General features: G+C 44.7%; 1 protein-coding gene and 2 pseudogenes across 3 annotated transcripts; 1 reads left to right on the top strand and 2 right to left on the bottom strand.

The window, feature by feature from the left end:
* The first annotated feature begins 11,236 nt into the window (after positions 1–11,236).
* LOC141091197 (sorting and assembly machinery component 50 homolog pseudogene) lies at positions 11,237–12,183 on the top strand (annotated as a pseudogene).
* Positions 12,184–49,528: 37,345 nt separating this feature from the next.
* Positions 49,529–50,297, bottom strand: LOC141091127 (alpha-1,4-N-acetylglucosaminyltransferase-like; annotated as a pseudogene).
* Positions 50,298–64,684: 14,387 nt separating this feature from the next.
* LOC141091126 (alpha-1,4-N-acetylglucosaminyltransferase-like) lies at positions 64,685–137,570 on the bottom strand. 3 transcript variants are annotated; one of them, XM_073576515.1, is made up of 4 exons: positions 137,539–137,570; positions 137,279–137,378; positions 72,876–73,382; positions 64,685–65,475 (listed from the first exon to the last, which is right to left on the bottom strand). In XM_073576515.1, exons 1-4 carry the CDS (start codon positions 137,553–137,555, stop codon positions 64,894–64,896), a joined length of 1,206 nt encoding a protein of 401 aa, XP_073432616.1. In that variant the 5' UTR covers positions 137,556–137,570; the 3' UTR covers positions 64,685–64,893. The 3 variants fall into 3 exon arrangements, with proteins under 3 accessions (XP_073432616.1, XP_073432619.1, XP_073432617.1); XM_073576518.1 differs by lacking the exons at positions 137,279–137,378; positions 137,539–137,570 and adding an exon at positions 136,958–137,109; XM_073576516.1 differs by lacking the exons at positions 137,279–137,378; positions 137,539–137,570 and adding an exon at positions 135,771–135,880.
* Between the last annotated feature and the right edge of the window lie 6,609 nt (positions 137,571–144,179).

The raw sequence follows: 144,179 nt of genomic DNA, 5'->3' as shown, positions 1-144,179 counted from the left end.
AGCTAGTGTGTGTTTGTCTCTGCGAAGACGGCACTTCTGAACACCAACTGGAGTTGTTGGAGCCCAGGATGAAGCATGGAGCAGGCTGAGGCCTGATTGTTTTGGCATGTGGAGGCAGCAGGAGACATTGCCATCTACACAGTAGGGGAACAGATGGCATTACTGAACCCCACTAACACAGGAGCTAGTATGTTTTGCTCTGTGAAGACGGCACTTCTGAACACCAACTGGTGTTGTTGGAGCCCAGGATGAGGCTTGGAGCAGGCTCAGGCCTGATGTGGTTGGCATGTGGAGGCAGCACTAGACTTTGCCGTCTACACAGCAGGGGAACAGCTGGCATTACTGAACCCCACTAATACAGGAGCTAGTGTGTTTTGCTCTGTGAAGACGGCACTTCTGAACACCAACTGGCATTGTTGGAGCCCAGGATGAGGCATGGAGCAGGCTCAGGCCTGATGTGGTTGGCATGTGGAGGCAGCACTAGACTTTGCTGTCTACATAGCAGGGGAACAGCTGGCATTACTGAACCCCACTATCACAGGAGCTAGTGTGTTTGGCTCTGTTAAGACGGCACTTCTGATCACGAACTAGCATTGTTGGATCCCAGGTTGAGGCATGGAGCAGTCTGAGGCCTGATTGTTTTGGCATGTGGAGGCAACAGGAGACATTGCCGTCTACACAGCAGGGGAACAGCTGGAATTATTGAACCCCACTAACACAGGAGCTAGTGTGTTTTGCTCTGTGAAGACGGCACTTCTGAACACCAACTGGCGTTGTTGGAGCCCAAGTTGAGGCATGGAGCAGGCTGAGGTATGATGTTGTTGGCATGTGGATGGAGCAGGAGACTTTGCCATCTACACAGCAGGGGAACAGCTGGCATTACTGTACCCCACTAACACAGGAGCTAGTGTGTGTTTGTCTCTGCGAAGATGGCACTTCTGAACACTAACTGGTGTTGCTGGAGCCCAGGATGAAGCATGGAGCAGGCTGAGGCCTGATTGTTTTGGCATGTGGAGGCAGCAGGAGACATTGACATCTACACAGCGGGGGAACAGCTGGCATTACTGAACCCCACTAACACAGGAGCTAGTGTGTTTTGCTCTGTGAAGATGGCACTTCTGAACACCAACTGGCGTTGTTGGAGCCCAGGATGAGGCTTGGAGCAGGCTCAGGCCTGATGTGGTTGGCATGTGGAGGCAGCACTAGACTTTGCCGTCTACACAGCAGGGGAACAGATGGCATTACGGAACCCCACTAACACAGGAGCTAGTGTGTTTTGCTCTGTGAAGATGGCACTTCTGAACACCAACTAGCGTTGTTGGAGCCCAGGTTGAGGCTTGGAGCAGGCTGAGGTCTGATGTTGTTGGCATGTGGATGGAGCAGGAGACTTTGCCGTCTACACAGCAGGGGAACAGCTGGAATTACTGAACCCCACTAACACAGGAGCTAGTGTGTTTTGCTCTGTGAAGACGGCACTTTTGAACACCAACTAGCGTTTTTGGAGCCCAGGATGAGGCATGGAGCAGGCTGAGGTCTGATGTTGTTGGCATGTAGATGGAGCAGGAGACTTTTCCGTCTACACAGCAGGCGAACAGCTCGCATTACTATACCACACTAACACAGGAGCTAGTGTGTGTTTGTCTCTGCGAAGACAGCACTTCTGAACACCAACTGGCGTTGTTGGAGCCCCGGATGAAGCGTGGAGCAGGCTGAGGCCTGATTGTTTTGGCATGTGGAAGCAGCAGGAGACATTGCCGTCTACACAGCAGGGGAACAGCTGGCATTACTGAACCCCACTAACACAGGAGCTAGTGTGTTTTGCTCTGTGAAGACGGCACTTCTGAACACCAACTGGCATTGTTGGAGCCCAGGATGAGGCATGGAGCAGGCTCAGGCCTGATGTGGTTGGCATGTGGAGGCAGCACTAGACTTTGCCGTCTACACAGCAGGGGAACAGCTGGCATTACTGAACCCCACTAACACAGGAGCTAGTGTGTTTGGCTCTGTTAAGACGGCACTTCTGAACACCAACTAGCGCTGTTGGAGCCCAGGTTGAGGAATGGAGCAGGCTGAGGTCTGATGTTGTTGGCATGTGGATGGAGCAGGAGACTTTGCCGTCTACACAGCAGGGGAACAGCTGGCATTACTGAACCCCACTATCACAGGAGCTAGTGTGTTTTGCTCTGTGAAGACGGCACTTCTGAACACCAGCTAGCGTTGTTGGAGCCCAGGATGAAGCATGGAGCAGGATGAGGCCAACTTGCAGCATGTTTTATAGCGGTTGTAGACTACTACTGATTGTAAGCAGGCTCCACTGTCTCTAGTATTTCCCCTGGCCTCCAACCCCGCCAGTGACAGCTCTGAATTGGCGTCAGCACAATCCACACTTGTTCCTGTGTTACTTGGGCTCAGTCCCATCAGTTGATCCCCTGATGTGTGTCCAGCAAGGTCTCCTGCTCTGTCCTCATTCACACTACTAGTAATGGGAATGTGGACAGACCAGGAGACCTTGCGGGACACACATTAGGGGATCAACTGACGTGACTGATCCCCAGTAACTCAGGATCAAGTATGGATTGTGCAGACGCCACTTTAGAGCAGCAACTGGCGGGGTTGGAGGCCAGGGGAAATACTAGAGACAGTGGAGCCAGAGGCCTAAGTGGAGCACGGTTAAAAATCAGTAGTAGTTTGAATGTGGATGGAGCAGGAGACTTTGCAGTCCACACAGCAGGGAAGCAGCTGGCATTACTGAACCCCAATAACACAGGAGCTAGTGTTTTTCTCTGTGCAGACGACACATCTGAGCGACAACTAGCTTTGTTGAAGCCCAGGGATTATAGTTCAAGTGGTAGAAACATGAACACAACAGGAGACCTGGATACAGTTGCCAACCAATTATTTAGTCGGGAAGAGGACTGGCAAATTCTGAGGAGATCCAGGCCTTGTTCATTTTCAGAAAAGTAAGCCGGTCAAAGTTATCGGAAGAAAGTCGCGTGCGACGGTCTGTTAGTACACCACCTGCGGCACCAAAGACGTGTTCCGATAATACACTGGCAGCAGGGCAAGCCAGCACCTCCAATGCATACTGGCTAAGCTCTGGCCATGTATCCAGCATAGAGACCCAAAACTTGAAGGGGGAAGAGCCATCTGGGAGTACAGTCACAGGGCAAGACATGTAGTCTGTCACCATCTGACGGAAACGTTGCCTCCTGCTGACTGGAGCCGTCTGTGATGGTGTAGACAATTGTGGCGGACACAAAAAACTTTGCCACATTTGGGCCATACTGGTCTTGCCTTGTGCTGAGGCGCTGCCTCTGCTCCCTCTTTGTGCCGAGTTTCCTCCACTGGCTCGACGCACAGAGGTGCTTTGTAAAGCACTAGCACCACTGCTGTCGGGTGGAATGGAAAACATGATGGACTGCACCAGTGTGTCTTGGTACTCCCGCAGTTTACGCTCCCGGTTCAACGTTGGTATAAGGGGTTTGCAAGTTGTCCCGGTAGCGAGGATCTAGGAGGGTGTACACCCAATAATCAGCCGTATAGAGACTGTGGGCGATGCGGCGGTCGTTTCTCAGGCACTGCAGCATGAAGTCAACCATGTGCTGCACACTCCCAACTGCCAAAGTACCGCTGTCCCCTGCTTGAGGCGTGATCTCTGCCTGCTCTGCATCACCCCACCCTCGCTGTACATACTGACTAGAGCTTTGTGTACCTCCCTCCTCTGGAGAGATGTCTTCCTCCTCCATCGACTCCTCCTCATCCTCCTCACAAAGTGTCCCCTGCCTAGGCCTTTGTGATGAAGCACGTAGCGCAGACTGTCCAGAAGCAGATGGCATTTGGGACTCCTCATCCTCCACCTCTTCCAAAACCTCATCCCTTAGTGCTTGCAGTGTTTTTTGAAGCAGGCAGATAAGGGGGACAGTCATGCTGACTAGTGCATCATCTGCACTCGCCATCCGGGTGGAATCATCGAAGGCACGCAAAACGAAGCAGATGTCCTTCATAGAGGCCCACTCAGTGGTGCTGAAGTGTGACCGGCGCAAAGTGCAACTTGTTTGCGCCTGATGCAGCTGGTACTCCATGACTGCTGCCTGCTGCTCACACAACCGCTCCAACATATGTAACGTAGAATTCCACCTGGTGGGTAGGTCACATATGATGCGATGTTCCGGAAGGCGTAATTGGCGCTGCAGAGCAGCAAGGCGCGACCTTGCCATGCTGGAACACCGCAAGTGAGCGCACTCTATGCGGACCTTGTGCAGCAGTGCATCAAGATCCGGATAGTCCCTCAGAAAGCTCTGCACGACCAAGTTCAGCACATGTGCAGACATGGGATGTGAGTGAGGTTGCCAAGGCCAAGAGCTGCCACCAGATTTCGGCCATTGTCACACACTACCAAGCCCGGCTGGAGATTCGCTGACAGAAACCACACGTCGCTCTCCTGCTTGATGGCATTCCAGAGCTCCTGAACTGTGTGGCTTCGATTCCCCAAAGAAATTAATTTCAGTATGGCCTGTTGATGTTTGGCCACGGCTGTGCTCATATCGGTCGTAACAGACTCCTGCTGCACTGTTTCAGAGGAACTTGAGTAGGAGGAGTCAATGTGTACAGACGGGATTCCTGCAATCCGTGGAGTTGGCAGAACACGTAGATCGCCACTCTCCAGATCTGTACCCGGCTCCACAATATTGACCCAATGGGCAGTGAGGGAAAGGTATCGTCCCTGTCCATGGTTACTGGACCACGCATCGGTGGTCAGGTGGACCTTGCTACTGACGGCGTTTAGTAGCGCATGTTTTATGTTTGCCTCCACATGTTTCTGCAGGGCAGGGATGGCTCGCCTGCTGAAATAAAAGCGGCTGGGCATGGTGAATTGTGGGACAGCCAATGCCATGAAGTCCCGGAAGGTGTCAGTCTCCACCAGCCTGAATGACAGCATTTCAAGTGCCAGTAGTTTGGCAATGCCAGCATTCAGAGCCTGTGCTCGGGGATGGTTTGCCGAGTATGGCCGCCTTTTCTCCCATGACTGTGCTACCGATGGCTGTCGAGTGGCCTGGGAGTGTGAGGATGACTTGGAACGTGGTGCTGTGGGTGAAATGTCACAAGGTCTCCGGACAACAGTGCCAGAGGTTCTTCCTTGGCGATCCTGTGAGGAAGCCGAACCAGCTGTGTGTGAGCTGGAGGAAGAGGCCCCAACATGAGCTGAAGAGGTGGTTGGTGGTGCTGTACGTTGACCTACGTCTTCAGTGTGTCGTTGTAACTCCAACACGTGCTTGGTCCGCACATATTTCCACATATTAGTGGTATTGAGGTTGCTGACATTTTTCCCTCTTTTGACTCTCTGATGGCACAGCTTGCATTTGACAAAGCAAATGTCATCTGCAACTGTGTCAAAAAAGTTCCACGCACTGCAAGTCTTGGGAGTGCCCGTTTTGCCTTTTGAAAGTGGAATGCTCCTAACGGGTGCCGAAGTGGAGGCTACAGGCAACTAAGTCTGCCCCCTCCCTCTCCCTCTGGTTTTGGCCGTTTGGGGAATCTCTTCCTCAGAGCTGCTCCCACCACCTTCCTGTTCCTCATGCCATGATGGGTCAAGGACCTCATCATCTACACTCCCCTCTTCAAATACCTGCTTATCCTGGCTTGTCTCGCCAGCACCGTACGCAACAGAAAGTGGCAACTGTGTCTTGTCATCATCTGATGCTTACTGAGGTGTGCTGACCATAGGCACTGGCCCACCCACCTCTTCAGATTCAGAGGGACAAAGAAGTTGCGCATCACTGCATACTCCCTCTTCTTCACATTCTGGAATGCTGCTTAGCTGGCCCCCTCTTTCCAAACCAACAGATTCCGAGAACAGAAGTAGAGACTGTGATGGCTCCTGTCCAGTGCTCTCTGACTGCCTGGGCACTTTGGCAGGTGGTGAAGAGACAGATGGTTGCTCTTCGGTGCTCTGGCCCTGAGAGGACGTGGAAGTAATTGAAGTCGATGCGTTAGCTGCCATCCATCCCACAACGGCTTCAATTTGTTCCTCCCGCAGCAGTGGGGTACGGTGAGGTCCTACAAAGCTGCGCATAAAGGACTGTTGCCTGCTAAAACTGGGGGATGCTGACTTACTGGTGCCAACAGCAGGCACAGAATCCCCACGTCCTCTCCCTGCATAATCCCCACGTCCTCTCCCTGCAGAATCCCCACGTCCTCTCCCTGCTGAAACTCCACGCCCACGCCCACGTGCCTTGCTCCCTGCCTTCTTCATTTTGCTAGACTGAGATCGATAGGCAGAAAAGTACAAAAGGGGGCCTTAGTGTGCTTATTCCTGAACAGCTGGTAACAGGTATAAGAAACACTAATTTTATGAAGTGTGTATGTCGACTACACTTTAATGGGAGCTAATGTGGCCTACACAACTTTCAAATGTAGTGTTTGGTGAACTTTGTTGTTTTTTTTTTTGGGAAAAAAAACTAAAATGATGTGACCAAAGATTTGAAAGTGAGAGTATCACCAACTTTCTGGAGCTACTACAATGCAGGCAGGTAACCTACAATGCAAAAGATGAGGCTCCAAAAAAATTGGGTAATACTAATCTGGCTGCAGCTGAAGGGCACAAGCCAGAAAAAAGGCTCCTCTATCTTCTCCTATATAGTGTTTGCAACCAACCAATGTAGATGGATACGGATGGATGCACACTAATAGGAGAAAAAATGAGCTGCAATAAAAGAAAAATGTGTGAGGCAGTGACACGCTGAGCGGCCTACAACCAGACGTAGCTGCAGGACACACTACTCAGCGTGAGCTGCACTCACACACAGTCAGAGACCTCTCAGACAGCCGTGAACAGTGCAGATAAGTGGGCACTAGCACTGAAAGGCTGCTGAAAGGCTCCGCTGTCTACTACTAGTGTTTGCAACCAACGTATATGGATACGGATGGAAGCACAATAGATAGAATTTTTGAAAAATAAGCAGCTCAAAAAGAAAAATATGTATGAGGCAGCAGTGAGGCACGCTGGGCGGCCTACAACCAGACGTGGCTGCAGGACCCACTCCACAGCGTGAGCTGCACTCACACAGCCCTTCCAGACAGCTGTGAACACTGCTGCTAGGGAAAAGAAAGCTACAGTGGTGGTTTATGTAGCCTGGGTAAAGCACAATATTATTTTGAGAATCGCTATTTCTAACTGTCCCTCATAATCTTCAACAGCAGCCTGTCCCTAATTGGATTCACAGCAGAGTGACCAGAAATGGCGGCGGCAGTGGCTTTTATAGTGCATCATGACATCATTTCAGCAGCCAATCACAGCCATGCCAATAGTTAACATGCCTACATGCCTAACAGTATGTGCCCACACTTCTGAGGATTGTCATTGGCTGAATCAAAGCGAGCGGGCTCCTAGCATTATGGGAACTTCCGATTCCGGTATCCGATATGAAAAAAGTATCGGAAGTCAGTATCGGAATTCCGATACAGCTAATATCGGCCGATACCCGATACTTGCGGTATCGGAAAGCTCAACACTAATCATGAATAATCAGCTGCCAACAAAGTGCTAAGTGTGTGTGTGAAGGAGGCAGTGCTGAATTGGTGTATAGCATAGCTGAGTATGTGTGGCTGCATGACAGAGCTGAGTGAGTGCGTGTGTGGGACTGTTTGTAACAGAATTCAGTGAATGTACAGCGGAGCTGTGTGTGTCAGAATTTAATGCGGGTATAGTAGAGCCGAGTGAGAGTGTGTGGCAGAACAGATTGAGCAAGTTTGTGGCAGAGCTAAGTGTGTGTGGCAGAGCTGAGTATGTGTGAGTATGTTGCAGATCTGAGTGTGTGTCAGAGCTGAGTGTATACATGTTCTGTATGACCGCATTGCTGTGAGAAAGGAGTAGTTCCATTTGTCATGATACTATAAAAGCTTTTATTTTCAGGTTCATACATCTAGCACACCTGCTAGCAATATAAAGCAATAAAATATAATCCTTCTGTTAGCTGTGTGGTTTAATATGGTCTTTATGATTTATACCACCAGCCACAGGGTTCTAGTAGTGCTTCATTTTCTCCCTTACAGCATTTAGGAATTAGGCATTTATTGCATTATATCTTTCTCTGTTTTTGTAACTATTTACTTTAAAGTTTTTTCGTTTTCTGTTCTTTCTTATGCATGTCAGTAATGACCATATGTTTTTACGCTTATTCCTTTATTGTATTTCTTATTATTACCTGCATTTTTTTTACAAGCTACACTTTACCCCTGCCCAGTTGAACATTTCTTTTTATAGTGCCATCTCTCTTTTGCATTTAACCCCTCCCGCTTTTAATATTGATCTTCCTATGCAGTTCAGTTTTGATAAAGAGTTTGGTGTGAACCTGAAACAAGTTAATAAAAGCTACTTAAAAAGTTATCAAATAAACAGACAACCAGAAAGTCTATCTCCTATCTCATCATTCCACATGCAGAAGAAGACTGCAGCAGTTGAATAATATATGGACATTTATTAGAGTTAGGATATACACTTCCCAATCAAGCGAGTGTAGTGTCGGTAGTGGGCCGAGCTGGGGGATGATAGGGGGTGGTCCCACTTCTTTCCGCGCAGAGATGATAACAGAGACATGATGGAGGCAGATTCTGGGTGCAACAGGTCCAAGTTTATTCACGCTGGCCGTCCGACTGACGGCACACCTCGCGGCCCTCCGTTTCCAGAGCCGCTTCTCACACCGTACACTAGGGACGTGTCTGCACACACCGTCCCCTCCTTTACTGTCGACGCTCCTGACAGGCCCGTCACTGTGGCCGCCTTAGGCCCGTAAACCAACAGCGATTCTACTGCTCAGTCGTCGTGTTACATACGGTGTCCTTCACCCAGAGCCTCGTCTCTGCTGCGGTCCTTTCCTGTCAGGACCACCCCCCTGACGTTTCCTCTCCTCAATCCCCTTGGTCGGATTCTCCTCAGGGCACACAGACTGGCGTAGTCCTCCTGTCACCTGAGCTCCCCCTGGGGACTGGAACTTTCTGGAACCCTCCCTCAGTATTTATAACTCTCCCGGTTCCTTGAAACTGTCACTCTAACTGTCACCACGCCCCCCATGACCAACGGTTTCTAAAGCCCTAAGCTGCTGTAAAGTCCTTTGCTCACACTCCTCCCTGCCATCTACTGTCCTCCCAAGGTACTGCACGTCCACTACACTTTCCTAGCTGTTTTCCCACTGTCATTACTAACACCTGTCTACACTGTGCATCCCTTTCCTTCTTCTTCAGACTAGTCCGTCCGTCCGTCAGGTCACCTTCCCTACACTCCTCCTTCCTTTGTCCATTGTCGTCCTCGACAATCGTCATCCCTGCCTTCGTCGTTCTGAATCTACACCTACATTCTGTTGTCAGACCAGCTGTTGAGCCAAACCCATTATCTGCGGGGGCCGAACCATACTGGGAGCACTATGCTCTGAGCAGCCTACTGCTACTCACCAGCGCGCACGCCACATGACAACGTCTTTCAAACTGGGCAAGGTACACCCGTATTCTCTCTACGGCGTGTATCTTTCCCCTACTCTCCCCTTCTGTTACCTTTCACTATCCGGTACGCCATGATCGAGGCCACACACCTACCAGATCATTGCCGGCGCCCGCCTTTCCTTCTTCAGGGGTGTCCGTGGTGTTGGGGACCTGACCTAGGACGGCTGTCATTTTCACATCTTCCAACTCATTTTCCCTTCTTTCAATTACATGTCATGGTCGGCGTCCCGGTCTCCCAGACCTCAACTCTTAGATCCCTACCGGATCTCACACTTTCCTTTGGTCCCGCAGACCTTCCCTTACCCGAACCTGTTGCATTTTACTTTGGCATATCATACATTACACAACTTTATAATAGCACAAGTACCCATTTTTTATAATTTTTTTTTTTTCATTTTCTTTTGCTTTAAAACTCAACGTTCAACAATAAACATCGCCAGCACTCCTTTTCCCTCCCCCTTCCTTGGACATGGACACTCCCTCTTGTCTTCGTATCCCCGTTCTGTCAAGTTTCCAAATCAGTAAGTAACATCCTGTAAGAGGAACATTCTAAAAAAAACAGCTTAATCACATAAAACATTTTTTCTTTAAAACTAGACTCTGACAGTCCAGGCCATCTCCTGATGGCCGGTAGCAAGGGGCCCACAGCCGTGGAACTCCTGGGGTGAAGGGAGTGTCCAATACAGTCCTCTTTACGGGGGTTCGCGTTCCTCAGGTACCGCCAATACTGCCACCGCATAATACCCGCGGGGGCAGTATTCTTTATAATAAGAGACAAAGTACCCTATTTCCAGGGCACGGCCGTGGCGTATGGTGGCTACGTTCACGTATACCTTCTGACCAGTCTGATCACGTATGAAGCCATACCCCCGGGCCACATTTTTGTACACCAGCCGCCCCCGGGATCTTTCCACCGCCATGCCAGCCTCCCCTTTTGAATGAAGCAGGCTCCATACTTCCTGCTCTCGAACCTTCTTTTGTTTTACCACCTCCGCAACCCAAACGGAGGGTACCGCGCCAGTCCCAGAGTCCGGTGGGTGGGACCTTGCCGAGAAAGGGCGCGGGGCAGAGGCGGTCGATGATATCTGTGGCCCAGCAGCCGCTGGGGCCGGGTAGCGGATGGGAGCAGCCGTGATTCCGGAGGGCTGGTCCACAGGGCCCGTTAAACAGACCCTAGCCGGTTCCAATACTATTACCACGGCCGCAGGGTAGGCCGCATCCACAACTTCCAGCAAAGCCGGAGTAACGGCCGGTTCGGGTGATGAGGCTGACACCGGCCGAGGGAGCGCAACCGCGCCTTCTGTAAATGAGCTCCGCCCTGGTGACTCCGGGCGGGAAGGCTCGGGAACGGGAGCTAGGGCCTTGCTCAATTCCACGTATAGCATAGGGCCCTCCGCAGCCGGGCCTTCCGGTACACTGGAGGCTGCGTGTTGTGGCAAAATGATAGGGGCCGCTTGTGAAGCCGCCGGCAGGGCCGGGGGAACTCTCACCTTCCCCGGCACCGCGGCCTCTGTCACACCACCGCACGGCTCATCCCGCAGCCTCCGCTCTCCAACTCGCTGCTCAGCGGGCCTAGCTTCCAGACTCAGGGGCTCCGCGGGGAGACTCTCCGCCGGTATCAATGGCGGCCGCTCCTTCTGGCTCCGCACGGGCTCCGCACAGACTCCTCTTCTTGCCCATGGACCCGAAGATGACGTCTTCTGTCTCAGCTCGTTCTCCTGCCGCCACTGCCATTCTAAGTGTCATGGCGGCCTCCAGGAGTGGTTGGTAGTCCGGGGCGGTCATCGAGGCAGCTGTTACCGGAGACGAACAGAGACCGGAGAGATGGGGACGGTGCACGCTCGGAGTTTGGATCCTCTTCCTATGAATGGGCCGGATTTTGGGCCCGGAAGTGATGACGGCGATCTGGTGGAAGTGGAGCCGCAGAAGAAGCAGGAAATCTTAGTAAATAAAGATGTTGTGGTTCAGCGCGTTCACTTCGAAGGTCTGGGAAGGACAAAGGACGACCTGGTCATGGCCGAGATCGCTGATGTCTTCAAGGCGAAGAATCTCATTGAGGTGGTGAGGAAATCCCACGAGGCCCAAGAGAAGCTCCTCCGTATGGGAATATTCCGAGAAGTGGAAGTCTTAGTGGATACCTGCCCAGACGACGACGCTCTTCCCAACGGCCTGGACGTCACCTTCGAAATCACCGAGCTACGAAGGTTAACCGGGAGTTATAACACGATGGTCGGCAACAATGAAGGCAGCATGGTTCTTGGACTCAAATTGCCAAACTTGTTTGGTCGGGCCGAAAAGATGACTTTCCAGTTCTCGTACGGAACCAAGGAGACGTCGTACGGTCTGTCCTTCTTCAAACCGCAAGTCGGGAACTTTGAAAGGAACTTCTGCTTCAATCTGTACAAAGTGACCGGACAGTTCCCCTGGAGCTCGCTGCGAGAGACCGACCGCGGCCTGTCCACTGAAGTCAATTTTCCAATATGGAAGACCAGCCACACCTTGAAGTGGGAGGGAGTCTGGCGAGAACTCGGCTGTTTAGCAAGAACCGCATCGTTCGCCATCCGGGAGGAAAGTGGTCACTCCCTGAAGTCTTCTCTCTCGCATTCAATGATGATTGATTCCCGCAATTCTACAATCCTGCCGACTACGCCAAATGTAGTGTCGGTAGTGGGCCGAGCTGGGGGATGATAGGGGGTGGTCCCACTTCTTACCGTGCAGAGATGATAACAGAGACACGATGGAGGCAGATTCTGGGTGCAACAGGTCCAAGTTTATTCACGCTGGCCGTCCGACTGACGGCACACCTCTCGGCCCTCCGTTTCCAGAGCCGCTTCTCACACCGTACACTAGGGACGTGTCTGCACACACCGTCCCCTCCTTTACTGTCGACGCTCCTGACAGGCCCGTCACTGTGGCCGCCTTAGGCCCGTAAACCAACAGCGCTTCTACTGCTCAGTCGTCGTGTTACATACGGTGTCCTTCACCCAGAGCCTCGTCTCTGCTGCGGTCCTTTCCTGTCAGGACCACCCCCCTGACGTTTCCTCTCCTCAATCCCCTTGGTCGGATTCTCCTCAGGGCACACAGACTGGCGTAGTCCTCCTGTCACCTGAGCTCCCCCTGGGGACTGGAACTTTCTGGAACCCTCCCTTAGTATTTATAACTCTCCCGGTTCCTTGAAACTGTCACTCTAACTGTCACCACGCCCCCCATGACCAACGGTTTCTAAAGCCCTAAGCTGCTGTAAAGTCCTTTGCTCACGCTCCTCCCTGCCATCTACTGTCCTCCCAAGGTACTGCACGTCCACTACACTTTCCTAGCTGTTTTCCCACTGTCATTACTAACACCTGTCTACACTGTGCATCCCTTTCCTTCTTCTTCAGACTAGTCCGTCCATCCGTCAGGTCACCTTCCCTACACGAGCAACCCCTTCAACTCCCAATTTCACTTTTACCCTACGTGCACTGAGTCTATAGCAGAGCAGTATGTCTAAGAGCTGAGTTAGTGTATAGGAGAACTGAGTGTGTGTAGCAGAGCTAAGTGAATTTGTGTGACAAAAGTATGTGATGCAGAGTTTAGTGAATGTGAAGTAGAGCTGAATGAGTACATAGCAGAGTGGTGTGTGCTATGACCTTAATGGCACATGCACAGATCCATCCCTGGCTTCATCAGAGCTGGAGATCCTGCCTAGTGTGAGGAAGCACTGGATTTCAGTGCTCGCAGTGGTGAAATGAAAATGCGATAAGGATCAGATGAGAGATGATGAGGAGCAGAAGGGACTTTCAGGTGAGAGGCAATGATGAGTGAGTATGCTCTGTAGTGCTCGGTGCTCACCCGAGCACCGAGCATTTCCGGGTTTGCTCGGCAGGAGCTGGGATACCCGCCCTGCATGATTGGCGGTCTTTAGAGTGCCAATCAACATGCAGGGATTGTCTGCCACTCACTGTAATGCCAGCCGTTATACGGTGAATATAGATATCAGTGCTAGGCAGGCAATGTATGTGGCATACTTCATTGCATACAGCAAGAGGATCCATTCCATTACTGTCTGCTGCTGCTGCCTATTACAGATATTTACCATATATACATAGCCCCAGTCATCAATGGCCAGGAAAAAATTTTTTTGCATCTTAATCCAGATTATTTTCTTCAAAAGCAATCCAGAGGACACGGTGTATTTTCTCCATTTGCTTCTTGGCACTGCAGAATACAGCCAGATCCTTTCCATAGTACAGTGTGAAAATCCAGCTATTTTAATCAGGGGTTTGGCCGTCACAGCGATCACATCTGAGTGCACAGAAAATTCAGCCATTTCTGTGCTACTTTAAAATTTTGTTGGAGTGTGTGATACAATTTTTTGACACCAGTTTGCTGAAAAAAAAAAATAGTTACCTACAGGCCAGCTATTTTACCCTGGGTTTTGTCCACCACGCAGGTTGCATATTAGTGCGCTCAAAATTGTGCCATTTCAGGCCTCCATTGCATTTTTTTGCTGTGTCTTAGCCTAGTTATTGACACCAGTTTGCTGCAAAAAAATACTGGCCAGATATTTGAAAGTTGGGTATCTCCATCATGGGCCTCACATATTAGTGCACTCAAAATTGTGCCATTTCAGGTCTCCATTGCATTTTTTTGCTGTGTCGTAGGCTAGTTATTGACAGCTGTTTGCTAAAAAAAAAAAAGGACAGATATTTGAAAGTTGGGTATCTCCATCACAGGCCTCACATATCAGTGCCCTCAACATTGTGCTATTTCAGGCCTCCATTGCATTTTTTTGCTGTGTCTTTGCCTAGTTATTGACACAGGTTTGCTGCAAAAAAAAAACATTGTTACTTTCAGGCAAGATATTTTAAACTGTGGTTTTCTTGCACACAAATACATATACTGTAAATTTGCTCCAATTCAGCCATCTGTACTGAACGTGGAAAATATTGTACCCCATTTAAAATGGGTAAGGCACATGGCAAGGGTCGGGGAAGTGAACGGGGTGATGATGATGGTGCATGCAGAGGCCAAGACGGAAGCTGTAGGCAAGCTGAAATTGTGCCATAACAAACACCCACATCTTCTCGCCCGAACTTCCTGTCCCAATTACTAGGGGACCGCAGCAGCACACCACTACTGAACCGAAAGCAGTGTCAAAAGGTTGTTGGTTGGATAGTGGATAATGCTTCTAGTCACTTTGCCATCACCACCACCACCCTGTATTCTAAACAGTCAAGTCTGAGTAGCCGTGAGTCCGGACCACATATTCTTCACCCTGATCCACCACGTCGAGCACCCAGAGATAAATTATCCCACACTTGGACACTCCGAAGAGCTGTTCACTTTTCTATTTAAACATTCTGGCCTATCGTCCGGTCCACTTGAAGCAAGGCAAGAGAAAATCGGATGTAGAGATGTCCAAATATTTGAGCTGCCATGATTACACAAAGGTGACAGTGGGAAAGTGCCACAAGAGTTGGATGAGACACAATTAGCAGAAAGTCAGGAGGAGGACCAGGGTGCGGAAGTGAAGGATGAGGTGGTAGTTGATATAGTAAATGACCCAAGCTGGCAGGAGGACATGCAATGTGAGGACAGCAGCACACAGGGGGAGGGAGGCTTAGCACCCCAACTGGCTGGAAGAAGCAGTGTGGTGGCCACAGACAGAAGGATGTCAACCGATCCCCGTAATACCAACACGACGGAAGTTGCAGGTCCAACTGTTAGGTCTTCCCTAGTCTGGTTGTTTTTTAAAGACTCTCCTGATAACCCCACAAGGCTATTTGCACCACCTGCCAAACCAGCATCCGCATGGGTAGCAAAACTACGAGCCTGACCACCACCAGCATGATCAGGCACATGGCAGCAAAGCACCCGAGTTTATGGGCCGAACCCCAGGGTCCACGAACAGTGCCTGCGGGTGACACCACTACTTCTTCCGCTATTGTGCATGAAAGCCAATCCTCTGTTCATGGTGCATGCGAAGATGCCTCCTGCCCTGCACCTGTCATTGCACAGCACACATTCAAATAGCACCATCATCAAGTACGTCCACGTCCTTGTCCCAGTGCAACGTTCAGTTGTCCATAACCCAGCCCTTGAAACGCAAGTGCAAATAAACAGCCGATTCCCCACAGGCCACACTACTAAATTCAAACATTGTTCATCTGCTTGCACTCAAAATGTTGCCTTTTAAGCTTGTGGAGAAGGAAACTTTCCACAACCTGATGGAGGCGGCTGTCCCTCGCTACTCGGTCCATGCCACCACTATTTCATTACACAAACATGTGTCCCACAACATTAGCCATGCCCTCAACAATGCAGTTACTGGGAAAATACACCTAACCACGAACACATGGACAAGAGCTTGTGGGCAAAGATGGTACATCTCGCTGTGGGCACACTGGATTAACATAGTGGAAGCCGGGGCCTAGTCGGATCTTGGGATGGAACACGTCCTCCCGACACCGAGGATTGCGGGCCCTACGTCAATCAGGGTTGCCCCCACAGTTTACAGCTTCTGCATTTCCTCCTCCTCCTATTCAACCTCCATCTCCAAAATGACCACATTAGTCACAAGCTGAAAGCACTGCAGCACTGCTTCAGCCAAGCGGCAACATGCTGTACTGAAGCTAATATCCATAGGTGACAAACCGCACAATGCTGAAGAGTTGTGGACAGCTCTGAAAGAGCAGGCAGATCTGTGGCTGACACATGCTGAATCTACAGCCAGGCATGGTCATGTGTGACAATGGATGGAACCTGGTTTGAAGCGAGGCGAGACCACACATGTACCATGCCTGGTCCATGTGCTTAACCTCGCGGTTCAATGGTTTCTCAAAAGCTACCCGGAACTGCTGGATATGCTTTTGAAATTATGCCACCAGAGTGCCCATTTAGAAAGTCAGCTACAGCTTCAGCCGCCATTGCCGTGCTTCAGGAGCGATTGCAGCTTCCAGCTCACCGACTGTTGTGTGATGTCCCCACATGTTGGAAATCTACAATGCATATGTTGGAAAGGATTTGTGAGCAGAAGAAGGCAGTTGTTGACTACCAGCACCAACAAGGCCATTGGTATTCAGTTCAGACTCCACACATAAGACCTCAGTGGTGGACATGGATGTCAGACATATGTACCATCCTCCAAAACTTTGTGGACTCTACCAAGATGGTGAGCGGCAATGATGCCATAATTAGCATCACCATCCCACTTCGCTGTGTTCTGAAACGCTCTCTGCTCACAATCAAAGAGGATGCATTGCATGAGATGGAGCAAGGAACCATACAGGGTGATTACACACAGCCCAGCCTCATCTCATCCCAACATGGATGGGGTTACAATGAGGAAGAGGAGTAAGAGGAGGAAGAACAGGAGCTAGTTTCATGCACTATAGACAGTATTACAAGCACAAATATCATACTGTTCAGCGGGGATGGTCTGAGGACAGGGAGGAGGAGGATTAAGAGTAGAGCATGGTCAGTCATCCTCTTGGTGAGAACATGGAAGTCTTGCCTGTTAGCAGTCTGGCACGCATGGCTGAGTTTATGTTACGCTGCCTTGACCGTAACCCTCGCGTTCTCAAAATTTTGGATGACAGTCATTACTGGTTGGTGACACTTCTAGACCCACGCTACAAGGAGAACTTTCATTCTCTTATTCCAGAGGCAGACAGGTGTACAAAAATGGTACAGTACCAGAGGGCTGCTTTTGTGGAATTCTTAAAAGAATTCCAATCTGAAAAGGCTGGTGACACAGGTCACAGTTCAATGGAAAACCAAGGAGTACAGGCGTGAGAGACACAACTCCCATCCAGCAGAGGCAGAGGTACACTGGTAAAGTTCTGGAGACTACAGTTGAGCGAAATGGGTCGGTCAAATTTATAAGCCGCCGACTTTCGCTAAAGTCAGGCTTCGCCGATCGCAACCCGACCATAGCGTGAGGTCAGCTATGAGGTCGCAGACCCGCGCACCAAAGTCGTGTTTCCCATAAAGTTTCCAGCGCCTTTTCTCAGCCAATCATCAAGGATGCACACTGTGGGCAACGCGATGACATCGACAGTGGCCACCACCATCTTAGAGAAGGGCATTCGTGTGATTGGCTTGCTTTCTGTGGCGTCACAGTGGCTATAAAAGCCCTGACAGCCGACCACCATTTTACTTCTGCAAATCTTAGCATAGGGAGAGGTGCTGCTGCTGATTCTCAATAGGGGGAGCGTTAGGCAACAAAGAAAAAAAAATGTGCTTCTTCTGATAGCGATTTCAACTGTACAATTAGTGTGCAGTCACAGGGGAGGATTTTTGTGTGTGCAGCAGCGCTGGTGGTTATTAGGCTGCCTTATAAGGCTACCTGATAGCTGCATTGCTGTGTGCACACTGCTGTGCAGACTGCTTTTTTAAAAGCAAAAAAACTTTTATTCTGATTATCTGCACAGTTACAGAGCATTCATTTTTTCACACACCGTATTGAGGTGTACGCTCCTCACACACTACCGTTTACCGGCTGGTATCACGGACATATACATGCTATCTGTGTGTGACTCCGTAAAAAAAAGACGGAGATGAAAAATTTTCCATACATACACCGTATAGAGCTGTCCGCTTGTCAAACAGTATCGTATACAGTGGGGAAAAAAAGTATTTAGTCAGTCAGCAATAGTGCAAGTTCCACCACTTAAAAAGATGAGAAGCGTCTGTAATTTACATCATAGGTAGACGTCAACTATGGGAGACAAACTGAGAAAAAAAAATCCAGAAAATCACATTGTCTGTTTTTTTTTTCATTTTATTTGCATATTATGGTGGAAAATAAGTATTTGGTCAGAAACAAAATTTCATCTCAATACTTTGTGATATATCCTTTGTTGGCAATGACAGAGGTCAAACGTTTTCTGTAAGTCTTCACAAGGTTGCCACACACTGTGGTTGGTATGTTGGCCCATTCCTCCATGCAGATCTCCTCTAGAGCAGTGATGTTTTTGGCTTTTCGCTTGGCAACACGGACTTTCAACTCCCTCCAAAGGTTTTCTATAGGGTTGAGATCTGGAGACTGGCTAGGCCACTCCAGGACCTTGAAATGCTTCTTACGAAGCCACTCCTTCGTTGCCCTGGCGGTGTGCTTTGGATCATTGTCATGTTAAAAGACCCAGCCACGTTTCATCTTCAATGCCCTTGCTGATGGAAGGAGGTTTGCACTCAAAATCTCACGATACATGGCCCCATTCATTCTTTCATGTACCCGGATCAGTCGTCCTGTCCCCTTTGCAGAGAAACAGCCCCAAAGCATGATGTTTCCACCACCATGCTTTACAGTAGGTATGGTGTTTGATGGATGCAACTCAGTATTCTTTTTCCTCCAAACACGACAAGTTGTGTTTCTACCAAACAGTTCCAGTTTGGTTTCATCAGACCATAGGACATTCTCCCAAAACTCCTCTGGATCATCCAAATGCTCTCTAGCAAACTTCAGACGGGCCCGGACATGTACAGGCTTAAGCAGTGGGACACGTCTGGCACTGCAGGATCTGAGTCCATGGTGGCGTAGTGTGTTACTTATGGTAGGCCTTGTTACATTGGTCCCAGCTCTCTGCAGTTCATTCACTAGGTCCCCCCGCGTGGTTCTGGGATTTTTGCTCACCGTTCTTGTGATCATTCTGACCCCACGGGGTGGGATTTTGCGTGGAGCACCAGATCGAGGGAGATTATCAGTGGTCTTGTATGTCTTCCATTTTCTAATTATTGCTCCCACAGTTGATTTCTTCACTCCAAGCTGGTTGGCTATTGCAGATTCAGTCTTCCCAGCCTGGTGCAGGGCTACAATTTTGTTTCTGGTGTCCTTTGACAGCTCTTTGGTCTTCACCATGGTGGAGTTTGGAGTCAGACTGTTTGAGGGTGTGCACAGGTGTCTTTTTATACTGATAACAAGTTTAAACAGGTGCCATTACTACAGGTAATGAGTGGAGGAAAGAGGAGACTCTTAAAGAAGAAGTTACAGGTCTGTGAGAGCCAGAAATCTTGATTGCTTGTTTCTGACCAAATACTTATTTTCCACCATAATATGCAAATAAAATGAAAAAAAAACAGACAATGTGATTTTCTGGATTTTTTTTTCTCAGTTTGTCTCCCATAGTTGAGGTCTACCTATGATGTAAATTACAGACGCCTCTCATCTTTTTAAGTGGTGGAACTTGCACTATTGCTGACTGACTAAATACTTTTTTTCCCCACTGTATCTGCTGTTTGATAATGGTCAAATCTATAGAGACAGCGTGTGTGTGTGACTCTGTGAAAAAATAGACAGATTTAAAAATTTCCATACATACACCGTATAGAGCTGTACGCTCCTCACGGACAAATACATGCTATCTGTGTGTGACTCCATAAAAAGATAGATGGAGATTTTCATTTTTCCATACATACACCGTATAGAGCTGTCCGCTTCTGATACAGTACCGTATATCTGCTGTTAAGATTATGGTAAAATCCATACTGAGAGAGCGTCTGTGTGTGACTACAGAAAAAAAATAGACGTACTGTAGATTTTCATTTTTCCATACATACACCGTATACATGCTATCTATGATTGACTCCGTAAAAAAACAGATGGAGATTTAAAATTTTCCATACATACACCGTATACAGCCTTCCACTTCTCAAACAGTATCGTATATCTGTTGTTTGGATTACGGTCCAATCTATACAGAGACAGCGCGTGTGTGTGAGTCCGTAAATACATAGACGGACATTTCCATTTTTCCATACACCATATAGAGCTGTCTGCTTCTCTAACAGTATCGTATATCTGCTGTTGAGTCCATCAAAAAATAGATGGAGATTTTCATTTTTCCATACATACACCGTATAGAGCTGTCCGCTTCTGATACAGTACCGTATATCTGCTGGTATCCAACCAGCAGATATACGGTACTGTATCAGAAGCGGACAGCTCTATATGGTGCATGTAAGGAAAAATGAAAATTTCCTTAGTCACAGACGCTCTCCCAGTATGTTTTTGACCATAATCCATATGGTCAAATACATACTGGGAGAGCGTCTGTGACTAAGGAAATATATTCGGAGATTTAAATTTTTAACTACACCTTATACAGCTTTACGCTCCTCATACAGTACCATATATCTGCTGGTATTTTTGTTACATTTTCAGAAACATGAGGAAGTATGGTGGAAGAGGCAGCGAATGTGGGTGGGGGGGCAGCTGGTACTGATTGTGATGGTGGTGCATCTGCTGGTTATGCCAAATGCACAATAGCAGCTAAGGCAGGAGGTGTTGAGCCTGCGTCATCGTCTGGCACAAGAAGGCCTGTAAGGTTCCCTTTTCTGGGAGTAGGAAAGCCGCTTTTAAAGCCGGAGCATCAGGAACAGGTTTTGGCTTACATTGCCTAAACAGCCACCAGCTCTATTGCCTCCTCTTCTGAACTTTCAAAACCTGCAAGCACTGAGTCGTCAGTGCAGGATTCTGGTGAGGAAAAACACCTTTCCTTGTGTCCTTCACCCCCACCAAAACTGAAGGATGCGGCAGCCCACACTTCAGATTACTCCATGGAGCTCTTTTCACATACTATGCCTGGGTTATCCAGTCAAATCCTGAATTCCCCAGTCCAAGGTGAATCTGACATGGAGTGCACTGATGCGCAGCGACTGCTAGATGATTCTGCTGGTATATTTATTCACAGCACTACATTGCCCTCGCAGTCTACTGAGCCAGAATCTGACCCTGATGAAACTCAGGTGCCCCTTCCCGCATAATATACCACCTTACACGATGACACAGAGGAAGATGCAGATCAAATTGAAGAGGAGGTGATGGATGACCCAGTTGCTGACCCTGATTGGCATGCATTGGGGGAAGAGGGTGCCGCTTGCAATAGATCAGATGAGAAGAAGGATTCGCAGCAGACATCGACATCGCAGCAGCGGTTATCTGGCAGGCCCGTAGCTGTCCAAAAACGTGGAACAAAAACCAAAAGAGGTGCAGGACAGCTTGGCCACACGGTCAAATTAGCACAGCGTGCAAGCCCTGAAAATTTATACCATAGTAGGAAGAGTGCAGTGTGGCACTTCTTTGTCAAAAATCCTACTGAAGAGGCAAAGGTTATCTGTAAGAAGTGTGGAAGGACCTTTAGCCGAGGGAAAAAATCTCAGAAATTTGAATATCAGTTGCATGCTTAGACATTTAACCATCATGCACTTGCAAGCGTGGACGGACTACAAAACCTCAGGTACCACACGTGCACCTGCTCCGACTGAAGGTAGCCAGCAATGCTCCATCGCTTCCCCCACTGTAAGACCACCGCCACCGGTATGCACACCACCAGCAATAAATGTTGAGGTGTCGTCGCAAGGCCAAAGCAGTCAGGGAATCACAATGGTTTTGCAACGAAATACTGAATCTAGGCCATCACCACCAACACCATCACCATCATCAACCCCCCTCTCAGTCCGTCTGGTCCACCGCTAGTTCCCCCATATGCAGCTCTCAAGTCCAGCTCGCCCTAGCAGACACTGAGTAGGACAAGAAAGTACTCATCCTCTCATCCGCGTACACTGGCTTTGAACGCCTACATTGCCAAACTGATTTCATTAGAGATGATGCCCTTCCGTTTGGTTGAAAGCGAAGCTTTCCGAGAGCTCATGGCCTACGCTGTCCCACTCTATGGCCTACCCAGTCGGCACTTCTTTTCTCGAAAGCCATCCCTGCATGTGAAAGACCGCATTGTCCATGCACTCCAATGATCAGTGAGTGGAAAGGTGCACCTCACAACAGATGCATGGTCAAGTAGGCATGGCCAGGGCCGTTACGTGTCCATCACTGCGCACTGGGTTAATGTGGTGGATGCTGGCTCCACAGGGGACAGCGGCGGTGGAAAAGTGCTGCCTTGCCCAAGGTATAGGAAACAGTTGGCTGTAGGGCGTTCGAACCTACTCCTCCTCCTCCAGAAGTAAAAGCTCGTCAACAGAGCACAGTCCCATGAGCACTCCATCCGCAGCAGCCAGTGTTGCACTCGAGGTGTCCCACTATCGCACAGCTAGTGGTAAGCGGCAGCAGGCTGTCTTAAAGATGATGTCTTTGGGCGACAACAGACACACCGCAGAGGTACTGGCCGACTACATGCAGCGACAAACTGAGTCATGGCTGGGCAGTCTACATCTTGAGCCAGGCAACATAGTCAGTGATAACGGACGGAATATTGTGGCAGACATAGCCCTTGCAAAACTCACGGACATAACTTGCCTGGCTCACACTTTGACCCTGGTGGTGCAGTGCTTCCTAAATAACTATCCGGAGTTAACAGCACTGCTCCAAAAGGTGCGAAGACTGCTCACACATCCGTCGCTCGCCTGTACACTCCAGTCGTATGCAGATGCTGCAGCGATTGCTCCACCTCCCCAAGCTGTAATGCATTTGTGGGAGGATACACGGGCAGGCAGTTTGAGGGCAGACATGGAGTTGTTGGATGTGCAGTAGTCAAAGCTGAAAGACCTCTGTAAAGTCCTTCAGTGTTTTGAGGAATGCACACTGCTGGTAAGCGCAGACGACGCCATCATAAGCATGAGCATCCCACTTATGGGTCTGCTCATGCAAAGTTTGATGCACATTAAGGATCAGGCATCTGTAGCGGAGGAGGAACAGGAGGAGGAGTGAAGCCTTGATGAATATCAGCCATTCTCTAGTCAGGGAACTGTCCTGGATGAGGTGGAGGAAGAAGAGGAAGAGGAGGAGGATGAGGGGGATGATTGTTTTGGGGAGGAGGATGCTTCTCAGGGGGCAAGAGAAAATGTTGGCGTGGCAAGGTCAGGTACAGGGTTTGTGCGTGACAGGAGGGATGTGGATTTGCCAGAAAGTGCTCCTCCACCCACCACTGCCAGTGCATCATTGACACCTGGAACATTGGCCCACATGTGTGATTATGCCTTGCGGATCCTAAAAAGGGAACCCCCGCATTGCCAAAATGATGAAGGATGATGACTACTGGTTGGCCAGCATCCTCGATCCATGCTATAAAGGCAAATTACACAACATCATGCCACAGAAGAACCTAGAGATAATATTGGCTAACAAGCAAGCTACTCTGGTAAACCGTTTGTTTGAGGCATTCCCAGCACACAGCAGCGGTGCTGGTTCTCCCACGAGCTGAAGTGGGCAAAATGGAAGAGGTGTTCATGGTGCACACAGCTGAAGTGGCGTTGGAGGCAGGGGTTTCATGACCATGTTGTGGACTGATTTCACAAGTACTGCTCACACGACTGGTAATACTGCATCGATTGCAAGTGACAGGAGACAGCAGTTGTCAACTATGGTTACAAACTACTTTTCCTCCCATTTTCCTCCCTTTGACTATTGGGCCTGTAAACTGGACAACTGGCCTGAATTGGTACAATATGCCTTACAGAAGCTCGCTTGCCCTGCTGCTAGTGTGCTATCTGAAAGAATCTTCAGTGCTGCTGGATCAATCCTCACAGAATAAGGGACCCGTCTGCTGACCCAAAATGTTGATGATCTAACCTTCATTAAATTGAACCATGCATGAGTTTCAAAGGATTTTGTCCCACCTTCCCCTGACACATAGGTTGCCAGAAATTTGGCCCTCTTTTGTGCTCCTCTGCCTCGGACTTGTCAAATTCCTCCATTTGCAGCTGCTGAATGTACAGTAGGGTGACCAGATCTCATATGGGGGGGGAAAAATGTCAGAATCTTGATCGTCTGGACCCCACAAAACGATTCCCCTTTCCAGATATTGAGAGAGCCAAAATTTGAGCTCGATCAAACGACGTTAACCCGTGCCGCTCGTCGCTCAAAGTTTGAAAAAATCCAAATTGAGGTATTTTAAGATTTAGGTATTTTGCATAGTCTGTTAGACTATAAAGAATGTGACAACAACATTGCAGAAATAGCCCTGACCAAATTTTCGAACCATTTGTGGTATTTGAATGCAGAGTTGGTGGGATTATCGTTTTTTGATCCCACCATTACAGACAATGAAAAGTTGTTAATGGCTAATAAATTGCTCAGTAGCACAGATGAACCATCAGAGCACGCTAACCTACATGAGTTGATAATTTTACATAGTTATCTAATCTATTCTAGAGCTTTTGTTAACCCCTTCACTACCAAGGGTGGTTTGCACGTTAACTACCGGGCCAATTTTTACAATTCTGACCACTGTACATTTATGAGGTCATAACTCTGGAAAGCTTCCATGGATCCCGGTGATTCTGACAATGTTTTCTCGTGACATATTGTACTTCATGTTAGTGGTAAAATTGCATTCAAATAACTTGCGTTTATTTGTGAAAAAAACGGAAATTTGGCGAAAATTTTGAAAATTTTGCAATTTTCCAACTTTGAATTTTTATGCCCTTAAATCACAGCGATACTGCACACAAAAAACTTAATACATAACATTTCCCACATGCTTACTTTACATCAGCACAATTTTGGAACCAAAATTTTTTTTTGTTAGGAAGTTATAAGGGTTAAAAATTGACCAGCGATTTCTCATTTTTGCAACACCATTTTATTTTTAGGGACTACTTCACATTTGAAGCCACTTTGAGGGGTCTATATGATAGAAAATACCCAAAAGTGACACCATTCTAAAAACTGCACCCCTTAAGATGCTTAAAACCACATTCAAGAAGTTTATTAACCCTTTAGGTGCGTCACAGGAATTTTTTGAATATTAAAAAAAAAATGAACATTTAACTTTTTTTCACAAAAAAAATACTTCAGGTTCAATTTTCTTTATTTTACCAAGGGTAACAGGAGAAATTGGACTGCAAAAGTTATTGTGCAATTTGTCCTGAGTACGCTGATACCTGATATGTGGGGGGGAACCACTGTTTCGGCGCATGGCAGACCTCAGTAGGGAAGGAGCGCCGTTTGACTTTTTCAATGCAAAATTGGCTGAATTCAGATCGGACGCCATGTCGCGTTTGGAGAGTCCCTGATGTACCTAAACAGTGGAAACCCCCCAAGTGACCCCATTTTGGAAACTAGACCCCCCAAGGAACTTATCTAGATATGTGGTGAGAACTTTGAACCCACAAGGGCTTCACAGAAGTTTATAACGTACAGCGGTACAATTAAAAAATCATATTTTTTCCACAAAAATGATCTTTTCACCCTCAATTCTTACTTTTCCAAAAGTAACAGGACCCGAAAAGATATTGTGCAATTTATCCTGAGTACGCTGATACCCCACATGTGGGGGTAAACCACTATTTGGGCGCATGGCAGAGCTCGGAAGGGAAGCAGCGCCATTTGACGTTTTTGGCTGGAATTGAGATCGGACACCATGTCGCGTTAGGAGAGACCCTGATGTACCAAAACAGTAGAAACCCCCCACAAATGACACCATTTTGGAAACTAGACCCCCCAAGGAACTTATCTAGATGTGTGGTGAGCACTTTGAACCCCCCCAGTGCTTCACTGAAGTTTATAACGTCCGGGCGTGAAAATAAAAAAATCGTATTTTTTCCACAAACATCATCTTTTAGTCCCCATTTTTTTATTTTCCCAAGGGTAACAGGAGAAATTGGACCCCAAAAGTTGTTGTCCAATTTGTTCTGAGTACGCTGACACCCCATATGTGGGAGATAACTACTGTATGAGGACACGTCGGGGCTCGGAAGGGAAGTAGTGACGTTTTGGAATGCAGACTTTGATGGAATGGTCTGTGGGTGTCATGTTGCCTTTGGAGAGCCCCTAATGTACCTAAACAGTGGAAACCCCCCACAAATGATCCCATTTTGGAAACTAGACCCCCTGAGGAACTTATCTAGATGTGTGGTGAGCACTTTGAACCCCCAAGGGCTTCACAGAAGTTTATAATGCCCAGGCATGAAAATAAAAAAATCGTATTTTTTCCACAAACATGATCAATTAGTCCCCAATTTTTTTATTTTCCCAAGGGTAACAGGAGAAATTGGACCCCAAAAGTTGTTGTCCAATTTGTCCTGAGTACGCTGATGCCTCATATGTGGGAGAAAACTACTGTATGGGCACACGTCGGGGCTCGGAAGGGAAATAGTGACGTTTTGGAATGCAGACTTTGATGGATTGGTCTGCGGGTGTCATGTGCATTTGGAGAGCCCCTGATGTACCTAAACTATTGAAACTCCCCACAAGTGACCCCATTTTGGAAACTAGACCCCCCACGGAGCTTATCTAGATGTGTGGAGAGCACTTTGAGCCCCCAAGTGCTTCACAGAAGTTTATAACGCCTGGGCGTGAAAATAAAAAAAACATTTTTTTCCGCAAAATTATATTTTTGCCCCCAATTTTTTATTTTCCTAAGGGTAACAGGAGAAATTGGACCCCAAAAGTTGTTTTGTAATTTGTCCTGAGTAGGCTGATACCCTACATGTGGGGGTAAAACACTGTTTGGGCGCATGGCAGAGCTTGGAAGGGAAGGAGCACCATTTGACTTTTTCAACGCAGAATTGGCTGGAATTGAGATCAGACGCCATGTTGCCTTTGGAGAGCACCTGATGTGCCCAAACAGTGGAAACCCCCCAATTATAACTCCAACCCTAACCTCAACACACCCCTAACCCTAATCTGAGCCCTAGCCCTAACCCTAGCCCTAACCCTAACCCTAACCCTAACCCTAGCCCTAACCCTAGCCCTAACCCTACCCTAACCCTAACCCTAGCGGGAAAATGGAAATAAATACATTTTCTTTTAGTTTTATTATTTTTCCCTAACTAAGGGGGTGATAAAGGGGGGTTTGATTTACGATTTATGGCGGTTTTTATGTTTGGTGGCTGTCGCACGCTAAAAGACGCTTTTTATTGTAAAAATAGTTTTTGCATCACCACATATTGAGAGCTATAATTTTTCCGTATTTTGACCCACCGAGTCATGTGAGGTCTTATTTTTTGCGGGACGAGTTGACGTTTTTATTGGTACCATTTTCGGGCACGTGACATTTTTTGATCGCTTTTTATTTCGATTTTTGGGACGCAGAATGAACAAAAACCAGCGTTTCATGAATTTCTTTTGGGGGGGTGCGTTTACACAGTTCCGCGTGCGGTAAAATTGATAAAGTGGTTTTATTCTTCGGGTCAGTACGGTTACAGCGATACCTCATTTAGGTCTTTTTTTATGTTTTGTCGGTTTTTTGCAATGAAAACAATTTTATATAAAAAATAATTATTTTTGTTTCGCTTTATTCTGCGAGCTATAACTTTTTTATTTTTTTGCGGATGATGCTGTCTGGTGGCTCGTTTTTTGTGGGACAAGATGACGTTTTCAGCGGTACCATGGATATTTATATGCGTCTTTTTGATCGCGCGTTATTGCACTTTTTGTTCGGTGGTATGATAATAAATCATTATTTTTTGCTTTGTTTTTTATTTTTATTTTTTAAGGGGTTCGCTAAAGGGGTTAACTAATGGGACAGTTTTATAGGGCAGGTCATTACGGACGCGGCGCTACCAAATATGTGTACTTTTATTGTTTTGGGGTTTTTTATTTTGAAAAAATGGATTTATTGGGGAATATTTTTTTTTTTTTTTACTAATTTATTTAGCGATTTTTTTTTAATTATTTTTAACACTTTTTTTTTTTTTTTTTTTTACTTTATTACCTTGTCCCAGGTGGGACATCACTGTCCTGTGACAGATCGCTGATCTGTCACATCACAGATCACTGTGACAGATCAGCGGTCTGTCACAGGCACTGCTGCAGACTTCCTCATGCCTGCGCTTTGCAGGCACTGAGGAAGCCAGCTTCCTCAGGCCCCCGAAGGCCCCCGTCGCCATCTTGGATTCGGGGGCCTGGAGGAAAGGAGCCCCCCTCAACAGCGCTGCACATCGCTGATCGCGATGACGTAATATTCCGTCCATGGTAATTAGGTCCATGGTCACATGGACGGAATATTACGTCAATTGTAGGTAAGGGGTTAAAGTAGTTTTTGAAACGTCAGAATATAATGCTCGGCATTTGCTTACAACTTGCAGGACATATTGCTTTTGTTCTTCATCTTTTGTCAGAAGGTCGTTAAAGTCGGTTACTTCCTACCTCTTTTAATTTTTCTTTCCTAACTTTTGGATTTACAACCCTAGCGTGCTCTGATGGTTCATCTGTGCTACTGAGCAATTTATTAGCCATTAACAACTTTTCATTGTCTGTAATGGTGGGATCAAAAAACGATAATCCCACCAACTCTGCATTCAAATACCACAAATGGTTCGAAAATTTGGTCAGGGCTATTTCTGCAATGTTGGTGTCACATTCTTTATAGTCTAAAAGACTATGCAAAATACCTAAATCTTAAAATACCTCAATTTGGATTTTTTCAAACTTTGAGCGACGAGCGGCACGGGTTAACGTCGTTTGATCGAGCTCAAATTTTGGCTATCTCAATATCTGGAAAGGGGAATCGTTTTGTGGGGTCCAGACGGACAAAATTCCGACATCAATTTTTTGCGGTCACCCTAATGTACAGCCTACACACCAACATATGCCATTTTTTAAACCTCCCTAACTGGGCTGCCCCCCCAAGGGCTGGGGTCACCACCTGGCGCATCCGGGCAAATGCCGTTGCTCTGAACAGGTGGGTGGGCCCACTCTTGGCTGACGGCCCTGGCACAGGCCCCTCATACTACAATACAGTGTCTCTGATGGTGGGGGGCCCACTCGCCATCAGACACACCGGCGTACTGTGATGGGCCCTGTGCCAGTACCATCGCCCACGAGTGTCCCCCCTGCTTGCTCATGGCCACAGCACTTGCAAGTTGCAATACTTACCTCTCCCTGCTCCACCTCTGTGTAGTCTGGGCAGTTAAATCCTTCACAGGGACGGCCACTATAAATTTGGTGAACTGATCGATGATGGTTAAGATGTAGCTATGGCCTGTCCTGCTGGCCTCTACCTTCAGATGATCAATGGCTACCATTTGTAATGGACGTCAACTCACAATCGGATGCAGTGGTGCTTTGTGATCAGCTTTCACAGTTTTCCTAGTCACAGACGTGTGACATTTCTGCCACCATTTTTCAATGTCTTTTCTCATGCCAATCCAATAGAATCTCATACGGCCTGTGGCTTCTGTCTTTTTCACTCCAAAGTGACCAGACACATCATGATAGGCATTGAGGACCATGTCTACATCTCTCCCTGTGATCACAATTTTATGGAGACGAGTAAGGGTGAGGGGATCCATGCTACTGCGATACAGCAATCCTTTCTTCACAAATAACCGTTTTCGCTGTCTCCACAGACAAAGTAATTGAGGGTCAGCATCGCCTCTGCAAAATCAACCGGAAGGTTTTCCCGTCATGAGTAATTCCCAAATTTCTGCAAACACTCGACTGTCTGTCTGTACTTGTATCCATCTAGTTTCCAGTAGCGGAGAGTCTGGACTGGCTTACTGAGACTGCAATATATACAAAGATTTAAAAGTACCCCAACAATGTATACTGGTGTGTTATGATTGAGTCACCATAGGAGGCAAAAACAGAAATGCTAGCTAAGTCCTGAAAACCAGAGAAGTTGGCAACTATCAGATTGCAGACCCCTGAACCTATCAACACAACTAGCAGTAGCCGTGGGGGGTTCCTACGATGACCTAGACCCCTCGATCACAGCCGGAGAGATACATAGGCCTAAAGAAGGAAAGGGGAAATCTAACTGCCCCAGAGCAGACTCCAAAGCAATAGGCAGCCTCCCACATATAATGACGGTGAAGCAAGATGAAAACACTTACACAGACAGAAAGACAGGCTGAGCAAAGACGGGGCCCAAAAACTACCTAGATAGGAACGGATAGGAAGGCTGCTGTCTGCAATCTGCCAAAACCCTATCAGAGACAATAGCCAACAAGCTGATATAAAAATGGCCCTGAAGCAACTAAGCTTCAAAAACTAAATCAGCACTCAGGTACTTTCAGAAGACAGAGCTCAAGGAACACTGCACACTCCAGCAGGGAGTGGCAGAATCCAAAAAGCAAGAAAAACAAAAACAAATCTTAGATGCAAAAAGGCGAAACAGAAAACTTAGCTTTAGGAGAGCAGGAATCAGACTGGTGTCCAAGAGTCCACAGAGAAATCACCTGCAGGGCAGAAAGGGCATAGGCTGCCTTAAATCCAGTCAGTGACTCCACTCAGCCAATCGTCTTCATTAGTCCCAGGTGCCTGATAATCAGGCTCACTACCTTCCTTCACTAGAATAGGGAGTTCACCAAGCCTCAGTGACGGAGGGGAAAATGAACTCACAACAGTACCCCCCCCTTGAGGAGGGGTCACCGAACCCTCAACAACGCTACCAGGGCGATCAGGGTGAGCCCGATGAAAGGCACGCACCAATCTTTTGGCATGAATATCAGAGACAGAGACCCAGGAATTAACCTCCTGACCATAACCTTTCCACTTAACCAAATACTGGAGTCTCCGTCTAGACAGACGGGAATCCAGAATTTTCTCTACCTCATATTCCAAGTTACCTTCAACCAATACAGGGTCCGGAGGTGCCACCTCAGGCACAACTGGCTCAACAAACCTCTTCAACAAGGACTTATGGAACACATTATGGATCTTAAATGTGACAGGAAGAGCCAAACGAAAAGAGACCGGATTAATAATCTCCAAAATCTTGTAAGGTCCAATAAATCTAGGCTTAAACTTAGGAGCAGCCACCTTCATAGTAATATTTTTTGATGATAACCACACCATATCACCAATCTTAAACTGGGGACCAATGGTCCTATGTCGATTGGAAAACCGCTGGGCCTTTTCCTGGGAGAGAGATAACTTATCCACCACTTGGTCCCAGATCTGGTGCATTCTCTCCACCACAGTGTCAACACCTGGGCAGGCAGAAGGCTCCACCTGCCCTGAAGAAAATCGAGGATGAAAACCAAAGTTACAAAAAAAAGGTGACATCAAAGTGGCAGAACTAACTCTATTATTTAAAGCAAATTCGGCCAAGGGCAAAAATGAAACCCAATCATCCTGATAAGCGGAAATAAAACATCTCAAATACGACTCCAAGGTCTGGTTTGTTCTCTCTGTCTGCCCATTGGTCTGAGGGTGAAAAGCAGAGGAAAAGGACAACTGAATTCCCAACTTGGGACAGAACGTCCTCCAAAATTTAGACACAAATTGAACTCCTCTGTCAGATACAATGTTCTCAGGAATCCCGTGCAAGCGAACCACCTGTTGCAAAAACAGAGGCACCAACTCAGAGGAAGATGGCAACTTAGGGAGTGGTACAAGATGAACCATCTTAGAGAACCTATCACAAATCACCCAAATAACAGTCATTCTTTGAGAGACCGGCATATCAGAGATGAAATCCATTGAAATATGGGTCCATGGCCTCCTGGGGACCGGCAAAGGCATCAACAACCCTCTAGAGCGAGAACAAGATTTAGACCGGGAGCAAGTCCCACAGGACTGCACAAAATTCCTGACATCATGAGACAAGGTGGGCCACCAAAAAGAGCGACTCACCAGATCTCTAGTACCAAAAATACCTGGATGACTAGCCAATGCAGAGCAATGAACTTCAGACATCACTCTCTTCTTCCACTGGTCAGGAACATACAACTTTCCACTGGGGCAACGCTCAGGTTTGTCCTCCTGGAACTCTTGCAGAGCAAGTCTCAAATCGGGCGAGATGGCAGAAAGAACTACCCCTTCGCCTAAGATGGTGGCAGGCTTGGTCGCCACAGGAGAATCAGCAAAGAAACTCCTAGAGAGGGCGTCTGCCTTGACATTCTTAGTTCCAGGAAGGAAAGAGACCACAAAATCAAAACGTGTAAAAAACAAGGCCCACCTAGCCTGTCTAGGGTTCAAGCGTTTAGCCGACTCTAGGTAAATCAAATTTTTGTGGTCAGTGAGGACCACAACTTGATGTTTGGCTCCCTCCAACCAATGTCTCCACTCCTCAAATGCCCATTTCATGGCCAACAGTTCCCGATTCCCCACATCATAGTTACGTTCAGATGAAGAGAACTTACGGGAAAAGAAAGCACAGGGATTCATTTTAGATGTTACCGGATCCTTTTGGGACAACACCGCTCCTGCACCAATCTCAGAAGCATCAACCTCTACCTGGAACGGGAGTGAGACATCAGGTTGCCGCAGAACCGGGGCGGAGGTAAATCTACGCTTCAGCTCCTGAAAGGAAGCAACCGCCTCCGGAGACCAATTCAACACATCCGCACCCTTCCTGGTCAGGTCAGTCAATGGTTTGGCAATACTAGAAAACTTCTGGAGGGCCTTCAAAGAAGTGGGCTGAACCCAATCATAAATGGCCTGTACCTTGGCCGGGTCCATTTCAATAGTTGATGGAGACAAAATAAATCCCAAAAAAGAAATTCTCTGTACTCCAAAAAGGCATTTTGATCCTTTGACATACAAAGAATTCTCTCTCAAGATCCGGAACACAGTCCGAATATGTTCCACATGAGAATCCCAATCCTTGGAGAAGATCAAAATATCATCCAGATAGATAATCAAAAATTTATCGACAAAGTCTCGGAAAATATCGTTCATGAAGCACTGGAAGACAGAAGGGGCATTAGTGAGCCCAAAAGGCATCACCAGGTACTCAAAATGTCCCTCCGGAGTATTAAACGCCGTCTTCCATTCATTCCCCTGCTTAATGCGGATAAGATTATACACCCCCTGAGGTCAAGCTTGGTAAACCAGCAAGCACCTCTGACTCTAGAGAATAGATCCGAAATCAGGGGTAACGGATACTGATATTTAATAGTAATTTTATTGAGGGCACGATAATCAATACAAGGCCTTAAAGAACCAACCTTTTTGGCCACAAAAAAAAAAACGGCACCTAAGGGTGAAGAGGATGGTCTAATATGACCCTTCTCCAACGCCTCCTTAATATAGGACCGCATAGCCTCGTGCTCGGGTACAGATAAATTGAAGAGCCGACCCTTAGGAAATTTACACCCCGGGGTTAGTTCAATTGCACAGTCATAACTCCTATGAGGAGGCAAGGACGCAGACTCATTCTCACTAAATACATCATAGTAGTCCGCCAAATAGTCAGGAACCTCATGCGACTGAGGAGAGGTGGAAAAAACGGAGCCTCACTAAAGGTACACCGGCAACCCCAACTCACCACAGACACAGACTTCCAATCCAAAACTGGATTATGAATCTGCAACCAGGGAAACCCCAGAACAACAGCATCATGCAGACCATGCAACACCAAAAATCTGAAATTTTCTTGGTGGTCTGGGGCGACCCGCATGACCAACTGGGTCCAAAACTGAGGTTTATTTTTAGCCAGAGGGGTAGCATCAATCCCCCTCAAAGGGATAGGCGTCTGCAGAGGTGTCAACGGAAATCCACAACGTTTAGCAAAATCCAAGTCCATTAGGTTTAGCGCTGCTCCCGAATCCACAAAAGCCTTGGCGGAAAATGTGGACAGGGAACAGATCAGAGTAATCGCCAAAAGAAACTTAGGCTGAACCCCACCAACAGAAAACGTGTGTGCAAAGCGGTTCTCACGTTTAGGACAAACAGAAATAACATGTGAGGCGTCTCCACAGAAAAAACACAGCTTATTACGCCTTCTGAATTCCTGACAAACAGTTACAACGGCAGCTGACGTTCAAGCTGCTTTACCATCATCCCTCTCCAGTCGATAATTTTCCGAATGTTGATAGACAAGTCCTTAGAGACCTGATGGACCTGCTGCAGGAGAATGAAAATACGACCTCCAGAAGACCCTTTACTAGTCTGCCTTCCCAAAGTACACCTTCTTTGGCCCTTTTTCCAGCAGTTCATATTTTCTTCATGAATGTATGTCGGGACATTCAGAATCTTCCTCTTGACACGCTTAAGAATCAAAATTTAAGTAAGGACGAATACAAAGCACTCCTTGATTTACAACGCAATAAGGACTTTTTGATACGGGAAGCTGACAAGGGGGGAAATATTGTTCTGTGGCCTAACTCTCTCTATTTACAGGAGGTGATGCGTCAACTACAAGCCACTCCATGTTATACCCGCCTTCCAGCTGATCCCAGTGAAGTATTCAAAAAGAGGTTGGATGCTCTAATTGGACAAGCTTTGCGTCAGGGGACCATCAATAAGAAAGAGGCTGATTTTCTGACTACTGATGACCCAATAGTACCTACTTTTTATCTTCTTCCTAAGGTACACAAATCTTTGGAAAATCCACCTGGCAGACCAATAGTCTCTGGTATTGGGGGGGTTGTTTGAAAAACCGTGTATTTACCTTGATTTCTTTTTACAGCCTCTTGCTGTTAATTTGAGCTCTTACATTCGGGACTCGACATATCTTATTCAAATTTTGAATAATTTTTGCTTACCATCACAGACCTTACTGGTCACTTTGGATGTTGAGTCCCTGTATACGAGTATTAGCCACGATTTGGGCCTGGAGGCTATTGCCTTTCATTTAAATAAAGATCCCATGGGCGACAGGGCACACAACCGCTTCCTTTTGGATTTGCTTTTCTTTATTCTCGATAATAACTATTTTGTATTTGATAGGACCTTTTACAGACAGAGTATGGGGACTGCTATGGGAGCACGCTGTGCCCCCGCTTATGCGAATTTGTTTTTGGGGTGGTGGGAGGAGTTGGTGGTTTTTTCTCATGTTGACTTTAAAACACACTGCCTTAAATGGCTACGGTATATTGATGATGTCATCTTTTTCTGGACAGGCACATAAGAAAGTTGCAGATCATTCATCAGTGAGCTGAACCAGAATCCCTATAATATCAAATTAACGTTTAACATTTCTTGTACGACGGTGGAATTTCTGGATCTCAGTCTCTCTTTGGAAGGGTCGCATATTTCAACTAAATTATACCGTAAGCCTACAGCCACCAACAGCCTCCTACATTATACCAGTTTTCACCCCCAACACTTAAAAAACGGTATCCCCACAGGTCAGTTTTTCCGAGCTAAAAGAAATTGTACTGATCCATCGGACTTTTTGTCGGAAGCAAGAACATTGACAGATCGTTTTAAGAGCCGTGGTTATCCCAAGAAAGTCATTTCTGCCTCATATCAAAGAGCAAGAACAAGTACACGTGCAGAATTGCTACAGAGAAAGCCACGTGAGTCTTCTAGACCTATAGGGATAGTGACCACTTATAACAATCAGTGGCACGATGTACGTAAAATTTTGGGCAAGAATTGGGGTATTCTATTGAGTGAGGCAAAATTGGTACCACACATCTCCAATACGCCCAGTCTGGTAGCACGAAGGGCTCGGAATCTCAAGGATCGGCTTTGCCATAGCCACTATATATGCCCCACGGTTAGACTGAATAGGGGGGTTAGGACTTTGGGTACCTACCCTTGTGGTGATTGCAATGTGTGCCAGCATATGGTTGCCAGACATGGCATTTCATTACCTATCTACCCTTTCCAGATTGTACCCAAAAAGGCATACTTTAATTGCAAGTCACGAAATCTAGTTTATGCCCTTGTCTGTAATTGTCCAAAGATATATGTGGGACAAACCACTCAAGAATTCAGAAGGAGATTACAACAACATCTTTCTAATATCTCCACTGCCAACAGGGATCGTGACAAGGGCAAACATATCACCCCAGTGGCTGCACACTTTTTAGAGGTACATAATGGACGTTCCATGGGACTAAGGGCAATGGCCCTGGAAGAAGTGCCTACCAATATTAGAGGGGGCGATGTGGGCCTGAGACTGCTCAGATGTGAATCCAAATGGATACACGATCTGGGCAGTCTCTCTCCAAGGGGTCTGAATGCAGAATTACTCTTTACAGGGTTTTACAAACAACTATAAATGATCGTGACTCTGTTGTGCTCCCTCTGGGTTTCCACTTTATGGTTTCTGTGTATAGCTTTTTCATATATTTTCATTCTTTATTTCAACAGATTTCTTAGTCTCCTTCTCCTTTACGGCTCAACTGGACATGGACATCTTTATTGCCTAGTATTCAACTTTTGTGCTCACAGACTGAGAATTGGCCACTGCAATCAAATCCGTTTTAGATCTTTGATGGACTTATTTTGATTTTCATAATGTTTGCCGGTCCTTGCGCTTTCTCATGGGGGCTAGTCAATTATTATATCAGTACATACTGGCTTTTGTTCATATATATATTATATTTTTTTTTTTTTTTTTTTTTTCCCATAAGTGTATATTTATTGTTGTTATTGCAATAAGCTATAGGGGTAAAATCTGATAAAAATTTAAGGAATATAAATTTAAAAATTTATTTATTTTTGGAATTTCAACTCTGCAGATGAATTGTATTCTATCTGCTTAAAAAACCATGGTTTTTTAATTAAATGCAAAAGAAAGCATGGGACTGTTAGTCTGCCAAACTCATATGAGACTTGGGTTTTCTCTCTTTGTGTATATTTTCAGGCTATATCTTTAGGCTAGTTGCCTTAACTTTATTGTAAGGCACACATGTGGTCTCATCATGATATAACTAGCCGCTATTCTAATTCCCCATTTAACCCCTTTTTCGTTTTCTCCTATCCCTTTCTGTATGGTATTTTTTCATATACTTTCTCTATTATACCAAGTAGCACCTTAATAGAACTGTGGCCTATGACTTTAAGCTCTCTTAATGCATTCATTCTAAAACTGGGATTCCGTTATTATTAGAGTTGAGCGATACCGTCCGATACTTCAAAGTATCGGATCGGAATGGATCGGCCGATCTTTAAAAAAAGTATCGGTATCGCCGATTCCGATACCGGAAGTCCCATTCAAGTCTATGGGACTTCCGGTATCGGAATAAGAAAAACCCTGTTTTTGCCTTGTACAGCCCCTCTGGGGTCTGTACGGGCCTTTCGGGGGGCTGTGCCGGCCTGCCAGGGGGTCTGTGCAGGCTCCGGTGGTCTGTGCCGGCCTGCCGGGGGGCTGTGCCGGCCTGGCGGTGGTCTGTGCAGGCTCCGGTGGGCTGTGCCGGCCTGCCGGGGGGCTGTGCCGGCCTGCCGGGGGGCTGTGCAGGCTTCGGGGGTCTGTGCAGGCATCGTCCGATGGGACTACAAGTCCCATCGGGCGATGCCTGCTACCATGACAGTGATTGACACATTAGCCAATGATGGGACAGTAGTAGTCCCATCATCCGGCTAATGTGTTAAATGTTAAAAAAAACAAAAAAAACATACATGCTACATACATACTACATGCTACATACATACTACATATATACTACATGCATGCTACATACATGCTACATACATACTACATATATACTACATGCATGCTACATACATACTACATGCTACATACATACTACATATATACTACATACATACTACATACATGCTACATACATGCTACATACATACTGCATGCTACATACATACTACATACATACTACATACATACTACATGCATGCTACATGCATGCTACATACATACTACATGCATGCTACATACATACTACATGCTACATACATACCACATACATACTACATACATACTACATACATACTACATGCTATATACATACTACATATATACTACATGCATGCTACATACATACTACATGCTACATACATACCACATACATACTACATACATGCTACATGCTACATACATACTACATATATACTACATGCATGCTACATACATACTACATATATACTACATGCATGCTACATACATACTGCATGCTACATGCATGCTACATACATACTACATACATACTACATGCTACATACATACCACATATATACTACATACATACAATACATTCATACAATACATACATAGACATACAGTACATATAACATAGAGTAACATACTTACCAATACTTGTCACATTGTTCCCCGAAGCCATTGTCTTTTACGGAATAAATATTAACATAACAAACCACAAAAATACTCACCCACGATCCGAAGCAGTCCACGAGTGTGTCCCACGACGATCTTGGGTAGAGAACTGCAGCATCAGCTGATGCTGCTGTTCTCTACGGGCTGCAGGAATCCAATGACGGAAGGTAGGTATCCTTCCGCACTGTATTCCTCCGCCACTTAAAAAAAAAAAAAGTCCCTAGTCTCACTTTATGCCATTGCTGTACGGGAATATCTATACAGAGATTTAAATTGTACCCTATAATATATATACTTGCTATCTAGTTATCCAATACCTTTTTTTCCACATTTTGTATTATGGTCAAATCCAGATTGAGTGAGCGTCTGAGGGTGACTCAGGAAATATATCCTGAGATTTCAAATTTGCCCAACACTGTATACAAGTCTATACTTCTGATACAGTACCCTTTTTTGCTATTTTGAATCTGGTGTAATCCATAATGAGCCTGGGAACGTCTGTCTGTTAGTCCAGAAATATATTTGGAGATTTAAGATTACACCAACACTGTATACAGCTGTATGCTTGTGACACATTACCCATTTACTGCTTTTTATTTTCTTGTCTAATCCACACTGGGCCTGAGAGCGTTTGTGTCTGCCTCCTGAAATATATATGGAGATTCAGAATGTTTACACTATACTATATATAACTTGTATCTGGTGATACTGAACCCTTTTTCAACATTTTGTTTTATTGGGTAATCCATACTGAGCCTGTGAGAGTCTATGTATGACTCATGAAATATATACGGAGATTTACAATTATCCCTAGACTGTATAGAGCTGTACGCTTCTGATACAGTACCATATATCTGCTGGTATTTTGGGTACATTTTCACAAAAATTAATAAGTATGGTGGAAGAGGCCACGGACGTGGGCATGGGGGGACAGCTGGTACTGATGGTGGTGGTGGTGCATCTGCTGGTAGTGCCAAAAGCACAATAGCAGCTAAGGTATTGAGCCTGCATCATGGTCTGCCTTCGGAAGGCCTGTAAGGCTCCCTTTTCTGGGAGTAGGTAAACTGCTTTTAAAGCCGGAGCATCAGGAACTGATTTTGCCTTACATTGCTGAAACAGCCTCCAGCTCTATCGCCTCCTCTTCTGAAGTTTCAAAAAATGCAAGCACTGAGTTGTCAGTGCAGGCTTCTAGTCAGGAGTAACCCCTTTCCTTGGGTCCTTCACCCACACCAAAAGTGAAGGATGCGGCAGCTCACACTTCAGATTACTCCATGGAGCTCTTTTCACATACCATGCCTGGGTTCATTCTAAATGGGGCACATTATATATGGAGCATTATTTGGGCCCTTAAGACACTGGAGCATCATCCTTGAGGCCCATCATGTACTGGAGCATTCCAAATGGGGGACATCAAACACTGGAGCAGCATTTACAGGGCCCATTATACACTGGAGCGTTAGAAATGGGCTCATTATATATGGAGCATTATTTGGGCCCATAAGACACTGGAGCATCATCCATGAGGCTCATCATATACTGGAGCATTCTAAATGGGGCAGATCAGACACTGGAGCAGCATCTATGGGGCCCATTATACACTGAAGCATGTTATGAGCTCATTTTCTGCTCCACCAGTTGAGAGTTCCCCTTCCGTTCTCCCTCTGGTGGTGACGGGAGGTGGTGAGGTTGGTTTGAGTGGTAGTGATCTGCCACCTGGTGAGGAAGATAGTGATTGGATCTCTGGAGTATCAGACTGGATATAAGACAGCCAATGCCCTATCCTGTTGCTGGTGATTCTGTCTGCTTCTCTGGTCTAGGACTCAGCTCTGTCCCAGTGTTCTCAGATAAGTTTGTTTTTTGCTAATGTTCACACTTGCTCTTGTTGGTCTTTTCAGTTTTTTGTGTGGTCAGCCAGCCCGGCTGGGCTATGCTGAATTTCCACTCTTATTTGCCAAATTGCCTTTTTTTGTCCCTTATTAGATTGGCCTCTTTTTGCTCTGCCTCAGAATATTTCAGAGTGCTGATATAGTGGGAGAAGTCTAGTGACTTCAGGGTTAATTTTGCTATCAGTTGTGTTGGACATTTTGTAGGGTTTTTTGGCAGACTGCAGACAGTGTCTTTCCTTTCCTGTCCTTTCTAGTTAGTTAGGCCTCATCGTTTGCTCAGCCTATTTTCCTGGCTTTGTTTGTGTTTTCATCTTTTTTCACCGTCAATACATGTGGGGGGCTGTCTCTCCTTTGGGGTCTGCTCTGGAGCAGTTAGTTTTCTTCTTTTCCTGCTTTAGGCTTATTTAGCTCTCCGGTTGTGCAGAGGCATCTAGGACCACCGTAGGAACGCTCCACGACTGCTGCTAGTTGCGTGTTAGGATCAGGGGTCTGCAGTCTGCATAGTTACCAACCTCTTTGGTTTTCTGAGACTTAGCTTTGTTGTTTTTTATTTCCTCCTCGGCTACCCGTTCATAACAGAAGCATTAGAAATGGGGCCCATTACATATGGAGCACTATTTGGGCCTATAACACACTGGAGCATCATCCATGCAGACCATCATATACTGTAGCATTATGTGGAGTTCATCATATACTGTATGGAACATTATATGGGATTATTCTGTATAGAGAAATATATGGGGCTCATTATTCTGCATGCGCACCATGTGGTGACCATAATACAGTATGGAGAAATATATTGTCGTTTTTTTGAGCTATTGTAGAATTTAAAATAGATATGAGTCATGTCATGTAAGAAATGAAGTATTTTTCATTGTACTATGCCTACATTTCTGTGCCGTATCGGAGCATCATGAATTGTGGTATGTGTTAAAGGGGCGCACTGACACTCTTTGGCCTGGGGCACAAGAAAACCTGGAGCTCGCCCTACCCCCTCACAACCTTAGCCAAATAACCCCCAGTTTTCAATGCATAACTATTATTATAAAGTAAATTAAGGTTGACAAGTTTAAATAATAAGAATTGATGTTTTTGGCATTGAAATGGGCACTGTCGGTGTGTTTACTGTCCTCCACTCCCTGCCGACTTTGCTTCCCCATTGACTTGCATTGGGTTTCGTGTTTCAGTCAGACCTCCGACTTTTCCCTATAGTTGGCCAATTTCATTCGACTCGACTTTTGAAAAACTCGGGTTTCATGAAACCCGGCTCGACCCTAAAAAAGGCAAAGTCGCTCATCTCTACTAGAGACTTTTCTCAGATCCTCCCATCGCACAGGCCCTGAAGTGCGGGACATTCTCACAAGGAGTGCAAAGGTTTGGAAGATGCTGAGGGAGTATCTTGCTGGCTGTACCAATGTCCTCTGTGATTCCTCTGTGCCTTATAATTATTGGATATCCAAGCAGGACACGTGGCATGAACTGGCTCTCTATGTCTTGTAGGTCCTGTTCTGCCCTGCCGCTAAACGGACCTAAATGGAGAAGTGCGGAAGTGGGCAGAGCATCAGGGAGGAACTACACAGCCATCTGCAGAGCCCCGGTATGCAAGTGTGAAGTAAGCCTAAGAATAGTGAGGACGGACTGTTGGCCCTTTAAAAATAGTAAAGGCTGCCTGATGGCCCTATAAAAATAGGCTTTCAGAGTCCCTCCATCATAAATTAATCTGGATGTGTCTGATGATATGTCACACCCCACATGGCCAGATAAGGTTGTTATATGTTAAAATGACATTTCACAGTGAATGCATTTGTCTTTGTTGAAAGCAATGCTAAAGTTTAAAAACACATAAAAAAGACTGTGTGTAAATATAGCCCAAGTGGTGGAGGAACATTCTTGTTTTGGGTTATTTATTTTGCCTTACATGCAAATCATTACCCTGGAAAGGTGGTTCCTTAACATTCATCCCAGGAAAATCCATTTTGGATTAGTTTCTGTATGTTCTTTTGTGTGCCTGAAAAAGTGGCATAAGACTCTGACCGCATTGTTCACAGCAGTGACCTAGGAGTCAGAAATGCTTCCAGGGGTCTTTCCCAAGATGTTCCCATGTCATTTGAGCACAGTTCCCATCGATTTCTGCTGTTTTCAGATCCTAAAAAGACTCCCTGGGGGGCCGCGGCAAAAATGCTCGCGTTTCCGATAGACTTACATTGCAATCAGTGATAGGCGCAGTCCGGCCGCGAATTGGCACGGCATTCGAACGACGCACGCCACGGCTACCATCAGCTAGCCACTGATCTTGCGACGGTTGCCGCGGGTCATCTCCTGCCGCACCGAGGTCAGTGGCGACACAGCAGGGAGATGACCGAGATAGCGCTCAATGTGCAGATGGTACCCAGGGTCCGGAGGAGAGGAGACTTTCCTCCAGGGCCTGGGTACCATAAACCTGTAAAAAATAGAATTAAAATAAAAAATAGTGATATACTCACCTTCCGACGGCCCACGGACTCTTTCCCTCCTCTCACCACGCTCCCGACATATTCAGGTCCCAGTAATGCTTTGCGTGAAAGACCGCTGATGACGTTGCACTCTCGCGAGAGTGATGTCATCATCTGTCCTTCGCGCTAAGCATTACTGGGACCGGAAGACGTCGGGAGTGTGGAGAGGAGATCGGGGGCTGTCGGAAGGTGAGAATATCTCTTTGTTTGTAATGGAAATCCCGCCTGCATAGCACTGTGCCCTCCATCTAGTATCTATATATTTATTTGCTTATGATTTCTTTTTCATATTGTCACTCCCCCCAATAATGTTACAAGAGACCCTTATGGGGCATTTCAACATTTAAATACTTTAACTTGATATCCCCTGTAACTCGGGCTGGTATGTTAACCCTAGTTACAGAGGAAATTCTTTCTCGTGGCTTCATTGCAGAATTTACTGCATCTCCTTGGACTCAGCAGCTACTGTCTGATCCTTACACTGAGTCATCATATGTAGGGTTCGCACAACAGTAGGGTTCGGACAAGGAAATGTCTTTAGCGCATCCATAATCGCATATAGCATATGTTTATAGCTGTGTATACAGTGATCAGGAATGCAAATATGTCAATAAACAGTCTCTGATATCTTTATGAGGGGTCCGGCGGTGTCTGACAGCTGGCGTCTGACTTTTGCAGGTGCACAAAAGCGTCCATCTGTTGCACTATACAGTGATGTTTAAAAAATATAATTGATCACTAACAGTGCTGTATAAATGTAATTAAACATTCAGATTTATGTGGGAATTTTATTGCTACATAAAATAAGCAATATGGTTACCCTTTCTTCACATACTTTTTTCTGAGTACTCAGGTTTTCTTGTTGTACAGTAATTATAAAAGTTGATTGAAATAATAAAAGTTAATGGTGTAGTTAAAAGTGTACAAGGTTTTAAAAATTGTATTTGTAATAGGAATCAGAAAATTCAATATAAAATACAAGATGAATATTAATTTAAATAAATGGAATGATTAGTAAAAATTAATCTGTAATATCAGTAGACATTTATTTAGACATAATATTAATATAAAAAGCACATGCTGTTAACTTCCTGTTACTTTAGTTCTTTTTTAAATTACTGTTTAAATGGTGGTGTCCCCCTCCCTAAGGGAAAGTTTTATTTAAAACTTCTCATATGTGGAAGGACAATATTGTTTATAGAGATGTTCCACCAAAGTGTTGCTTCCAACTACCATGGATTTTCATTCTTTATTCATGAAGTTCCAGAGATGAAGAGCATATGAATTATTAGGTTGGCAATTGTTTCCAAACTTCAAAGTACTTTGGCACATCCTGTTGCTGAGCTGTGTATCTAATCCTATCCTGTGTGATACTATCTGCTGAGCTGTGTATCTAATGCTTTCCTGTGTGATACAGTCTGCTGAGCCATGTATTTAATCCTATCCTGTGTGATACTGTCGTTCAGCTTCTTTTAAACAGCTCTGGTGAAATTAAAGATGCTTAGTGATTGGTTGCTATGTGGAGTGGGCGTGGCTTGACACACATACATACTCAGTTATAGCCACAATCACTATAATATCCCACATCATCCTGTCAGCCAGAGCCACCGGACTACTACCCCTAATATCCCACATCATCCTGTCAGAGCCACAGGACTACTACCCCTAATATCCCACATCATCCCATCAGCTAGGGCCACCAGACAACTACCACTAATATCCCACATCATCCCATCACAGACGCCAGGCTACTCCCCCTAATATCCCACATCATCCCATCAGCCAGAGCTACCGGACTACTACCCCTAATATCCCACATCATCCCGTCAGCCTAGGGTCAGAACCAGAGGGCTGAGTGGAATGGTCCTAACTTCCATACTGGGGATCCCTTTAAGAAAGGCTAGTGGTCAGAACCAGAGCACTGAGTGAATTTGTCCTGACTTCCATACCAATGATCCCTTTAATAGAAGCCTGGGGTGAGAATCAGTTCGCTGAGGATTTACCCTAACTTCCATACCGGAGATCCCAATGAGAGAGGCCTGGAGTCAGTACCAAAGCGCAGAATGGATTTGCCCTCACTTCCATACCGGGGATCCCTTTAAGAGAACCTGGGATCACAACCAGAGCGCTGAGTGGAGTTGCTGTGACTTGCATACCAATGATCCCTTTAATAGAACCCTGGGGTCAGAATCAGAGCATTGAGGGATTTGCCCTAACTTCCATACAGGAGATCCCTCTAAGAGAGCCTGTGGTCAGAACCAAAGCACTGGATGGATTTGCCCTGACTTCCATACCGGAGATCCCTTTAAGAAAGGCCTGGGGTCAGTACCAAAGCACAGAGTGGATTTGCCCTAACTTACATACCAATGATCCCTTTAAGAGACCCTAGGGTGAAAGCCACAGAGCTGAGTGGAACGGTCCTAACTTCCATACCAGGGATCCCTTTAAGAGAGGCCTGGGGTCAAAACCAAAGCCCTGGATGGATTTGCTCTGACTTCCATACCAATGATCCCTTTAAGAGGGAAGATTTGCCTACGGGATGGAGGATGTGTGATGGGGATATGGGCAGGGAGGGGGGGATAAATTTCGGTCATATGCTCTCTGCTCCTTTCAGGGGGGCAGACAATGGCTGGGAGCTTATGTTCCCAGGGATACTAGATTTCTCCCACCATGTCAGCATCTGCTGAGGTATTGTCAAGTGGGAAAAGTTGCTCATAGCAACCAATCACAGCTCAGCTATTTTTAACCAGCTCTGGTGAAATGAGAGATGCTTAGTGATTGATTGCAAGGAAAACTGTTGCTCATAGCAACCAATCACAGCTTAGCTTCTTTTGAACAGCTCTGGTAAAATGAAAGAAGCTTTGTGATTGGTTGGTGATACAAACACACACTATATATATTGTGGGGATGTGGCTCGCTTAGGTGCAGCGGGAGACAAATATGAGACAGGTTCTTCAACAGTGCTTGCGGTTTATTCACGGCATAAACGCACAAGGCAACGTAACACCAAACAAATAGCCTTTTAGCTCAGGCAAAATAACACAAAATGTCCGTAGTTGTAGACTCAGAGCAGGAGTCTCAGCACACATGGGAGGCTTAGTCCTCCCCACACACAACTCCCTGGTTCAGGAGCAGGCCACATTATAAGGCTGTAGCCACACCCACAAACTCAGCACCTGACTGTGACCTCACCACAGGTCCTTCAAACAACCACAATAATATCTGGTACGCTTTACTTATGCCTTACATTATAGAGACAAGCCATTTATGAGGCACATATCTCCCATCAATTACACGACCCTTAGCCCTGCCACATACCTCCCCCCTCTGCCTAAAGCCGTGGGGCTTGGCACTTTCACCTACCAGGCAAGGGATTCTGGAGAGGGCATCGGCGTTCCCATGTAGCTTCCCGGCCCTATGCTCTACATGGAAGCTGAAGTCTTGTAGGGCTAAGAACCAGCGGGTGACCCTAGCATTCTTGCCCTTTGTTTCCCTCATCCACCTGAGTGGGGCATGGTCGGATATTAATCTAAACTTCCATCCCACCAGGTAGTACCGTAATGTGTCCACTGCCCATTTTATGGCCAAACACTCCTTCTCTACAACTGAGTAATTTCTCTCACAAGGAGTCAACTTCCTACTCAAGTAGAGAACAGGATGCTCCTCCCCACGTATCTCTTGGGAGAGGACTGCTCCTATCCCGACATCTGAGGCATCTGTCTGGAGGACAAATTCACGTTTAAAGTCTGGGGCCACCAAAACGGGTTGCTTGCAAAGAGCTCCCTTCATTTCTTGGAAGGCTGACTCTGCTTCTTCGGACCAGCTGACCATCACTGACTTCGTCCCCTTAAGCAGATCAGTTAGAGGTGCAGCCATTGTGGCGAAGTTTGGGATGAACCTCCTGTAATATCCCACAATCCCCAGGAAAGCTTTAACTTGCTTCTTTGACAGAGGTCTCGGCCATGTCTGAATTGCTTCCACTTTATTGATTTGGGGTTTGATCTCGCCACGCCCCACTACATATCCGAGGTACTTGGCTTCTTCTCTCCCCAAGGCACACTTCTTCGGGTTTATTGTAAACCCCGCCTCTCTTAGAGCATCAAACACTGCTTGGACCTTCTCCAGGTGAGTCTCCCAGTCCGGGGTAAAGATGACGATATCATCTAGATATGCGGCAGCATATAGCTTATGAGGCGCAAGGATTCTATCCATCGCCCTCTGGAAGGTTGCTGGAGCTCCCTGTAGGCCAAACGGCATCCGGACATACTGGAAGCACCCGTCTGGTGTGGAGAATGCCGTCTTCTCCTTGGCTTCCTGTGCCATGGGAATCTGCCAATATCCCTTTGTCAGATCCAAAGTGGTTATGTATCTGGCCGGTCCAAGTCTCTCGATGAGCTCATCAACGCGTGGCATGGGATAAGCGTCGAACTTGGAGACCTCATTCAGCTTTCGGTAATCGTTGCAGAACCTCCATTCACCATCAGGTTTTGGGACCAGGACAATCGGGCTCGACCAGCCGCTCTTGGATTCCTCAATGACCCCGAGCTTCAACATACGCTGCACCTCCTTGGAGATTACCTCTCGCCGGGCCTCAGGAATACGATAGGGTTTCACGTTCACCCGCACATGTGGCTCGGTCAGAATTTCGTGCTCCACCACCTTCGTGCTCCCCGGCAACTCTGAGAACAGGTCGCGGTTTTTCTGGAGTAACTCCCGGCACTGCTGTTTCTGGGCCTTCGACAGAGTCTCCGCTATGGTAACGGCTCCAACCTCCCCTTCTAGGTTGCCCAGCAAGCACGGAGTTACCCCTGGCTCTCTATCTTGCCATGGCTTGATAAGGTTAATATGGTAAACCTGGTATGGCTTCCGTCTTCCGGGTTGGTGGATCTTGTAGTTTACGTCTCCCAGCTTCTCCACCACCTCATATGGCCCTTGCCACTTGGCCAAGAACTTACTTTCCACCGTCGGGATTAGCACGAGAACTCGGTCTCCCGGATTGAACTGCCTCACTCTGGCTGACCGGTTGTAGACCCTGGCCTGAGCCTCTTGTGCCTGGCGGAGATGTTCTTTAACAATGGGCATCACCTTCGCAACCCTCTGCTGCATCAGTGCCACATGCTCAATGACGCTTCTGTGGGGCGTGACTTCGGCTTCCCAGGTTTCCTTGGCTATATCTAGGAGACCTCGTGGATGCCGGCCGTACAGAAGCTCGAAGGGGGAGAACCCCGTGGAGGCCTGGGGAACTTCACGGATAGAAAACAGTAAATACGGTAGGAGACAATCCCAGTCTCTACCATCTTCCTCTATGACTTTTCTCAGCATGCTCTTCAGTGTCTTGTTAAACCTCTCAACAAGGCCATCTGACTGCGGATGGTACACTGAAGTCCTTAACTGGGAAATTTGCAAGACTCTGCACAATTCTCTCATCACTTTGCTCATAAAAGGTGTCCCCTGGTCGGTCAGGATCTCCTTCGGCAAACCCGTCCGGGAAAACACATGGACCAGCTCACGGGCTATACTCTTCGCGGAGGAGTTTCTCAGGGGAATGGCCTCAGGATAGCGTGTGGCATAGTCCAGGATGACTAATATATACTGATGCCCCCGAGCTGATTTAACTAAGGGATACCGGGGATCCCTTTAAGAGAACCTGGGATCAGAACCAGAGCGCTGAGTGGAGTTGCTGTGACTTGCATACCAATGATCCCTTTAATAGAACCCTGGGGTCAGAATCAGAGCATTGAGGGATTTGCCCTAACTTTGATACAGGAGATCCCTTTAAGAGAGCCTGTGGTCAGAACCAAAGCACTGGATGGATTTGCCCTGACTTCCATACCGGAGATCCCTTTAAGAAAGGCCTGGGGTCAGTACCAAAGCGCAGAGTGGATTTGCCCTAACTTACATACCAATGATCCCTTTAAGAGACCCTAGGGTGAGAGTCACAGAGCTGAGTGGAAAGGTCCTAACTTCCATACCAGGGATCCCTTTAAGAGAGGCCTGGGGTCAAAACCAAAGCCCTGGATGGATTTGTTCTGACTTCCATACCTATGATCCCTTTAAGAGGGAAGATGTGCCTACGGGATGGAGGATGTTTGATGGGGATATGGGCAGGGAGGGGGGAATTAATTTCTGTCATGTGCTCTCTGCTCCTTTCAGGGGGGCAGACAATGGCTGGGAGCTTATGTTCCCAGGGATACTAGATTTCTCCCACCATGTCAGCATCTGCTGAGGTGTTGTCAAGTGGGAAAACTTGCTCATAGCAACCAATCACAGCTCAGCTATTTTTAACCAGCTCTGGTGAAATAAGAGATGCTTAGTGATTGATTGCAAGGAAACTGTTGCTCATAGCAACCAATCACAGCTCAGCTTCTTTTGAACAGCTCTTGTAAAATGAAAGAAGCTTCGTGATACAAACACACACACTATATATATATATATCTCCATCAATGCTGTATGAAAGTAGTTAAGCATACGTGAATTCTATTGCTACATAAAATAAGCAATATGGGTATGGCTTTACCCTTTCTTCACATAGTTTCTTATGTGTACTCAGGTTTTCTTTTTGCAACTATAAAAGTTGATTGTAGTAATAAAAGTTAATGGTATAGTTACAAAAGATTTGAAAAATTTTATTTGTAATAAGAATCAGAAAATTCAATGTAAAAGATAAGATGAATATTTATTTAAATAAATGGAATGATTAGTAAAAGATAATCTGTAATACCAGTAGACATTTTATTCAGATATAGTATTAATATAAAAAGCACATTCTGTTAACTTCTTTTTACTTTCGTAAGAATTTTTGCTTTACTATTCCATTTTTTTGTTCTTTTTCAAAAGTACTGTTTAAATGGTGGTGTTCCCTTCCTTAGGACACCGTTTTATTTAAAACTCCTTCATATGTGGAAGGAAAATATTGTTTATAGAGATGTTCCACCAAGGTGTTGCTTCCAACTACCATGGATTTTCTTTCTTTATTCATAAAGTTCCAGAGGTGAAGAGCATATGAATTATTAGGTTGGCAATTGTTTCCAAACTTCAAAGTACTTTCTCCAAGATGGATATAAAATGGGATAGAAACATTCGGGATGAAAGTAGGAGACATTTGCACATTTATCATGATCCACAGATTTAAACTGTGGAACACCACAGTGATTCTTCACAACACGCGTGAAAACTCCAGGTCCTTGGTGGCTCCATATTTCTCCTCTATAGTTCTGTACAAAGTTTTCCATAAACTCCCATTATAATTTATGATGTGGAGAGAGAGACCAAAAACACTACTGCTGGTAGTTGATAAGGTTTCTGCAGCTAGAAAATGGTCTTCAGGAATTGGCCGAATGGAAATGACATCAGTATCCATGTAAATGCCTCCATACTTCCACATCATGGCAAATTAATAAACTAATTAAAGCATCAATTTTTTACAGAACGTTCCCTTTACCTAACATTAAACTTGCTCTGTGAAAGTAATACTCTTACATTACTTTGATATAGATAAATCCATTCCACAGTATTTAACTGTCACTTATCTCCATATTTCTGAGACACAATAGATGTATGCAGTATATTCATCAAAAAATAAAATTTTATTAGTACAAGTATAGAGTCTGGCAAGCTCAGCATGAAGCGATAGTTTCAGGAGTGGTCCTAATTAGCTCCTGAAATGCAAAATGATAGTGAAAGAAGACCTTTTACCAAATTTTTCATTTTGACATTCGGTGTAACAGTGACTGCAGAGGTAAAAACATTTTCTTTTCTTTTTATTTTGCCTCTCTGTTGCTGAGATATTAGCAATAAAAGTTTTGACAATGAGTAGTGTTGAGCATTCCGATGCTGAAATGATGTCATCATGATGCGCAGTCTGTGCGGGCCTGCCGGTGGTCTGTACGGGCTGCCGGGGGTCTGTGCAGGCATCGTCCGATGGGACTACAAGTCCCATCGGGCGATGCCTGCTACAATGACAGCGATTGACACATTCGCCAATGATGGGACAGTAGTAGTCCCATCATCCGGCTAATGCGTTGAATGTAAAAAAAAAAAAAAAAAACACACCATATGTACATACTACATTCATACAACATACATACATACTACATATGTACAACATACATACATACTACATACAAACAACATACATATATACTACATATATACTACACTACATACATAAAACATGCTACAGATATACAACATACATACTACATACATACATTCGTACAATACATATAGACATACAGTACATTTAACAGAGTACATACTCACCATCAGTTGTCACTTTGTTCTCCGAAGCCAGTGTCAACTCACTGTAAAAAATATTAAAATAACAAACAACCAATATCCTCCCTGATCCGCAGAAATCCACGCCTGTCCCACGACGATCTCCTGCAGTGCATCACTGAGAGGTTACTATAGTTCACTGGTCTCACTTTATGGCAAAAGCTGCGTGGGAACTTTCTCACACAGCAATGCCAAAAGTGAGACTAGGGACTATTTTTTTACAGTTGTATGAATGTAGTATATATGTATGTATGGATGTATGTATGCATATATGTTCTATGAATGTTGTATATATGAAGTATGTATGTAGTATGTATGTTGTATGAATGTAGTATGCATGTATGTTGTATGAATGTTGTATGTATGTAGTATGTTTTTTTTACATTCAACACATTAGCCGGATGATGGGACTACTACTGTCCCATCATTGGCTAATGTGTCAATCACTGTCATTGTAGCAGGCATAGCCCAATGGGACTTGTAGTCCCATCGGACGATGCCTGCACAGAGCCCCGGCAGGTCCGCCCAGAGCCCTGAGAGGCCCGTACAGACCCCGCTCGCACACACAGACACGCACAGTGTCCGCCCACGCACCGCCCACACTCTTCCCCCCCCTCCCGAACTGGATGTGCAAGGAAAGAAAGGGTTTTTTTTACTTCCGATATTTCTGTCCCATAGACTTGCATGGGACTTCCGGTATCGGAATCGGCGATACCCGAAACTTTTTGGGTATCGGTCCGATCCAATCCGATCCGATATTTCTCAATATCTGATGGTATCGCTCAACACTAACAATGAGTTAAAAACCACCATGGTTACTTACCGGTAGCCGGTTTTTCTGGAACCCATGACAGCACACCTGAGAGAGGGATCCACCCCCCCCCCCCCAAGACAGGAGCCTACTGAAATATAAGGGGAGGTACCTCTCCCCCCGCTTCAGTTGGTTACAGAGCATAAATACACCCTACTAGCGTGCACACCCATACGGTGAAAAGGGGGGGGAATATACGCATGCTGTCATGGGTTCCGGAAAAAACGGCTACCGGTAAGTAACCAGGTGGTTTTCCCTTCACCCATGACAGCACACCTGAGAGATTTTTGGAGACTTCGAAACACCTTAGGGAGGGACCACCGCTTGCAGCACCCTTCTACCAAAGGTTAAGTCAGCAGAGGAGGATAGGATTAGTCTATAGTGTCTAAAGAAGGTTGATGGTGAGGCCCAGGTAGCGGCCTTACAAATTTGATCAATGGATACCTCTGCCTTTTCGGCCCAGGAGGTCGCCATGGCTCTGGTGAAATGAGCCTTGATGCCGTCAGGAATCGCAACACTAGCTGAGTAGGCTATACTAATGGCCTCCCTAATCCATCTGGCAATGGTCCCCTTTGACACTCTGTAAGTCGTAACCCTTTCTGGCACCCTGAAAGGCTACGAATAGGGACTGGGACCTCCTCCACTGGCTAGTCACAGACATATACTCTAGCAGGGCCCTCCTAGCATCCAAATTATGGAATTTCTCTTCTCCCGCACTTTTTGGGTTTTCACAAAAGTAGGGAAGGACAATTTCCTGACTACAAAAGCATACTGATAGGGAAACTAGATTGTGAGCCCAATTAGGGACCGTGCCCATAATGTCTGTAAGGGGTGAGGGGACACTTGGAGACACAGTGCTACAGGTAGTTATTTAACTCTATCCTATACCTACTTACTGCTGCACCCACTAATTGACTCTTACAATTCACCCATACAAATAGATAAGCCCCAAGACTGGAGAATGTAAGGCCTGTTTGCACTCTATGAGTATTTTGCACATACAGTGGGGAAAAAAAGTATTTAGTCAGTCAGCAATAGTGCAAGTTCCACCACTTAAAAAGATGAGAGGCGTCTGTAATTTACATCATAGGTAGACCTCAGCTATGGGAGACAAACTGAGAAAAAAAAATCCAGAAAATCACATTGTCTGTTTTTTTTCATTTTATTTGCATATTATGGTGGAAAATAAGTATTTGGTCAGAAACAAGCAATCAAGATTTCTGGCTCTCACAGACCTGTAACTTCTTCTTTAAGAGTCTCCTCTTTCCTCCACTCATTACCTGTAGTAATGGCACCTGTTTAAACTTGTTATCAGTATAAAAAGACACCTGTGCACACCCTCAAACAGTCTGACTCCAAACTCCACTATGGTGAAGACCAAAGAGCTGTCAAAGGACACCAGAAACAAAATTGTAGCCCTGCACCAGGCTGGGAAGACTGAATCTGCAATAGCCAACCAGCTTGGAGTGAAGAAATCAACTGTGGGAGCAATAATTAGAAAATGGAAGACATACAAGACCACTGATAATCTCCCTCGATCTGGTGCTCCACGCAAAATCCCACCCCGTGGGGTCAGAATGATCACAAGAACGGTGAGCAAAAATCCCAGAACCACGCGGGCGGACCTAGTGAATGAACTGCAGAGAGCTGGGACCAATGTAACAAGACCTACCATAAGTAACACACTACGCCACCATGGACTCAGATCCTGCAGTGCCAGACGTGTCCCACTGCTTAAGCCTGTACATGTCCGGGCCCGTCTGAAGTTTGCTAGAGAGCATTTGGATGATCCAGAGGAGTTTTGGGAGAATGTCCTATGGTCTGATGAAACCAAACTGGAACTGTTTGGTAGAAACACAACTTGTCGTGTTTGGAGGAAAAAGAATACTGAGTTGCATCCATCAAACACCATACCTACTGTAAAGCATGGTGGTGGAAACATCATGCTTTGGGGCTGTTTCTCTGCAAAGGGGCCAGGACGACTGATCCGGGAACATGAAAGAATGAATGGGGCCATGTATTGTGAGATTTTGAGTGCAAACCTCCTTCCATCAGCAAGGGCATTGAAGATGAAACGTGGCTGGGTCTTTCAACATGACAGTGATCCAAAGCACACCGCCAGGGCAACGAAGGAGTGGCTTCGTAAGAAGCATTTCAAGGTCCTGGAGTGGCCTAGCCAGTCTCCAGATCTCAACCCTATAGAAAACCTTTGGAGGGAGTTGAAACTCCGTGTTGCCAAGCGAAAAGCCAAAAACATCACTGCTCTAGAGGAGATCTGCATGGAGGAATGGGCCAACATACCAACAACAGTGTGTGGCAACCTTGTGAAGACTTACAGAAAACGTTTGACCTCTGTCATTGCCAACAAAGGATATATCACAAAGTATTGAGATGAAATTTTGTTTCTGACCAAATACTTATTTTCCACCATAATATGCAAATAAAATGAAAAAAAAAACAGACAATGTGATTTTCTGGATTTTTTTTTCTTAGTTTGTCTCCCATAGTTGAGGTCTACCTATGATGTAAATTACAGACGCCTCTCATCTTTTTAAGTGGTGGAACTTGCACTATTGCTGACTGACTAAATACTTTTTTTCCCCACTGTATATGGTGCACATAATTTATGCAGCATATCCTGTGGGATTAACCTTCATTACAACCACTGTGCCAGGGGATTATACTTATTTATTTAGGATCCCAGTATTGTCAGTGAAGTTTCTTTCAGGATCCCTGTATTGCATGTGGAATTGTGAATAGACGTATTGCACCATATTCATTATGTTATAGCTGCTTTCCATTTGTGATCTGATGTCCCCTGTCATGGCTATCTTGCTGTCTGTATTCTCTGTTTTTAGACATTTTTCTAATAAAATATACTTCTTTTAAATTTATTCACGACTGTGGGATCTCTTCTTGTGCCCTTCATAAGACTATGGGGGACTAGTTGTAACAAATGATTGAAGTGCCCTATGTATTTTTTGGACTCTTTGGTTGATATATGTATCCTCTATTTAAACAATGTGTAACACTAAAACAATAATAACTCTAAAATGAAATACATAAAAGTCTAAGGAAAAGGCATAGGCCTATGGACATATTTATGAAGATACACAGAAAAGGCCAAAGAAAATAAGAAGACCCACACAACAAACAGAATACATGGAAAACTACCCAGACCACAAATGTAAAAGAAAGAAATATGTACTGGGGAGCAGGATACACAAACAAGCCATAAGAAAAGTAGCAGAGATTACCAAGGTAAGATAATCCGTCGCTGAGGTGCTGGATCTCCAAGCACCATTTGATTTGAAAAATAGCCAGCAAAGACTGCTTGTGCCAGGAGAGTATAAGTAGCTCCTCCCAAAATGTGACAGACCAAACACCAGCACAGAAGCAAAGTAAAGAAAAGACAAGACAAGAGCAGTATCCACAGTTGGACAAAGACAAAACAGGATGTGGTCCAACAGAGTGGGAAACCGAACACAAAGTCCTAGGAAACCAGATCGTGCTCCAGAGTTGAGCAGTAACAGTACAAACTGTACTTGCCTTAGCACACATAGTTGAGTAAATACAAGGGGGTGAAGCACCAAAGGAGCCAGAGGGGGTTGCCTTCTTAGCTCAGTGCCCGGAACCATCGAGAAGGGCGTTAGGTTCCCCGGGCGATGCTTTAGGGGACTGAACTGAAACCAAGAACAGGAAGAGATCAGGACTGGGAGTGGGAGAACTGGGCGTGCTTTCAGCAGAGCAGCACAGAGAGGAGAAGCGGGAGGATGCTGACGCAGGAGCGGAGAGGAGACGGGTGCAGCGGCTGGAGACTGAGAGACCGCGGACACAGGCGGTGGGCAGTGAGTACGTGAAGCCTGTCACCGCACTGGCAGGAAGGCCATTGACTCCCCTCCTTGAGGAGACCTTGCCCCACAGACAGACCACGTACCTCGACAAGACGCTCCCTTGCAGAGAGACCGGAACATATGCTGAGACGCTCCCCTGTGACCAAGGGGCGTTCAGTAACAAGACACTGACCTGCAAAGAGAGATTGTGTGAGGCAGAGCCCCTGACCCTGGTGGGAGAACACCGCTGTCATAGCAGAGGCAAGAACCTTGAGCACAGTGAAATAGTGCCATCCTCATACCCCTTGGGCTCCCGCGTAAACCTCCAATACTACAGCTGGACTATATCAAGGACCCGAGACACAGAGGACAGCAAGCACCACTGGTGCCTCGGTGCCAACGTGGGACAAGAGTAATCCTTCCAATCAAGATCCCTGAGAACTGATAAGTTTGCCTCAACAGAATAAACAGAATAAATTTTCTACTGTTTGAACCCTGTATATTTCTCCTGCTGTCGATATAATCTGATCACGTTATTTTTTCTGTTATACTGTATGTTTTACTAGTATTATCCCCTGTAAATAAACCTACCCTTTTACTGTTGGTCTGACTGTTCCGTGGTGACATATATATCTACTGCACGTTATTACATATGTATTCAATAGAAAACATACATTTTGCAGCTTTACATTTTAAAAATAGTTGATGAGATAAACAGGCAGAAAAATTAATACAAAAAAGCAGCTAGAAGAGCCAGTGTACAGCTATGGGCAATTAATTTTCTTGAGGTTCTACAGTAGACTGTCAATTTTGTGGAGGGTCTAACCAATATTAACATATTAAATCTATTTTATAATAATATTAATTGTATAACTTAATATTGAGCAGAATTATGTATGCTGACATCCTCTTTATACCGTATAAGCTTGCATACTGCCCCTATATACACTGTATGAACCCCCACATAGCCCCCATTATACAGCATCAGCCTCCACATAGCCTCCCTATATACATTGTGAGCCCAACATAGCCTCTTTATGTACAGCATAAGCCCCCACATAATCTCGCTATATGCAACATGAGCCTCAAAATAGCTTCCTATTTACAGTATGAGCTTCCATATAACCTCCTATATACAGTATGAGTCATCACATAGCCTCCTATATACACGCAAACAACCCATACACATATGAAATAAAAGAAGAACAAAAAGTACAGTCACATTGCTCCCATTCTGCTGGCACTCTGCTTTGGTCTCCGGTGCACTGAGTGAAGTGATTGCATCACATCAGCTGGCTCAGTCAGAAGCCGGAAGCCCATGCTCTCCTCCATCATTGTATTCACGGTCTGTATCCTGAGTATGCGGATAGCGGTGACCAAAGGTGGAAGACAGACAGCAAGCGTGGGCATGATGCGGCCGGTGGGCCACTGTTTCAGCCCTTCGTCTGTCTAGGTCCGCAGGCTGGACTGGAACAGTCAAAAGGCCAGATATGGCCAGTGAGCCACAATTTGCCCAGCCCTGCTATAGTATATTCACTTCTTCTTCCATAAGCCAGAACCTGTGTATCAGTGGCCAGGAGATAAAGTATCTCAACATGGTCAGGCACAAAAAGTTACACAGAATACATCTAGGATACAATTTTATGTTTATACCAGAACAATTTTTTTACAAACGCATCCAGCTGTGAAACTGCTAAGTTTGTCATGATCTATTGTTTAAACTGTACTTTTGTCTGTACTTTTGTTCACGGGACAGATAGATAAAAACTGTCATTCAGTATCAATCTGACCCAAATCCTTCACAAAGCGACAACAAATTTGGCATATAACATGGATTTTGCTGTTGATATGAACCAATATTCTACTAAATGTATTACAAAGAGTGAAATCAACTTAAAAATCCATAGTAGTGAATCTATAAGTAGGATCAACCTCCCTAAGTCATCCATATTGGCATGTAGGTTATAGGAAATTGAATAAAATATCTTGCTATCTATGATCTGATGTCTTATTCTAGAGAGATCCATGTTTTTCTTATATGTAAATGAACTGTTAGGACATATGGCAAAAGTATAGGAGTAACCCCGGCACACTAATAACATGAAAGTAAAGTCTTCTCAACGACAGTCTTTAATTGTTGTGATTTTATTGATTATGAAAAAAAGGGTGGTGTTACAATCCAAAAAAGGGTGGTGTTACAATCCAACGTTTCAGCTCTACATCTCGAGCTTTCATCAGGGATATGACTACAATATATACAATAAAAGAACAAAAATCAATAAATAAACTTTATAAAGTATTATAAAACAAAAAATCTAGTGATAGGTGATACATAAGGTGGGGACAGTGTCAAACATCCTTTGTGAAGGTGTGTATGGATCTATAATGATGTGAGGCCAGTGAGTATGTATTGTGGTGTGATACGGTGAACATGTGAGAGGTTGAACAGAGGAATAGAGTGAAGGTGTAAGGAGTTGAAAAGCATGAATGTGTAGGTAGTGTTGAGAAAGGGCATTAGGGGACAGTGAAGTGGAGTGGGAATGAAGGTGAGGTCATCTAAGGAGGCAGTGTGTAAGGGGTGCTCTTGGAAATGTTAAGGCATAAAGTATAAATACCTAGATCCTTGGTTTTGAGGTCTGTGTATAAGTGGTATAGGTTTGCCTTTGTAATCCAGCTGCTGGAACGGTACCTATAGTAACCACTGAGAAAGGGTATAGGTTAAGGAATAGCAAGGTATATAGAAAGAAAAGATATAAAAGAAAGTTTTAGGGGTCACATACCGATGTGTAGGGTCAGCACGTGACTCCCGTCCTAAGGACAAAAAAGCAGGTCAATAAGCTGAGATGGAGAAAGGAAACCTAGTCTATGAAGACTGTAGGGCACCATTACCTTGTGTCCTAAATCTAGTCAGGTGTGGAGGAGGCCGGAAGTGCATGTGGCTTAGTGCAGTGATGTTAAATACTGTCAAGCACTTCCTGATTGGGTGGGGAAGGGGCGGGAATGGGGGGGAAGGGCCATCGCCATCTTAGTGAGGTCAAAAATGTCTGAATGAATGTATTGAGCATGTGCAGGGCGGGGATAGAGAATGAACATGTTTTGACTTGACAGGAAGTGATGGTGGCAGTCGCCATCTTGGTGAGGTCAAAAATGTCAGAATGAATGTACTGAGCAGGTGCGAGCCATCCAGGAAGTGAAGTAAAAAAGGGAGGGTTGTGAGGAAATATCACATGCATACAGGCGGCCATTTTAACGGTGGGACTGTGCTGAATTCATGCACGGTGATAATTTCAGTGCTGGTTGTGCCTATCAGGTTACAGAGAAACTTCCTTTTCCTGCCTAAAAACAAAGAAAGGTAATTAGAGCAAGGTTTACATATAAAGAGTAAAATGGCGTTCATATTAACACACTTATGTCAGAAATATCTCCTATAAACCAAAAAACGTTGTGTAGGAAAAGAACTTATTTGGTAGTGATTTTAAACTCCTGATGAAAAACAAAACTAATTCACTATGAAGTGGAATTTAGAAGGGATTAATAATACATTTCAGATTCTCTATTGAGACCGTGTGGATGGAGGGTATTTAGGTGATATATCCAATGCGCTTCACGCTCTTTGAGCGTTTGGATTCTATTACCCCCTCGTCTGGGTACAGGGATTTGTTCGATAACCTGAAATTTCAGTTGGCTTACAGAGTGTCTATTTTCCACAAAATGGGCAGGAATTGGTAAAAGTGTGTTCTCACACCGGATGGTTGATTTATGTTTGGAAATGCGGTCTTTCACATGCTGGGTGGTTTTCCCAACGTATCCTAGGCCGCATGGGCATTTAATTAAATAGACGACAAAATTTGAGTTGCAGGTAAAATAGCCATTGATCTTGTACCGTTTGCCGGACCTCGGATGGGTGAATGAATCGCCTTTACTAACATTCGTGCATTGTGCGCAACCCAAACAAGGGAAGGTTCCGTTGCGCACCGTGCTAAATGTCTTCTGCCTGAATGTCTTGAAGTGGGAGCCCACGTCGGCTCTAACCAAAGTGTTTTTTAGGTTCTGAGCCCGCTTATGGCAGATGAGAGGAGGATTTTGGAAATTTTCAATCCCCGGGTAAGCCTTTTCTAGTAGGGGCCAGTGTTCAAGGACTGCTTTTTTGATCAGAGGAGAGAACGGGTGATAGGTGTTGATGAACTTAACCCTATTCTCTACATCACAGTCACGTTGGGTAATTCTGGTTTGTTGTTCAGCGTTAATTTTGGGGTATCCTCTTGTTTGAAACTTTTCAGTCATCTCGTCATGTCTCATTTGCCTGATATCAGGTGTTGAGACTATGCGGTCAATTCTGTCATGTTGGGATTTAGGTAGAGCTATCTTCACGTGTCTTGGGTGACAACTGGACCAGTGTAGTAGACAATTACGGTCTGTAGGTTTGACGTAAAGGTCACTTGTAAGGGTGCCAGAGTCAGTTTTAGAGATCATGGTGCTCTAATTACCTTTCTTTGTTTTTAGGCAGGAAAAGGAAGTTTCTCTGAAACCTGATAGGCACAACCAGCACTGAAATTATCACCGTGCATGAATTCAGCACAGTCCCACCGTTAAAATGGCCGCCTGTATGCATGTGATATTTCCTCACAACCCTCCCTTTTTTACTTCACTTCCTGGATGGCTCGCACCTGCTCAGTACATTCATTCTGACATTTTTGACCTCACCAAGATGGCGACTGCCAACATCACTTCCTGTCAAGTCAAAACATGTTCATTCTCTATCCCCGCCCTGCACATGCTCAGTACATTCATTCTGACATTTTTTGACCTCACCAAGATGGCGACTGCCACCATCACTTCCTGTCAAGTCAAAACATGCTCATTCTCTATCCCCGCCCTGCACATGCTCAATACATTCATTCAGACATTTTTGACCTCACTAAGATGGCGATGGCCCTTCCCCCCATTCCCGCCCCTTCCCCACCCAATCAGGAAGTGCTTGACAGTATTTAACATCACTGCACTAAGCAACATGCACTTCCGGCCTCCTCCACACCTGACTAGATTTAGGACACAAGGTAATGGTGCCCTACAGTCTTCATAGACTGGGTTTCCTTTCTCCATCTCAGCTTATTGACCTGCTTTTTTGTCCTTAGGACGGGAGTCACGTGCTGACCCTACACATCGGTATGTGACCCCTAAAACTTTCTTTTATATCTTTTCTTTCTATATACCTTGCTATTCCTTAACCTATACCCTTTCTCAGTGGTTACTATAGGTACCGTTCCAGCAGCTGGATTACAAAGGCAAACCTATACCACTTATACACACACCTCAAAACCAAGGATCTAGGTATTTATACTTTATGCCTTAACATTTCCAAGAGCACCCCTTACACACTGCCTCCTTAGATGACCTCACCTTTATTCCCACTCCACTTCACTGTCCCCTAATGCCCTTTCTCAACACTACCTACACATTCATGCTTTTCAACTCCTTACACCTTCACTCTATTCCTCTGTTCAACCTCTCACACCACAATACATACTCACTGGCCTCACATCATTATAGATCCATACACACCTTCACAAAGGATGTTTGACACTGTCCCCTCCTTATGTATCACCTATCACTAGATTTTTGGTTTTATAATACTTTATAAAGTTTATTTATTGATTTTTGTTCTTTTATTGTATATATTGTAGTCATATCCCTGATGAAAGCTCGAGATGTAGAGCTGAAACGTTGGATTGTAACACCACCCTTTTTTGGATTGTAACACCACCCTTTTTTTTTTTCATAATCAATAAAATCACAACAATTAAAGACTGTCGTTGAGAAGACTTTACTTTCATGTTATTAGTGTGCCGGGGTTACTCCTACACTTTAGTCTTGTTTTTTCCCAGAGCACCTAAGTTGGGGTTTGAGCCTGTCATATCTACTTTATATAGGACATATAGCAAAGACACGGATTTGCATGAAAATCCTACAGAATTTATTTTTAATAAAAGGGGTGTTAAAAGTGTCACATGTAGCTAACGCAGAACAGTAGAACTGAACTCTTTCTTCTTACAAACAAATTTGCAGCAGCTCTCAGAGCACTGCTGTATTCCAACAATATTACAATACTCGCTGCCTGTGATATGGAAGTTGACCCATTGAGATTAACCTGCAGATGTGTCGGTTATATTAGACACAGCTCTGCAGGGAGATCAAGAGACCAGACATCATACTGGTAATGCCGCCTTTTATATCAAAACAGCTCTATAGGCAGATTCTCATGCAGATCACAGAGTCCGGCCCATAGAGCCTACAGCATAGAAAGACATGAAGAAAAATAGTACTCAGCTCACTGCTCACCTGTACCGCCATCCACTTAGCTTCCCATACAATCCTTCACAATACTTCTCCCCACGTCTCTCCGTAAAGCTTGTCTCTTTGGACTCTTCATATCAGGCTAGAGCTTGTGGCTTGACTAAGCTTCATATGTCTATTTGCACAGTCCATCACTCAGGTACCTCACGTCAGAGCATTGTGACATGTGCTATGACGGCACGGTGTGCAGTATCGTCAGCATTGGTCAAGCCTTAAATCATAATCCTGACTAAAGTGGCTGAATAGGATTCATCTGATGAGATAAAGAGAAAACAAGATGCACATGGGTGATGGGACACATGATTGGTGAGGTATTAATTATTTTTTTTTGGAGGGGGGGGGCTTTTTACCTGACCTTTTACACCATTTTTGTAAATTTATTTGAGTAAATTCGCTCTTCTCTACAGTAGAGGAGACTCAAATTATCATAAAGTGATTGCATATGCCATTGTTTAAAGCTATTCCCATATTTGCGCAGTTCTCTTTCTGTAAAAGAAGCCACAATGCTCTGCTAGATCCATCTGACGAATGATACCACCACACTATGTGAATCCAATCAATACCTTCATAATGGGGTCTGCCATAATTTATTTTCAGCTTTTTAAACTGGAAAATCACTCAAAAATGTTCTTCCTTTGAATTCAGTTCACATTTTTGACAGAAAATCTAAAAAGAGTCTTTAACCCAAATGCAAACTTATCTCAGGCTAGTCTCACACTTGCATTTTGTATTGCTGCGTGTGGCAGCCTACATCCTCCTTCTTCCTCCGCTAAGAGTCTTTAACCCAAACGTAAACTTATCATGATTGTAATAAATGCAGAAACCTTGTAAAGATTTGTTTTCATTGTGTTCGAAATCTGGTGTATAATAAAATAGAAAAATATAACTAAGTTCTGGGTACTTGAATAATTTTTATAAGCAAAATGTATCTAAATGCATGCAAGTCAAAAGGGAAAAATTAAAGTAAGAAATGTCACGGAAATATTTAAATATTATTTTTCTTTTTCCTTTTAAGTATTTTGTTAAACCTCCTCTTTCAATTAGAATATCAATGTTCTTACCTTCTTATACCAAGCCAGGAATGGTGTCTCAGCAAATAATTTTTCTAACCTTAAAGGGAAAATGTAGATATTCTTATAAATTGAGAGGGTTGGGTAGTGATTCTGAGCTTTCTTCTCATCATCTTCAGAGACTATGTCTCCTAGTTCTTTTGTGAAGAAAGCCACGCATAAAAACACTACGTATGAAATTGGCCCAAGTGGTGGAGGAACATTTTTGTTTTGGGTTATTTATTTTGCCTTACGTACAAATCATTACCCTGGAAAGGTGGTTCCTTAACATTTTTCCCAGGAAAATCAATTTTGGATTCATTTTTTTGTGCTCCTGTAAAAGTTGCGTAAGTCTCTGACAATATTGTTGACAGCAGTGACCTGGGAGTCAAAACTGCTTCCAGGGGTCTTCCCCATGATGTTCCCATGTCATTTTAGCACTGTTCCCATCGATTTCCACTGTTTTTAGACCCTAAAAAGACCCCCGGGGGAGGTCGCTGCAAAAATGCTTGCGCTTCCGATAGACTTACAGTACATTGGGCTTGAGGACCCGAGCGTTCCAGTTTGCTCAACCGGAGCAACGAACACCCGAGCATCTTAGTGCTCGCCCATCACTAGTCAGAGGTCAAGAGAGTGCAATTGAGTACAATTATTTTTCTGTAGAGATCCCAGAGCATGATGCAGGACGTGCTGGAAATTGACTTTCCCAAGAAGATCCACACAATCTGGAAAAGGCACATTTTGTCAGATCCAATCATCTCTAGATTTTAAGCCTGCTTTAGTATTTTTCATCTCTAGATTGTAAGCCTGCTTTAGTATTTTTCTTGCCAATATTGTGGTCTTGGTGGGAAAATAAAGTCTTTTTTTCAAACATTTAAAATTACATTTTCTTTTCCATAACAATTATTTTTATATAGAAGAAGTCACTTTTGTCAATTGGTGTGGGGCTTGTAACAACAATTTGGATTGCAAGCAGATTATTTTTTTTCTGCCTCTTAACTAATAACTACATATTTATTTAATTATAATTTCATTTTCATGTTATCACTCCCACCAATAAAGTTATAACAGACGCTTATGGGGCATTTCAACATTTAAATTCTTTCTTTAACTTGATATCAACTGTAACTCGGGCTGGTATGTTTACCCTAGTTACAGAATAAATTCAGAACTTACTGGGTCTTCTTGGACTCAGCAGCTCCTGTCCAATCCTTACACCCAGTCATTATTTGACAGCTGGGTTTAGACAAGGAAATGTCTTTAGCGCATCCATAATTGCATATGGCATCTTTTTAGAACTGCGTATACAGTGATTGGGAAGGCAAATATGGCAATAAACAGTCTCTGCCATCTTTTTGAGGGGTCCAGCTGTGTCTGACAGCTGGCGTCCGACTTTTGCAGGTGCACAAAAGCGTCCATATGTTGCACTATACAGAGAAGTTTCAAAAATACAATTGATCACCATCAGTGCTGTACAAAAGTAGTTAAACATTTAGCTTTATGAGGGAATTTTACTGCTGCATAAAATAAGCAATATGGTTATGGCTTTACCCTTTCTTCACATACTTTTTTCTGTGTACTCAGGTTTTCGTGTTGTAACTATAAAAGTTGATTGAAGTAATAAAAGTTAATGGTGTAGGTAAAAGTGTACAAGATTTGAAAAATTGTATTTGTTATAAGAATCAGAAAATTCAATATAAAAGATAAGATTAATATTTATTTAAATAAATGGAATGATTAGTAAAAGATATTCTGCAATATCAGTAGACATTTTATTCAGACATAGTATTGATATAAAAAAGCACATGCTGTCAACTTCCTTTTACTTTCGTAGGCATTTTTGCTTTACTTTTCCGTGTTTTTTGTTCTTTTTCAAAGTACTGTTTAAATGGTGATCTCCCCCACCTTAGGAGACAGTTTTATTTAAAACTCCTTCATATGTGGAAGGGCAATATTGTTTATAGAGATGTTCCACCAAAGTGTTGCTTCCAACTACCATGGATTTTCTTTCTTTATTCATAAAGTTCCAGAGATGAAGAGCATATGAATTATTAAAGGTTGGCAATTGTTTCCAAACTTCAAAGTACTTTCTCCAAGATGGATATAATATGGGATAGAAACGTTCGGGATGAAAGTAGGAGACATTGGCACATTTAACATGATCCACAGATGTAAACTGTGGAAGACCACAGTGATTCTTTACAACACGCGTGAAAACTCCAGGTCCTTGGTGTCCCCATATTTCTCCTCTATAGTTCTGTACAAAGTTTTCCATAAACTCCCATGATAATTTATGATGTGGAGAGAGACCAAAAACACTACTGCTGGTAGTTAAAAAGGTTTCTGCAGCTAAAAAATGGTCTTCAGGAATTGGCCGAATGGAAATGACATCAGTATCCATATAAATGCCTCCATACTTCCACATCATGGCAAATCTGCAGGCATCTGATTTAACATGAGTCCAGTAAACTTCTCGTGTGGCATCAATCTAAGAATGAAAAAAAGGATAATAATGAAGACAGAATAATATTGACATATATGATTTCAAATTAATAAACTAATTAAAGCATACTTTTTTTTACAAAATGTTCCCTTTATCTAACATTAAACTTTTTCTGTGAAAGTAGTAGTCTTAGATTCCTTTGATATACATAAATCAGTTCCAGTCTTCAACTGTCATTTATCTCCATATTTCTGAGACACAATAGATGTATATTTTCATCACAAAATATAATTTTATTTATACAAGTATAGAGACTGGCAAACTCAGTATGAAGCGATAGTTTTAGAAGTGGTCCTAATGAGCTCCAGAAATTCAAAATAACAGTGATAGAAGACCTTTCACCAAATTTTTCACTTTGAATTGGACATTTGGTGTAATAGTGACTGCTGAGCTGAATTTTTTTATTTTCTTTTTACTTTTCCTTTCTTGCGGAGATATTGGAAATAAGTTTTGACACTTAATGAGTTAAAAAAGAAAACGTTAAGTCTAATTGGGTGTGATCAGATAGTTTTCACTGGGAAGTCTATGTCTTCTCCTTGTTTGATGCTGACCAATCATAAGCAGGCTGCAACACTCAAACGAAAGAAGAACATGTCCCCAAGATGGCAAAAAGCAGGTTTTTCAGTGTGTGAGATGTAGAAATACATTCATGATCTTCTGGTCCAACCTCCTACATATTTAGAAAGTGCTGGAAGGGAGCACAGACACTAATGCATCTCAGATAAGATCAGCTTTGGGTGAAGAGCAGGACAGTTGAGTTTACCTGTGTCACATTATAAACTCTAGTGTAAACTCTTCCCCCTTCGTAGAATGGTTATGTATGCTATACTGCCCTCTTCCTCCACACTGGCTGTCCGCAGATGTGTCAATGATCACACTTTTGTCTGTGATGTTCAAGCAACTGGTACCCACTCTGTAGTGAGATCAGAGCAGGGTATAATTACATCTCACACCAGAGTAGCCGACCACAGACTGCTACAACATGAGATGTAATGACAACCTAATCTCACAGTAGAGTGATTGTAAGTTACAGGAAAACAGAAGACATAAGTGTGATTACTATCAGTCTTGTACTGGCCCACAGCAGAACAAGAGGATCCTCCAGTGGTCCCCTGTGCAAGAGTGGTCCCCTACCCTCTTATATGAGAAGTACTTTCATGTCCATCAAGATGCTTCCTCAGGGCTTGACAATTATATATAATCTACTCCGCTCCTTTGGCTCTATAATGTACTGCTCCTTAAATTGCTCTTTTTAACCCCTTCCTGTCTCAGATAATTATATTTTCTCTTTAAGGGCTGATGAAAGAAGGTCCATCATCGCCCATCACTGTTAATAGTTGACTGCTGCCTGTTGCTGTAAGCTGTTAGACAGAGCCTGCACTTGTCATGTATGGTACAGGTAGGCTCCCTCCAAACACCTTTTCTTAACTTGCTATATACATGAGTAGTGTATGAGTTATACCAGTAAAAGTGACTTGCGAGGTGACTTGTGTTTATAACCTCCAATATTTAAAATAGAAATAATTAAACAAAATATGACAAAAAAAATTGTCTTTACAAACAGTCACAGTGAATGATAAGAAGTTATTAACAAGAACCAAAAGGAGAAGCACATGTATGGTATTTAATAAAAAATAAGTATTTTGATCGGAAGACCATAGTAAATATAAATACATGAAAGAGATTGTGCCTGTATATAGGTAAAGTGACAAAATTGTATAAATTGATCTATAAACAATGTGCAACACTAAACACCCGTTGAAGCGCAGTTTGCATGAAACGGCCGTTGTCCACAGTTCACACATCTCTCCCGAGCCTATGCTTTTTATCTGAAAATAAATTCACTTCCTCAGAACGGTGAGTGCCATCCCTTTTGTTTTGTTTTGTTTTTTCATACAACGCAGCTATGCATATTTTTCTTTGGATTGAGTACCCGTTCTGTGGGTAGCTGGCGTGCAGCCCAGGTGTGTGAGTTTGTACCGCACTATAGTGCACATCAAGGTGGCGACAGTGGTGCCGAATTTTCTCCTTATTTCTTGTAACACTAAACAATAATAACTCTAAAGTGAAATACAGAAAAATCTTAGGAAAAGTCATAGGCCTATGGACGTATTTACACAAACACACAAAAAAGACCAAAGAAAATAAGAAGAAACACACAACAAACAGAATACATGGAAAACCTACCAGACCACAAACGTAAAAGAAAGAAATGGGTACTGGGGAGGAAGATACACAAACAAACCATAAGAAAAGTAACAGAGATTACCCAGGTGAGATAATCCGTCTCTGAGGAGATGGATCTCCAAGCACCATCAGTTTTGAAACATAGCCAGCAGAGACTGCATGTGCGAGGAGAGTATAAATAGCCCCTCCCAAGATGTGATAGGCTAAACACCTGCACAGAAGCAAAGTAAAGGAAAGACAAGACAAGAGCATTATCCGCAGTTGGACAGAGACAAAACAGGCTGTGGTCCAATAGAGTGGGAAACTGAACACAAAGTCCTAGGTAACCAGATCGAGCCCCGAAGTTGAGCAATAACAGTACAAACTGATTTTTTTTTGGAGGGCCTAACCAATAGGCTGCAATTAATTCTGCTCAATGTTAGTATTAACATATTAACCCCTTAGTGACGGAGCCAAATTTTTGAAATCTGACTAGTGTCACTTTATTTGGTAATAACTCTGGAACACTTCAACAAATCCCAGTGACTTTGAGAATGTTTTTTTGTGACACATTATATTTTATTTTATGATGACAGTAAATTTGTCAATATGTTTTGTTTTTATTTATAAAAAATATCAGAAATTTGAGAAAAATGTTAGCAAATTAGCAATTTTCAAACTTTGAATGCTTATCCCTTTAATCCAGATTGTCATACCACACAAAAACATTCATAAATAACATTTCCCACATGTCTGCTTTACATCAGCACCATTTGTAATATATTCTTTTATTTTGTTAGCCTTTCAGGAGGTTTAAAAATGTAGCAGCAATACTTCATTTTATCAAGGAAATTTACAAAAAAAAATTTTTTTAGGGACCTATCCAGGTTTGAAGAGACTTTAGGGGTCCTATATATGGAAAACCCTCAAAAGTTATACCATTTTAAAAACAGCACCCATTGACATATTGAAAACTGCTGTCAGGTAGTTTATTAACCATTCAGATCATTTTCAGGAATCAATGCAAAGTGGCATGACAGAAATGAAAAAGTGTATTTTTACCACCTAAATGTCGCTAACTTCTGAACAAGATACAACAGCTGTCAAGTTGCTAAGGCCACTATTTGATCGTGAATTGCCATAGCAAACATCAGGACCACACAATCATGATCTCGGGGTGCCGATGGGGATAAAGAGGAAGCCCCCACATTCTGTTAACCATTTATATGATGTCACTATTAACACAAGCATCTAAGGGGTTAAAAAGATTTGGACGGTGCAAACACTGATCGTGGCTGATGCAGCAATTTTTCAGCTATAGTGTACAGCTGACAGCTGCTGGATTGTCACCCATATGGGGATGCTATTCTCTTATATCTCACGTCAGTTAAAAGATGCATTGGTGGTCATTAAGGGGTTAAAACTATTTTATAATAACATTAATTGTGTCACTTAATATTGAACAGAATTATGTATGCTGACATCCCCCTATTTACCGCATGAGCTTGCATACAGCCCCTATATACTGTATGAGCCCCCACAAAGCACCCTATATACAGTATCAGCCCCCACATAGCCTCCCTATATATAGTGTGAGCCCAACATAGCCTCTTTATATACAGCATGAGCCCCCACATAATCTCTCTATATGCAACATGAGCCCCAATTTAGATTCCTATTTACAGTATGAGCTTCCATATAACCTCCTATACACAGTATGAGCCATCACATAGCCTCCAATATACATGCAAACAACCCATACACATATGATAAAAAAGAACAACAATAGCAATAGCAGTCACCTTGCTCACATTCTGCTGGCACTCTGCTTTGGTCTCCAGTGCACTGAGTCTCCATAAATCTGATGCAATTAAGTGATTGCATCACATCAGCTGGCTCAGTCACAAACGCCAATTGGTGGAAGGAGGAGCTGGAAGCCCTTGCCCTCCTCCATCATTGTATTCACGATCTGTATCTTGAGTATGCGAATAACGGTGACCAAAGGAGGCAGATGGACAGCGAGCATGGGCATGACGCGGCCCTTGGGTCATGATTTCAACCCTTCATCTGTCTAGGTCCGCAGGCTGGATTGGAACAGTCAAAAGGCTGGATATGGCCCGTGAGTCGCAGTTTGCCGAGACTTGGTATAGTATATTCACTTATGCTTCTTCCACAATCCAGAACCTTTGTATCAGTGGCCAGGAGATAAAGTATCTCAACATGGTCAGGCACAAAAAGTTACACAGAATACAATTATATATTTATACCAGAACAACTTTTTTATAAACGCATCCAGTTGTGAAACTGCTAAATTTGCCATGATCTATTGTTTAAACTGTACTTTTGTTAATGGGTCAGATACATAAAAATGGTCATTCAGTAACAATCTGACCCAAATCCTTCAGAAAGCCACAACAAAATTGACATATGACATGGATTTTGCTGTGGATATGAACCAATATTCTATCAAATGTATTAGAAAGAGTGAAATCAACTTAAAAATCCATAGTAGTGAATACGTAGGATAAACCCCCCTAAGCCTCCTTTATTGGCATGTAGGTTATAGGAAATTAAATAAAATTATATCTTGTTATCTGTGATCTGATGCCTTATTTCAGAGAAATCCATGTTTTTATTATATGTAAATTAACTGTTAGGACATATGGGAAAGACACTGATTTGCAGGAGAATCTTCCTACAGAACTTATTTTTAATAAAATGGGTGTTAAAAGTGTGAGACATGTAGTTAACACAGAACAGTAGAACTGAACTTTCTCTCCTTAAAAACAAATTTGCAGCAGCTCTCTCAGCTCTGATGTATTACAACAATATTACAACACTTGCTGCCTGTGAGATGGAAGCTGACGCATTGAGAAAAACCTGCAGAGCTGTCACTTATATTACACACAGCTCTGCAGGGAGTGTAAGGGGGTGCAAAGACTGTCTTATTCCCCCACACACGATCTACTAAATTTGATTGCTGCTACTGTAAATATTTCATGTCAGGTATATTATGTATATTTCATAGGGAGAGCGTAGTAAACTAGTTGAGACACTAGGTTGGGATGTCGAAGAACTTTTCCTGTAAATAGTTAAACATAGGAGGAGCTATCTGCAGATAAGTCGGTCAGCATTGGGGAACATAGGCATGAGGAATTTGGAGCCAATACAGGGCAGACAGCTATGCAATGCTGAAGCTAGGTACCCAGCCATTCAGGGATCAGTGGGCCAGAGGTACAGTCTCAGCAACAGTGGTGGAGCAGAGGCTAAAGGCAAGGCCAGAACATTAAGGGGACGTAGGTGGCTCTATCATGTGGAAGATCATCGCATGGGCTGCTGCCCTCAGATCCGGGGCAAAACAGACGAGGGAACCCCCAAGCACAGCCAGTCTGAACAGGGAGGATGCTGCATTACCGCAAAAGGCAGTAAAACCTGGGCACGTACTGAAGGCGGTAGGAAGAAGGGCAGGGAAAGTGGGGGATGTAGACTGTATGGAACCCTAGTCTGATGATGTATCTGACAAAGGATGTGCTGTGCAAAGAAAGAAGTTCTACATTTTACGTTGAAACTGGACTGTGTCACTGTTTGTTCACAATCATATGAAAAGGGTCTGCGGCAACTCAGAGGAGACCCTGAAGGTGCAGTGAGCAGAGAGGCAAGTATGCTGATTAAGGGACATTATTTTCATGTGACAGGAGACCAGGGTGCTCAAGAGCCAGTAGCCTCAGCCACGACTACGGCTCTGGAGCTCCCTCACAAGAGATCAAGAGACCAGCCATCATACATCAAACTGGTAATGCCGCCTTTTGTATCAAATAAGCTCTATAGGCAGATTCTCATGCAGACTAGAGTCCAGCCCATAGATCCTACAGCATAGAAAACAAAGAAAAAAAAAAATAGTACTCCGCTCACTGCTCACCGACATCCACTTAGCTTCCCATACAATCCTTCACAATACTTCTCCCCACGTCTCTCCTTAAAGCTTGTCTCTTTGGACTCTTCATATCAGGCTAGAGCTTGTGGCTTAACTAAGGTTCATATGTCTATTTGCACAGTCCATCACTCAGGTACCTCACGTCAGAACATTGTCACATGTGCTATGATGGCACGGTGTGCAGTAACATAAGCATTTGTCAATCCTTAAATCATTATCTCATCGGGCGAATCCTATTCAGCCACTTCAGTCAAGATAAAGGGAAAACAATATACACATGGGTGATGGGACACGCGAGTGGTGGTTTTTTTTTTTGGGCGGGGGGGCTTTTTGCCTTCCCTTTTTCACCTTTTTTGTAAATTCATTTGAGTAATGTCGCTCATCTCTAGTTGAGACTCAAATTAACATAAAGTTATTGCATATGCTATTGTTTAAAGCCATTCCCATATTTGTGCAGTACTCTTGCTGTAAAAGAAGCCACAATGCTCTGCTAGATCCATCTGCCGAATGATACCACCAAACTATATGAATCCAATCAATATCTTCACAATGGGGTCTGCCATAATTCATTTTCTGCTTTTTAAAATGGAAAACCACTCAAAAATGTTCTTCCTTTGAATTCAGTTCACATTTCGGACAGAGAACCTAAAAAGAGTCGTTAACCCAAATGCAAACTTATCTTAGGCTAGTCTCACACTTGCATTTTGTATTGCTGCGTATGGCAGCCTACATCCTCCCTTCTTCCTCCGCTAAGCCCCGCCCACTGCCACACCTCTTCTTTCAGCTCCGCCTATGTCTGCATGCATCCTGTTGCGTTCGGTGCAATGTCAAAGCAACGCATGCGGATGCGTCAGCATACATCCGCATGGCCTGCATACCCAATGATAAAGATAGGTACTCAGGATGCATGTAGATGTAGGTGGAGCTGAAAGAAGAGGTGCAGCATTGGGCGTGGCTTAACGGAGGAAGAAACAAGGAAGTAGGCTGCCATCTGCAGTACTACACAACGCAAGTATGAAACCAGCCTTACTGATTGTAATAAATGTAGAAACCTTGTAAAGCTTTGTTTTCATGGTCTTCTAAATCTGGTGTACAATAAAATAGAAAAATCAGTTCTGCGTACTTGAATAATTTTTATAAGCAAAATGTATCTAAATGCATGCAAGTGAAAAGAGAAAAATAAAAGTAAGAAATGTCACTGAAATATTTAAGCATTGTTTTTTACTTTTCCCTTTTAAGGATTTTTTTAAACCTCCTCTTTCAATTTGAATATAAAAGTTCTTACCTTCTCATACCAAGCCAGGAATGGTGTCTCAGCAAATAATTTTTCTAACCTTAAAGGGAAAATGTAGATATTCTTATAAATTGAGAGGGTTGGGTAGTGATTCTGAGCTTTCTTCTCATCATCTTCAGAGACTATGTCTCCTAGTCCTTTCATGAAGAAAACCACTGGTCTGTCCGGATACACTCGAGCCGCTGATTCAATGGAACACAAAACCAAGGATGGCTCAACCATTCTGTCTGTGGTTTCCACAAATAAGATACCATTTCCTTGCTGAAGAACATCCCTTATAAATACATAGTCGTAACTGAATGTTTGGCTTATATTGTAGCTAGTTGCATTCTCAGTTAATGAAGAATAAAATGTCAAACCTTTGTGAATTAAGGAGTCTATGATAAACATTCCTTTTTGTTTTATGGTGTTTCTGGTAAAAAAGCTGACAGTTGCTATAAAAAGCAAAATAGTAAAAATTCTTAATTGTTTCAACATATCTCTGATGTTCTGTGATATCTGTATGGGAAGAAAAAGTGGCATAATTAGATACAATTGAAGTAGTCCAACAGTCTATAAAAGGATTGTTGACACCCAGGTTCTGAGATAATAATGTTTCATATAGGTCCACGAACCCCAAGTAGAGGTGACTTAGGAGTCCATTATTTGCCATTAGGGTCTATTTCTTGTGGGTTAATTCACAAATAACCTATTATGTGTTGCTTGTATACAAGGATACCAACTAAGAAACATCCTCAGAATCCAACCTTTTCTCACCTTTGAAACTTATAGAACTCTGTTGCCTTTATTCATTCCCGTCTGGACTCCTGCAACTCTCCTTTGATTGGAGAGGATACATTTTGGCTAGAGGGAGACCAATCAGTCATGAATGCAGCAGCCAGGCTTGTATTTCTGTCCATCCACTTCACCGATGTCTCCACCTTATGCCAGTCATTACACTTGTTTCCCATTCGCTACAGAATAAAAATAAAACTCCCCTCTCTCAACCACAAAGCCCTCCACAGTACTGCGCCATCCTATATCTCCACCCTCATCTCTCTCTCCCTACCTGTGCACCCCTTTCTGAAACTGACATGACTAACATCCTCCATAATCCAAACTTTGCACTTCCATTTACAAGTCTTCTCCCATGCTGCGCCGGCCCCAACATTTTTAAGTGTGCTTTAAAAACACCCCCTTCACCCTGAAGCCTATTTTCACCTTCCTGACAAGGTCAATTTTTTCAATTCTGATCACTGTCATTTCATGAGGATATAACTCTGGCACGCTTCAATGTGTCCCACCGATTATGAGATTTTATTGTACTTCATGTTAGTGGCAAAATTTATTTATTTTATTTCAGAAGATTAACTAGAGAAATTGCACCATACAGTTTGTTTTAAAATTTCTCCTGAGCATACTGATACTCCATATGTGGGGGAAACCACTGGGCGCATGGCAGGGCTCGGAAGGGAAGGAGCATCATTTGACTTTTTGAATGTAAACTTTGGGTCCCTGAATTATTACAGCAAAGTCGCATTTGGAGAGTCCCTGATTTTATACCATTGGGCAGTAAAAAAATAAAAATTAAATTTTATTTCCACAAAAATTATGTTCTAACTCAAAATTTTACATTTTCATACTGGGAAATGGGTAAAAATGGCACCAACATTTGTCCCACAATTTCTGCTGGATGTAGAAACACCCCATATGTGGCTCTACAGTACTGCTTAGGCACATGGAGCGACTCGGGAGGGACGGAGCCATTTGCCTCCTGGAGCAAAAAAAACCCAAAAGGTATGAACTGGGTTATCTGGTGTGCATGTAGCATTTAAGAGCATGTTCACACTGGCCACTGAACAGAAAAAAAAAAACCAAATACATGGGTATTTAATTATTATGTTTCTTTGTTTTTATTTTCTGTTCAGTGGTCAATGTGAACATGCGCTTTAATGCTGCATGCACACCAGTTTATATCCCAGTTCATAACGTTTGGTTTTTTTTCAGTATGTTTGCATCATGTGCATATAAAGGTGTGGCCTGCCTTTCCTTGAGCTGTACTTTATATTGATGTGGTCTCCCATGGCTGTGTGTCCACTAGTTGGGCCCCAGTCCTTCTCATCCCTTATCCACATGCATGTCACTTGACAAACGGTAAGGTTTTTAATAGAGATGAGCGACTTTGCCTTTTTTTTATGGTCGAGTCGGGTTTCATGAAACCCGACTTTCTCAAAAGTCGGGTCGAACGAAATCGGCCGACTATAGGGAAAAGTCGAAGGCCGAATGAAACACGAAACCCAATGCAAGTCAATGGGGAAGAAAAGTCGGCAGGGAGTGGAGGACAGTAAACACACCTACAGTGCCCATTTCAATGCCAAAAACATCAATTCTTATTACTGAAGCTTGTCAATCTTAATTTACTTCATAATAATAGTTATGCATTGAAAACCGGGGGTTATCTGGCTAAAGTTGTTGCGGGAGAGGGCTGGCTCAAGGATTTCGTGTACCCTGGGCCAAAGAGTGTCAGTGCGCCCCTTTAACGCATACCACAACTCATGATGCTCCGATACGGCACTGAAATATAGGTATAGTACAATGACAAATACTTCACTGCTTACATGACTGATCTATTTTAAATTGTACAATAGCTCAAAAAAAGGACAGTATATTACTCCATACAGTATTATGGCCACCACATTGTGCGCCATACAGAATAATGAGCCCCATATATTTCTCCATACAGAATAATTGGCCACATGTAATGTTCCATACAGTATATGATGAGCTCCACATAATGATACAGTATATGATGGTCCCCATGGAGGATGCTCCAGTGTGTTATGGGCCCAAATAATGCTCTACATATAATGGGCTCCATTTCTAATGCTCCAGTGTATAATGGGCCCAGTAAATGCTGCTCCAGTGTCTGATGTCCCCAATCTGGAATGCTCCAGTATATGATGGGCCTCATGGATGATGCTCCAGTATCTTATGGGCCCTAATAATGCTCCATATATAATGGGCCCAATTTCTAATGCTCCAGTGTATCATGTGCCCCATAGATGCTGTTCCAGTGTCTGATCTGCCCCAATTTGAATGCTCCAGTATATGATGGGTTCCATTTTTAATTAACCTAGGCATGGTATGTGAAAAGAAATCCATGGAGTAATCTGAGGTGTGTGCTGCCGCATCCTTCACTTTTGGTGTGGGTGAAGGACAAAAGGAAAGTGGTTGCTCCTGAACAGAAGCCCACACTTATGACTCAGTGCTTGCATTTTTTTAAACTTCAGAAGGAGGCGATAGAGCTGGAGGCTGTTTCAGCAATGTAAGCCAAAAACAGTTCCTGATGCTCCGGCTTTAAAAGCAGTCTACCTACACCCAGAAAACAGAGCCTTACAGGCCTTCCAGAGCTATACCATGATGCAGGCTCAACACCTCCTGCCTTAGCTGCTATTGTGTTTTTGGCACTACCAGCAGATGCACCACCACCACCATCAGTACCAGGTGGCCCCCCACAACCACGTCCGAGTCCTCTTCCACCATACTTCATGATTTAGAAAATTGACCCAAAATACCAGCAGATATATGGTACTGTATCAGAAGCATACAGCTCTATACAGTCTAAGGATAACAGTAAATCTTGGTATATATTTCATGAGGCATACACAGACACTCACAGGCTCAGTATGGACTACCCAATAAAATAAAAAGGTGAAAAGGGGTACAGTATCACCAGATACAAGGTATATAGAGTATAGTGTAAACATTCTGAATCTCCGTATACATTTCAGGAGGCAGACACAAACACTCTCAGGCCCAGTATGGATTACACAAGAATATGAAAAGCTGTAAATGGGTAATGTAACACAAGCGTAGAGCTGTATACACTGTGTTCCAAATTATTATGCAAATTATATTTTTCTATGATTTTCCTAAATAGTCGGTAGAAATGACAGTCAGTCTAATAAAAGTCATCACCTGTTAGAGTATACATCAAATTTTATTGAAGAAACCTCCCAATGATAACAGTATAATCTCCAAAATGAATAAAAACTCAAAATGCACTGTTCCAAATTATTATGCACAGTAGAATTTCTAAACATTTGATATGTTTTAAAGAACTGAAAATGTTCATTTGTGGAATTTGCAGCATTAGGAGGTCACATTCACTGACCAAAAAAGCTATTTAACTCCAAAACATCCTAACAGGCCAAGTTACATGTTAACATAGGAACCCTTCTTTGATTTCACCTTCACAATTCTTGCATCCATTGAACTTGTGAGTTTTTTGGAGAGTTTCTGCTTGTATTTCTTTGCATGAAGTCAGAATAGCCTCCCAGAGCTGCTGTTTTGATGTGAACTGCCTCCCACCCTCATAGATCTTTTGCTTGATGATACTCCAAAGGTTCTCTATAGGGTTGAGGTCAGGGGAAGATGGTGGCCACACCATGAGTTTATCTCCTTTTATGCCCATAGCAGCCAATGACTCGGAGGTATTCTTTGCAGCATGAGATGGTGCATTGTCATGCATGAAAATGATTTTGCTCCTGAAGGCACATTTCTGCTTTTTATATCATGGAAGACAGCTGTCAGTCAGAAACTCGATATACTTTGCAGAGGTCATTTTCACACCTTCAGGAACCTTAAAGAGCCCTACCAGCTGTTTCCCCATGATTCCGGCCCAAAACATGACTCCTCCACCTCCTTGCTGATGTCGCAGCCTTGTTGGGACATAGTGGCCATCCACCAACCATCCACTACTCCATCCATCTGGACCATCCAGGGTTGCTCGACACTCATCAGTAAACAAGACTGTATGAAAATTAGTCTTCACGTATGTCTGGGCCCACTGCTACCATTTCTGCTTGTGAACACTGTTTAGGGGTGGCTGAATAGTAGGTTTATGCACCACAGCAAGCCTTTGAAGGATCCTACACCTTGAGGTTCGAGGGACTCCAGAGGCACCAGCAGCTTTAAATATCTGTTTGCTGGTTTGTAATGGCTTTTTAGCAGCTGCACTCTTAATCCGATGAACTTGCCTGGCAGAAACCTTCCTCATTCTGCCTTTATCAGCACAAACATGTCTGTGCTCAGAATCAACCACAAATCTCTTAACAGTACGATGATCACGTTTAAATTTTTGGGAAATATCTAATGTTTTCATCTCTTGACCAAGGCATTACACTATTTGATGCTTTTCAGCAGCAGAGAGATCCTTTTTCTTTCCTAAATTCCTTGAAACCTGTGCCCTGCTTAATAATGTGGAACATCATTCTTAAGTAGTTTTCCTTTAATTGGGCGCACCGGGTAAATTATCACAGGCATTTGAGATTGATTTCAGTGATCCAAAGAGCCCTGATACACAATACCATCTATGAGTTTATTTGAAAAACAAAAAATTACATCTTTATGACACTTAAATCCAATTTGCATAATAATTTGGAACACAGTGTACAGTGTTGGCCAAATTTGAAATCTCGCTATATATTTCCGGAGTCACCCTCAGACGCTCACTCAGTCTGGGTTTGATCATAATAAAAAATGTTGTAAAAAAGGTTCTGGATAACAAGATAGCAAGTATATATATTATAGGGTACAATTGAAATCTCTGTATACATAGTCCCGTAGTCACTCTCAGACGCTTACTCAGTATGGATTTGACCATAATACTAAATGTCGAACAAAGGTACTGTATAACAAAATGCAAACTGTATCGAGTATAGGGTAAAAATTGGTATCTCCGCTTCACCGTATATATAGAAGGCATAAACCACACGCGCTCACTCACCATAGATGATACCGTAATACAACATTTTGAACAAAGGTACTGTATCAGCACATACCAGTTGTATCCAGTCTAGGGGTAATTTTAAATTTCCATCTTTACTTCCGTAGTCAGACCCAGACACTCACAGGCTCAGTATGTATTGCACCAGAAATTAACAAGTAGAAAAAGGGAAAGGTAGTCGAAGCGTACAACAGTATACAGTGTTGTGGTACTTTTAAATCTTCATATATATTTCAATCTCAGTAAGCCAGTCCAGACTCTCCTCTACTGAAAACTACATGGATACAAGTACAGACGGAAAGTCGAGTGTTAGCAGAAATTTGGGAATTACTCATCACGGGAAAACCTCACCGTACATGTTGCAGAGGCGATGCAGACCCTCAATTACTGTGTCTGTGGAGACAGCGAAAACAGTTATTTGTGAAGAAAGGATTGCTTTATTGCAGTAGCGTGGATCATCTGAAGGTAGAGGCCAGCAGTAAAGGCCATAGCTTCATCTTACCCATCATCGATCAATAAACCAAATTTCTAGTGGCCTCCCTGTGAAGGATTTAACTGCCCAGACTACACAGCAGTGGAGTAGGGAGAGGTAAGTATTGCAATTTGCAAGTGCTGTGGCCATGACCAAGCAGGGGGGGCACAGTCATGGTCGACGGTAGTGGCACAGGGCCCCTCATAGTACGCTGGTGTGTCTGACGGCGAGTGGGCCCCCCCACCATCAGAGACACTGTATTGTACTATGAGGGGCCCTGAGCCAGTGCCGTCGGCCATTTGTGGGCCCATCCACCTGTTCAGAGCAGTGGCACTTGCCAGGGTGCGCCAGGTGTTGACCCGAGCCATTGGGGGGTGGGCAGCCCACTTAGGGAGGTTTAAAAAATGGCATATGTTGATGTGTTGGCTGGACATTCATCTGCTGCAAAGGGCGGAATTGGGCAAGTCCAAGGAAGAGGAGGACAAAAGCGAGGCAGTTTTCTGGCAACCTATGTGTCATCAGGGGAAGGTGGGACAAAATCCTTTGAAACCCATGCATGGTTCATTTTAATGAAGGTTAGGTCATCATCATTTTTGGTCGACAGTCAGGTCCTTTTTTGTCAGGTTTGATCCAGTAGCACTGAAGACTCTTTCAGATAACACACTAGCAGCAGGGCAAGTGAGCTCCTGTAAGGCATATTGTGCCAATTGAGGCCAGGCGTCCAGTTTAGAGGCCCAATAGTCAAAGGGGAATGACCTGTGAGGGAGAACATCGATATGGGAGGAAAAGTAGTTTGTAACCATAGTTGACAACTGCTGTCTCCTGTCACTTTTAATCGATGCAGTATTAGCAGTCGTGTGAGCGGTACTTGAGAAATCATTCCACAACATGGTCATTAAACCCCTGTCTCCAACACCACTTTGGCTGTGTGCAACACGAACACCTCTTACATTGTGCCCACTACGGCTCGTGGGAGAACCAGCACCACAGCTGCGTGCTGGGAAAGCCTCAAACAAACATTTTACCAGAGTTGCTTGTTTGTTTGCCAATATTATCTCTAGGTTCTCCTATGGCATGATGTTGTGTAATTTGCCTTTGTAACGTGGATTGAGGATGCTGGCCAGTCAGTAGTCATCATCCCTCATCTTTTTGGCAATGCGGGGTCCATTTTTAGGATCCGCAAGGCATAATCGCACATGTGGGCCAATGTTCCAGGTGTCAATGATGCACTGCCCGTGGTGGGTGGAGGAGCACTTTCTGGCAAATCCACTTCCCTACAGTCACGCATAAACACTGTACCTGACCTTGGAACGCCAACATTTTCTCTTGCCCCCTGAGAAGCATCTTCCTGCCAAAAATAGTCATCCCCCTCATCCTCCTCCTCTTCTTCCTCCACCTGACTGTCATCAAGGCTTTCCTCCTCCTCCTCCTCCGCTGCAGACACCTGATCCTTAATGTGCATCAAACCTTGCACGAGCAGATGCATAAGTGGGATGCTCATTCTTATGATGGAGTCGTCTGCACTTACCAGCCGTGTGCATTCCTCAAAACACTGAAGGACTTTACAGAGGTCTTTCAGCTTTGACCACTGTACACCCGACAATTCCTTGTCTTCCATAAAACAGCCTGCCCGTGTATTCTCCCACAAATGCATTACAGCCTGCCTCTGTCCTCACAGCCTCTCAACCATGTGCAGGGTGGAGTTCCACCTTGTAGCAATGTCTATGATTAGGCGGTGCTTGTGGAGGTGGAGCAATTGCTGTAGCTTCTGCACACGAGTGGAGTGGACGTTTGAGCGAAAGATGGGTGAGCACAGTCTTCACACTTCATGGAGCAGGGATGTTAACTCCGGATAATTATTAAGGAAGCACTGCACCACCAGGTTCAATGTGTGAGCCAGGCAAGGTATGTGTGTGAATTTTCCACTGGCTATGGATGCCACAAAATTACGGCCGTTATCACTGACTACCTTGCCTGCCTCAAGATGTAGACTGCTCAGCCATGACTCAGTTTGTCGCTGCAAGTAGTACCTCCGCGGTGTGTCTGTTGTTGCCCAAAGACATCATCTTTAACACAGCCTACTGAAGCTTACCACTAGCTGTTCGATATTGGGACACCTCGTGTGCAACCCTTCAGCTGCAGATGGAGAGCTCGTGCAACTGAGCTCTGTGGACGAGTTTTCGCTGATAGAGCCTACAGCCAGCTGTTTTCTATATCATGGGCTAGGCAGCACTGTTCCACCGCCACTGTCCCCACTGGAGCCTGCATCCACCACATTATCCCAGTTCGCAGTGGTGGACACGTAACAGCCCTGGCCATGCCTATTGGTCCATGCATCTGTTGTGAGGTGCACCTTTCCACTCACTGACTGTTTTAGTGCATGGACAATGTGGTCTTTCACATGCCGGTGGAGGGCAGGGATGGCTTTTCAAGAAAGAAGTGCTGACTGGGTAGGTCATAGCGTGGGACAACGTAGGCCATGAGGTCGCGGAAAGCTTCGCTTTCAACCAAACGGTAGGGCATCATCTCTAATGAGATTAGTTTGGCACTGTAGGCGTTCAAACAAAGTGTACGCGAATGAGAGGATGAGTACTTTATTGTCCTACTTAGTGTCTGCTAGGGTGAGCTGGATTGGAGAGCTGCATATGGGGAAAGTAGAGGTGGACCGGACGGAGTGAGAGGGGGTTGGTGATGGTATTGGTGGTGATGGCCTAGATTCAGTGTTGTGTTGCAAAACCATTGTGATTCCCTGAGTGCTTTGGCCTTGCGACGATACCTCCACATTTAGTGCTGGTGGTGTGCTTAATGGTGGCGGTAGTCTTACAGTGGGGGAAGCGATGGAGCATTGCTGGCTACCTTCTTTCGGAACCTACCTGAGGTTTTGTAGTCCATCTGCGCTTGCAAGTGCATGTTGATTAAATGTCTAAGCATGCAACTGGTATTCAAATTTCTGAGTTGTTTACCTCGGCTAAAGGTCATTCCGCACTTCTTACAGGTAACCTTTGACTCATCAGTAGGATTTTGGACAAAGAAGTGCCACATTGCACTCTTCCTACAATGGTATATATTTTCTGACCTTGCACGCTGTGCTAAGTTGACCGTCTGGCCAAGCAGTCCTGCAGCTCTTAGTTTTTGCTCCACGTTTTTGGACAGCTACGGGCCTGGTAGGTAACCGCTGCTGCGATGTCAATGCCTGCTGCAGATGCTTCTCCTTATCTGAACTATTGCCAGCGCCACCCTCCTCCTCCAATGGATGTCAATCCTGGTCAAGAACTGGGTCATCCATCACCTCCTCTTCAAAGTCATCTGCACCTTCCTCTTTACATCCCTCTGTGTCACCGTGTAAGGTGGTATAGTATGCGGGAAGGGGCACCTGAGTTTCATCAGGGTCAGATTCTGGCTCAGTAGACTGCGAGGGCAATGTAGTGCTCTGGGTCGATGTACCAGCAGAATCATCTAGCAGTGGCTGTGCATCAGTGCACTCCATGTCAGATTCATCTTGGACTGGGGAATTCTGGATTTGACTGGATAACCCAGGCATGGTATGTGAAAAGAGCTCCATAGAGTAATCTGAAGTGTGGGCTGCCACATCTTTAACTTTTGGTGGGGGTGAAGGACACAAGGAAAGGTGTTTTTCCTGATCAGAATCCTGCACTGATGACTCCGTGCGTGCAGGGTTCGAACGTTCAGAAGAGGAGGCAATAGAGCTAGTGGCTGTTTCGGCATTGTACGCCACATCCTGTTCCTGAAGCTCCGGCTTTAAAAGCGGTTTTCCGACTCCAAGAAAAGGCAACCTTACAGGCCTTCTTGGGCCAGACAATGACACAGGCTCAACACATCCTGCCTTAGCTGCTATTGTGCTTTTGCCAGAACCAGCCGGTACACCACCACCATCAGTGCCAGCTGCGCCCCCCTGCCCACATCCGCAGACTCTTCCACCATACTTCCTCATGTTTGGGAAAATGTACCAAAAATACCAGCTGTTAGATGGTACTGTATGAGGAGCGTCCAGCTGTGTAAGGTGTATTAAAAAAAATTAAATCTTTGTATATATTTTGTCACAGATGCTCTCACAGTATGTATTGTATCGTAATCCAACAAGCAAATATACGGAACTGTATCAGAAGTGTACAACTGTATACATTTTTTGTGTAACTAACAATCTCCGTATATGTATTTACGGAGTGTCACACACACGCTGACTTTGTATAGATGTGACTGTAATGCGAATGGCAGATATACAATACTGTTTTAAAATCGGACAGCTCTATACGGTGTCTGTATGGAAAATTGTCCATCTCTGTCTATTTGTATAGGGACTGACACGCTGTCTCTGTCTAGTTTTGACCATTATCAAACGGCAGATATATACGAAACTGTGAAAAGCGGACAGCACTCTAAGGTGTAGGTCTGGAAAAACTCCTCGGCTTTTTCTTCCAGAGTCACACACAGATAGCTTCTATTTATCCGTGATATCAGCCGGTACACGGTAGTGTGTGAGGAGCGTACACCGCTAGACGGTGTGTGAAAAAATGAACGCTCAGTAACTCACCAGGACAAAATAATAAAAGTTGAATTGCTTTGAAAAAAGCAGTTTGAACAGCAGTTTGCACACAGCAATGCAGCTAGCAGGTAGCCTTAAAAGGCAGCCTAATCACCACCAGCACTATTGCACACAACAAAAATCCTCCCCTTTCACTGCACACTAACTGTACCGTGAAAAGCGCTATCAGCAGAAGCAGTTTTTATTTCTTCTTCCCTGCCTAACGCTCTCCCTGTTCAGAATCAGCACCAGCACATCTCCCTATTCTAAGATCGGCACAAGTAAGATGGCAGTCGGCAGTCATAGCCTTTTATACCCACTGTGACGCCACACAAAGCCAGCCAATCACTTCAATGCCCTTCTCTAAGATGGTGGTGGCCGCTGCCCATGTCATCGCGTTGCCCACAGTGTGCATCCACCTTCATTGGCTGAGAAAAGGCGCTGGAAGCATTATTTGAAACGCGACTTTGGCGCTCTGATCAGCGACCTCATGGCTGACCTCACGCTGTGGTCGGATTTCGATCGGCAAAACCCGACTTTAGCTAAAGTCGGCTATTTTTGAATTTGACCAGCCCATTTCGCTCAACTGTAGTTTTTAATTTTATAGTTAGAATGGTCCCAATTATGTTCAGTATGGAATGGTGGGATGGCTTTAGCATTTTTTTAATGAAAAAATATGTTAACTAAGTACCATACATTATTTTCATGCTCCATGCTATTAATTTATTTATTGCATGATAATCATTAGGTTTCTGTCTTTGGTTTTGCCTGCTGGAGCGCAGATTTTCCTAGAATAGCTTGCGGACTCCATACAGAGAACCCCTAAGTGCTAGAAAAGCATAATCCCCCCTCAAGTGACCCCATTTTGGAAATAATACTCCTTTGTAAATGTATCTACAGGTGTGGTTACAATTTTGACTCCATGAGTATTTTCCAGAAAAAAGCAGCAGGGATGTTGCTTAGTGAAAATTGCAAAATGCCATTGTAAAGACCAGTACATTATGCCCAGCTCATGCTCTTGTAAATTAGGGAGGCTCTCCTCACTACAAAAATGCCAAACTTATGGGCGCCAAATGTGGTTTAGGCACACTGGAGCTCAGAAGGGGGGGGGGGCATTTGGATTTGGGAGCACGGAAGCACCAAATTTGCTGAATTTCTTTTGGAGGGCAAGGGTCATTTTACTTTTCCAGAGCCTTTGTGCTGCCAGTAACATAGAAGCCCCTATATATTCATTAAGAGATGACAGACCTGAGTAGAGACTTGCTATTTTGTGGATTGCATTGAAGCTTTTATTGGAAACATTTTGCATAAGATATTTGGGATCACATTTGTCCAGTGCTCTACGCTGAGCACTTACTTTGGGGTTTCCATCCAGATCTCTAAATGATGTGATTCAGAAGAAATTCCTGAGTGTTCCATTCACTATAGTGAGGCACCAGCGTTAGTCTGGACTCCGTCTGGCCTCTTTTCCGAAGTGTTTTTCTTTTCACAAGTGCACAAAACCGTAGCCGATCGTGCTTTTATGCATGATTAAGAATAAGGACGCTGCCAGATAAGGAAACCAAGATGAATGAATGCAGAACTTAAACATATGCTAAAAAGGAAGAAAGAACTGTTTATCAAATGGAAAGAGGGAGGCATTTCTTAAGAAGATTATAATGCAATCTGCAGAACCTGCAGGGCATGAATCAATTTATCTAAAGCTGACAATAAATTAAAGGCTTAAAAGAGATGTCAAAAGCAATAGAAAATGATTTTATGGATATGTCAAAAGTAAAAGAAAAGTCAAAGATGCTATAGGATTTGTACAGGATGAAAATGAGGAAATGGTAAGAAAGGATGTTGAGATGGCGAAAGTTTTCAATTCCTATTTTGCATCTGTTTTCTCTCAGAAAGGAGATATAACATCAATTGATCTTTATGAGGCCATCGAAGGAATAACAGAATCCACACTATCCATAAACAGGGAGATAGTCAGGGAACACATAGCTAACATGAATGAATTCAAGTCTCCAGGTCCAGATGAATTACACTCCAGAGTACTGAAGGAGACAGCAGAAGAAGTTTTTTAACCACCGTCCATAATCTTTGAAAATTCTTGGAGAACAGGAGAAGTCCCAAAGACTGGAGAAGAGCAAATGTTGTTCCCATCTTTAAAAAGGGGAAGAAGGTGGACCCAGGGAACTATAGGCCGGTGCGTATGACTTCTATACCAGGAAATATCTTTGAACAAATTATTAAACAACATGTATGTAAGTACCTGGATAAAATGAAGTGATTAACCAGAGTCAGCATGGGTTTTTAACTAATAAGTCATGTCAGACATGTCAACACCATACTTATTGAAAAAATGACTAAGTATGGAATGGACAAGGCAACTGTTATGTGGATTCATAACTGGCTTAGTGATCGAACCCCAAGAGTGGTCATAAATGGCTGCCATCCAGTTGTAAGAATGTCTCAAGTCAGGTACCACATGACTGTGTCCTGGGCCCTGTATTGTTCAACACCTTTATCAATTATTTAGATGACTGATTAAATTTGCTGATGTCACAAAGGTAGTAGGGATAGCTAATACTAAAGAAGAGAGAGTGGATTCAAACAGATACAGTGGGGAAAAAAGTATTTAGTCAGCCACCAATTGTGCAAGTTCTGTCACTTAAAAAGATGAGAGAGGCCTGTAATTGACATCATAGGTAGACCACAACTATGAGAGTCAAAATGAGAAAACAAATCCAGAAAATTACCTTGCCTGATTTGGCAACATTTATTTTGCAAATTATGTTTTGAAATAAGTATTTGGTCATGAACAAGTTCATCTCAATATTTTGTTATATATCGTTTGTTGGCAATCACAGAGGTCAAATGTTTTCTGTAAGTCTTCACAACTTTGGCACACACTGTTGGTGGTATGTTGGCTCATTCCTCTATGCAGCTCTCCTCTAGAGCAGTGATGTTTTGAGCCTGCTGCTGGGCACCACGGACTTTCAAATCCCTCCAAAGGTTTCTATGGCGTTAAGATTTTGAGACTGGCTAGGCCACTCCAGTACCTTCATATGTTTCTTATAAAGCTACTTCTTCATTCCCCTGGCGGTGTGCTTGGAATCATTATCATGCTGAAAGACCCATCCACATTTTATCTTCAATGCCCTTGCAGATGGAAGGAGGTTTGCACTTTAAATCTCACAATACATGGCCCCATTCATTCTTTCATGTATACGGATAAGTTATCCTGGTCCCTTTGCAGAGAAACAGCCCCAAAGCATGATGTTGCCACCCCCATGCTTCACAGTAGGTATAATAGTAATAATAATTTTATTTCTATAGCGCCAACATATTCCGCAGCACTTTACATTTTAGAGGGGACTTGTACATACAATAGACATTACAGCAGAACTATAAACACATAGATCAAAACAGATACCAAGAGGAATGAGAGCCCAGCTTGCAAGCTTACAATCTATGAGGAAAAGGGGAGACATGAAAGATGGTAACAATTGTTTTCATTATTCAGACCAGCCAAAGTGTAAGAATCGGGTGTTCATGTAATGCTACATGAACCCATTATCAGTCTAAGTATGTAACAATACAGACACAGAGGGCTATTGGATGCATAAAGCATGTGAGAACATGATCTGAAGAATCTAGTTATGGTAAAAAATTTTGAATGTGCAGCACAGGGATAGTTAGGTTAATGCATTGAGACGGTAGGCCAGTCTGAACAAATGCATTTTTAGGGCACACTTAAAATTGTGGGTATTGGGGATTAATCGTATTAACCTGGGTAGGTATAGTGTTCTTTGGATGCAACTCAGCATTCGGTCTCCACCAAACACGACAAGTTTTGTTTCTACTAAACAGTTCTACTTTGGTTTCATCAGACCATATGACATTCTCCCAATATTCTTCTGGATAATCCAAATGCTCTCTAGCAGACTTCAGATGCGCCCAGACAAGTACTGACTTAAGCAGGGTGACAAGTCGCTGGTGGCGTAGTGTGTTACTGATGGTAACCTTTGTTACGGTGGTCCCAGCTCTATAGAGGTCATTCACTAGGTCCCCCTGTGTGGTTCTGGGATTTTTGTTCACTATTCTTGTGATCATTTTGACCACACAAGGAGAGATCTTGCGTGGAGCCCCAGATCGAGGGAGATTAATCAGTGGTCTTGTATGTCTTCCATTTTCTTATTATTGCTCCCGCAGTTGATTTCATACACACCAAGCTCCTTGCCTATTGCAGATTCAGTCTTCCCAGTCTGGTGCAGGGCTGCAATTTTGTTTCTGGTGTCCTTCAATAGCTCTTTGGTCTTCACCATAGTGGAATCTGGAATGTGACTGTTTGAGGTTTTGCTCAGGTGTCTTTTATACTGATAACAAGTTCAAACAGGTGACACTACTACAGTTAATGAGTGGAGGATAGAGGAGCCTCTTAAAGAAGAAGTTACAGGTCTGTGAGAGCCAGAAATCATGCATGTTTTTAGGTGACCAAATAATTATTTTCCTCCATAATTTCCAAAATAAATCTTGCCAAATAAGACAAAGTGGTTTTCTGGATTTGTTTTCTCATTTTGACACTCATAGTTGTGGTCTACCTATGATGTCAATTACTGGCCTCTCTCATGTTTTTAAGTGAGAAAACTTGCACAATTGGTGGCTGACTAAATACTTTTTTCCTCACTGTATAAATAAACTGGAGCAGTGGGCAGCAACTAACAGAATGTTTTTTAACAGGGAAAAATGCAACGTACTACATCTGGGCAATAAAAATGAAAAAAGCATATACAGAATGGGAGGAATAGGGCTAAGCAACAGCACATGTGAAAAAGACTTGGGTATACTAATAGATCACAGACTTATGAGTCAACAGTGTGATGAAGCAGCAAAAAAGGCAAATGCAATTCTAGAATGTATTAACAGAAGCATACAGTCTATATCACGTGAAGTCATTATTTCCCTCTACTCCTCTTTGGTCAGACCTGGAATACTGTGTCCACTTTTGGGCACCACATTTTAAAAAAGACATCAACAAACTGGAGCAAGTTCAGAAAAGAGTGACTAGAATGGTGACCGGTCTGCAAGCCATGTCCTATGAGAAACAGTTACAGGATTTGGGAATGTTTAGCTTGCAAAGTAAGAAGACTGAGAGGAGACTTATTAGCTGTCTACAAATATCTCAAGGGCCGCCACAGGGTAGAGGGATCATCATTATTCTCATTTGCACAAGGAAAGACTAGAAGCAATGGGATGAATCTGAATGGGGGGAGACACAGATTAGATATTAGAAAAAACTTTTTAACAGTTAGAGTGATCAATGAGTGGAACAGGCTGCCATGAGAAGTGGTGAGTTCTCCTTCAATGGAAGTCTTCAAACAGAGGCTAGACAGACATTTGTCTGGGTTAATTCAGTGAATCCTGCTTTGAGCAGGGGATTGAACCAGATGTCCCAGGATGTCCCTTCCAACTCTAATATTCTATTATTCTATGATTCTAGATCATAGGCCAGAGTTGAAAAGTGTCTCCATCTGACTCTGTGAGATGTGATTTAGATAAAACCCTCGAGAGATCCAATCTCTCTAATGAGGCAGCAGAGCTACTCTGGTCTCCATCTGGTCTCTGTTCAGCGGTGTCATTCATTTCAGAAGAGAACAAAACTGTGGCCAACGGCACTTTTATGCTCGCCTAAAAAGACAGACACCGCCAGATCACAGGTCAGACGGCATCCACAGTGCCTCCATTTGCCTCATTATAGGGATTCTTTCACCAGAAGTTCCGTCAGAATCACGTATTTGAGAGATTTACATGAAAACCACTGCGTAAGCGCGCAGCGCAAAGAGCAGGATAAATGTGACCGTGCCTTAATGTAATTCTTTGTGAGACAAAAATTGAAAAATCAACAGTAGGTGAGTTTTTTTTACGCTGTTCCTCTTGGTAGAAGTGATTAGATGGCTTTATTCTTTATATCGGGTTTTTATGTTTGGCTGCTCTCACACAATAAAAGAGGGTTTTTATTGAAAAAAACTGGCTTTTGTTTCCCCATATTTAGAGAGCTATAATTTTTCCACATTTTGGCCCACAGAGTCATATGCTGGCTTGTTTTTTTCAGGTTGAGTTGACGTTTTTATTGGTACCAAGTTTGGGCACATTACTTTTTTGATCGATTTCTATTCTGATTTTTGGGAGGCAGAATGAACAGCAAGCAGCCTTTCAGGTTTTTTTTTTTTTTTTTTTTAAAGGTTCCGCTTGAGGTAAAATTAATAAGGCAGCTTTATTCTTTGGGTCAGTACAATTTCAGAGATACCCCATTTATATTTTTTTTGTTTTCGCGCTTTTACACAATAAAAACTTTTACAGAAAAAATAATTATTTTTGCACCACTTTATTCTGAGAGCTATAACTTTTTATTTTTCTGCTGATGGAGCTGTATGATGACTTGTTTTTTGCCTGACAAAATTAAATTTTCGGTAGTACTATTTTCATTTACATTTATCTTTTTGATCACATTTTATTGCACTTTTTGATCAGCTGTATGAAGATAAAGCATTGTTTTATTTGCTTAATTTTTTTTTTTTACGGTGTTCACTGAAGGGACTAGTGGGACAGTTTTATAGAGTGGGTGGTTATGGATGCCGATACCAAATATGTGTACTTTTCTTGATTATGTGGTGCCCTGCGTCTCTATTGCCAGAAAAGGGTTAAATATGTACTGTTTTGTAAGCAATGGGAGTTATGCTTTCACTGCTAGAGACCACAACACACACACACACACACACACACACACACACACACAATTTGCCTCACTCCCTCACTTGTCTGAAGCTGAGAGCTTTGCAGACATACCCTAACTGGGAGGGGGAAGGGCCAAGTTGTTGCTTCAGTGAAGAAGAATGAGAAAGGAGGCTCTGGAAAGCCATGTTAAGACATGCGCTCGATCCAGGAGTATAGCTAAAGAAGCATCAGGGACCAGCCCCTAGACCATCCATGCTTTCAGAGCAGGATGGTAAGCTGAGAGACTACGTGGGATTATACGACCAGCAGAAAAGTGTTTTCCCTCAGAAATACTGCAATAACCTAGGATCAGTGAAGGATAGTGCAAGTGGGAACTTGAGCTGCTTCACACAGGATTCATGCTGCAAGCTGCTGAAGGAGAAATACACAGCGAGTAGAGGCAATACTGGGAAGTTCTAAACTCTGGGAAACCTTGTTCCCAGAAGGGATTAGAATAGCAGGAAGTTACACGGAGTCACAGCAGGGAAAGATAACTCCCATTCTCCAGAGCAGACTGTAACCTGGTGAGAGTTGTAATATCTCCTCTGAACTGCACCTGAACTACAGTAAATGATAAAGTGACTTTCCTTGTCCCCTGCCTTATTACTCCGTGCTTTCTACTTGCATCACAATCTCTGGGGGTCTGCCCTGGTTGGAGAGGGTTTAACATCTGCACTGCCATCACCATCTACTCCCCCAGGGATCATCTGCAGTGCAGGCTATACTACAGTTGAACACTCCAACTGATGTCACGAATCACTACATAAACTTTATCCCCATCCAATTCTACCCCTTTTACATGACCGCCTGTGGCCACGGATCGGGTCACGGCCACTGTGAAAACTCCCACTGAAGTTAACGGGCTCGGTACCGAGGATCCCACGGCCCCTCGGGCGAGTCAATTATTTTTTTTTTTTACATAAATAAAATGTATTTATTGGAATATTTTTTCTTTTTTTGTTCTTTATTTCAGGATTTCTTAAATTCTTTAAATACTTATAAAAACTTTTTTATATCCTTTTTTCTTTGTTCCAGGATGGCACATCACTATACAGTACCAGATCACTGATATGATGTTCTGCAAGGTTTCTGTACTGCAGAGCATCAGAATAGTTTCTGACAGGCAGGAAAGGAGACACCTCAGCTCCTTCTCTGAGCAGGCACTGAGAAGCCACCTTCCCTGAAGAACCCCGTGGCCATCTTGTCGCTGGTGGGCTCCATGGAGACCATCAGAAAAACACCATTGCATTGTGTTGTTCTGATGGGAGCACACAGGGAGGCCCCTCCCTGTGTAAATGCCCCTCAAAGTGGGCATCAGAGGGGTTAAATGCCCGCGATCAGATCTAGCACCAGTCGTGGTCATTACTGTAGGCTGTCAGCCCTCACATAGAGATGACATCCACACCCTATTGCTGCGCCGCTCACCGTGAAGCAGCACAATGAATATATAATTTACTTTACGGGAGCACAGCTCCCGCAGAGCAGTATATGTACGGGAAGGGGTTAAACAAGCCTATCACCTCAATTTACCAACCACATTTACCCCTATTCCCTCCTTCTAAAATAAAAATTAAGTTATTCAGAACCTGTACATTCCTATTCATTTGTCTCCACACCTTCTATGCAAACGATACCTGCCCTTAAACACACGGGCTGATGACCGGATCATGCAGCTTTATATGAAAATTCCTATTTATTATAATGATGGCTGTACCACACAATACAAGCACTTTTCACCTGTTATGACCCCCCCCCCCCCATTTTCCTTGTAGATTGCAATCTTGCAAGCAGGGCCCTCACTCCTAATGTGATTGTTTAAAGTGTCTTACCTTGTATTTAATTCATTGTCTGTATATGTCACCGCTTAACACCTTTCTGATGTTGGCCGTAATACTACGCCCATGTCAGAATCCTCCTCTTTGATGTGGTCTCCAGCGCCAAGTCCACATCTTTCCCGGCACATGTCAGCTGTTTTAAACAGCTGACATTTGATTCTAGATTTGGGGGTGTTTCTGTCAAGTGTGCTGGAAATCCCCACCCATCGGTGACCCCATAACGTGATCGTGGGTCACCGATGGGTTGGTATGACAACCAGAGGTCTCCATCAGACCTCTATGTTTGTCATAGCCAGATTGCTATGAGCACTGCCTGTCGTCTGCACTCATAGTAAGTGAGCATTTCTGCTACACACAGTACAGGCGACCTGATCATCGTCTGTATGTAGCAGAGCCAATCTGACAATTGCAGCTTCTAGACTCCCATGAAGACTATAGAAGCATGCAAAAAGGAAAAACAAAAAGCTTTTAAAAATATAATAAAAAGTTCTAATCACATCCCTTTCGCCCCATTCAAAATAAAACCATGAAAACAAACACATACACATATTTGGTATCGCCGCATTCAGAATCTCCCGATCAACATAAAAAGAAAGAGTTAACCCGATCGGTAAACAGAGTAACGAGAAAAAAAAAACAAAAAACACCAGAATCACGTTTTTATGATCGCCACTACATTGCAATAAAATGCAATGACGGGTGATCAAAAGATCATGTATACACCAAAATGGTGTCAATAAAAACGACAGCTCGGTGCACAAAAAAATAAGCCCTCATCCAGTCCAAAATTACGAAAAATGGAGACCCTATGGGTCTTGGAATATTGTGCCAAATTTTTTTCCCCAAAGTTTGTATTTTTTTTTTTCACCACTTAAATTTAAAAAGAACCTAGACATGTTTGGTATCTATGACCTCCAAAAGACCTCGAGTATCATAGTGCCAGGTCAGTGTTAGCATTTATTGAACATGGTAAAAACAAAACAAAAAAAAAAAAAAACAAACAAGTGTGGAATCAAACTTTTTTTGCAATTTCACCGCACTTGGAATTTCCCCCCCCGTTTTCCATGATATGTTAAAACCAATCATGTCGTTCAAAATTACAACTTGTCCTGCAGAAAACAAGCCCTCACATGGCCATTTTGACTAAAAAATTAAAAAGTTATGGCTCTGGGAAGATGGAGGGCAAAAAACGAACACACAAAAGTGGAAAATGGCCCGTGGGTTAATTGTGAAGTGCCGAGGAAAATGTTGGCAGTATATTAACAAAATTATTATTATAATATTCTTAAAAGTGGATGTAGGAATATTTTGACTTTCTTTATCGGTCCCATGAAACCGGAGTCTGACATAGTAAACTGGTCGAATATTGAAACATTAACTGGAGAAGAACAAATCATTTAGATACCTACTGATCACAAGCATGTCAATTCTAAGTAAACCTGTACAAGAAGAATTTGCAGCATTCACCATATTGACTAAAATCTCCCAACAGCCTTTTATTAAACCTTCATGGTACAGGCATTGGAATCGGACTTGCAAGCTAAAGAGGAACGCGGGGAGTGAAAGAAAGGACGACAGACGTTTCGCTTGTTACAGCTTCAACGGGTCCAGGTGTGAAGCTGTACCAAGCAAAATGGCCGTCGTCCTTTCTATCACTCTCCGCATTCCTCTTTCACCTGCACGGCCAATTCTAATGCTTGCACCATGAAGGTTTAATAAATGGCTGTTGGAGATTTTATTTATATGGACATTTTTTTTCTATTGCTGAGCACCGTATACCAATTGATTACTCTGTATGACATTCAGCTCCACAGATAATCTACTTGGAACATAGTCTTTGGCATACTTTGCTCTAGTGCAGTTCACTTTTTTTCCTTTGTCTCGTATCAATTCTAAGCCAGACTGAGCTGATATTGCAATCTGATGAGAGTGGCCCCGCATCTGAGTGCCAAATAACTTCCTAAAAACATCATAATTTTGTTTCATCTTTTGTCTTAGTCTGAACATGGTCTTTAATGTTTATTATTATAATAATGATGTGTGCAAAATCTACAGTCATGTAACCAATAGCATATTTAGAGACTGGTATAATTCTTATGTCTTTGGCCAACGTAAAGAAGCCCTCCTCCGCCTCGTCCCATCTAAGTTAGTATCCCCTTAATACACTGCTCAAAAAAATAAAGGGAACACGAAAATGCCACACCCTAGATATCGCAAAGAAATGTTCCAGTTGCAAATTTGTATTCATTGCAAAGTGGAATATGTTCAGAACAATAAAGACAATAAAGCATAACAATTATCAATGTGAATCAAAATGAATATCTCATGGATGTCTGGATTTAGAATGATTCTCAAAAATCAAAGTGGAAAATCAAATTACAGGCTGATCCAACTTCAGTGGAATTGACTTATGACAAGGAAAATATGCTCAGTAATGTGTGTGGCCTCCACATGCCTGTATGACCTCCCTATAATGCCTGGGCATGCTCCTGATGAGACGGCAGATGGTCTCCTGAGGGATCTCCTCCCAGACCTGGACTACAGCATCCGCCAACTCCTGGACAATCTGTGGTGCAGTGTGACATTGGTGGATGGAGCGAGACATGATGTCTAAAGGCCCCGTCACACATAGCGATCTCGCTAGCGAGATTGCTGCTGAGTCAGAAGTTTTGTGACACAACAGCGATCTCACCAGCGAGATCGCTATGTGTGACAGCGATCAGCGACCGGCCCCCCTGCCGGTATCGCTGATAGCTCTTGGAAACCTCTGGAAATTTCATTCGTCGCTGATCTCCCGCTGGCCAACACGCATCGCTAAAAAAAAAAAAAAAAAAAATAAAATAATATTACTATTCTCACCTTCCGACGTCCCGCGCAGCATTCCCGCCTCTCTCCATGCTCCGGTCCCAGAAGTGATCCTTTGCAAGAATGACCGCGAGACTTCGCGATCCAGCGAGAACGGACGTCATCGCGGTAATTCTCGCAAAGGATTACTGGAACCGGAGCGTGGAGAGAGGCGGGAATGCTGCGCGGGACGTCGGAAGGTAAGAATAACAATATTTTTTATTTTAATTCTATTTTTGACATGAATCAGCGCTGAACACAGCTATGCCGCACGCGCGGCATCGCTGTGCTAATCGCTGGTGAAGCTGTCTGTGTGACAGCTCACCAGCGATCACATAGCGATTCACCAGCGATCCTGACATGTTGATATAGTTGTCGGGATCGCTGGTAAGTCGCTTAGTGTGACGGGGCCTTTAGATGTGCTCAATCAGATTCAGGTCTGGGGAACGGGCGTGTTGTGAATTCTCTTTCTGGGCTCCCTCTGGTGGCTACTGAAGGTAGTGGAGCTGGTCAGACTGACAGAGGCTTACCACCTGATAATGATAATGACGATTGGAGTTCTGGGGTTTCTGACTGGAGTATTTAAGATAGCTGACTTCCTTCAATCTCTGCTGGTGATTTTCTTCCTGTGCCTTCTGAGGTCTGATGTCTCCTGCTCTGTTCCTGCATGGTTCATTTGCTAATCTTTTTGCTATCTCTGCTTTGTGTGGGTCAGCTTGCTCCTGCTGGGGCTGTGCTGGATCACCGCCCATGTTACTGCTTGTGTCAGTTTCTTCTGTCCCCTATTATATTGGTCTCTTTTTGCTTTGCTTTCAGTATATACCAGAGTGCTGATATAGTGGGGGTGAAGTCGTGTGACTTCAGTGTTTTTTTGTGCATCAGACGTGTTGGTTTTTTCAGTTTTTTTGCGTGATTGCAGACAGTCTTTCCTTTCCTGTCCTGTCTAGTCAGTCTGGGCCCCATCATTTGCTCAGTCTATTTTTCTGCCTGCATTTGTGTTTTCATCTTGTCTCACCGACAATATATGTTTGGGGGCTATCTATTCCTTTGGGGTCTGCTCCGGGGCAGTTTATATTTCATCTTTCATGCTTTAGGCTGAGTTAGCTCTCCAGCTGTGCTGAGGCGTCTAAGGCATCGTAGGTACGCTCCACGGTTACTGCTAGTTGTATGGATAGGATCAGAGGTCTGCAATCTGCTTAGTTACCAACCTCTCTGGTTTTCTGGTGGCTTAGCCTGGTCCTGCTATCCTCCTCGGTGACCCATTCATAACAGGTGGGTCAGTCCATAGCTTCAATGTCTTCATCTTGCAGGAATTGCTGACACTCCAGCTACATGAGGTCTGGCATTGTCCTGCATTAGGAGGAACTCAGGGCCAACCGCACCAGCATATGGTCTCACAAGGGGTCTGAGAATCTCATCTTGGCACCTACTGGCAGTCAGGCTACCTCTGGCAAGCACATGGAGGGCTGTGCGGCCCTCCAAAGAAATGCCACCTCACACCATTACTGACCCACTGCCAAACCGGTCATGCTGAAGGATGTTGCAGGCAGTAGATCGCTCTCCATGGCATCTCCAGACTGTCACATGTGCTCAGTGTGAACCTGTGGCGAATTTGCCAATCCTGGTGTTCTGTGGCAAATTCTAAGCATCCTGCATGGTGTTGGGCTGTGAGCACAACCCCCATCAGTGGATGTGAGTCACTCAGACCATCCTCATGGAGTCAGTTTCTAACCATTTGTGCAGATACATGCACATTTGTGGCCTCCTCGAGGTCATTTTGCAGGGCTCTGGCAATGCTCCTCCTTGCACAAAGACGGAGGTAGCAGTCCTGCTGCTGGGTTGTTGCTCTCTTACGGCCCCCTTCACGTCTCCTGGTGCACCGGCCTGCCTCCAGCCTCTACGCTGACAGACACAGCAAACCTTCTTGCCACAGCTCGCATTCATGTGCCATCCTGGATGAGCTGCACTACCTGAGCCACTTGTGTGGGTTGTAGAGTTTGTCTCATGCTACCACAAGTGTGAAAGCACAACCAACATTCAAAAGTGACCAAAACATCAGCCAAAAAGCATTGGTACTGAGATGTGGTCTGTGGTCCCCACCTGCAGAACCACTCCTTGAGGCTAGTTTCACACTTGCTTTTTTTTGCAGCGCGTTTTTCCCGCAAAAAAACGCATTGAAAAAACGCATACATAAGCATACAACTGCTGCGTTTTTTTCAAGCATTTTTATGAGCATGCATGAAAAAAACGCAGCGTTTTTATGCGTTTGTATGCGTTTTTAGTGCGTTTTTACCGCGTTTGCGTTTTTTTCCAACATTTTTAGGTGGCCCCTCACACTTCCCAAACCATGACTTTACTAACCCTAACCCTGACCCTAACCCTAACCCTGACCCTAACCCTAACCCTAACCCTTAACCAAATCATACTTAACCCTAACCCAAACCCTAAACCCTAACTAACCCTAACCCTGACCCTAACCCTGACCCTAACCCTAACCCTGACCCTAACCCTTAACAAAACCATACTTAACCCTAACCCTGACCCTAACCCTAACCCTGACCCTAACCCTGACCCTAACCCTGACCCTAACCCTAACCCTAACCCTTAACAAAACCATACTTAACCCTAATCCTGACCCTAACCCTGACCCTAATCCTTAACAAAACCATACTTAACCCTAACCCTGACCCTAACCCTAACCCTAACCCTGACCCTAACCCTTAACAAAACCATACTTAACCCTAACCCTGACCCTAACCCTAACCCTGACCCTAACCCTAACCCTGACCCTAACCCTTAACAAAACCATACTTAACCCTAATCCTGACCCTAACCCTGACCCTAATCCTTAACAAAACCATACTTAACCCTAACCCTGACCCTAACCCTAACCCTGACCCTAACCCTAACCCTAACCCTAACCCTAACCCTGACCCTAACCCTAACCCTAACCCTGACCCTAACCCTTAACAAAACCATACTTAACCCTAATCCTGACCCTAACCCTGACCCTAATCCTTAACAAAACCATACTTAACCCTAACCCTGACCCTAACCCTAACCCTGACCCTAACCATAACCCTAACCCTGACCCTAACCCTAACCCTGACCCTAACCCTAACCCTTAACAAAACCATACTTAACCCTAATCCTGACCCTAACCCTGACCCTAACCCTTAACAAAACCATACTTAACCCTAACCCTGACCCTAACCCTAACCCTGACCCCAACCCTAACCCTAACCCTGACCCTAACCCTTAACAAAACCATACTTAACCCTAATCCTGACCCTAACCCTGACCCTAACCAAACCATACTTAACCCTAACCCTGACCCAAACCCCAACCCTAACCCTGACCCTGACCCTGACCCTAACCCTAACCCTAAACCCCCTTAACTAACCCTAACTCTAACCCAAACCCCTAAATTCCATGGTTTTAAAAAAAAACGCATATGCAAAAAAACGCATACATGAGCATGCCAGTGCGCACATATGCGCATCCATAGGCTATAATGGCCATTTTTAGCGCAAAACGTGCGCATATGTGCGCATGCGCTTTTTTGCAGGGCCAAAAAATGCAACATGCTGCGTCTGGAAAATACCAACGCACACCCCAAAAAAACGCAGCGCATGAAAATCGCATACATGCGCTTACCAGCGCGCAGGTATGCGCACCCATGTTAAATATAGGGGAAAAAACGCATGCGCAGGTATGCGTTTTTTTCCAGCGCTAAAAAACGCAAATGTGAAACCAGCCTGACTGTTGTCTATTCCATTTGCGCAACAGCATGTGAAATTGTTTGACAATCAATGTTGCTTCTTAAGTGGACAGTTTGATTTCACAGAAGTTTGATTTACTTGGAATTATATTCTGTTGATTAAGTGTTCCCCTTATTTTTTTGAGAAGTGTATATTGCAATCATCATATTATACAGAACTGTGTACTTACATTTACTCCATTTTGCCCTACGCAGTTCATAATTATGACTTTCATTAGGTTTATGATATCACATGATTAAAAAACTGACTAACTGAATTCTTAGAAGCTCTATGTAGAAACAGGAAGTTTTTTTCTTTGCATTACTCATGAGTCACAGCAAAAGTCCATGGCATGTGGGAGGAAGGAGCAGCCTTGGTCAGGATTTGGAGAGGGGAAGAGGAGAAAGATTCATGCTGGAAATGGAGACTGTTTCTACATACTGTAGATAGTAATGGCAAATTCACAGGGATACTAGATGTGACATTGGTTTAACATTATGCTCCTAACCTAACATATCGTCCCCTCATATGGTCATAATTTTATTTACTATTATTAATTGTAAACTTCTGACCAATAAGAAAAAGGGAGCACTTTTATTGAAAAAAATACAAGGTTAAAATACAAAATACCGTATATACTCGTGTACAAGCCAAGTTTTCAGCACATTTTTAGTACTGAAAACACCCCCCCCATTGGCTTATACACAAGTCAATTGTCCAGAAAACTGGTGAGGGAGGGGGGAGCAGAGGAGCAGCAGGTCACAGAAGTCAGGAGCCTGCAGGTGTCACTGTGCCCTCTGCTAAAGAGAAATGAATATTAATTTCTCTTATAGCAGCGAACAGTGACAGCCGCCGGCTTCCAGACGACATCCTACTCCCCCATTGCTGTCCTGGTATGCATGGCTCCCTGGTCCCTGTCATTGTATGAAATGCTCCCGCATCCTTGTCATGCTATGAATGGCTCCTTATCCCCATCCTACTCATCCACCAGCATGCCCTCGCAGAATTTTGGTGATCCCGGCCTCTTTGCAGCATCTCCATGGTTCCGGCTTCCAGCAGCTCTTCCGGCATGATCACATTACACCACTCATTAAGATAATGAATATGTCCGCGTTTCCAGTCCCATAGGCGTGGAGCACAAATTCATTACCTTAATGAGTGGTGCCATGTGATCACGCCGGAAGAGCTGCTGTAAGCCAGAACCAGGGAGATGCTGCGAGGGCACGCTGGTGGGCGAGTAGGATGGGGAGCCATGCATAGCAGGACAGGGACCGGGGAGCATTGCATACAATGACAGGGACAGGTGAGCCATGCATATCAGGACAGGGATGAGGGGACAATGCATACAGGACAGGGATGGGGGAGCCATGCATACCAGTGCAGAGATGATGGGACAATGCATACCTGGCTTTTACTAGAGTTAATAAGTTTACCCAGTTTTTTGTGGCAAAATTAGGTGCCTCTGTTTATACTCAAGTCGGCTTATACTCGAGTATTCATCACAATAATTCTATAAAGGTTAAGAGGACAACCAAATATCAACCCAGTGCTGTGCAAAAAATAAATGTAAAAAGTAACAGTAGAGGTAAGGGATAAGCATTTATTGAACATAATGCACCATGACCAATCATCACAGTGGATCCCAGGATTTATTTATTTATTTTACTCATTTATATACTGTAGCACTATTAACTCCACAGCGCTTTACATACATTATTGGCACTGTCCCCATTGTGGTTCACAATCTAGTATCAGTATGTCTTTGAAACCGGAGTACCCGGAGGAAGCCCTCACAAACACGGGGAGAACATACAAACTCCTTGGTGGAATTTGAACCCAGGATCCCAGCGCTGCAAGGCTGCAGTGCTAATGACTGAGCCACCATGCTGGATAAATGGATTCTAAAAATTATTATATGTAAGCTTAATTAATACATAAAAAAAAAAAATTGACTGATGATATAAGAATTTAACCTGAATTCCACTATGAAAAAGAACAAGCACGTCGCACAGTAGGGGTATTAACGTAAAGGAGCAATAATCATGTGTCAAAATGAAGGGTTGAGGGATATGTCATCTATAAATATAGGGAAATAAGGTAAATATAGATTGGTCACTCAAATGTCCCATGATATTTCCACTCTATAATAGCCCCATAGCAGTGCTAGTGGTTTTTAAATAAAGTGCTTACCCATGTTGTTGAAATATTGCGAGGGACAGGGCAAGATCCCGACAAACTTTCACTGTAGTTTTTTCAAAGGGTAGTATTGATAATGACTAGTGATGAGTGAGAATATTGGTTACTGTTCACACGGATAGTATGGTATTTGGGTTACTCGTCACATTATGAGCATTTGTTGGGCAAAGCATACTGCGCACGTGCGAGTGGAGATTGCAATGCGCACGTGCGAAATATGGACGAGAACTATGGAAATTAACTGAAATATTGCGTACAATGGCCAAGGAGTGGTGGAGGGAAGAAGCAAAAACACTGCCCATCAGACCGGACCCAACCAAATTACATACAGCGTGGGTGAAAAAAAAAAAAAAAAAAAAAAAAAGTATTTTTGGGTGATACATAGGGAGTCAGGGAAATTCAAGACTAGGTGGGAAATGTATAGAAAACACTCAATACAATGATATTTTTATCTGATAAGCCGAAAATGAGATGACAGATTCCCTTTAACTAAACACACATTTCAACACTGCAGAGAGTATCCCTCCCCCACCTCCGTACTGCACAGCCAGGGCTCAACGTAATCAGGTAGTGTTTACAATAATATGACTTGGAGATCGCAGTCATACAGATCAACAGTTGAGGACAGCTATCCATGCTGAGTTTGAGCAATGGCTGTCTACGCTCTACCTGGAGCCAGGGAAGGCCATGCGCAATAATGGTGCAAACCTGGTGGTGGCTCTACAAAGAGCCAACGTTGCACACGTGCCTTGCATGGTTTGCATCCTTCACCTGATGGTACAGCAATTCCTCCACCACTGTCCCAGCCTAGATGCACTGCTGCAGAAACCACTGTCATGCTGTCTTCCACCATTCCACTTCAGTTGGTATAGAGATCTTTTGGATTACTGGTTAACGTGCGATATGACCACACCTTGGAATTAAACTCTGCAAATGTTGCACTGACTACGGCATCAGCACCGAGACCTGGTGCAGGATGACATTTTTCCTAGCCTGGCACAACGCAGTACAGACATGGTGCAATTCACACTTGCGTACTGGATGCAGATGAAGGACCTCTGCACCCTTCTGTACGTTTTCATAATGGCTACTAAGATGGTTAGCTGTGATGATGCTATTACTGTCATCTACATGCTTGAGCACATTTTAAATAGTGTGAGTGAGCAGGTGGTGGTCCTGGGGAAAGAGGAGGAAGCAGAGGAGGAAACGTCTAGGCTTAATAATATCTATAAGTTCAGGTCTGTCATCTCACAGACGTTTGCCATGGGAGGAACAAATGGAGAAGGAAGAGGTGATGGACACGCAACAGTTAGGAGAAGATGATAATGATTCCCTCTATGTTGTCTGTGGTTGTCAGGATGGGATGTAGGAAGAAAGCTTGAGTGTTAAACCACCACCACCACCACACTGTGGAGTTGGACCCATGAGGGCCTTCTCGCAGCATAAATAGTGCTGGAAAGGGACACACCCATGCTGCAGTATCAAAACATGCTGGAAGACAGTGTTGACAGTGGTTTTCCCCAACACAGCTGTGAGGCACACAGTGATGGCCTTCCAACCACAGAATCATTCAGTTATCAATGCAAAAATATTAGCAACCTAGAGGCTATGCAGTCCTGTGTTACAACCCCACCAAGAACAACATCTGCAAAGAGTTTTCATATTCTACCCATGTTTGCGAGGATTTACTCCCAGTAATTTTTTTTCTACCCACACTACAAAGACATACAGATAGTAAATTTAGATTGAGACTCACAATGATGACAGTGCCAGTAAAGTGAATGTTGAATTATTGGCACTACATAAGTGATAAAACCCTCCCAAAAATTGAAAGTGATGCTCAGCCACACTCAGATGGCGCACACATGCATTTCATAGATTAATATTGTCAGAAAAATGTAAGGCTATAACATGGGTAATTGAATCAAAGACAGTGGAGAACTGACAGTATCGGAGGCCTACTGCTACAGGCAACACACATGAAGGAGACCCAACACGGCTTGTGCACATTTCAAAAAATTGTTGTTAGACACTAACAAAGTGGCATTTTTGCCACAGTAGAAATACTATAATAGGGACCAAAGGTCTTCCACTATACCAAACCCAGCAGATGGACTCCCAACCAGGAGAGTTCACATTTCCACAAATTAGTGTTAACAACTCCAGCAGCAACAGCATGCACATAAGCCCCACTAAAGATATCACAGACTGCAATTACGCAAGAACAATGAGGCACACTAAAAACTACAACATCCAGAAACAGAAGTTTTCAATTGTCTTTGGATAGGACATCACATTAGTGGTTCACTGGAGCTTTTAGAAACATTAACATCTACCTCACATACACCTTGAACACCAAGCCTAATCCCCCCTTCCTCCACAACCTCGCTTTTTCACAATCTTGTTGCTTAGATATAGCAACTAAAAACAGATTTTTTTACTCTGCACAACCTCTGCACACAGCTGAAATTCAGCAGCACAAAATTAGAAGGTGAAATATGGCGTGATTAATCACGTTACTTACAGCAGAAAGAATTGTTTCAGTGTCGCTGGGGCCTGTATATCAAAGAAGATCTGCTCCAAAAGCTTTCAAAGTGAGATGTGCCCTACTGTATGACATTAATAACAGACTTTTTTTTTTTTGCTTTGGGTGTGGATAAGACCAGCATAACATTGTTTAGATGCTACAAACAATTTCAAAGTGACATGTCCCCTACGGTATTATGTTAGTAAGAGAAGAATTGTTTTGGGCATGTAGATGAGGCCTGTATAACATTGAGTAGATGCTTTCTAGTCAATTTCAAACTGAGATCTCCCCTTCTGTATTCAGTTATTAACCTAAAATAAAAAAAAAAAATTAGTGAGGTTGAGGCCTGTATAATCTAGAAGACTGTCAGTGGCGTTGGAACGCCCTCTTTCCTACAGTTGCTGTTGGTAAGGTGCAGGTTTGCTGGAGAAATATGGCTGACGTGTCGTTACATGAACTGATCTATAAAAGGGCCGTGATAACGGCAGGAATGGGAACGTACATTAGGATCAATAACAGGACGGCTATGGGAAGTACAAGTTCCAGCCTACAACGATTACTCATTTACCCAACACCAATTACCAGAAAGCGTTTGATGCTCATCAGAAGACAGATGCGTGCCTCAAGCTAAGTATAAAAGATGCACGTTAGGTCTGCAGATAGGTTCCTATCACCACCACAAAATGACAATGTGTTACAGAAGGTTGCGTCACATTTAGCAACAGAAAAAAAATTATATATTTTTTTAATGTTCCTTAGGTCTACAGACAGTTTCATATCACCACAGCACTGAGTGACAAGGTGGGATACAGCAGGCCATTTCACATTTAGCTATTAAAAAATATTAATTAGAATGCTACACTCGTGCAAGGATCTCAATAGATGCAGTGCACAACACACTTGTAGGACATATGCCCTGCTGACTTTGCCGTGGACCTCAGTAATGGCCAAAAAAAATGCTGGAAGGTAAATTTAACAGCCACACTGTACACTAGCTAGCTACACTATCTGACTGATATACAACCGCCTAGCTATCTAGCTACATATCAGTCTTTTTCACATTTAGCTAGTGAAAAAATATTATTTAGAATGCTATACTCATGCACGGAGCACAATAGAAGCAGTGCACAACACACTTGAAGGACATGTGCCATGTTGGCTTTGTGTGTGGACCTCAGTAATGGCCAAAAGAAAAAAAGTGCTGGAAGGTAAATTTAACAGCCACACTGTATACTAGCTTGCTATACTATCTGACTGATATACAACCGCCTAACTAACTAGCTAAAATCTTGCTGTTAACAGTGCCAGCGACAGGAGTAGCCTCTCTGCTCTTGTTATAGTGTCAAAATGGTGTCAAAACATTATGTCCACTATTTATATGGAGAGGGACATGTGATTTCAGCAGCCGATGACACAAGCCGTTGTGTCAGGACCTTGTGGGTGTTTCCTGCGCCCTGATTTTCTAGACGCAATGTACACACAAAGTTAGTAAAAAAATGACTGCTTACAAGAACGCCGTGCCTCTGAGCTCTGCAAACCCCCTCCCTTCATCAAACACGTGACAATCGCTCATGATACACCACCATTATCGTTGCTAAAGTGCTGAAAAAACTTCTGTGGCAATGCAAATATTATACCAAATGTTACCGATTTTTCCAGATATTATAAAATTTTGCTCGTGTTTCCGATCACAAATCCGAATGTGCCATATTCGTCCTGAATTTATGTCTGGCGATCGTTTTCCAAACAAATTCGCTCATCACTAGTTATATTGCTATGTTAGTTAATGTTTTTTGATATATTAAATAACTTAACATATAATAATTTTTGGAATTCATTTATCCTGCGATCCACTGTGATGTTTGCTCAAGGTGCATTATGTTCAATGAATGCTTACCCCTTCTCTCTACGGTGAGCATTTAGATACATTTTTTGCACAGCACCGAGTTGAATTTTGGTTGTACTTTTAACCTTTATAACATTATTGTGATATATTTTAGCCTTGGATATTTTCAATAAAATTGATGGTAAAATTGATTAGAAATGCAAAAATGAGCAATTGTAAGTGCACAATGCTATATAATATGATGGTTGCAAAATATTAAGAGGATAAAAATTTTGATTTGAGCACTTCTTCAAGGGTATGTGCACACGGTGCGGATCCTGCTGCGGATCCGCTGCTGCGGGTCCACAGCAGATTTAGATGCGTTGTACAGGATCATATTCCTCACCAATCGTTACACCGATGCCTTTACCTTGTGCCAGTCATTACACTAGCTACCCATCCACTCCAGAATTCAGTATAAACTTATTACCCTCACCCACAAAGCCCTCCATAGCTCAGCACCACCTTACATCTCCTCCCTTGTTTCAGTATACCACCCTACCCGCGCCCTCCGTTCTGCTGATGACCTGAGGTTAGCATCCTGTCACGTCGGCGGCGGTAGCCGCCGCCGCCCCAGGAACAGCGGGGCCCGCCGCCACCTTTACTTACCTGCGCTCGCGGCGCCGCTCTGGGCCCGCCTCCTCTTCCTTCTCCTCTGTCCAGCGCCGCCCAGCGGTCTGAGCGACCAATCAGCCGACTTCTGCAGGGTATATCAGGCGTCTCCAACATGGTGGAGACGCCTGATTATCGTGTGGACTTCCCGTACGGTATCCTGGCCTGGGTGTTTAGGGGTTTCTCCCCTTCTCACTCCTTACACTCCTCTGCCCAGTCCTGTACTCCGTGTCTCCCTCCTGTCCTCCGTGCCTCCGTCCTGTGCCCAGTCCTACATTCCTCTGCCCAGTCCTGTACTCCGTGTCTCCGTCCTTTACTCCGTGCCTCCGTCCTTTACTCCGTGCCTCCGTCCTGTACTCCGTGCCTCCGTCCTGTACTCCAGTGCCCAGTCCTACACTCCACTGCCCAGTCCTGTGCTTCATGTCTCCGTCCCGCACTCCGTGTCTCCATCCTGTACTCCAGTGCCCAGTCCTATACTCCAGTTCTCAGTCCGGCACCCTCCACTCAGTCCTTCGAGCCGCCCCTCTTGGTTCTAGCAGTCGCGGTATCTGTCTTCTGAGGGTCTGCCCCTAACGGCCCCTGTATAGGGGTCGGCACCACCTGGCGCACTCACCCCTGGGAGCTCCAGTGCCGTGATCCAGAGGGTCCACTCTCGGACATAACCTATTTTGTTATCACAGCATAATCAGGCCATGGACCCTCCTAGCGCCTCAGCGGCCACCCAAAAAGAATTGCTCTTTTTACGTGAAAATCAGACTAGAATAATGTCTTTTATGAAGTCCATGGACACGCCTTTCCGCCTTACAAACCACCGACCCGGGGAACGCCCCATTGCTAGCAGGACTCCAGCAGGAGCTCGCGCAGCAGCGTGACGCTCAATCCCACATTCTTAGCTACATGGCGTCCGTGGACGACCGACTCCAATCGCTACAGTCCTCTGCTGCCGCTTCTGCCCTACCTCAGGATCCCCTATCCCATCCTCCACCACGCTTGGGGAAACCTCCCAGGTTTAGCGGTGACCCCAAGTTGTGTCGGGGGTTTTTGAACCAGTACCGTTTGCACTTCGAGCTCCTGCCTCAGCAATACCCCTCGGATCGGGCCAAGGTAGCTTTCATTGGGTCCCATTTAGAGGGAGAGGCCTTAGCCTGGGTAAATCCCCTCTGGGAGAGAGATGACCCGGTGGTATCTAGCATCCACAACTTCCTGGATACTTTCCGCAGGGTATTTGATGAGCCTGGCCGTGTGGCCTCCACCACGGAGGCTCTTTTCAATCTTCGCCAAGGCTCCCTCACCGTCGGTCAATATGCTATCCGCTTCCGGACCCTGGCCTCTGAACTGGGGTGGAATAACGAGGCTTTGGTTGGGGCCTTTTGGAGGGGACTCTCGGGTAAAATAAAGGATGAGCTGGCTGGCCGGGACACCCCTACCACTCTGGAGGATCTCATATCCTTAGCTACCCGTATTGATTTACGGTTCCAGGAACACTCCCGGGAGTCAGTTAGGGAGAAGAGATCTTTTCGGTTATACCAGGCGCCCATTCCCCGCTCCCCAGCGTCTTCCAGTAATTCCACTCCTGAGCCCATGCAAGTAGACCGTGTGAGGTTGTCAGAGCAGGAACGCAGGGAGAGAAGGACACAGGGCCTTTGCCTTTATTGTGGCGGGGCTAACCATTTTGTGCGCACATGCCCAGTGCGGCCGGGAAACGCCTCCGCCTAGGCCAGGTAAGAGAGGCCTCCCTAGGTGACACCGATTCCTCTCTACCCCTTACTATTTCGGCTTTAATTGTTTCAGGTCAGGAGCGCAGATCTGTGGAGGCGTATGTGGACTCGGGTGCGGCTGGTAACTTCATCCGGCTCAAGGAAGTGGACCAGCTGCGAATTCCGGTTGTGACGTTAGAGAGTCCGCGCTCCATCGCTTCCGTGGATGGCAAACCGCTACCTGAACCTATCACCATGGTCACTCTTGAGGTGGAGATACAAGTTGGAGCTCTTCACCGAGGAAAAAAAAAAAAAAAAAAAAAAAAAAAAAAAAAAATCGCCAGTTATGTTTTGCCCAGTTTGTCTCATGCCACGCTCCTCGGCTTACCCTGGCTTCGTCTACATGAGCCCGTTCTAGACTGGCATTCCGGGGAGATCCTCCGTTGGGGAAACTTCTGCCATAAATGCTGTCTGTTGCCGGTATCTCGCCCCAGTCCGCAGCAAGCTCCTATCGATCTTCCTGGGCTTCCTACGGCTTACCACTCGTTTGCCGACGTCTTCAGTAAGAAGGAGGCTGAGATTCTACTGCCACATCGTGCCTATGACTGCCCTATTGAGCTGTTGCCAGAAGAAATTCCCCCTAGGGGAAGAATTTATCCCCTGTCGCCGGCAGAAACCGCGGCCATGTCTGAATATGTCCAGGAGAACTTGGCTCGGGGTTTTATTCGGAAGTCATCTTATCCTGCTGGAGCAGGATTCTTTTTCGTCCGGAAGAAAGACAGATCCCTTCGGCAATGTATTGACTATCGGGGCCTGAACAGTATCATGGTCAAGAATAGGTATCCCCTGCCACTGATCCCAGAACTCTTTGACCGCTTGAGAGGGGCCCGGATCTTCACCAAATTGGATCTGCGGGGAGCCTATAACTTGATCCGAATCTGCTTCGGGGATGAATGGAAGACGGCCTTCAATACTCAGGACGGCCATTACGAGTATTTGGTTATGCCCTTTGGTCTCTGCAACGCCCCGGCGGTTTTTCAGGAGTTTGTTAATGAGATCTTCAGAGACCAACTCTACTCTTCTGTCGTGGTATACTTAGATGACATACTCATCTTTTCCCCCGACTTATCCACTCACAGAAAAAGTGTTCGGCTGGTTCTGCAACATTTACGGGAGAACAGACTCTACGCCAAACTAGAAAAGTGTCTATTCGAGCAGTCCTCATTGCCTTTCCTAGGGTATATCATCACGGACTCCGGAATAATGATGGATCCCGAAAAATTGGCTGCCGTGCTCAAGTGGCCACGTCCGGTTGGAGTAAAAGCGATCCAGCGGTTCCTAGGTTTTGCGAACTATTACAGACAGTTTGTTCCCTTCTTCTCCTCGGTAACCAAGCCCATCTCTGCTCTGACCAGGAAGGGGACCAAACCAAATGCCTGGACTCCAGAGGCTGAAGAGGCCTTTCTTGCTTTGAAGCAGTCCTTTGCTACCGCCCCGATTCTACATCGACCGTTGGTCAATAGGCCCTTCATCCTAGAAGTGGATGCCTCTTCTACTGGTGCGGGAGCGGTGCTTTCTCAGCGGACGACTTCTGGTAAAGTGGTACCGTGTGGATTCTTCTCTAGGTCGTTATCTCCCGCAGAATGCAATTATGCCATTGGGGACCGGGAATTACTGGCCATTAAGATGGCCCTGGAGGAGTGGCGGTATCTTTTGGAAGGGGCAGTTCATCCATTCATAATCTTCACGGATCACAAGAATTTGGCATACCTTCAGTCCGCGCAAAGGCTCAACTCCAGGCAAGCCAGGTGGTCGCTATATTTCTCCCGGTTTGACTTCAAACTCCATTTTCGACCGGGGGACAGAAACATCAAGGCAGATGCTCTGTCCAGGTCCCTGCAATCACCTGAGGTTGAGGAAGGTTCATCCCACATCATTGAGCCTGCCAAAATTGTCACCGTGGCGCCCGTGACGCTTTCTCCCATTCCGCCAGGCAAGACCTTCGTTCCACAGAATAAGAGGTCTGAGGTCCTGGATTGGGGGCATTCTTCCAAGGTTGCGGGTCACGTCGGGGGTCAAGAAAACCCTCAGCCTTCTTTCGCGCTACTACTGGTGGCCATCCCTTCGCCAAGATGTGACTGATTTTATAGCCTCCTGTACGGCTTGTGCTCTGAACAAGGTACCTAGAAGTCTGCCGTCCGGCCTGCTCCACCCTTTGCCTCCTCCTGAAGCCCCTTTGGCAACAAATTGGTATGGATTTCATCACCGATCTTCCACGTTCTTCCGGATGTACTACCATCTTAGTAGTGGTCGATCGGTTCTCCAAAATGGACCATTTCATCCCTCTGCCCGGATTACCCACGGCATCTGAGCTGGCCAAGGTCTTCATACACCAGATCTTTAGGCTTCACGGACTCCCTCAACGAGTTGTCTTCGATCGCGGAGTCCAATTTACCTCCCGTTTCTGGAGGGCACTCAGCAAGCTCATGGGTATATCTCTGGACTTCTCCTCTGCTTATCACCCTCAGTCCAATGGGCAAGTTGAGCGAATCAATCAGGTATTAACAGCCTACCTGCGTCACTTCTCGAACGCCCATCAAGACAACTGGGTGTCTCTTCTGCCGTGGGCAGAGTTTGCCCACAACAACCACCCCAGTGAGTCCACCACCAAGACGCCGTTCTTCGTGGTTTCCGGCCAGAACCCTGGTGTTCCACTACCTCTCCCTACGCCGTCTGGTGTTCCTGCAGCAGATGCCCTCGCCACCGAATTTTCTCAAGTCTGGAAGGAGACCAGAGAAGCTCTTGAAATATCCAGTATCCGGATTAAAAGACATGCAGACAAGAGGCGCAGGGACCTTCCACCTTACCAACCTGGCGACAAAGTTTGGCTGTCAACTAAGTATATCCGTTTGAAGTTGCCTTCTTACAAACTGGGTCCTCGGTACATCGGCCCGTTCCAGGTCTTGGGACGCATTAATAACGTGGCTTATAAATTGAAGTTGCCGGCTTCGCTTCGGGTCCCTAACGCCTTCCATGTCTCGCTCCTTAAACCTGTTGTGCTGAATCGGTACTGCTCAGTTCCCCCTTCTTCTCCTCAGCCAGTAGGGGCTGATGATGTCTTTGATGTAAAAGAGATTCTTGTCGTAAAAAAAGTTCGGGGGCGTACCCTCTACCTCGTTGATTGGAAGGGTTTTGGTCCCGAGGAGAGGTCCTGGGAGCCCAAAGAGAATATTAATGCTCCTCGTCTTTTAAAGACGTTTTTGTCTAACCTCTAGAAGGGGAGACGTAAAGGGGGGGTACTGTCACGTCGGCGGCGGTAGCCGCCGCCATCCCAGCAACAGCGGGGCCCGCCGCCGCCTTTACTTACCTGCGCTCGCCGCGCCACTCTGGGCCCGCCTCCTCTTCCTTCTCCTCCGTCCAGCATGTGCCGGCTTCCTGCGGGCGCCATAGGCCACAGGCGCGCGCTCTGCAGATCCTTTAACCCTGCAGCACCGCCCAGCGGTCTGAGCGACCAATCAGCCGACTTCTGCAGGGTATATCAGGCGTCTCCAACATGGTGTAGACGCCTGATTATCGTGTGGACTTCCCGTACGGTATCCTGGCCTGGGTGTTTAGGGGTTTATCCCCTTCTCACTCTTTACACTCCTCTGCCCAGTCCTGTACTCCGTGTCTCCCTCCTATCCTCCGTGCCTCCGTCCTGTGCTCCAGTGCCCAGTCCTACATTCCTCTGCCCAGTCCTGTACTCCGGGTCTCCCTCCTGTACTCCGTGCCTCTGTCCTGTACTCCGTGCCTCTGTCCTGTACTCCAGTGCCCAGTCCTACACTCCACTGCCCAGTCCGGCACCCTCCACGCAGTCCTTCGAGCCGCCCCTTTTGGTTCTAGCAGTCGCGGTATCTGTCTTCTGAGGGTCTGCCCCTAACGGCCTCTGTATAGGGGTCGGCACCACCTGGCGCGCTCACCCCTGGGAGCTCCAGTGCCGTGATCCAGAGGGTCCACTCTCAGACGTAACCTATTTTGTTATCACAGCATACGTCACACATCCTCAATAGTCAGAACCTCCCACTCCCGTCTCCAAGACTTTACACGTGCCACGCCAATTCTTTGGAATGCACTTCCCAGGTCAATACGATTAGTCCCAAATCCCCACAATTTTAAGCGTGCCCTGAAAACGCATTTATTCAGACTGGCCTATCGCCTCAACACATTAACCTAATCTATCCCTGTGTGACACAGCCAAAAGTTTTACCATAACCAGATTTCCCGCATCATGTTCCCACATGCTTTATGCATCCATTAGCCCTCTGTGTCTGTACTGTTACACACTTAACATTATGGCTGGTCCATACAGTCAGGGCAACTGTTACCACCCACCTTTTGTGTCTACCTCTTTCCTCATAGACAGTAAGCTTGCGAGCAGGGCCCTCATTCCTCTTGGTATTTGTTATAATCTACTGTATGTGATTGTTATGCTGTAATGTCTATTGTCTGTACAAATCTCCTCTGAAATGTAAAGTATGTCGGCGCTATAAAAATAAAATTTATTATTATTATATTTATTACAGTACCATTGTTTTCAATGGTAAACTGGAAAACGCAGTGCACATGCTGCAGATTTTTTAGCGCGGTTTTGCTGCAGTTTACAATCCGCAGCATGCCAATTCTTTAGTGCAGAAATGCTGCAGTTTCACACCTCATCAATTATGAGTAGTGTTGTGCGATACCGTTCGATACCCAAAAATATCGTATCGGATGGTATCGCCCGATACGAAAAAAATATCGGGTATCGCCGATTCCAATACCGGAAGTCCCATTCAAGTCAATGGGACTTCCGGTATCGGAATTTAAAAAAGCCCTTTATTTCCTTGTTGGCTAATTCTACGTAATTGAAAACAAATAAGAATCATGTAGAATGTATTGTGGGAGGTGGAGGAGACATTAAAGGCATAGTGGTTTATTCAAATCACATGGCATAGCATTAATTCCAATTTTTTTTTCAATACGTTCGGAGTTAAAAAGATATTGACTATGTTAACCTTTTTTATATTTTGTCAGATATGTACTGTATGTTTCACAACTTCCATGCTCTTCCCCCTTCTTTTGTACTTCTCTCACACTTTCTCCTTCATGATCCGCAGCAGTAGCATTTTTTTCATCAACTTTTTCTTCACCTTATTCATCTTCTTCTCCTTCTTCTTCATCTTCTTCCCATTAATTTTTTTTTTCCATTCTTCATATTCTTCTTATTCAGCAATTATTAATTTTAATAAGCTATTTCTTCATCTTCTTCCTATTCTTCTTTGTCTTCGTTTTCTTATGGTGACAGGCATTCATGTAGTACTTATCTATAAAAGTTATAAGATTACACCTTACGTTCTGCCTGTCACAAAAGATTTACAACAGGATTTGTCCGCGTTCAGTTTGGCCTGCAGCAGCAGGCATTTTCCAGGGGCACCACGAGGAGGAACGGACTCACCCCCATTTACTGCTTAGTCTTCTTCTGCTTATAATTTTGATTTCTTCTATGCTGATTTTTAGTCTTATGCTTAATGTTCTTCTGCTTTCTGTTCTTCTGCTTTTGCTTCTTCTGCTTCTTGTTCTTCTGTCTTTTGTTCTGTATCTTGGTGGTTGTCTTCATGTTCTTTGTCCTCTTGGTCTTATTATTTAGGGTCATATTTCTGGTCTTCTTTGGTGTGGTCTTCAGGGTCGTCGTCATCAGGGTCGTCGTCATGGAGATCAATAAGGATTACCAAAGACAATTTCAAAAAGCTTGATCTTGGAAATGTAGCAGAAGGTACAAGAAGGCTGAGAAACTGGTGAGAACCAGCAGACAGTGCTGGCACCCGGATGGGTAGCAGAAGGAACAAGAGCCAATGGCACTACCGAGGACCAACTGACGGTGCTGGACCACGGTTACTAAGCAGAAGGTACCTGTGCTAAAAAGCACTACCAAGGACCAGCTGACGGTGCTGGACCTCGGATACCGAGATGGAGGCACCTAGGCCAAAGGCTGTGGCGAGAACCAGCATACAGTGCTGGCACCCGGATGGGTAGCATAAGGAACAAGAGCCAATGGCACTACCGAGGACCAACTGACGGTGCTGGACCACGGTTACTAAGCAGAAGGTACCTGTGCTAAAAAGCACTACCAAGGACCAGCTGACGGTGCTGGACTTTGGATACCGTTATGGAGGCACCTAGGCCAAAGGCTCTGGCGAGAACCAGCAGACAGTGCTGGAACTCGGGTGGGTAGCAGAAGGTACCCATTCAAAGCAAAGTAGCCAGGCCGCAAGCCGGCCGCAGTTACTGAAACCCACAGTCCTACAGGGGGTCCATGTCCCATTGGCACTACGGATCCAGCCTTCAGTGTCAGTTCCCGCAGCCCACATAGGAGTCACCTAAACTGCAGGCACCGTAGAGTCGGCTAACCCGGCCGCAAGATGACAGGACAATGGATTGGTGGCATAGTGACCTTGACACTACCCGGAAACAGCAGGCGTGCTGAAAACAGGCTGGGCAACAGGGAGTACCCGTGCCAAAGACACTGCCGAGAACCAGCTGACGGTGCTGGAACCCAGATGGGTAGCAAAAGCTACAAGAGCCAATGGCACTACCGAGGACCAACTGATGGTGCTGGACCACGGTTACTAAGCAGAAGGTACCTGTGCTAAAAAGCACTACCAAGGACCAGCTGACGGTGCTGGACCTCGGATACCGAGATGGAGGCACCTAGGCCAAAGTCTCTGGCGAGAACCAGCAGACAGTGCTGGAACCCGGGTGGGTAGCAGAAGGTACCCATTCGAAGCAAAGTAGCCAGGCCGCAAGCCGGCCGCAGTTACCGAAACCCACAGTCCTACAGGGGGTCCATGTCCCATTGGCACTACGGATCCAGCCTTCAGTGCCAGTTGCCGCAGCCCACATAGGAGTCACCTAAACTGCAGGCACCGTAGAGTCGGCTAACCCGGCCGCAAGACGACAGGACAACGGATTGGTGGCATAGTGACCTTGACACTACCCGGAAACAGCAGGCGTGCTGGAACCAGGCTGGGCAACAGGGAGTCCCCGTGCCAAAGACACTGCCGAGCACCAACTGGCGTTGTTGAAGCCCAGGGACAATCATAGTGTAGGCCGAGGCCTACTTGGTGGTAGTTTTAGATTGTTTGTAGGCTACAACAGACTGTCAACGTGCTCCAATTAGGCATCTGTCTCCACTCTGTTTCAGGGATTTCACTTGACTACCAACACCGCCAGTTTATGCGTACAGCAACCGTCTGCCCAATCCACACGTGTTCCTGGGGTTCTGTAATGTCAGCAGATCCCCTGATGTGTGTCTGCCACTGTCTCCTGCTCTGTCCACATTCCCACCGCTTGCAGTGGGAAGGTGGACAGCGCAGGAGACAGTGGCGGACACATATTGGGGGATCTGCTGACGTTACAGAACCCCAGTAACAAAGCAACATGTGTGGAATGCGTGGACGGCAACTGTGAGCAGGAACTGGCGGTGTTGGAGGTCAGGGGAAATACTAGAGTGGAGACAGAGGCCAAATCAGAGAATGTTTAAATCTGAAGTAGTTACAATTTGGAGGCAGCAGCAGTTTGCCCTCCGCACAGCAGGGGATCAGCTGACGTTACTGACCCCCACTTTCACATGAACAAGTGTGTTTTTCTGTGCGGACAGCACTTCTGAGCCCAACTGGCGGTGTCGGAGCCCAGGGAAAATCAGGTAGTAGGCCGAGGCCTACTTGGTGGCAGTTTGCGATTGTTTCTAGACTACTACTAACTGTCAACGTACTCCAATTAGGCCTCTGTCTTCACTCTGTTTCGAGTATTTCCTCTGGCTTCCAACCACACCAGTTGCTGCTCTGAAATGCCGTCTGCACAACCCACACTTGTTCCTGTGTTACTGGGGTTCTGTAACAGCAGCTTCTCCCTAGAGGTGAGTCAGGCAATGTCTCCTGCTCTGTCCACATTTCCACTACAAGTAGTGGGAATGTAGACAAAGCAGGAGACATTGCCGTGCTCACCTCTGGAGATGAGCAGATGTTACAGGACCCAGGTACCACAGGAACAAGTGTGGATTGTGCAGACGGCACTTGAGAGCAGAAACAGGCAGTGTTGTAGGCCGGAGGAAATACTCAAAACAGAGTGGAGACAGAGGGCAAATCAGAGAACATATTAAATCAGAGGTAGTCAGAAGTTGTAGGCAGCAGGAGAGTTTGCCGTACACACAGCAGGGGGATCAGCTGACGTTACCGAACCCCACTTACACATGAGCGAGTGTTTTGTCTGTGCGGACAGCACTTCAGAGCAACAACGGGCGTTGCTGTAGCCCAGGAAATAAAGTTCAGGTCATAGAAACATGAACACAACAGGAGACCTGGATCCTGTTGCCAGCCAATTATTTATTCTGGAAGAGGACTGGCAAATTCAGGTGAGATCCAGGCCTTGTTCATTTTCACAAAAGTAAGCCGGTCAACATTATCGGCGGATAGTCGCGTGCGACGGTCTGTTACCACACCACCTGCAGCACTAAAGACACGTTCCAATAATACACTGGCAGCAGGGCAAGCCAGCACCTCCAATGCATACTGGCTAAGCTCTGGCCATGTATCCAGCTTAGAGACCCAATACTTGAACGGGGAAGAGCCATCTGGGAGAACACTAACAGGGCACGACAAGTAGTCTGTCACCATCTGACGGAAACATTGCCTCCTGCTGACTGGAGCCGTCTGTGATGGTGTAGCCGTTTGTGGCGGTCCCACAAAACTTTTCCACATTTGGGCCATACTGGCCTTGCCTTGTCCTGCGGCACTGCCTCTGCTACCTCTTTGTGCAGAGCTTCCTCCACTGCCTCTACCCACATGGCTGCTTTGAAAAGCACTACCAGCAACACTTGTGGGGGGAATGGAGAACATGATGGCCTGCACAAGTGTTTCTTGGTACTCCCGCATTTTTCGCTCCCGGTTCAACTGTGGTATGAGGCTTTGTAAGTTGTCCCGGTAGCGAGGATCTAGGAGGGTGTACATCCAATAATCAGCCGTGTGGAGAATGTTGGCGATACGGCGGTCATTTAACAAGCACTGCAGCATGAAATCAACCATGTGCTGCAGACTGCCAACTGGACCGGAAACGCTGTCCCCAGCTTGAGGCAGCATCTCTGCCTGCTCAGCATCACCCCACCCTCGCTGTACACACTGACTACTAGAGCCTTGTGTACCTCCCTCCTCTGGAGAGATGTGTTCCTCCTCCTCCATTGACTCCTCGTCATCCTCCTCACTAAGTGTCCCCTGCCTGGGCCTTTGTGTGGAAGCACGTTGCGCAGATTTGCCAGAAGCAGATGGCATTTCTGACTGCTCATCCTCGACCTCTTCAAAAACCTCCTCACTTAGTGCTTGTAAGGTTTTTTGAAGCAGACAGATGAGGGGGACAGTCATGCTGATTAGTGCATCATCTGCACTGGCCATCCGCGTGGAGTCATCGAAGGCACGCAAAACTTGGCAGATGTCCCTCATAGTGGCCCACTCAGTGGTGGTGAAGTGTGTCCGGCGCACAGTGCGACTTGTTTGCGCCTGATGCAGCTGGTACTCCATTACTGCTGCTCACACAACCGCTCCAACATATGTAACGTTGAATTCCACCTGGTGGGGAGGTCACATATGATGCGATGTTCTGGCAGGCGGAATCGTCGTTGCAGAGATGCAATGCGCGATCTTGCCATGCTGGAACGCCGCAAGTGAGTACACTCTAGGCGAACCTTGTGCAGCAGTGCATCAAGATCCGCATAGTCCCTCAGAAAGCTCTGCACGACCAAATTGAGCACGTGTGCCAGACATGGTATGTGAGTGAGGTTGCCTAGGCCCAGAGCTGCCACTAGATTTCGGCCATTGTCACTCACTACCAAACCTGGCTGGAGATTCGCTGGCACAAACCACACATCGCTCTCCTGCTTGATGGCATTCCAGAGCTCCTGTGCTGTGTGGCTCCGATTCCCCAAAGAAATTAATTTAAGGACGGCCTGTTGACGTTTGGCCACACCTGTGCTCATATCTGGCCTAACAGGCTCACGCAGTGCTGATTCCGAGGAACTAGAGTAGGAGGAGGACTCAATATGTACAGACTGCATTCCTGCAATCCTTGGAGTTGGCAGAATACGTACAGAGCCACTCTCCAGATCTGTACCCGGCTCCACAACATTGAACCAATGGGCAGTGAGGGAAAGGTATCGTCCCTGTCCATGGCTACTGGTCCACGCATCGGTGGTCAGGTGGACCTTGCTACTGACAGCATTTAGTAGCGCATTTTTAATTTTTCCCTCCACATGCTTTTGCAGGGCAGGGACAGCTTGCCTGCTGAAATAAAAGCGGCTGGGCACATTGTATTGTGGAACTGCCAATGACATAAAGTTCCGGAAGGTGTCAGTCTCCACCAGCCTGAATGACAGCATCTCAAGGGCCAGTAGTTTGGCAATGCCGGCATTCAGAGCCAGTGCTCGGGGATGGTTTGCCGAGTATGGCCGCTTTTTCTCCCATGCCTGTGCTAACAATTGCTGGTGAGTGGCCTGGGAGTGTGCTGATGACTGCGAACGTGGTTCAGTGGGTGGAATTTCACTGGGTCTCTGGACAACAGTGGCAGTGGTTCTTCCATGGCGTTCCAGTGAGGAAGCCAAACCAGCTGTGTGTGAGCTGGAGGAAGAGGCCCGAACACGAGCTGAAGAGGTGGTAGGTGCTGCTGAAGGTTGGCATACATCTTCAGTGTGTCTGTGTAACTCCACCTCGTGCTTGGTACGCACATGTTTCCACATATTTGTGGTATTGAGGTTGCTCACATTTTTCCCTCGTTTCACTTTCTGATGACACAGCTTGCATTTGACAAAGCAAATGTCATCTGCAACTGTGTCAAAAAAAGACCACGCACTGCAAGTCCTGGGAGCGCCTGTTTTGTGTTTTGGAAGAGGATTGCTCCTCACGGGTGCCAAAGTGGAGGCTACAGGCAACCAAGTCTGCCCCCGCCCTCTCCCTCCTCTTTTGGCCGTTCGGGGAATCTCTTCCTCAGAGCTGCTCCCACCACCTTCCTGTGGCTGATGCCATGATGGGTCAAGGACCTCATCATCTCCACTCCCCTCTTCAAGCACCGGCTGGTCCTGGGTTGTCTCGCCAGCACCGTACGCACCAGAAATTGGCAACTGAGTCTCATCATCATCAGATGAGCACTGAGGTGTGCTGACAATAGGCACTGGCCCACCCGCCTCTTCAGATTCAGAGGGACAAAGCAGTTGCGCATCACTGCATACTCCCTCTTCTTCATGCTCTAGAATGCTGCTTGGCTGGCCATCTCTTTCCAAGCCAACAGATTCTGAGAACAGAAGTAAAGATTGAGATGGCTCCTGTCCAGGGCTCTCAGACTGCCTGGGCAATTTGGCAGGTGGTGAAGAGAAAGATGGTTGCTGTTCAGTGCTCTGGCCTTGGGAGGATGCGGAAGTCATTGAAGTGGATGCGTTAGCTGCCATCCATCCGACAACGGCTTCAATTTGTTCGTCACTAGTGTTGAGCATTCCGATACCGCAAGTATCGGGTATCGGCCGATACTTGCTGTATCGGAATTCCGATACCGACTTCCGATATTTTTTCAATATCGGAAGTCGGCATCGGAATCGGAAGTTCAAAGTTGATTGACAGCCTGACGTCATCATGATGCGCGGTGTGTGCGCATCATGATGCGCCGTCATTTTGGGCCTTCCGGGGGTCTCTGCCGGCCTGCCGGGGGGCTGTGTGGACTGCCCGGGGTCTGTACCGGCCTGCCGGGGGGCTGTGCCGGCCTGCCGGTGGTCTGTGCACCCTGTGGGGGTCTGTACCGGCCTGCCGGGGGGCTGTGCCGGCCTGCCGGGGGGCTGTGCTGATGTCCGGGGGTCTGTGCAAGCATCGTCCGATGGGACTACAAGTCCCATCTGGCGATGCCTGCTACCATGACAGTGATTGACACATTAGCCAATGATGGGACAGTAGTAGTCCCATCATCCGGCTAATGTGTTAAATGTTAAAAAAAAAAAAAAAATACTACATACATACCACATACATACCACATACATACTACATACATAACACATATATACTACATGCATGCTACATACATATTACATGCTACATACATACCACATACATACTACATATATACTACATGCATGCTACATACATACATACTACATGCTACATACATACTACATGCATGCTACATACTACATGCATGCTACATACTACATGCATGCTACATACTACATGCATGCTACATACTACATGCATGCTACATACTACATACATACTACATGCATGCTACATACATACTACATAAATACTACATGCATGCTACATACATACTACATACATACCACATACATACTACATGCTACATACATACTACATATATACTACATGCATGCTACATACTGCATGCTACATGCATTCTACATACATACTACATGCTACATACATACTACATACATACTACATGCTACATACATACCACATATATACTACATGCATGCTACATACATACTACATACATACTACATATATACTACATGCATGCTACATGCTACATACATACTACATATATACTACATGCATGCTACATACATACTACATGCTACATACATACCACATACATACTACATGCTACATACATACTACATATATACTACATGCATGCTACATACATACTGCATGCTACATGCATGCTACATACATACTACATACATACTACATGCTACATACATACCACATATATACTACATACATACTACATACAATACATACATACATAGACATACAGTACATATAACAGAGTAACATACTTACCAATACTTGTCACATTGTTCCCCGAAGCCATTGTCTTTTACGGAATAAATATTAACATAACAAACCACAAAAATACTCACCCACGATCCGAAGCAGTCCACGAGTGTGTCCCACGACGATCTTGGGTAGAGAATGGCAGCATCAGCTGATGCTGCCATTCTCTACGGGCTGCAGGAATCCAATGACGGAAGGTAGGTATCCTTCCGCACTGTATTCCTCCGCCACTTAAAAAAAAAAAAGTCCCTAGTCTCACTTTATGCCATTGCTGTGTGGGAAATTCCCACGCAGCAATGGCATAAAGTGAGACTAGGGACTTTTTTTTTTTTTAAGTGGCGGAGGAATACAGTGCGGAAGGATACCTACCTTCCGTCATTGGATTCCTGCAGCCCGTAGAGAACGGCAGCAACAGCTGATGCTGCAGTTCTCTACCCAAGATCGTCGTGGGACACACTCGTGGACTGCTTCGGATCGTGGGTGAGTATTTTTGTGGTTTGTTATGTTAATATTTATTCCGTAAAAGACAATGGCTTCGGGGAACAATGTGACAAGTATTGGTAAGTATGTTACTCTATGTTATATGTACTGTATGTCTATGTATGTATTGTATGAATGTATTGTATGTAGTATGTATGTAGTATATATGTGGTATGTATGTAGCATGTAGTATGTATGTAGTATGTATGTAGCATGCATGTAGCATGCAGTATGTATGTAGCATGCATGTAGTATGTATGTGGTATGTATGTAGCATGTATGTAGCATGCATGTAGTATGTATGTATGATGTATGTAGTATGTATGTAGTATGTATGTAGCATATATGTAGTATGTATGTAGCATGTAGTATATATGTAGTATATATGTAGCATGTAGTATGTATGTAGCATGTAGTATGTATGTAGTATATATGTAGTATGTATGTAGCATGTAGTATATATGTAGTATGCATGTTGCATGCATGTAGTATATATGTAGTATGTATGTTGCATGTAACATAGTAACATAGTAATTAAGGTTGAAGGGAGACTTTAAGTCCATCTAGTTCAACCCATATCCTATCCTAACTTGCCCTAACATGTTGATCCAGAGGAAGGCAAAAAAAACCCCATGTGGCAACAGTAAGCTTCACATTGGGGAAAAAAATTCCTTCCCGACTCCACATACGGCAATCAGACTAGCTCCCTGGATCAACGCAATATTAAGGAGACTAGTGTATATACCCTGTAATATTATACTTTTCAAGAAAGGCATCCAGTCCCTTCTTAAATTTTAGTAGTGAATCACTCATTACAACATCATATGGCAGAGAGTTCCATAGTCTCACTGCTCTTACAGTAAAGAATCCGCGTCTGTGAGTATGCTTAAACCTTCTTTCCTCCAGACGTAGAGGATGCCCCCTTGTCCCCGTCACAGGTCTAAGAGTAAAAAGATCATTAGAAAGGTCTTTGTATTGTCCCCACATATATTTATACATTGTAATAAGATCACCCCTAAGCCTTCGATTCTCCAAACTAAATAACCCCAAGTGTAATAACCTGTCTTGGTATTGCAGACCCCCTAGTTCCCTAATAACCTTGGTCGCTCTTCTCTGCACCCGCTCCAGTTCAGCTATGTCTTTCTTATACACCGGAGACCAGAACTGTACACAGTATTCTAAGTGTGGTCGCACTAGTGACTTATATAGAGGTAAAATTATGTTCTCCTCATGAGCATCTATGCCTCTGTTAATGCATCCCATTATTTTATTTGCCTTTGCAGCAGCTGCTTGACTCTGGCCACTAAATGTGAGTTTGTCGTCCACCCATACACCCAGGTCTTTTTCAGTGACTGTTTTGCCCAGTGTTTTACAATTAAGCACATAATTATACAACTTGTTCGTTCTACCCAAGTGCATGACCTTACATTTATCCCCATTAAAGCTCATTTGCCATTTATCAGCCCAAGCTTCTAGTTTACATAAATCCTCCTGTAATATAAAATTGTCCTCCTCTGTATTAATTACCCTGCAGAGTTTATTGTCATCTGCAAATATTGAAATTCTACTCTCTATGCCCCCTACAAGGTCATTAATAAATATGTTAAAAAGAAGCGGGCCCAAAACTGACCCCTGTGGTACCCCACTGCTAACCGTGACCCAGTCCGAGTGTGCTCCATTAATAACCACCCTTTGTTTCCTATCCCTGAGCCAGCTCTTAACCCACCTACACATATTTTCCCCTATCCCCATTGTTCTCATTTTATGTATCAACCTTTTGTGTGGCACCGTATCAAAAGCTTTTGAAAAGTCCATGTACACCACGTCCACTGCATTCCCTTGGTCCAGTCCGGAACTTACCTCTTCATAAAAGCTTATCAGATTAGTCTGACAGGAACGGTCTCTTGTAAACCCATGTTGATATTGGGTCATAAGGTTATTCTTCTCCAGATACTCCAGTATAGTATCTCTTAGAAAACCCTCCAGGATTTTACCCACAGTTGAGGTTAAACTTACAGGCCTATAATTTCCAAGTTCAGTTTTTGTCCCCTTTTTGAATATTGGCACCACATTTGCTATACGCCAGTCCTGTGGCACAGACCCTGTTATTATGGAATCTTTAAAGATTAAAAATAGTGGTCTATCAATGACTGTGCTTAATTCCTGCAGTACTCGGGGGGTGTATCCCATCCGGGCCCGGGGATTTGTCAATTTTAGTGATTTGTAGACGCCGCCGTACTTCCTGCTGGGTTAAGCAGGTGACATTTAATGGAGAATTTTTATCCCTGATCATGTTATCCATCATGGGATTTTCTTGTGTAAATACTGTTGAAAAAAAGTCATTTAGCATATTGGCTTTTTCCTCATCCTCATCCACCATTTCACCCTGACTATTTTTAAGGGGACCAACACTATCATTTTTTAGCTTCTTACTATTTATGTAGTTAAAGAATATTTTGGGATTATTTTTACTTTCTCTGGCAATGAGTCTCTCTGTCTCAATCTTTGCTGTCTTGATTTGCTTTTTACAGAATTTATTTAATCTTCTGTATTTGTTTAATGCCTCATCACTACCTACTTGCTTTAATTCTCTAAATGCTTTATTTTTATCTCTTATTGCGCCCCTTACAGCTCTATTTAGCCATAGTGGTTTCCTCCTATTTCTCGCATGTTTATTCCCATACGGTATATATTGTGCACAGATCCTATTCAGGATGCTAATAAACGTCTCCCATTTTCTTTGTGTATTTTTATGTCTCAGGATATCGTCCCAGTTAATTGCACCAAGATCATCTCTCATCCGTTTGAAATTTGCCTTCCTGAAGTTTAGTGTCCTTGTAACCCCTCTACTACACATCTTATTAAAGGATACATGAAAACTTATTAATTTGTGATCACTATTACCCAAGTGACCCCCAACCCCTACATTTGATATGCGGTCTGGCCTGTTGGATAATATTAGGTCTAGCAGTGCCCCCCCTCTTGTTGGGTCCTGAACCAGTTGTGAAAGGTAATGGTCTCTCATAGTAGTCAAAAACCTATTACCTTTGCTGGAACTGCAGGTTTCGGTTCCCCAATGTATTTCAGGGTAGTTGAAGTTCCCCATAATAATGACTTCTCCTTGAGTCGCTGCTTCATCTATTTGCTTTATGAGGATATTCTCTGTAGCTTCCATTATTTTTGGAGATTTATAACAAACCCCTATCAGTAATTTATTATTTTTCCCCCCTCCCCTTATCTCTACCCACAGGGACTCTACATTTTCATTAGATTCATAAATATTATGATGAAGGATGGGTTTTAAGGATGATTTTACATATAAACACACGCCTCCCCCTCGCTTATTTGTACGGTCATTTCTGAACAGACTATAGCCCTGTAAATTAACTGCCCAGTCATGGCTCTCATCCAGCCATGTCTCAGATATCCCCACCATGTCATAATTATGTTCCAACAACATTAACTCCAATTCCTCCATTTTGTTGGCGAGACTTCTGGCATTAGTATACATGCACTTTATGTATCTCTCTGTACCTCTATTCTTTCTTAAATTATTAACTGTTCTAACCCCACCCCCCATGCCACCCCCACCCCCACCCCCAATGTCATTATTTGTGCCCAGGTCTCTATCTGCACTGTCTTCCCCTCCTATAAAAGGAATACCCTCCCCCCCGTCCCTAGTTTAAACACTCCTCCAACCTTCTAGCCATTTTCTCCCCCAGCACAGCTGCACCCTCCCCATTGAGGTGCAGCCCGTCCCTAGCGTAGAACCTGTAGCCAACTGAGAAGTCGGCCCAGTTCTGCAGGAACCCAAACCCCTCCTTCCTACACCAATTCCTGAGCCATTTATTAACCTCCCTAATCTCCCGTTGCCTCTCTGGCGTGGCACGTGGTACAGGAAGTATTTCTGAAAATACCACCTTGGAGGTCCTTGCTTTAAGCTTACAGCCTAATTCCCTGAAATCATCTTTAAGGACCTTCCACCTACCTCTAACTTTGTCATTTGTGCCAATGTGCACCATGACCGCTGGATCCTCACCAGCCCCTCCCAGTAATCTGTCAACCCGATCAGCGATGTGTCGGACTCGAGCGCCAGGTAGGCAGCACACCGTTCGACGATCCCTGTCTTTGTGACAGATTGCCCTATCTGTTCCCCTAATAATTGAGTCTCCCACTACCAGAACCTGTCTGGCCTGCCCTGCTCTCCTATTTCCCCCCTTACTGGAGAAGACACTCCTCCGGCTTTCAGAGGACATGCCTTGCTGCAGCAGTGCTACTCCTGCACTAACACTCCCCTCATCTGCCAACTTTGCAAACTTATTGGGGTGTGCCAGATCAGGACTAGCCTCCCTGGTGCTCTTCCCTCTACCCCGCCTTCTAACTGTCACCCAGCTAGCTGCTTCATTGTCCTGCAGCTTCAACCTAGCATCCCCCCCTCATCTATCCCATTGAGCGTCTGCTCAGTGAGCAGAAGGCTCCTTTCCATATTGTCTATGGATCTCAGTGTTGCCAGCTGCACATTTAGATCCAGTATCTGGGCTTCCAAATGCATATGTAGTATATATGTAGTATATATGTAGTATGCATGTTGCATGCATGTAGTATGTAGTATATATGTAGTATGAATGTAGCATGTATGTAGTATGTAGTATGAATGTTGTATGTATGTAGCATGTAATTTTTTTTTTTTTTTTTTTACATTCAACACATTAGCCGGATGATGGGACTACTACTGTCCCATCATTGGCTAATGTGTCAATCACTGTCATGGTAGCAGGCATCGCCCGATGGGACTTGTAGTCCCATCGGACGATGCCTGCACAGACCCCCGAAGCCTGCACAGCCCCCCGGCAGGCCTGCACAGACCCCCGGAGCCTGCACAGCCCCCCGGCAGGCCGGCACAGCCCACCGGAGCCTGCACAGCCCCCCGGCAGGCCGGCACAGACCACCGGAGCCTGCACAGACCCCCTGGCAGGCCGGCACAGCCCCCCGAAAGGCCAGTACAGACCCCAGAGAGGCTGTACAAGGGAAAAACAGGATTTTTCTTATTCCGATACCGGAAGTCCCATAGACTTGTATGGGACTTCCAGTATCGGAATCGGCGATACCGATACTTTTTTTTTTAAGATCGGCCGATCCATTCCGATCCGATACTTTGAAGTATCGGACGGTATCGCTCAACTCTATTCGTCACGCAGCAGTGGAGTACGGCGAGGTCCTACAAAGCTGCGCATGAAGGACTGTTGCCTGGTAAAAGTGGGGGATGCTGGGTCACTGGTGGCCGCAGCAGACACCGAATCCCCACGTCCTCTCCCTGCTGAATCCCCCCGTCCTCTCCCTGGTGAAACTCCACGGCCACGTGCCTTACTCCCTGCCTTCTTCATCTTGGTAGACTGATAAAGATAGGCAGAAAAGTAAAAAAGGGGTGGCTTAGTGTTCTTATTCCTGAACACCTGCTAACCAGTATAAGAAACACTAATTTGGCTAAGAGTGTGTGTACTACACTTTAATATGATCTAATGTGGCCTAGACAACTGTAAAGTGGAGTGTTTGGTGAACTTTATTTCCTTTTTTTTTTTGGGGGGGGGGGGGGAGAAAAGGATATGACCAAAGTTTGAAAGCTATAGTATCACAAACTTTTTGGAGCTATTACAATGCAGGAAGCTAACCTACAATGCAATTGATGAGGCTCCAAAAAATAGGGTGATACTAGTCTGGCTGGCCCTGAAGGGCACAAGCCAGCAAAAAGGCTCCTCTATCTAATCCTATATAGTGTTTGCAACCAACCAATGACAATGGATGCGGTTGGAAGCACACTAATATAGGAGCAAAAATCTGGCTAAATTAGCTGCAAAAAAAGGACCATGTATGAGGCAGTGACGCACGCTGAGCGGACTACAGCTAGCGGTGGCTGTAGAACACACTGCAACGTGAGCTGCACTCACACACAGAGAGACCTATCAGACAGCCAAAAACAGTGCAGAGAAATGGGCTATAGCACTGAAAGGCTGCTGAAAGGCTCCGCTGTCCACTCCTTTAGTGTTTGCAACCAACGTATATGGATACGTATGGAAGCACACTATAGAGGAGAAAAAAAAAAGCAGCAATAAAAGAAAAATGTGTATGAGGCAGAGACACACGCTGGGCGGCCTACAAGCAGACGTGCCTGCAGGACACACTACACAGCGTGGGTCTGCACTCACACAGCCCTTGCAGACAGCTGTGAACACTGCTGCTAGGCAAAAGAAAGCTACAGTGGTGTTTTATGTAGCCTGGATAAAGCACAATATTGTTTTTAGAATTACTATTTCTAACTGTCCCTCACAGTCTTCAACAGCAGCCTGTCCCTAACTGAATTCACAGCAGAGTGACCAGAAATGGCGGCTGCAGCGGTTTTTATAGTGCATCATGACATCATTTCAGCAGCCAATCACAGCCATGCCAGTAGTTAACATGCCTACATGCGTACAGGATGTGCCCACACTTCTGAGGATCCCCATTGGCTGAATCAAATCGAGCGGGCTCCTAGCATTATGGGAACTTCCGATTCCGGTATTCGATATGAAAAAAGTATCGGAACTAAGTATCGGAATTCCGATACAGCTAATATCGGCCGATACTTGCGGTATCGGAATGCTCAACACTAATTATGAGGTGTAAAACCGCAGGCAAAACCGTAGGAATTTAGTCCTGTGGATTTATCTGAGGTTTTTACTACAAAATCCGCAGAGCCAAAGAACTCAGTGTGCACATAGCCTAAGTCCTGATGAACACAGCCATATAAAGATCAACACACTGCAGCACAGCACCCATGATACTACCCAATGAAAAAATTATAACATTAGAGCTTCTTTTATTGGATCAAAATGCAACTAATTATGACATCATTGCTCGATATTTTGTGACTTTTCCCACTGTTTACCATTTCTCAAAAGTGGCTGGGGATTAGTGTGGCTAATAACAGATAAGTTTACATTACTTCTGCTAAAGACAAACTGAAATGCACAAAATTTATTGAGATGTATGCACTTTCTAAAACATTCAAGATTTCAGTTCAGGAAATATGTATGAAAAACCATTCTTAAAAGGTTCTCCTCTTTGAGCAAATACTGTAGCGCTGTGAATCAAATCTTTACACAGTATCACAAATATTAACTTTTCATGAATACTTGCAAGTCTATATGAAAAAAATCTTAGCGTGCTTAAATGCATCTGGCATATAATGAATTGGCACTAGTGTTGAGCATTTCGTTACCGCAAGTATCAGGTATCGGCCGATATTAGCTGCATCGGAATTCCGATACTGACTTCCAACACTTTTTTCATATCTGATACCGGAATCGGAAGTTCCCATAATGTTATGAGCCCACTCGCTTTGATCCAGCCAATGGGAATCCTCAGAAGTGTGGGCACATCCTGTTAGGCATGTTAACTATTGGCATGGCTGTGATTGGCTGCTGAAATGACGTCATCATGATGCGCGGTCTGTGCGCATCATGATGCGCGATCTGTGCTGACTGCGGGGGGTCTGTACGGGCCTCTCGGGGGCCTGTGCCGGCGGTCTGTGCGGGCCTGCCGGGGGTCTTGTGTGTGTGCAGGCATCGTCCGATGGGACTACAAGTCCCATCGGGCGATGCCTGCTACACGGACAGTGATTGACACATTAGCCAATGATGGGACAGTAGTAGTCCCATCATCCGGCTAATGTGTTGAATGTAAAAAAAAAACAAAAAAACAAAACATACATTCATACATGCTACATATATACTACATTCATACATGCTACATATATACTACATTCATACAACATATATACTACATTCATACAGCATACATACATGCTATATTCATACAACAAACTACATACATACTACATTCATACAGCATACATACATGCTACATATATACTACATTCATACAGCATACATACATGCTACATATATATTACATTCCTACAACATACATACTTGCTACATATATACTACATTCACGCAAGATACATACTACATATATACAACATACATACTACATTCATACATACTACATACATGCTATGTTCATACATACTACATACATGCTACATATATACTACATTCATACATACAACATATATACTACATACATACTACATTCAATACATTCATAGACATACAGTACATATAACAGAGTACATACTCACCAATACTTGTCACATTGTTCCCCGAAGCCAGTGTCATCTAAGGAAAAATATGAAAATAAAAAACAAGCCATATACTTACCCTGATCCGCAAAAATCCACGAGGGTCCCACGCCGATATCCCGTGGAGAGCAGCAGCATCAGCTGATGCGACCGCTCTCTACGGGGCTCAAGGAATCCATTGTCGGGAGGTAGGCATCCTTCCGCCACTGTAAAAAAAAAAAATAGTCCCTGGTCTCACTTTTGGCATTGCTGTGTGAAAAAGTTCCCACGCAGCATTTGCCATATAGTGAGACCAGGGACTATTTTTTTTTACAGTGGCGGAGGAATACAGTGCGGAAGGACACCTACCTCCCGTCATTGGATTCCTTGAGCCCCGTAGAGAGCGGTCGCATCAGCTGATGCTCTCCACGAGAGATCGGCGTGGGACACTCACGCGTGGATTTCTGCGGATCACGGAGTATATGGCTTGTTTGTTATTTTCATATTTTTCCTTAGATGACACTGGCTTCGGGGATCAAAGTGACAAGTGATGGTGAGTATGTACTCTATGTTGTATATACTGTATGTCTATATGTATGTATTGTATGCAGTATGTATGTTGTATGTATTATCTATGTATGTTGTATGAATGTAGTATATATGTACTATGTATGTAGTATGTATGTAGTATGAATGTACTATGTATGCAGTATGTATGTTGTATGAATGTAGTATGTATGTAGCATGTATGTACTATGTATGTATGTTTTATGAATGTAGTATGTATGTATGATGTATGTTGTATGTACTATGTATGTTTGTTGTATGAATGTAGTATATATGTAGCATGTATGTAGTATGTATGAATGTAGTATGTATGTTGTATGAATGTAATATATATGTAGCATGTATGTAGTATGTATGTATGCTGTATGTTGTATGAATGTAGCATGAATGTAGTATATATGAATGTTGTATGAATGTAGTATATGTATGTTGTACGAATGTAGTATATATGTTGTACGAATGTAGTATATATGTTGTACGAATGTAGTATATATGTTGTACGAATGTAGTATATATGTTGTACGAATGTAGTATATATGTTGTACGAATGTAGTATATATGTTGTACGAATGTAGTATATATGTTGTACGAATGTAGTATATATGTAGCATGTTTTTTTTTTTTTTTACATTGAACACATTAGCTGGATGATGGTAGAGGCCCGTATAGACCACCGAGAGGCCCGTACAGACAGACACGCACAGTTTCTGCCCTTGCACCGCCCACACGCTTCCCCCCTCCCGAACAGGCAAGAAAGGTTTTTTTTTTTTTTTTAATTCCGATATTTCTGTCCAATTGACTTGAATGGGACTTCCGGGATCGGAATCGGCGATACCCGATACTTTTTTTTTTAGATCGGCCGATCCATTCCGATCCGATATTTTTCAGTATCGGGTGGTATCGCTCAACACTAATTGGCACTCTATTGGAAATTGCCATCTAGAAGCAAATTAAACCTTGCTTGACCTCAGAACTGCAACAATTCATCTTGACATAGAGTTTGTCTTGACTCTGGACAGGATGGTTTCGCCTCCATCCTGGTCAGAACATGCAAAAACACAAGCCGCGGAGACACCATCACATGTTTCTCAACGCAAGCAATGACTAGCCAGGTCTTTCCCTGGGAAGGAACAACCACGGGAAGGGCAGTCTCCAATGAAGGAAATCACCTATGCTAAAACATAGTATCCATCCACAGACAGCTGTTTCGGGGTATTGCCCCTCATCAGTGTGGAGTAGGAAACTGAGGATGAATGAACTCATGGAGATCAACATCCAACACTGCGGAGACACGATCACATGTTTCTCAACGCAGTGATTCTAGAGCAATGCCCCCATCCCTTATGGGAAATATGTAAAAACCTTGCTCCTTCTGGCCAGTTTCCTACTCCACACTGAAGAGGGGCAATACCTCGAAACAGCTGTCTGTGGATGGATACCATGTTTTGGCATAGGTGGTTTCCTTCATTGGAGACTGCCCTTCCCGTGGTTGTTCCTTCCCGGAGAAAGACCTGGCTAGTCATTGCTAGCATTGAGAAACATGTGATGGTGTCTCCACGGCTTGTGTTTTGCATGTTTTTACATATTTCCCATAAGGGAAGGGGGCATTGCTCTAGAATCACTGCGTTGAGAAACATGTGATGGTGTCTCCGCAGTGTTGGATGTTGATCTCCTTGAGTTCATTCATCCTCATTTCTCCATCCTGGTCAGGTCAGGGTTAGTTATTCCACTTCTCTTTTGTTCTGGGGTGGCTATTTAATGTTGGCAGCTCCTGGATTTGGTGTCGGTGATTCTTCCGTATGCTCGGATTGTGGTTGCTGACCCAGGTTACTATTCCGTAAACTTTGAGCCTCTGTGCACACTGGTTAGTTATACACTATACCAGTTGCATCTGATATTATTAACAGACTACAGACCTATTTACCTAAGGAATGTAGCATAGGGAGAGAGACAAGTCTCCATAGGAGGTCTTTATGTTCCATTTTATCCCCTTATACAGTACATTCTTTTTCCTTATACACAGCCGTTCCTCTCACCAATTACTATGTGTATTATCAATATATACTGTATATATTTTATGTCAATACATTTTGATACTGTTCTTCTAATCCTAGTGTTTCTGAGTTTCTTATCTCGTACTACCTTGTATATGTACACATTTTACATTTAGCCATTCGATGATACCCACTTTTGTTCTAGGTTTCACATTCTTCTACTAGGATTTCTTTTAGGTTAATATTTGTAAGCTCTTCATACCGTGTTTCGACAGTGCCTTTGGGTGGCCCCAGCGTCGGACTGGCCCACCGGAGAACCGGAGGATTCTCCGGTGGACCCTGGCACCTGCTGACATACAGGGACAGAAGTTGCCTAGGGCCCCCACTGCTCCAAGGGCCCCCAGCCAGTGCCACACAGCTGCTATGGGGGCCCGTGCCCTTCGGAGCAGCAGCGGGTGTCAGGAGGCAGGAGCCCCTGTCCCCGCTACTAAAGAGAAATGAATATTCACTCTCGGTCTCCACTCCCCGGGGCCCCGCCCCCCTATCCTAGGCAGCCGGCACCACCCTCAATTGCAGTGGAAGAGAGAGCGTCTCTCTCCCATCAGTCCACTCTGCTCCTGACCCACAGCCAGTGTGCGATGATGTCACCATCGTGCACCCGCTGTGTGTCTGGCAGATGGAGAGAATAGAGACTATCTATACCCATCTATATCTATTATCTTTATATCTATCTATTTATCATCTATCCATAGATCTATTTATCCCCTATCTTTCTAGCTCTATATCTATCCATCTCTATCTTACATATAGAGATAGATATAGCGATAGATCAAGAGATATAGAGATAGAAAGATAATAGATAGCTATCTCTATCTATAACTATCTACCTCTATATAGCTATCTATATATCTATTATCTTTATATCTATCTATCCATCTATCCATAGATCTATGTTATGATTGGGTCACCGAGGAGGAAAACAAAACCAAGCTAAGTCACAAAAAACCAGAGAGGTTGGTAACTATGTGGATTGCAGACCCCTGATCCTATCCACACAACTAACAGCAGTCGTGGAGCGTACCTACGATGATTCTAGATGCCTCGTCACAGCCGGAGGACTAAATAAGCCTAAAGCAAGAAAAGGGGAAATCTAAACTGCCCCAGAGCAGACCCCAAAGGAATAGATAGCCCCCACACATGTATTGATGGTGAAACAAGATGAAAGCACAAACACTGGTAGGAAAATTGGCTGAGCAAACGATGGGGCCCACACTAACTAGAAAGGACAGGAAAGGAAAGATACTGTCTGCAATCACGCCAAAAAACCCTGCAAAAAATGTCCAACACTTCTGATAGCAAAAAAAAAACCCTGAAGTCACTAGACTTCAGCCACTATATCAGCACTCTGGCATATTCTGAGAACAGAGTAAAAAGAGGCCAATCTAATATGGGACAAAAAGCAAATTGGCACATACAGTAACATAAGAGTGGAAATTCAGCACAGCCCCAGCCGGGCTGGCTAGCTGTCCACACAAAAACTGAATAGACAAAACCAAATCAAATGTGAACATTAGCAGAGAAAACTTAGCTTGAGAAGACAGGAACTGAGCTGGAAACCAAGACCTTAGGAGGCAGGAAAAAAAAAATCACCAGCATGGGAATAGGGAGTAGGCTGTCTTAAATCCAGTTTGAGACTCCAGATGTCCAAATGTCGTCCTCATTATCAGGTGGCAGGTCTTTGTTAATTAGATCAGCTTCCTTACCTCCTGCCACCACCAGAGAGAGCCCGAAAAGAGAACTCACGACTCCTCTTTCAGCACAAACAGTTCCCTCACCAGAAACCTGAGGCAGACCAGAAAATGAGTTCACAACAGATCTATCTATTTATACCCTATCTATAGATCTATTTATCCCATATCTATCTATCTAGTGTTATACCCTATGAGGGGGCAGCGTTATACCCTATGAGGGGGGGAGCATTATACCCTATGAGGGGGCTACATTATAGTCTATGAAGAGGCTGAATTATACTAAATGAGGGGGCTGCTTTATATTCTATGAGGGAGGCTACCCCAACTCCTGCTACATAATTAAGATGTGTACTACCTTATATTATACCCTGATATTAGCGCGTTTTACCACACAATTGATGGTCTTGTATTTCTTTGTAGCTACATAGTGGGCCCCAAGAATGATTTTCTCTGGTGGGCCCAAGGTGCTCCAGTCGGACGCTGGGTGGCCCCACCTGAATCCTCAAAGAAATGGAGTTCAGATTAATTGCTGACGGAGCTACCAACGAAGTACAAAGGAGCTTGTGCTCTTCTACATTCAAGAAAAACAATTGCACTATATTTACTCTTTTCACCTTCGCACAGCTCTTCATTTGAAAACTTGGACACTTTCAGAAAAAAGCACAAACGGAGTTGATTTGAACTTGGTTCACATCATTGCAGTCTATAGTCCCATCAGGGATTCACCTGAATCCCATTTCTAGGGGGATTTTGGTAGAATCACCAGGCTCACTGCAGAAACGCAGTGTGAACAACTCCCAGTATATCACCTACAGTATATGCAGTCTTTAAAATTGACATTCAACATCAAACTAGTTCAAGCTTACACAATTGCTAATGGAACACAGAGCAAACAAAGGTGATCAAATAAGTGGACCTGTTAATAAGATAAGATTTTATGCTTTTTTTACTTTGGCTTTGAATGAAGTGAGTCATCTTTGACCCTTAACACTTCCTCGATACACCTGCGCTCAACACACAATTTCACTTTGTTTTCTGCAGCCAGCTAATCATTGTGGCGCCTCAGTCTTATTTTGTTAATATGAATGTCCACCACTACATTTTATTTTACAATTCAAAATTTGATTAATCACTTTCTAATATATGTTTATGGCAATAGATCAGTTTTTATTATACAATGCTCCATATCCTGAGCATAGAAATCCCTGCTCGCAGCTACCATTGAGGATGGCATTGAGAATTACTGCGTTTTAGGGCAAGTTTACAGGTCAGTTAATTTTTGCACCCATAAAAAAAAATGGACCATTTTCAACTGCAGGCTGGATTAGAGTTCATCAATTTTTGATCATGGTGTCAATTTTTATCATCAAGCCATCTGTTTTTCTCATACGAAAGAAAAAAAACAAAAAAAAACAAAACAAAAACGATGGAAGTTTCCAAAGCTTGTCCTATTAAAACATCAGTGAAAAATAGACATCACAAGGATGCAACTAGCATGGTATTAGTATGCCGTTATTTTTCTCTCTGATTAAAATAGTGAAAAAGGGGGAAGCTGTATGAATGTTAATTAAATTTCTTAAATAAAATGAACTATGCTGATTATGCCCAGGGTTGTTCAACATATTATTCAAATATAATAAATATGCAAAACTGCCCAAATTTGATGATAACATTTGATTTGAAACAAATTTAGTCTTAGTGAATAAAATTTTAAGAACTGGTATTACCGTGTATATAATGGACCATGCTATAAAGTAATCATGCACTTTAGACGATTACAATGTAAAGATTTAAAAAAACAAGAAATAAAAGATGTAATTTTGGTTTATCCTATTTCATAAGAGGAATAACAAGTAATCAAAAAGTAGTATGTACCCAAAAATAATACCAATAAAAATTTCAACTTTTCTCAGTGTTTTATTTTGCAAAAGTAATAAAATATAGAAATAAACTATATGTATACTGAATGTAGTTTTAATTTAATGACCTATAGAACAAACAAAACATGTAATTTAAACTTTAAGTACCATGCAAAAATGAAAGTTAGAAAAAATCAACCCCCCAAATAGAGCAGAACTGACATAATTCCCCCCCACACAGAATATTTTTAATTTTTAAAATGCAATCAATAACATGCAAATTTCCTAAATTTAGAAAAGATAGAAAGAAAAAAAAAAAAAAATCTTATACCTCTTGGACTCCGAGGTTCACAAGTGTGTAGAGGACTCAGCAGCTGACCATAGTACATTAGGAGCTGAGCCCACAGCTGTTAACCATTTAGTTGCCATGGCTGTCATCTTGGTGCTCCTGTTAAGCTATGTTCCTAAGACTACATTCTCACTATGAGCTTTTGGGGAGTTTTTGACAGTGCAGAATTTCTTTACCTATTTTTTACATTAGGTTATTTTTTGTTGCAAGTTTTTTTTATATGTAATTTTATCATGTTTTAAACTCGGCAGTTTTTGTCTCTTTTTGGTGCGTAATGATTTAAATAAAGCAGCTTTTTTTGTGATTCCTGGTATTTGAGTTTGAAAAAACTTAAGTGCAGATTACGTGCGATTTTGATGCGTTTCTGCCTGAAAAATGCACTAAAAATACGTCAATTTTTGAGGATTTTCTGCACCTAATGCAAGTCTATAGGGAAAATCCGCAGAGAAAATTCAGTGTATCCGCAAGAGGAATTGACGTGTTGCAGATTTGAAATGCCCGCAGGTCACTTTACCATGAGTAAAATAAAAGCACAGGAAGTATGAGATTTCTATAAATCCCATTGAACTTTAAGAATATGGTTTTTTGATGCCGCAAAAAAAATACGCACTGTCAAAAATGCACCAAAAGCTAATCATGGGAAGGTAGCCTAAGGAGACTAAAATAAATTAAAAAAATTTTTTTAAAAATAAATAAATCACTCAACTTTTTCACCCAATAAAAATAAAAGGAAAAGAATTGTCACATCCTGATCTATCAAAATATAAAATTAATTATCCCATATGCTAAACTGTAAGGATTAAAAAAGTCATACTAAAATTTTTTTGGTCACCTTACCTATTTTAAAAAATAAAATGCAATTATATAGTTGTATGTAATGTACACCTAATTAGTATCAATAAGAACATTTGTGCCCCACACACACAAAAAAAAATCCTCACTCAGCTCTATCAACAGAAAAATAAAAAATATGTCTTTTAAAAAAGTAATACATGCAAAAACAAATTTTTGCTAAATTATGATTTTTTTTCCCATCACTTAAATAGCAAATATGCTTTGAATTTTTTCTTACTATCAGAGTAATCGCACTGAAAAACATGTTCCAGGTCCTTATCATAATGGACACCATAAAAAAAAAAAAATCAACGCCAGAATTATTTGTTTTTCACCTTTTAGTCGCACTTGGAAATACTTTTCTGTTTTTCAATACATGGTATGGTAAGAAATAGTGGTGTCTTTCAAATCTATATCGTCTCACAAAAAGCAAGTTCTCACATATCCATGTCGACACAAATAATAAAAAAAAATTATGGCTTTTAGCAGAAGGGTGAGGGAAAAAAAACAGCACAAACAAGGAGAAATTCCCTGGTCATTGAATGGTTAAAGGGACTTTCCACTTAAGGAAAAGTGCAGAAAGTACATAGAGGAGAGAGAATGAAAGGACCCCCCTGACCATTAGAGCTTGCACTTTACAGGTGGGAAAAACTTACCCAGTGATTGTGGCAATGGAAAAAGACTCTGTGATGTCCCACTGCTGTGCAAGGTGTAATGATCTGCAACAGGTCACAGCTGCAGGTTTTATGAGGAAGCCTGGGCAGCAACATAAAAAGACTTTAAAGCCTGCTGATCAGGATTGGCAACTTGATTTTTTTTCTTTTGAGCTTATTGAAAAATCACAGACAGGCAGTAATTTTTAATGGACACATTGAATAACCATAATAAATCCATCTGATTATAAGCCATCTACAACCTGTCTCCTCCATACATCTCTGAACCAATCTCCCATCCTCCAAGACCTCCTTCTCTCCTCCTCACTTATTCGCTCCTCACCCAACCGCCTCCAAGACTTCTCCCGAATAGCCCCCATCCTCTTTCATTCCCTGCCCCAACACGTCTGGCTATCAACCACACTCGGATCCTTCAGTCGGAACCTGAAAACCCATCTCTTCAGGAAACAGACATGCCTTTTCTGGGCGGCTGTGAACTGCTCTTTTTAGGCTGGGAGAGGTCCACATCCATGGCCCCTTACCAGCCTTAGGCTGGTTTCACATTAGCGCTTTTTAAGCGCACGCACGGCCGGGGGTAGCTCGCCCCCGAGCCGGCTCTCTGCCCGGCGTGCCCGCCCCTTGCTTGTAGCGCCGCCTCCTAGCGCACAGCGGCGCCTGCGATCGGCGCACCCTATCTTTAGCATAGGGTGCGCAGATCGTGCGCAGGCCGTGCACTAGTTGCGCTTTGACCTGCGCTGCGCACTTTTGACGGTGCGCCGTGCGCGCCAAAATCCAAAAAGGTTGATTTTGGCGCGCACGGCGCACCGTCAAAAGTGCGCAGCGCAGGTCAAAGCGCAACTAGCGCACGGCCTGCGCATGATCTGCGCACCCTATGCTAAAGATAGGGTGCGCCGATCGCAGACGCCGCTGTGCGCTAGGAGGAGGCGCTACAAGCAAGGGGCGGGCACGCCGGGCAGAGAGCCGGCTTGGGGGCGGAGCTACCCCCGGCTGTGCGTGCGCTTAAAAAGCGCTAATGTGAAACCAGCCTTAGAGTTGCAAGGCTGGTAGTTTTTTTTAAATTATTTAGTTAAAAAATTTAAAAAAGCAGATCGGGGACTCCTTTATTCTTGATAACCAGCCTTGCTATCGCTGACAGTTGAGGGATTCAGCCCGCAGCTGTCAGTTTTGTCAGGCTGGTAATCAAAAATAGGGCAGAGTCAGGCGGCTGTATTTCTTGTACAAGAATCGCATAGTAAAATTCGTACTGGCTGTTGGCTCTCCTGACCTGAGCTTGACAGCTGCGCAGTAATCCATCATGTGTCTTGCTCAGGTCAGGAGAGATGTCGGGCCAGTCCATACAGTGAAATGCAATTCTCGCACGAGTTATATCGCCATTTGACTCTACACATACAGGGAAACCCACACTAGATTTTTTGTTTATTTATTTATAACTCAGGCAGTGGCTGATGAAAACTCCCATCAGTCGCGGACTGCTCTCACTGTTATTAGTGGCAGCAGGTATAGACTGATAGGAGTAATAATCCCAGGAGCTGCCACGTGCTCTCATTGTTATCACATGAATATAACTCTCAAAATTCTCCCCTGATCGACGACAGAGCAGGAGAAACATGCGAGCTGTCTTCTGCACCCGGTGCTTGGGAACAGTACTTACTGTACTGTGGCTTCCCTGGCAGCAGTATGTGTGGTATTGATGTGGCACACGGTTGCCACATGTATGCAGCAGGTATCACGGACACAAGGTATTGGCTTTTTTGGTGCTGGAAATATCTGACAAGTGAAACCGTCCATAGACAGTACAGCAAATGGCTCAGGAAATTTTTTTAAATTTTTTTTTTGCTAATTTCCGCTCACACTTGATCCTCCATGAATCCATCTGCTCATCTATAGTCCTCTACTCATTGGGTGCAGTCATACTGCTGTATTAATTGCTCAAGAATTGCATCGCAATCCTCAGACCGGCCATCGGCTCTTCAAACCTGAACTTGACAACATGTATTTTTATGCAGCTGTCATACTCAGGTCAGGAGAGCCGACAGCTAGTCTGAAGATTGCGATGTGATACCCATGCGACTAATATGGCCGTATGACTGCACCCAATGGTACAAGCATCTGAGCGCAGTAATAAGCTACAGCAACCATGCTCTTGTAAATACAAATACAATATAACAATAAAAATACCATAGTAAATGTACACAGATATTGTGCTAAAATGCAAAAAGTGATCACGATGAAAAGAGTGCATATAAAAAAATGGAAGTATCCCACCCGTAACCTAATCCGATTACAGGGTATAGTGCCACCGCCCAACCCTTTTATAGGACCATATAATATTTCCCCCCAGTCCTTCAGTTCCCATGATTAGGCGTTGGCACTAAGGCTGAAATGTGTAGGGATTATGGGAAACATATATATTAGGCCCGCACTTGACACAGGAGTCTTTACTTGGGGCACAACAGGTACTATTAGTTATTAAGGTTACCAATTGATTCCTGTTCCTCCAGCACCTTCATTCTTTGGCTACACTGACTTCCAAGGTTATGGGTGAGATCCTTTCATTTTTTTGATTTGCAATATTTTTGTCGAGGGCACTTTTTTGCTCTTTAGAACAGTATTTGTGTTCCTTTACTGTGGTCATTTTACCCTAATATGGTATATGTTTTACATAAGCATGGTTGCTCTTTTTAGTTAAGTAAACTTTTACAAAAATAAAAAAGTAGTTCCAATATGTGGGATATGGAACATGGATTCTCAAACTCATGTCCCTGTTTGCACGGTGGGTACTGGTGATCTAAGTAGAGAATTAATGGAGTGGCTGCACATGCAACACATTCCATGTATTCCTATGGGAGTTGTTGAATAGTCCTTAGTTGCATGCAATAAATACTGGAAATTCTGTATTTTCTCCCAATCCATCTGCTAGAAGCATAGATTGAACATGGGTCATAAATTGGCTGAAAAGTAATGTTAAAAGAAAGGTAAAATAAAAACACCCTTTACCTGTCACAGCTTCCAGGACTCTGACCTTCGATGCCAGGTATATTTCAAATGACAGCTAGCAATGCATTCTTAGACCTTGCTCCTCCCTGTATACTCTCAGTGTTCCTCATGTACTAATCTCAGATTATAAGTAAGTGATCTGCTACATGAGGACTGCTCACTGTGACTGCATCCATACCTACATCTGCTGGCTGTACATGCTGCTTCCAATATCAGCTGATTGATTTCCTTCAAATTCTTCTCCTGTAACTCATTGGATAAATATCCTACATCTTTATTTGGTAGAGATATAAATAGCTGTTTATATACAGAATACTATCCTTCAAGGTAATATGCATTTGCCTTGGCTCTGCAGGTCTTCATCACCTTCCCCCATGGCCTCAGGTCTTCATCACCTTCCCCCATGGCCTGTTCGCTCTGCTGTGCTCCACACCAGATTTTACAAGTGGCCCAGTGTGCTCCCATATCATCATCTGCCTAGGCCTATATATAAATAAGTCTTATTGTTAAGAATCCTGGTTTTGTTTGGTTCACTGTGCATTACAGGCTCCATGGTTGCTTTCCTGTCTGCATGCAGCCTCCAGTGCTTAAAGCATAGCTCCCAACCATCCTGGATTCGGCAGGACAGTCATGTTTTTGCCCCGCCCACCCGCTTTCCCACCCCGGACTCTATTTTTCCCGCACTGCAGGGAGATAAGCCGCACACCTCCCATGTCCCATGTACCTCATCCTCGCCCTCCCAGAGACACACTGCAGCCACTCACAGCCTGCAATGACATTGCTAGGCTGTTCTATTCTGTGTGCACAGGACCTGTGATGAGGTCACAGGAGGGGAGGAGTCAGGGGTCACATGATCAGGGGCCTCAAAGTATGCAGGACTCTGCTGAGCTGGTTGTCATGGTGCTGGATGAGGGGAAGTTTATGTGTGGAGTCAGGAGTGGTTTACAGGGTGGATGCATCAGAGCCGTGTGTATGAGGAGTACGGATGTAGGAGGAGGAGTCCCCGCTGTGTAGCCTGGCTGGAACCAAGGGGACTGTCACCAAGGTTCATAGTGGGACTGTTTCCGAGGGACATAATTAGGGGACGGACCAGAGAGAGTTCTAGAAGGGATTGGGGTGGAGCAAGCATAAAAGGGGCTGAGGACACCAGCAGGGGGCACTTGACCGAGCAGGAGAGAAGGAGCAGGAAGGCTAAATGGCATCAGAGAGCCAGAGCAAGAAGAAGAGAGCAGCGAATGGAGGGACAGGAGAGGGACAGCACCGAGCTGTCCAGCAGAGAGACACCGACCACCTGACCGCGCTCCTCGCGGCTGCCACCGCCCGACTCAAGCCTGCGGCTGCGGCCTGCCTGCTGCTGCCCACGGCCACCATCGCCCAATTCCAGCCCACGTCTGCAACCTGCCTGCTGACGCCAGTGGCCGCCCCTGCCCGACTCCAGCCCGCAACTGCGACCTGCCTTCTGCCACCAGTGGCCGCCGCCACTCCACTCCAGTCCATGGCTGTGGCCTGTCCGCTGCCACCCGCAGCCACCGCTGCTCCACTCCAGTCCGTGGCTGCGGCCTGTCCGCTGCCACCCGTGGCTGCCACAGCCCGACTCCGGCCCGCCGCTGCAGCCTGCCCGCTGCCACCCACGGTGTCATGTCGGACGCTGTTCACACCACAGCGTCCGGCAGGCAGCGGTAGTTCCATCTCCGTCCACTATAGCCTCAGTGGCGCCGGCTTGATTTTACTCAGGTTATCTGGGGTTAATCTAGCTGGAAATCAGGTGGGATGTTTGGTCACGCCCACGGTCTTTAAATAGTCGTGCTGGCCTGTGGGCGTCGCCGATTATAGCTTGTGTTTTGTGCCAAGTGGTTCCGGTCTGGAGTGGAGGTGTTGGAGAGAGAAATTCATAGCTGGTGTCGTATGATCCGTTGTTACCTTTTCGTCTTCCTATATTTGTGCTTTGTTTTGCCCTGTTCACATTATAGTATTGTCCTGTGTGGTTGCGGCGCGGTGTGGTTTGAGTTCTCCCTGTCTGTCATTACTGTGTGGGTTTTGGTGGTTTGACAACTCACTGGGTGGAGGGTTCAGCTTAGGGCTGAGCAGGAGATAAGGAGAGGCTGGAGGCTCAGGCATTTGCACCTTTAGCAAAAACCCTGGGTTGAGGGTCAGACAGGGTTTTCCCTAGTTTGCGGGACTCCGCAGGGGCCCGGGTTTTGTCAGCCTCCTTCGACCTAAGCCTCGCATAACACACGGCCCCTGCAGCTCGTTCATCGCGGCCGCTGCTGCCCATCCCCACCTTGTGGCTGTGACCTACACCCCCGGTCCCCGGGCAATACCATCCCACCTCCGCCGGGAGGCGCAACGCAGAGGAACCCTTCAGGGGCCTGCTGTGCCGCCGCTTCGCCTGGGAGTAGGAAGGCCCGAAGTCTCCCCCAGATCCTCGTTGGCTGGGCCCAGAGGCTGAAACGCCGAAGCAGCACCGACCACCAATCTTCCGGACGTCAGAGAGGGTAAGTGACACGTTGTAGTTAATACCCAGGACCTGTAGTCGGCCATATCGCTGCCCTATAGCGACCGGTCTTGACCGGGTAGTCGTGTTCGTGTTACCAGTGTATTCTTGTTTTGATCCCTGCGAGTATAACTGTTGTTAGCTTGTGGATTGCTCAAGATAGCCCCTATAGGTATACGTATATATAAAAGTTACATCCTAAGTTCATCCGGTCTCCCGTCTCGTCACTGCCTCCCGTGTACCTGCGATTACTACATTTGGTTTAGTCGGCAGGATGCCAATAAAGAGGACCTGTTGAATGCACATCGGTTTCTGTCTCCACTCTGTTCACGGCAAAAAAGGGACCACCCCCCAGTCGGCACACGTACCTACACTTGGCATAGTCTGCAGGATATAGTTTCCGAGCGCGAGCGGAGATGCTGCAGACCAAGGAGGGGCAGTGGACTTGGGGGGCAACCGTGGCCCTCTGTCCAGTATATCCTTGGGGGCTATGCTTAACAACCTGCCTAGGTTCTCCGGCACCAATGCCATACTATGGAGTTGGACGAAACGGATGCGACGGCTATTTAGAATGCATCTGATGACCCCTGACTTAGAAGCAGAGGTAGCCCTTATGGCATTGGACGGGGAGGCGCGGGATCCTGTAATGTTGAGACCCTCCAGGACAGTGCAACACCTTTGTTAGGGTCTTACAGATATTGGAGGCGACTCATGAGGACCCGACAAGTGTGGGGGAGCTGAGAACCTGGTTGTTCAGTCGCATGCAAGGGGAAGGGGAGACGGGCACCCAGTACATGAACGTCTTTCAGGAATTATACACGACCATCGAATGGAAGGACGGCTTAGGTGTGGGACCCATCGACATCACCCTACGCGACCTTTTAGTTACCGGACACCGAGACCCTCTGACTAAGCAGGCATTACTGGAGCAAATCCAGGTAAATCCGCATATGGCTTTCTCTGAGGTGGGGAGTCAGGCGAGCATGTGGGAGAAAGAACAGGGGCTGACAGTCCCGATGGGGAAGGTCCGGAGCACAGAGGTCTCCGTGAATGCCATTGGAGTGCCCCAATTGGTGGAAGAAATGAAACGGGAGCTGAAGAATATCAGGGGTGAACTGGCCATGGTGATGAGAAGGGCCGAGGTCACGAGTGAAAGGCCTGGTGCAGGCCTGGGGCCCTTGCAATCACAGGAGCGGTCGGCCCCTGCTGCCTCGGGAATTTTATGAGTGTGGAGAACCTGGCCACCTCGCCCGAGAGTGCCCACGGCATGGGAGATACCCACCCCGGCGGCCATTAAAACTAGAGGGCTCTGAGCTGGGGGGATGCCGCACGGAGCAAGAATCCACGACGTGGGGTGGTGAAAGTCCCAAAAATCTGATTGCGATGTGTCCA

The sequence above is a fragment of the Dendrobates tinctorius genome, unplaced genomic scaffold, assembly GCF_039654945.1.
Source record: "Dendrobates tinctorius isolate UK_male_01 unplaced genomic scaffold, ASM3965494v1 ptg000049l, whole genome shotgun sequence".
NCBI lineage: Eukaryota > Metazoa > Chordata > Amphibia > Anura > Dendrobatidae > Dendrobates > Dendrobates tinctorius.
The sequence above is the reverse complement of the archived record's forward strand: the minus strand, read 5'-3'. Positions and strand labels throughout refer to the sequence as shown.

Bases quoted from the DNA above. Each gene is read 5' to 3' on its own strand.
- LOC141091126 (XM_073576515.1), bottom strand. The intron at 73,383-137,278 runs GTAAGTTTTTCC...CTTCCCATACAG, and splicing joins TCCATTGCCACAATCACTGG to ATATCACAGAACATCAGAGA. The intron at 65,476-72,875 runs GTAAGAACTTTT...TTTCATTCTTAG, and splicing joins TCCTGGCTTGGTATGAGAAG to ATTGATGCCACACGAGAAGT.